The 144,179-nt window shown below is 44.6% G+C and overlaps 2 protein-coding genes across 2 annotated transcripts; one reads left to right on the forward strand and one right to left on the reverse strand.

The window, feature by feature from the left end:
- Window positions 1-34,106: 34,106 nt before the first annotated feature.
- Window positions 34,107-91,563, forward strand: SCML2 (Scm polycomb group protein like 2; the record flags this gene model as incomplete). The annotated part of the gene is made up of 14 exons (XM_084279456.1): window positions 34,107-34,128; window positions 40,520-40,588; window positions 47,446-47,516; window positions 51,496-51,730; window positions 55,182-55,270; window positions 56,647-56,890; window positions 71,193-71,443; window positions 76,633-76,768; window positions 77,389-77,592; window positions 81,914-82,096; window positions 83,196-83,309; window positions 88,326-88,607; window positions 89,703-89,866; window positions 91,438-91,563. 14 exons carry the CDS (start codon window positions 34,107-34,109, stop codon window positions 91,561-91,563), a joined length of 2,190 nt encoding a protein of 729 aa, XP_084135582.1.
- A 13,306-nt stretch (window positions 91,564-104,869) lies between these two features.
- On the reverse strand, window positions 104,870-106,974 carry RAI2 (retinoic acid induced 2; the record flags this gene model as incomplete). The annotated part of the gene is made up of 1 exon (XM_084263627.1): window positions 104,870-106,974. One exon carries the CDS (start codon window positions 106,972-106,974, stop codon window positions 105,310-105,312), a length of 1,665 nt encoding a protein of 554 aa, XP_084119753.1. The 3' UTR covers window positions 104,870-105,309.
- Window positions 106,975-144,179: the final 37,205 nt, after the last annotated feature.

Below are 144,179 nucleotides of genomic sequence, written 5' to 3' on the forward strand. Positions count from 1 at the left end.
GAAATGAACCAAGGGCATGAGAGCTAGTTTTGGTCACAATCATGATTGTCTGAGATCAGCTTCCCCGCTGTGATTTCAGTTACATCCAACCATGACAGCAAACAGTTTCTTGTGTTTGGTCCCCACCAAGAAACAAAAGCATAAGAAAAAAATCTGGATGTGAGGACTGATAGCCAGTGCTGCTGAAAACATAAGGCTTTAGTTCCTCATTGTGGACCACTCCCTGGTGAAAGTAATACGACCCTTTCCCCAAAAACTGTATTGGAACTAGTTATCCTGTACAGCAGTGACATCTACTGAAGGAAAGCGAAAAGAAAAAAGCCTTAGAAAAACAGTGTTTGCCTCACTGAAACATAATGCAACCATCAAAGCTTCAATGGATTTTTAAATACCGCGGGGCTTCATGTTTTTGCCTTTGAATATTTCAGAGCTATCATCTGATTGTTACCCAGCACCCATCATCACAGTGTTTCCAGACTTTACACATATACCTAATGTACTCTGAGACTTGCTTTATATGCAGATATTTACTGAAAGACTGTGGGTTACTTCGTTCTCCATTTGAAAAGGAAATGAAGAGCTTTTTTTTTTCTCGCTGAAGGAGGGGATAGGCTAGGATTTAGGGGGCTGGCAGGTGCACAAGGTGATCAGAGAGCTCAGTGTGTGGGAAAAGGTGGAAAGGACAAGAAGAATTGTGACTTCTGCTATTCAGGGGAACTGCTTGTATTTGTATTACATTTAGGTAGAGTGTATCTGATCATGTGTTTTCTTTATGCTTCTCTTGCCAGCAAGCATTGTTTTACATTGGAAATGAAACGGTCCCCCTGCTTTTATTGACTAATGACTTGTGTTACGTACAGCTGCCTGTGGGGAAGATCTGCCTTGTTTGCCAGTGAAGGTTTGTGGCCTGTAGCTGCCCCTCCTGGATTCTTCCATCTCTTTCTTCCAGGGGACTGGATGATGGGATTTAATCTTCCTGCCACTGGCAGCCATGGTTGCAGGTCTCTGGATCAGGAGGAAAGTGGGATTCATGCCTCCACTTCCACCCTTCTGCAGCAGATAGCATTAGTTAGTTTGAGGGGATACCTCCAAGGAGAAGAAATCCCATCAGTGTCTGTGTGTGCCAAACTATCAGTGAGCTGGGAAAAAAGCGTAACAGAGCTGCAAAACTGAGATTACTGTTGTTTGAAAAAGACCTGAAGATACCGAGGGGAAGGGTTTATGGTTCTCCTCTTTCCTGCTTTTTTGTGTGTCTGTGTGTGTGTGTGTCTCCCAGCATGCCATACTTACAGCCTATAATTAAACCAGCTTGCTGCTATTTGCATTTTCGTGAAAGGAGCCTCTTCTAACATAACACTCTTAAATCCCCTATTTGATATCAAGTGAAATTTCATTTTAAGGCTTTTCTCTTTGTAGATCATTTAAGTCTTATTGGCTTTTTAGCCTAAATCTCTCTCTGATGTTGTCTGAACGTATGCACTTCCCTCCCTCCTGCTCTGTCTCTCTTCCTCATTATCTGTTCACCTTTAAGCCATTCCAAAGCTATTGGAAAGACAGATTGCAAAGACAGAAGCCTGAATTTTGCTATTATGCTCAACAACTCTGGCATGAGTTCCGGCACATTCCTATGAAAAATATGTCTGCTGGTGAAGGAAAAATGGACTTTCGGCTGCTATACTAGTTAAATAATTCTGTATGGCACTATCTGCACATGGGAGTCATAGTCATGGATTTAGATGAACAGTGAAAGAACAGTGCTTGGCATAGTATTCTTTGGGTGTGCTGAATTTAAGGACATACATAAAAAATTAAAATATTGTGCATACGCTGATTGCTGGGTACTTTGTGCAATGGAACTGAGCATAGCATCCCTTAGAAAAGTAATAGCTAGCAGTAAAGGATGTCTAGCAAGTGGAATTTTCTGTTGGTTCTCTCATTCCCCTTCCGATCTTTCCTTTCCCTGACAGAAACAGATGGAATTTTATTTTCTCACAATTACTATGAACCGAGACTAACAACTCCTAAATTGGCAGTGAGGAGGTGGAAAGGTGTGGGGAAAAAATAAAAACATGCTAACAGTCTGAACAGTGAAATGTGGAAATAAACCTTGTCATATGAATTTACCATGGCTGGCCTGTGGCTTGTGGGTAGGTAATGATCCATCAGCTCTGAGTAACGTCTGTATGTTAAACAACAGCACAATCTTGTCACCCTTCTACTGATGATTAGACCTCCCAAACTATTATGAAAAAGAGGATCACCACAATGTTATATATGAAGGGTTGAGGCTTGCAGAGGGTTTTTTTCACCTTTAAAATTGGTATTTAAGCATGGTCCATATGGAAACCATTGACTTTGTTAGAACATTTCATTTAGATTCCTCTCTGCCACATTTCCTCTTTTCCCAAACTTTGATATTTTCTTTTTGTGACTATTATTTCATTGCATTATTTAATCATGGGGGAGGGCACAATTCAGTTTAATATCTGCTGCAGCTGGCAGATGTACATCTTCTGAGAAAGCAGTCACTTGACATTCTTCTAGGTTGTTTCTGGAGATAGTCTGGGTGTGCCACCGGTACTGGCCATGACATGACTGTCCAACACACAAGGAGTGACACAAGGACTTTCTGTGCTACAGCCATCCTTAATTTTGAGAAAGAAGGCTTTCTTAGTTGAACAGGTTAAATATCCTTTCACCTGGTTTTGTTCCTGAGGAGGATCCCAGTGCAGATTTCCACTTACGCAGGACCTGACCCCACAGTGGGGAACAGACTCCAGCCAAGCCAGACTAGGAGTTCCCCTTCAGCATGAACAGAGTGAGGACATCATCCTCTCAGGTGAAGAGCACTAAAGAAAGAGATTTTGTGTGAGGCAGAGGAAACAAACTACGCAAACAAGCATTAAAAAAAGAATCTCAATGAACAGCAGACAGATCACACAGTAGAGAGGAGCAACCGAGGAAATATAAAGCACGGACTATCTTACCTGGTTATTGTGAGAAGCCAAAAGTCACAACAGACTTATTCCTTTTCTGGGGTTTAATTTGGTCTTGGATTAAGATATTTAGGATATTCTGTATTTCCTAATTCCAACACTTGTCTGTTACCACTGTGACAGTAAGACAAGGCAGCAGTGCCAATGCTAGCTACCACCTGCTGTCACATCTCATTCAAAGAGGAATGCCACCCTTTCTGACAAAAACATGATGACCTTGAGTGCAGGGTCCTACCCAACTGTGTTTCCCTCTCCACATGCTCATTTTCAGAAAGATTGAGGAGGGGACCTGACCTCAGCTCAGTTCTGGCATTGATCCAGAACCAAAATCATGCTGGTCCTGCATACCATCTGCATGTTACTCTAAGATCAGTAAATTAATTTGGACATGGTGGACTTTGCAATTGATATTGATATGGCTGATCATGACCTGTTATTTAAAAAGCTGGAGGTCTCTGCGTTGTTGGTAGTGCCTGTACTGATCATAGCCCTCTCTGGAATTGATTATTGATACCAAGTGACCAGGTTTGCTGCCGCTGGTCAGACATAAGTGTGTCCCTTCCTCTTTGTACCCATGCATGCATGTTTCAGGTTACCTGACACTTAGCTTGGCCTGCAGTGTAAAGCAATAGCCCCAGAAGCTGTTGGTGATTCCTTCTCATCATTGAGGAAGCTGAAATACAGAGGTTGCTGATGGTTACACACCTTAGCTTAAGTAGAACTTCCAGGGAGATGACTGTGAAGCATGGGATAAGAGATGTTGAGTACAATAAAATTATTCAGCTACATATTTTCTGCCAAGCGGACCCTGAAAGTTCTGGGAGGAATGCCAGAGGGATGCTGCTGCTAGATGAATGTTTCTGAGCCATCTTGTTCTTGACTGCAAGAAAACAGAAGTGTTGTTGGATCAGGATATTTTTTTATAACACCACCCTCTGCTTGGCTTTTCTTCACATGGACTGAAGTTACGTACTGGGTCAAAAATTTTAAGAGTCATTTTTGTTGGTGGCCTCCTCACAGAAAACCACATGTCAGGTTAAGCTTTTATCTATGCAGTTTGCATAGACTGCATCTTATTTATTTCATGGTTACCTCATACCAGTATCCTAGAATCTATGGAATCATAGAATCATCAATGTTGGAAAAGACCTTCAAGATTATCAAGCCCAACTGTCAGCAGCCCTACACCAGCATGACCTATAAACCATCTCCCAAAGTACCACATCTACCCATTTTTTAGAACAGTGACACCACCACCTCCCTGGGCAGCTTGTTCCAATGCTTCACCACTCTTCCGGTAAAGAAATTTCTCCTAATATCCAGCCTGAACCTCCCCTGGCCATCACATGCATCTCCCTGGGTTTTCTGGGTCTCCATTGTTTTGCTGATTCACTGTATCCAGAACACTGAGAGTGCTCAGTATCCCTGGGAAAGCAATCAGCCTGATCCCATTCTATGTACTGCATGTCCATTTCATGGAAGATCCAGCTTCATTCTGCCTTAGTGTATACAGCTGTGAAAGGTTTGGCCCAAACCATATCTGAAACCTCCTTCTGGAGCACTGTCTCCACAGGATTCTGCTCTGTATGTTGTCTTGTATTTTTGGACTTTTGCATCTGTGCCTCAAAGCCATTGAAATTTGTGCCATGGTGACTCCTTTATGTGCAACTGGTCTCTAACAATACGGCTTGTTTGATTCTCCCAGCTATTTTTCTTTACTGAAGAAATTAAAAATTACTGCCATGCTTGCATTATGATTGTATTACAATCTTTGCTTCTGGCAATTCTGGTGAGGTTGGAACGTTTTTAGATGTACGTTTGCTAAGCCCTTTTTAGAACCTTAAGATCCTACTGTTATTATTGTCATTGTTGTAATTGTTGCCATTGCCATTGTTGTTGTTATTGTTATTGCAGTTCTAGAGCTTCCATTCCTTTTCAGCACAGCCAACACAGAGAAATTTTGATTTTATGACTGCCATTTTTTTTTCTGACATTGTAACACAACAAATTCTTTCTATTTGACTTCAGTACTTTACACTGATTGATGTTTTTGGTGCTCTCCTCCATGCCTTACTTCTCACAGTTGTTACTATACCTTCAGTGAAACACTCATGTCACATTAGTTTCTTCTACTCCAGTGGGGGTTTGCACTGATGTGGAAAAATCATCTAAAAGGTGTCAAAGAAAGATTGTTCAAAGTAATATTTTTTAATTAATTTTTGAAGCATTTTCCAGTTTTTGATCCCTGTGAGAACTAAGGTAGCCAAATAAAATATTAGGCATTTTATTGTGTAGTATATTGCTATGTGAACAGAGAGAAGAAAGTACATAGGAGACGCTGAACACGTAGGAGTCAGTTGGCCTGCAATAATAAATGTCCCACTTAAATGGCACAATGCTGGATTTAAAGTCATTGCCAAGAATTCCAGAATATATACTACATCAATAGTTCTAAACAGATATATCTTTGTCTGTGGTTTGCAGATTAATTTGAATATGCTGGGTATGATGCTCTGAGTTTGTTTGCTGTTTGCTTACCAGCAGCTTCAGAAATGGAGCCACCACTGAAGGACAGAGACAAATTTAAGGTGCTGTCTTCTGCTGAGACTGGTTGATGGCAGTTGAAAAGCACATGTAGAATCAGAGGATGGCAAAGGAAGCATTGATAAATGACAGAGCCAGGAGGCTTTACCGGGTTGCTTTTGGGAAAGGCAAGCTTGAAACCGTGGAGGAGACAAGCTTCCTCCTGCTTGATATCTCCTGTGTTTGGGGTGACAGGTCTGTGCGAAGAACCTGTAAACTACACCAGAGATGGCACCAAAGAAATGACCGGAGACAGGACCAAAGAATGCTCATGTAACCAATAACTGATGCAATTAGTATTTTTCCTAGTGGAAATACCCCATAAAGCCCCACATACCAGCTAGCCATGTGATTTAAGGGACAGTAGAATAATTTTTTGACCCTAAGAATAAGTGCAGCACCGTGTCATTGTACACAGAATATCTACAGAAGCCATGAAGTGTCTCAATAAATATAAAAGTATTGATATATAATGAATCTTCTGTGGCACAAGCTTCATATGCAGCTGAAGGAAAAAAAGCCCAAAACACCCATGTATAAATCTTTTTTATGGGTTCACTTATACTCAGACAGAAGGTAGACTGAAGGTGGGGTCATCAGGACCTGCAACATTATGCATGTCAGGGCTGATATTACGTGGGAGTTGTTCAGAGCAACGTGATTCAGATTCAATGCTATTTGAGGCCGTGTTACCCCAGCCCTGACTCACTACAGAGAGAAAATTAATTTGGGCTGGATCCTATTATTTTCCCTGTGAATGCATCTTGCTTGAAATATGTGCCTCTTTTTTGATCAAATTCTGTATCTGATTTTCAACACAGTCCTAATTTATCCCCCTTTTTTCCTTTCTTTCTTTCTTTTTAAGACGTGCTAAGCTAGAGTGGTGGTTTTCTAAAGGTGCAACATGAAAACAGCAGTTCCTCTCAATTCTGTTCAGTCTGCTGCTTTTTCCTTCTGCTGTAACAGACACCATCTCACAATGGCTTGTAGCCCAATCTTCAGGTTAAGTGTTTGCTTTCCCTTTTACTGCCTTAACTACTTTGGCTTTTTGGAGTAGGGCAATTTTATGTCCTCCTGGTACATTTTCTTTGATCACTGTTTCCTAAAGCTACTGAAAATGTGCACAAAAGGCTCTTTGATTTTATTAAAGGTCAATACATTACTTTAATTATAACTAAAAGAAGAGAAACCGTCGCTTCTTTGTGTCATTTCTGTGCAGTAGTGATTTCTGCAAAAGCCTCGGGCATCTTGTACTGTCAGTGTGTTAAACTTGACTCAACAAAGGATTCTAGGGCACCATTTTGCAAAGGATGTTGCGTTACTGAGTTAACATCAAGAAACAGGAAATAAAGGTTCTTGATTTCGTATATTAAAATAAATTGGGTTTACAGTCTCTTCAGTAGTAAAAACTTTCTGTCTTCAAAAGGAGTTTCTTGTGATCAGGATGGGAAAGAGTAGTGATGCACAGATGGGGACTGCACTACTTGGGCATTACAACTCTCTCTTCATCTTTCAGTATCTCTCCCCTACAGGCTACACTGGCTTTGATGGCAAAAGTCAACCAGATAAATCACAGATGTATCTATTCTAAGGTGGGCTCTTTTCAGCTGGAAGCATAAAACACAAAAAAAATGTGAGCTTAGGTCCACAAGAAAAATTGATGTCAGTCCCTGAGATTTCTATGAGCTAATCTCCTGGCACACTTCCATTTTGTGTGGGATTTTATACATGTACTTAAGGGACAGCTTTTGGCCAAATATTACAAATTGAAAGGGTAGTGAAAATCACTCCACTGCTACTGTGGTGTGTCTGAGAGCATCACTACAGCTGGCTGGCCGTGGCCAAGAGGGTGGCAGGCAGCATGAACACAGCAATGGTGCTGTGAACCATGATGGTTCACTGTGGACATAAATCAAGAGCGTAGAAGGCCCTATTCCACACAGGGAAACATGCCGGGTTCTAAATGAAAAACAAACCAAAAAGTAGGGTTTTTTTTAATCTGAAAATTCTTTAGGTGATTATACACTTTCATTACCACAGGGCTGGTGGCAGGGGGCTGTAGAGAAGTGGAGAGTTTTGTGACATCTTTTGGAAATCCAAAATGACTAAATTTATCATTGTGACATTGTGAGTTGTAAGTAGGACGGGCAATAGTATTTTGCTAATTGCTTATAAGAGCAGCCTGGTAGAAAGATATTTTTTAGCCCAACTAAGAGAGAACCTCCCCCCCCCCCGCCCCTTCCCTTCAAACAACATCTGTCCGTGCAATGGTATGACACTGTCGAAGTAATCCATGCCTTGTCAGTGCATTACTCCAACTTGTTCTTTGCTTGTCACAGTGAGTAAAAACGGTCTTTGTCTTGTGCAAATAAAAAGACATTTGAGTACTTCTAAGTACAACTCTGAGAGGAAAAATATTTGCTTGAGACAAACAACTGTTTTGTGACAGAACTATTTCAGGTGAAAAGAATGTAAAAATCTGAGCAATGTGTCTCTGGCATATAAATAAATGCCCTGTAATTGTCTTTGCTAAAAGTGGAGGTAATGGTGTTGAAACAATAGACTCCATTGAAAAATGAAATCCTGTGAAGTGATAAATGTGTAAGGTCAACTGAACTATTTGAAGGTAAATAATTTTTCTTTCCTTAGCTACTGGCATCTTTAATCTGAGAAGGGAGACTTCCAGAAATTAACTCTCTGTGCTCTGCAGAGGTACGAAAAGACCTATATTAGCTGTAGGAGCACACCTGGCACTTCAGTTAGCAGGAACCCTTTCAGTACGCTGCCTCTTGACTGGATTAGACAATTCTGAGCACAAAAATGTCCAAACTGTGTTCAGACACGTTCAGTTCCCATCAAGACAGTTTGATGCAGATGGCTGTCGGGACTGATGAGACTGATGTGTTTCTGACCAGCTTGTGGCCAAGGGGCTAATACTTTGCATTCCTTCTGAGAGGCTGGGGTCCTTTAAACAGGTAAGGGGCAAAATTCCTCTCCTATACACAAAGACATGCCAGATCAGTGGGCCCAAATCGCAGCTGGAGGTCCCATCTAGAGAGGTCTGATGAGTTAGCATGTAGTTCTAGTTTGGGGACTTGCTACTCACATGGTCATACGCTGCACTCATACCATAGCTTCTTTTCAGAAATCTTTCTCAGCTTCACCTTCCAGCCATTCCCAATTCTGATCTGTCCCAGCTCCTTCCAGTATTATATGTTTTACCTATAAAATATATACATATACCTGGTATGTACATATCTATATCACACTGCTGCTGTCCCAGGCAGCACCAGTGTCTTGCAAAGAATTCTCCACCCAACCACGTGAATCAGTAGACAAGGTGAAGATCCTTGTTGTATGTATAGAGACATTCTGCTTGAGACAGGAATGCCAACCTCTGCACCAACAACCCTGTGCAAGAACAGGCAGCTTCATCTGGACAGGATTTTGGCTCGGTCTCTGTGCTCCTATACTCCTCTACTTTGAATGCATGAGAATTTTTCCATCAGAGCTTATTTTGTGAAGTTATTTTGGGAATAACTTCCCAAACAACTGAACAGGAATAAAGACATGGCAGTGAAAGAATAAAGAAAAAGCTGTTGATGCCAAATGTGTAAGAATTTGCACTCTTGAAAAAGAACTACTAGAAAGAAAAAAGCTACAACCTGATAATTCAGATATTTGATATCTTAGTTCTTATGCAACTCATTTTCTTTACATCCCTGGTGTTTCCATTAGAAATATGATTCTCCTTCCCTTCCTCCTGTTCAGCTGGTATTTTGGTCATGATGGTTTTTCCTCTTTAAGAACAAAGGAATTTTTGTACTTCGTAAGATCAGAAGTTTGTGCAGCCCCATGACTTTTCTCTGACAATAACAACCCAACTGATTGCAGAAAACCTACAATTGTTACAGGCAAACCCCAGAATTTTCTTTCTTACCCTTAGCAGCTGTCAGCTGCAAAAGAAAAACCTGAAGGGGTGCTCCTTGTTGGAAGTTATTTTATTGTCAACCTAGGATGGTCAGGCCTATTTTAACCTCCACAGGTCTATTTCTTTGTGATATCCTCTTAACTCCTGAGAGCAACGTTATACTGTGGTGAGGAGTTGTATGGATGATTCTTTTTTAACGCTTCACCATTCCTGATATTCAAGTTCAGTGTGTGGTCTAATGCTTGGAATAAAAGACTATATGAATGTACATTCTTGGTATTTTTTCCTTTTTTAAAAAATAATTTTGTTGCCCCTCACTCAACTCTACAATAAATAGCCCAATGTAGATGGTCTCTCATTGTATAAAAGTCTCAAGATAATTTTTTATTTGTTTCACCATCTGTTTTTGAAATAATTTTCTTTGTGTTGTTTGGAGATGAGAAGTAAAACTAAGCACAATAGGAAATAGACCTCTAATTTAAACAATGCTTGTATATTGTCAGTGTTATTTTCAGCATTGCTTACAGGCCTTTCTTGATAATGATCCTTTTATGCAGACACTACCAAAGGGTAGTAGAGTTTACCTCAGGGAGCACTGGCATCTTTGACCCTTTGTTGAGAAGTGTTTGAAGAAAATACCTTAGGCAGAGAAACTTTTTAGTAACAAGTTCCTGAGAAGTATCTCTTTGTTTGACCTAAGAGTGAGTATGTATTAGTTTAGCAGATCCACTATTTATTTCAAAACTCTCTGAAGGTACCATTTAACCCTGAGGACTTGTCCTTCACTTTATCCCGCTGTTTCAACGCCTCTCCCTCAGATTCCTCAATCACCATTTTTATTACCTGGAGGTAGAACTGAAATGATGTAGGGATATTCCAACATTTTCTTAGTGTTTCTACGTTCCTTCACATCTTCACTTTATTCATACTTTCATATTTTTCACATAATCTCTTTTTAAAATATGTAACACAAGGGAAAATCTGTTAAAATAGAAACCTACCTAAAACTGTTGAAACACTTCCTTTTCTTCACCCAAGTAGTGAAAGCTGGAGGTAAGCTGGTACCTATACAAGAACAGGAAAGCACCTTATTTTTGTCTTTGTAAGAAATAATTCAACTGCCATAACTTCATTTCTTATGCCTACAAACTGAACTCCTTATTTGTTCAAAGTATTCAACAATGATGTTTTGACACAAGGAAAAACCCATTCTCTCTATGTACTGCTGATCTGGGGATGTCTATTATTAATTCAAACAGTTGCCTTGGGAAAAATAATCCTTGCTTATGAATATTAATAAGAACACTCCATTCGGCACTGTTTTGCTTCACAGCTTGAGACATTCCCTGATCCTCCCTCGCTTGGTCTCGTTGCTGCACAGATGAGGTGCAGCCCTAAAGGAGGGCAGGGATGGGTGGCAGGAGATCACCGCTCTCTTGTCTTGCAGAAAGTGAAAAAGAGATGCTGGCAGCTGCTCCTCAAGCTCCTGGCCTTTGTCCTACCTTATCCCCATCCACCCACCCTTTCGCTCTCCCTCCATGCTCTCCAGCACCAAGGGCACACCCTGGGGCCTTCTGTGCTTGGTGGGGCTCTGTCCCCAGAAAGCTGGGGAAGGCTTTGCCTGACAGAGACCTGTCACCCTGTACACCACCGGCACTCGTGGCTCTCTAAAAGTGGGTGTTGAGTGCCCTCATGAGCAGGAGCATCTATTCCTAATAAAGGCAAACAAACTAAACTAGAAACAAATTAATAAAGACATTATTTAAGAGCTGACTAAGCGAAACAGCACCTTATGCATTCTATTTCAAACAAGATATTCTGTTTACAAAGAACAGTGTCTTAAGGAAAGCAGAAGCCACTGGCGTTTGTGAGCCGGAGCGCCGAGAGCTGCAAGCAAACCGCTTCTGTCGTCATCTGAAAACACGGCGCTGACAGATCTCTGACTTGAGGGTACCACTAAACAGGATTAACCACCTCAGTATCTCAGGTTTCATTTCACTGAAATGGAAATAAGTGCTGCTCACGCGAAGAACAGCGTTTGTCATATTATTCCCGCCTGCGGTGGCCTCTCAGGGCGTACGTGGTCAGTCATATCTTGCCAAACAATGTACAACTTGAAACGAAACTTTCAAGAGTGCTTCAATGGTGTTACTATCAGTTAATTCTTCTGGTCTGAGGGTGCTAACTGAAAGAGATAGCAGCCCGGCTCAAACCTCCTGATACACCTGGCTTTAAGAAAAGCGCAACTTTGTGGTTATCTTTTTTATAGCAATAAAAAATATAGCTATTCTGTCAGCACATTTACTTATCAGTTAGCCCCCTCTGCCCCCAGCACTCCCTCATCACCTCCATTTCATCTGGGGTGCATTCACCGAGGAGTATAGGACAAGCGGGACTTGCACCACAGTAATTCAGAGGCCTCATTTACTTGATGGAGAATTCAGGATTCCGTTGCCAACTGGAGCAGCTCCTTTCCCTGGCTCCCCCAAGTTGCAGCTGCTGCCCTGCCCCAAAGGCAACCCAGGTGGTGGCTAGCTTGTGCTTCTGGCTTGCTCTGCCTCCCCGCTTGCCAGCTGGGCTCCCCTGTGCTCCCTTGGCTGGCATCTCGGTCCCCTTCTGCCCCCCCTCCCAGCGCCAGCAGAGCTGAGGAGCCGCAGGAGGCTGTCGGCAGGTGCCGTCGGGGCAAGGAGACAAAAGAAAGTGTCAGGGAGATATCGATAGCAACTGGCAGAAATGGTCGGTATGGTGGCATCACAGGCACCATCCTGGATTCGGAAGCTGTGGGATCATGAGACCCAAAGGCTGCATATGAGAGAAATTCAGCCCTCACATGTACCTGTACGACCGTGCCTGAAATTATTAGGAGACAACATTACGTCTGCTTAAATTTGTTCATTTTCTCAAAACCCACAGACAGAATAGATTATTTTTATTTTTTATTAGTTACCCAGAGAGCTGTCAAAACTTGCCAGACTGAATTCACCACCACATGCCTGGGACTGAGGTGGGCAGCGATCCCCCCGACAGCTGGACAAGCCCCTGCTGCAGCGACATGGCAGCACAAACACCCACTGGATTCAAAAGCAGGGATTATCAGCACTAGTTTGCGCTCTCTCTCAGGGAAGAGGGTGCTCTATTTCACTTGAATTTCCTTTCCACTTTTAAAGAGCATCCAAAGGAGACATGCTAGTATAATAAAGAAAAGGAGACTTTGCTTTCATTTGCCAAAATGGAAACCTGGAGCCAGAACAGTTCCTGTGTGGTAACTAAACAGCTCAACCATTCATTACCCTCCTGTTGGATAATGCCTGCAGTACCCCCTCAAGAGACTCCTTCTTACCCAGACATGCAGAGAAACCAGCTGCATTAAGGTAAAAAGGGGTAAGTTACAACATATGCTGTTTTGTGGAGCACCTCAACTGACTGAGAATAATTACTCATGAATTATTCTCATGCTGCAAAATTATTTGGAATTTGTGCAAACGCATTGCTAAAATATTTGTTGACATATCTGGATTAGCGTTTTGGGATGTGGATTACAGCTCTTGCATTTGCCCCCTTAAAACAAATCACTGGTCTGGATTGTTATTGCTCAGAAGTTTTGTTTCCTGGTGCTGCTGCTTTATTTCAAATACAATGTTTATATCCGTTCCTTAGAATGTTTTCTCCCATTTTATTCATGTGTTCTAGACTGGCTGGAAAGCTTCCTACCACATTTTGACAAGTAGTTCTCCTTCACTCAAACTGTCTCCAGTAAAGGGATGATTTTTCTGTCATTCCTAGATCCAAACAAAAAAAAACCCATCCCCAAACTAAGGCTGGAAGCTCAAAGTTCTGTTTGATTCACAGCGTTTCACTTCAAATGCAATGCAATTTATGTGAAACAAGGAAAGCAAGGGTCAAAACAGGGTGTTTAGAAACACTGAAACAAACCATTTCCATTTACTGAAACAGTTGTACTCGGTCAGCTTATTAACATGTTCAGGATTTTGATGAAAAAATACCATAGAAATACCATAGAAATGGAAAATTCATAGGGAAGGAAATACAGCTTTCTGTCCAGCCCGGCGTATTACTCATCCAGCCAAGAGGCAGCCCGAAGCTCCAGAGAACATGACAGATGTCATGAAAAAAGCCCCCTCATCACTTTAATTTTTACCTTTTTTTGGTACTACAAATCTATTGCACCTTTTTTTCCCCAACATTTTTGGAGTAAGCAGGTTTTTTTCCTTCTTATTGCTTGTCACTGTGCAGGAAGCACTCACTTTAGGTAACGCAAAGCCAAATAAAGCAAATCTGTTTTCCCTTGCTGAGGCAATTTGAATCATTATCCATCCAATGGCAAAAGATTACCCATAGTTTAAGTCTATCTTACCTGAAATTAATTCCCTGCTGCTCTTTCCCTACAAACCGATTTCTAACTTGTGCAGCAAGATGTTTTGACAAGTTGAGTGGCCGATATTCTGTTCACACTTATTTCTGCAAGCTTTCTGTTCCTCAGAGAGGTTATCGTCACATTTGCTGCCATGAAACCTGAAAACAGAAAATGAAAACAATGCAGGTCCTTTTCTTTTACTGTAATCAGTTCCTACTTGCATATCTAAATACTTTATAAACTGTAACATGATAGCATTAAGTGAAACTGCTTTAGTTTGGAACATCCAACTATTTTTACTTAATATAGTCCCAGTGACCATAAAGTGTTCTTTACGCTTGTCATGTGTAATTATTCCTGTTCTTAATCTATGCAGTTAAAAAATTGTGAAGGAGGTGATGGCATTTCCTGCAAGCAAGTGGAAAGAAAGAAAGAAAAAAAAAGATGTTATTAAAAGAATATGTCATTGTCCTGCTTCAAGCCTGGAAGGCCTTCTGAGGCTGATCTGGAAAAGGTAAACTTCATTCTTGGGAAAGAATGAAATGTTAAGTTGCTGTCAGATAAAAATCTACAGTTTCTGTTGAATTCATGTAACCAAGAGTAGACCTATTTATGTCTAAACTGAAGCTCACTTTGAGTAGAAAAACTGTGCATCCTCTTGTGTGTCTGTAATACAACTACTTTCACTAGACAATCGTGTTGCGACAGCTTGAAAGGACTCAGAACATAGGAAGGCAGTTTGAAATTCCTACTGAAACAACTTATTTCTGGAAGCTAGCTGTATGCTTGTTGAAGAACCAAGAAAATACTTTCCCTGAGGAAGCTGATTCTTTCCAATGGCCTTAAAGAAGGCTTACATCCATTGAATCATCTTGCTGGCAGGGACCGTGGAAGGTGACTGCATCTACCCTCTGCCCAAGTGTGGAGATCAGCGATGGGCAGCAGGCAATTCGATATGAATTTTAGGTGAAGCCATTTATTGGGTGAAATCACACAGATTATATACCTTTGTTACTGCAAACGTGCAAGCTAAAAAACTGCTAATTGGTTACACAGTGTTCACACCAAACTGATTGCTTAGTAATTATGAGTTCCAATAAGCATATCTTATAGCTAAACATTGTTAGTTTACCTTTGATGTCTAAAAACACCCGCACACCTGCTGTTTTGACCATCTTATTATGACTGGTTCTTAACGTGTTCCGTTATTCCCAAGTACCTTCCCATAACTCCTTCTTGGTTTAGGGCAGTCTGTACCCTGTCTTCAAGGCCACTGTGTTTTGAGAATGTGATTATCAACATCCTCTCAGCATGAGTAACTTTCCTGTCTCACTGGAATTAGAGGATATTGTCAGGGCCTATGTCTTCTGTGAGGAGAGGCAGGCTGCTGGCAGGCCTGCTGCCTTCCCTGACACCCAAGGGCCAGCTGACCAGTGGCAGCTCTGCCTGGTGCTGCCCAGCTCTTCCTGAAGAGCTTGAAGTTGAAGGCTGCACAACCACCCAGCCAGCCTTCCTCCCCATCCTTATAATTTCTATTTTCTAATCTTTCTTGCTGTGTTTTGAACCCAGTTTCTCTTGACTCATCCAGAGAGGAACTGGAGAGGAAATTCAACCTTTTCTCTCCTTCTCTTTCTCACCCTATATATGTATTTGCTATACATTCATATCTATAATGAATAGCTATGTATGTTACTTTCTCTTCTCCTCCTTACAGGACATACTTTATAGATATCCGATCACTCAGTTTGTTCTTTCCTGCTCTCTTCACAGGCTACAGATTTACTGAAGGCAGACCACAGCTACTGAGCTTTTCTGGAGCCATGTAAATCAGGCCGCTTCACAAAGAGCCTGTGCTTCTCTTTCTGCATTGTTTCATGTGGTTTGACTCTCTCACTGCAGGGCTCTGACGTCTTCCCCTTTGTACAGATTGGGATTCACATAACCACAGATCTTTGTCTTTCTTTTTCACATAACTGCAGCTCCCCCCCCAGCACCACCACCCTTTCTCTGCAGAACACCCTTTCCTATTTGTACAGCAGATCATACCTGCCTTTGCCCAGCAGCATGCACATATCCCTGTGTAATAGTACCCTCCTTTTTTCAAAGCCCATCTCCAGAGTGTGAAAATTCCTCCTAAATACTACATCTGTCCTCCAGTGTGCTACAGCCTCATGTTTCGGTATCATCTGCAGTTACATAAACACGCTTTTTGAACCATCGCTGAGTTTATTAACATCTTTCTGACAACAAGCTTCTTGTTCCAGCTCCCAAAATACCTTAATCTACATTGTTTCCCTTGTTTGCTTAAAGAATATAATATGAAGCCACATCAAAAATCTTACTGAAGTGACATTTGACATGACATCCAATTTTTTGCTTCCACTGATGACTCCCCTTACTTTGTTGCAAAAGGTACTAGATTTGTTTGACATCTTTTGTTCTTGACAAAGATGCATTGGCTACGACTTGTTATTAGTGCTTAAAAATAGCCTGTTCACTTGCTCCTGTATCTTTTCTGGGCACTGAAACTGAAGAGATCAGTATATCCTTTCCTATTTCCTTCTTTCCTTTCAATGATGCTGTCTGTCCCCTTCTGTCCTATAATATGCCACCACTGTAAATTTTCATGATAACCACTACCAGCAGTGAATTTTGTGTGAATGGTTTCTCACTTGTCCTTTGATGGTCAAATCTGAAATCCATTTGTTTTCACAAATATCAATTATGCCTGATATAAAAAAAAATCAAAATTAGATGAAAAAAAAAATTAAGATGCTTGGCTTTCTTAGTGCTGTCAAAAACCTTCCAGTTCTGCTTGATACTGGAGCAATCATTTGCTTGATTCTTTTCCATTTCTGGTAATGCACTTAAAATAATTTAATGTAACTCCTGATATCCCTTGCTAGTTGCTGCCTTCATTTTCTCATTTTACCCCTGCATGATCAGGCTACGCTTTTGCAGCAGTCCCAAACAATCTGACCCAGCTTCTCTCTTCCCTGCATGCTTCTTTCACATCTGAGGTTCACAAAGAGCTTGTGACAGCCAGGCTGATCTTTTACTGTGCCCCTTACCTCTTCTGCATGGATAGTTCACTTATTTACACTCTTAATGTTATCTCCCTGAGGAGCTGCCAGCTCCCTTAAATATCTTTTTCATCTGCATCAACCTCTCAGAACATCATATTGACTGGTTGTAGAAATTCATTGGAGTCTACCTCCGTAGAATCATAGAAACGTTTAGGTTGGAAAAGACCTTTAAGTTCATCAAGCCCAGCCATTAACCTAGCACTGCCAAGCCCACCACTAAACCATGTCCCACAGCACCACAGCTACATGTCTTAAATACCCTCATGGGTGGTCACTCAAACACTTCCCTGGGCAGCCTACTGCACTTTGTTTTTATTTTGATGTTGTTATGTTTTTCCAAAATCAGTCTCCCTGCTAAAAACTGATGCCACAAATATGGGTACACACATATACTCATATATGTATAGATACACACATTTATGTCTCTGTGAAGAACACGGAGAACTTAAGAAATCACGTGGCTTTTCTGACCCAAATAATTCCATTTAACACCTATAAAAGGCAATGAAAGATGCCGGGTGAGTCACCAGAAAAACAGCTCATAATTCTGGTGGAAAATGGAAGCAGACAGGACTCCTTATTCCTTTTCTAATAATCCTGTAAGTAAATTGTTTGCTTTACATCAGCCATAGCTCATAGGTGAAGGACACACACGAAGGCACTGTGGATGCTTCTGGTTCATGGATTATGTAAGTGTTGAAAGTTCTCTTCTGCTCTTGTTACTGGTGATGCATCTGTGATCTTGTAGATACTTATGTTGTCTATTGTTTCCTCTCAGTTTCCCCACACCAGGAGTCTAAGGAGCAGGATTAATGCTGGCCAGGCTTCCCAGTTTCAGTCTCCTTGGAAAATGATGAGCAGATAGAGGACTGCACCAGTTCACGTCTGAGAGGGTCTGCAACAACAACCATAGGAACCAATGGTATGGCATCCCACTGGCTCTCAGGGAGTGAACTCTTCAGATCTAACATCTAGCACTGGCTTGGATTTAAAGGATAGCTTTAAAATATGTTTTCTTTTCCTCCATGTCTCCCAAGGGCTTATTCCATGACACTTGGCATATTTCTATATCCATCTCTGTGATGCACATGATCTCTCATTTTCCTGCAAATGTTTAGTATCACAGAAAAGGGAAAGTATTCCAAATTAAGCAGCATCAATCTGCATTGGTTATGAGAATACCACACGGGGCTATAAAGAATTTTGTAGGCATATTTCCCTATTTCAGTATTTCTTTGTCTCTCTCTTGTATATTTTTAATCACTTTAATTTAAGTATTTTTACTTGTTTCTCTCGTGTATAAATGTTAAAGATTTTTAATTTATGGCAAAGACTTGTTTTCCTTGATTCTGAAGAACCATTTACTGCTTATGAGGTTGCCTAAACCAAATTGTTAGTAGTAACTCACAATGTATGCATGATACTGAAGTGGGCTGTATGAATTTCACTTTTGTATAGAAGATTTTTTTGTTTTGGGTCTCTATTTCCTCTCTTCTCCTTCTCCTTTTCCTTCTCCTTCTCCTCCTCTTTTCCTTTTCTCCTCTCCTCCTCCTCTCCTTCTTCTCTCCTCTCCTTCTCCTCTCCTCTCCTTCTCCTCTCCTCTCCTTCTCCTCTCCTCTCCTCCTCTCCTCCTCTTCTTCTCTCCTCCTTCTCTCCTCCTTCTCTCCTCCTCTTCTTCTCTCCTCCTCTTCTTCTCTCCTCTCCTTCTCTTCTCCTCTCCTTCTCTTCTCCTCTCCTTCTCTTCTCCTCTCCTCTCCTCTCCTCTCCTCTCCTCTCCTTCTCTTCTCCTCTCCTTCTCCTCTCCTCTCCTTCTCCTCTCCTTCTCCTCTCCTCTCCTTCTCCTCTCCTTCTCCTCTCCTCTCCTTCTCCTCTCCTTCTCCTCTCCTCTCCTTCTCCTCTCCTCTCCTCTCCTCTCCTTCTCCTCTCCTCTCCTTCTCCTCTCCTCTCCTTCTCCTCTCCTCTCCTTCTCCTCTCCTCTCCTTCTCCTCTCCTCTCCTTCTCATCTCCTCTCCTTCTCATCTCCTCTCCTTCTCCTCTCCTCTCCTTCTCCTCTCCTTCTCCTCTCCTCTCCTTCTCCTCTCCTCTCCTTCTCCTCTCCTCTCCTTCTCCTCTCCTCTCCTTCTCCTCTCCTTCTCATCTCCTCTCCTTCTCCTCTCCTCTCCTTCTCTTCTCCTCTCCTCTCCTTCTCATCTCCTCTCCTTCTCCTCTCCTCTCCTTCTCCTCTCCTTCTCATCTCCTCTCCTTCTCTTCTCCTCTCCTTCTCTTCTCCTCTCCTTCTCTTCTCCTCTCCTTCTCTTCTCCTCTCCTTCTCCTCTCCTTCTCATCTCCTCCTCTTCTCCTCTCCTTCTCTTCTCCTCTCCTTCTCTTCTCCTCTCCTTCTCTTCTCCTCTCCTCTCCTCTCATTCTCTTCTCCTCTCCTCTCCTTCTCATCTCCTCTCCTCTCCTTCTCATCTCCTCTCCTCTCCTTCTCATCTCCTCTCCTTCTCTTTTCCGCTCCTTCTCCCCTTTATCCCACGAAAAACTGCCCTAGCATGCCACTCTCACGGCCTTGGCTTAAAAAGAGTTTAAAATTTCACTTTCAAGCAATGTTAAGTAGAGGAGACGAAACTTGAGCACGGAAAGCCCCGAAGGCCGGCAGCGCTGAAGGGGCGAGTTCTCGCCACGGTGATGTACTTGTGCCTACAGAGCTCTGAAATGAAAGATCCGGAGCTTATGAAAACGGGACCGTACCCTGTCAACTACTGCGCAGTATTTATAAACGTGGATCTCTTAAGAAAACCCCAATCAAACAAGCCAAACCCCTGTCTAAAATGTCTCGGGTAGATGCGCGCCCCTTGGCACCGCCTTACAGAGCCGCGGCCGGGCGCACGGCGCCGGGTGTGCTTTACCGCCGCTAACACCGGGTATGCCACAGCCGCCGGCAGCGGCGGGGGGGCCGCTTTACATCCAGGGGCAACTCTTCCCTCCATCCCGGGGCGCAGGGCCGCGGAGCCCCTGCCGACCCTAACCCTTCGCAGCCGCCGGCGCCCTCACGCCTCGCTCCTTCCCGCAGCGAGGGGACGGGCACATCTGCCGGTGCGGCGGCCGCTGCCCGCCCCGCTACGGGAGGCAGCTGGGCGCGGGGCGCTGCCTGCCCCGCCGCAAGATGGCTCCGCGGCAGCGCTGCCCCCCGCCCGGCGCCAGCTTCGAACGCGGGAGGACCGCGGGGAGCAGCGGTGGGAAACGGCCGGGGCGATGCCGGCCGCCCGGCGCCGCCTCACGATGCCCCGGACGGCACGGCTCAGCCCCTTAACGTGCCCGGCCTCGCAGGTATGGGCGAAGTAACGGGGTTAGCGGCAGCCCCGGGCCCCCGCAGCATGCCGTGCTCCCGGCGACAGGTCCGGGACTCCGGGCCGCGCCTCCGCCGCCGCTTCCCCCCGCGGCGGGCGGAAGGGGGGCGGCGGGGGGGATGGCCCGCGCCCCCAGTGCCGCTGCCGGGCATGCGCGGTGCCCCCGGAACATGGCGGCGGCGTGAGGCGAGGGACGACAGGAGCCGCTTGACAGGCGCGGGAGCCGCCGCGGGACGCTGGGCACCCCCTTCCCGCCCGCCCGGTGAGTGGCGGCGGCGCTCCCCGCAGCGGCGGGTCAGGGGAAGGGAGGAGCGGGGAGAAGAAAGGGAGGCGAGGCGGGGGGTTGCGCTCCCTCCTACTGCGACCTCCACCCGCCGTGGCCGCGCCGGGCGCCGCGGGGGAAAGAGAGCGGCGGTGTCTCCGTCCCCTTGTCCCCGTCCCCTTCCTTCTTTTCCAGGGTGCCTCCGGCTGCCGCCCCACGCCAGCCCCGCCGCGCTGGAGGCGGCAGCGGGTCTGGCTGGGGCAGCCCCGGGCTCGGGCGCCGCATCCCGGCCTCTCGGAGCTGCCCGCTCCTCTTCTCGGTGGGCTGGGCTCGCAGCGCGCCGGGTCCCGCTGCCCGACGCCCGCGGGAACCCGCCGACCGCTGGAGCAGGGGCTCAGCTGCGAGGGCGGCGCGGCTGTAACAGCTCCCCTGGCAAGGGGAGCGGCGCGGCTCTGCCTCCCGGCACCAGCAAAGCTCCCCTGGGGAGGGAGGGGGTGTCGCGGCCCCCGGGCAGAGGGAGCCTCAGTAAGCAGGGGCGGCCCGGGGGCGTCGCTGCCCTGAGCCGCCGGCAGCCCACCCCGCCGGCGCCCCCGTGGCGGAGCTACGCCCGGAGCAGGCCCCGCTCCCTGCCGCCCGCTAGAGCAGCGGGGCCGGCGGCGTTTGACAGGAGCGCCGGAGGACACGCCTCCCCAGGCCGGGGCGGCCCCGCTGCCAGTCCCGGCGGCGGCTCCGCGCCCTGACCGCCCGCCGCCCCAGCCCTCCTGGCCGGACCGGTGGTGTCCCGCGGGGCTGCGCCTGCCCCGCTCCTCTCGCTGCCGCCTGGCCGCCGCTGTGGCTGGCGAGCCCCTGGGAAACGTGCAGGTTGTTAGCCTGAAAAACTGGGTACGTGTTAAATAAACCCGGAGCGTGCCCCCGTGTTTGGAAAGGGGGTTGGGGTGCTGCTTGAAAGGCTGCACGGTGGAAGGGTGGCCGGTTGGGGGGCAGTGTGCTGGGGTGCCGTGCGCGTTGTCTTTTCAGTTAAGCGACGCTTACGACATACATTGATTGCCGACTCCAAGGAGGTACCTTGCATGGTGAGTCGCCTTCTCGGCAGATGTGTGGTGGCCCAAGGAAAGTAGCTGAGCATGGTGTGAGAAGTTCAGTTCTTACGGTGGGACAAGCTGGAAAGCTGCTGGAAGAAAATGCAAAGCATGTTGCAACGCTATAGTAATTAAATTAACGTTCCAGTTACATTTTATGATCAGTTGTTCGTTGGCATTAGATACTTAAAGTGTTTTTAAAAAATTTTCTGAGTAGTTCCCTGTTGGAATTGGAAGTTGGTGCCTTTCCCAACCGTTTTCTGTTTCTCACTGATTGATTAGCCTGTAGCCAAAAATAATCCTAAAGCCTAAAAGGTTTATTGTAGAGGTGAAATACTGGCATCTTGGTGAGTTCTGATGATGTAAAGCTCACTTGTGACTCATGCGTATTTTAACTAATGCAGGCTTGGCTATTAAAACTTAAAAAGCACAGAGTCTTTAGATCTCCCAGTAGCTTTTCAGAGCATGCTGCATCTGTCTTGTAAACAGTTCATCAAGTTTGACTGGTTATGCGCTTTTTATTAATCAGAGTAGCAGTCTTAAACCTTTGGATTTCTGAAGCTTTGATACTGCGTGTTACTCGTCGGAGGTGGCAGAGAAAAGCAGTCGGCGAGGCAGGCAGGGTCAGTGGCAACCTCAGCACTTGTGCGGATAGGAAGAGTAATGGCAGGAAGGCATTCGCTGTGTTACAGTTCTGGTTGAAGCTGTCATATTAGCATCAGGTAATAAAATGGGAGTGAACGCGCTGTGGCATGAGCAGTTCTCCATGGACCACCATCCAGTGCTGCTCAGACCACAGCCACCCACAGCCCACCTTGAGTGGGCTTGCTTCCACTGTGTCCAGGGAAGTTACTCCTACAAACAGGCTGCATGCTTGGGGGCAGGGGGAGCTGGTTTTCTCCCTTAGGGCATCATAAAATGTAAGTACTACTTGAGGATGCTATAACTGGAACTGATGTAAAGAAAAAGCACGTTGAAGACACTTCTGTTGTTACTGTATTTATGGGAAGATTTGCAGCAATGGAAGTGGAAGGCAATGGGGAAAAGAATAGAGTAAAACTGAAGTTAAGACCTGAAAGGACTTGTATGGCTTTTAACTTTAACATGGCCTGTCTGGTTTTGAATAAGGAAGTAATGTTTACTGATTTTTGTTTGAGACTCTGCTGACAAGAGTTTCCTGCTTGTGTAATAAGGTAGTAATATTTGTGTAACGTCTTTCAGGTTGCTTGGTACTATATATTTTTATTGTAATGTTTAAATTTGGTGGAAAAATGCCAGCTTTTGACTACATGTTATAACTGTAAATACAGACTCCTTTCACATCAGTTAGAAGCCACGTAGGTTTTCAACTGTGACTGTCTCAAATTAGATTGCTCTTAAAATTCAGTCCTGTGTTAAGTGTTGATCTCGATGTAGGGAGATTAGAACCAGTGATGGTCCTCTAAGATATGTTTCCTCAGACTTTGTGTATCTCTGCTTTGAGTGTGTAGAAGACTTTTTTTCTGTCTCTTTGCTGCAGCTGTCCTTGCTGCATCCAGCTGCCGTGCTCTTGTTTTCTGGAGTAGCTACGTGAGTTCAAAAGAGGCGTCGGAGAGCCAAGTTTCGTTTGCAAAACCAAGTGTAATTTTGTTTTTGCTGGTGTGAAATCTCTAGTGCTGAGGAAGTATTAATTCCAATATCTGTCTAGAAGTTATGTGTATAAAACGACGACGCAGCTTCACTTGAGAAGAGGGAGTGAGTAAAAGCGTGAAGCAAACGTCGATGGCTCCTTCTGCCCTTTGTACATGGGCGTCTTTCTCATGATTTTGCCCCGTTGTTTTCTCACGGTGCCAGTGGGATCATAAGGTGGGAGTGAGCCCTGTTTGCGCCCTTCACTGTTGCAGCAGATCCATAATGGAGCAGATGTACAGGGTAAAATGGAGCCCTGATTAATTATCCTTTGATACTAAATAGCATCACGAACAGGAAACATTTGTCACTACCTGCCCGGGACACTGCAGCTGGCTTGCTTATTTGTCTGGGTACACCTACGGCAAACAAGGATGGGTGAAATACACAGTTACTCTTGCACGTTTTAAGATAATATTCAAAAATACCATTTGCCGGTCTACTTTCGAGGTGCAAGCCTAGGACAAATTGCAGGTAGAGACCCGGACACTGCTTCGAGGAGTCTACACGGGGGAGGCTGTTAACCAGCTTCTTGACCCCTCTGCACCTGCGGGGCATTTAAAGATCTGTTCATTCCCATTTGAAAGAAACAGCCTTAGGCACCCAGCCGTAGTGCTGATTGCTGCTTCTGAGGTTAAAACCTTCCATGTAAAGGACTGTACCTTTGGTGTTCTTTAAAGTGTAAGACATGCAAGTAAATGGCCCAGAACTGCAACATTCTTCTAGTATGTGGGAAAAGCCAGAAAATCCTGTATAAAATTGTTGAGGCTTAATAGGGAGCACTTTGTAAATATGAAGCAAAGGAAATTTGAAATGAAAAATTGTTTTTACTTGAATGTTACAGTTGTTTTCATTACGTGTATCAGTACTGGTATTTTTGCAAGTACTTCTGATTTGCAGTTTGGCTGAATGTGATTTGAAGAATTGGTTGACATTCTGATAGGATTTGATGAATGATTTTTTTTTTTTTTTGCCATGACTTGTGTTGTAGTATACAAAAGTGGTTTTGCTGATGCAGTTTGTACAGCTTCTTTGAAGACTTCTTTTAAGGTCCAGGTGTTCTATAATTTGGTGATGTTTTGATGTAGTGGTAGGAAGCTTTAACATTAGTTATATGCAGTTTATTTTTGCATTACAGCAGTGACTGATAGTGGTGAGGTATGTGTGGTATGTGCTAACACCTTTACCTAGGATGTAAAGAATCTAAAATGTGAAACAGTTAAATCCTAGAGTGAGTTGTAGCTTATTTGAAGAGAATATTTCTGTGTGAATACCATTTTATACCTTCATGCACCTGCTAGCTGATCTGACCTGGGTGGACAATGAGGGCTGAGGATGTGTACCCAGCTCCTGTCCCACCTCACTCCTGCAGCAGGGCTGGCTGCCCGTGGAGCAGCAATGTTGCCTCTTGCTCCTGAGAGCGGCAAGATGTGATTTGGTGAGTGATCAACTGAATCCAAGTGTGTCTGTGTGCATAAACTTCATGCGTTGCCTAAAAATCATATCCCATATTTGTGATCTTTTCAAGCATATCTCTTGTCTTTTGGGATGGGCAGGGGGGGCTTGTAGGTGTGGAAGGGTGGTATTGGGTACCTGAGCCAAAGATAAGCGTGCACCTCTTATCTGCAGCAGGTGTACAAAGAGTAACCAATGCATATAGGGTGATGATGACCCTCAGAGGTATTCGTATCTCTTCCTTGTTAAGTCCTTCTCCTTGGTCAACAGGGACATAGACCTGGACAGAGTCCGGAGCTGCATTGCAGCCATTCATGAAGCAGCAACTGTCTATATGAGCTGCCTTATCTCTTTTATTTGGACTTGCTCTGATACTTTCTCTTGTACAAACTTGTGCCCAGTACCCACCATATGCAACTAGACCATTTGTGGTAGATGGGGTATGCTGTCTCCTGCTCGTAGCAGCTCTCCTCCCAAGACCCTTGTCACCAAAAGCAACAGCTTTAGTTTCTATGTCCTTGCAGTAGGTCCAAAAATCCAGTATTTTCTTATCTTAGATCTAAATTAATTGAGAAAATAGGCATTTCTTTGTGATGGTAAGTTACACATCTCGTATTTCAACAGGGTAGGTTCAAGACCGATTCGTATTTCTGGACTCTGAGACACCTTCTTTATGGGTAGTGATTGATCCTTTTGGATCCAAACTGGTGCAGTACTAAGTATGTGCTTATTGTGGCTCCTCCATGTGCTCTTCTCCTGCCTTCCTGACTTACTTGTCGAGTCTAATATGAAGGTATTTCTGAAATACTAAAACCTTTAACAGAATTTTAGTGCTTTTCCATGGGTTTTAGCAAGGGTGTAGCCTTTCTTCTCCATAGGAAAGACAGTCTCTAGATACCTTATGTCCAAATTAATCCTAAAGTGCTTTTTTTTTAAAAAAAAAATATTGTTAGAATAATGTGATGTAAGCTTAAGAATGAACAGTGTTTTGGACTTTTTTTTTTGTTTGTTTTTAACCCATAAATGGTATCTTTTCTGGGCAGCTCCCCATTTGTATGTTGTTACCTAAAACCATCCAAGATATGCCATTAAAGGTAGATGTCCTGGGTAAATAATTTGATTCTCTAGTCATTTAGCTTCACAAATTCTATTTAAGATACCGAGGGAATTCAGTGTTTTCCTGAAAGGGATGAACTTTCTTGATGGAAGTCTGATGTCTTCTTGCTGTAATATGATATCCCTTTTAGTGTAGGGCAAAGATGAGGTTGAGCCTTTCATCATCTCCAGCATACGTTAGTTCAGGGAGGATCTGTAGTTTATAAAACCTGCGAGAGGGTAGCACTGTTTTAATGAGGTGCATACCTAAAATGAAGCGTTTACCATTATTTATGTCCTGTATGGAATCTATGGGAGATTAACGCCGGAAGGTTCAGTGGAAGGAGTGCAGTTCTTGGGGGCACTTCAAAAAGCCCTTTTGAAAAGCAGAGTTTGTAAAAAGTGAGATTTGTACATGGAGGGATATGAAAGGGTATCAGAGCTGCTAAATTTGGTGGAACTCCTTACTGTCACTATCATCTCTCAGGGGCTCAGAGATGAAAAGGGCTGTCACGTGTTTGATGGCGTTTCTCATTCCCAATCTCTCCTATGTGTACCCTGCACTGGAGGGCTAGGAAGAGGCAGACAGCGTTTTTCTGGAAAGGTCAGAAGAGACATACTGGTTTTAATCACAAAATAAACTTTGCTACAATTATCTGGAAAACTTTGTATGTGGCATGTTTGGGGTTTTTTCAGCTTGTTGTAGGAAAATACTACCTATGTCCTTGTCTGAATGTTCTCCAGTGCTCAGTGGTGTAAGCACTGGGTGGAGGAAGGAGGGGGATCACCTACAAGAAAGGTGATCTCCAAAAGTAGCAGAAAGGGAGATGCTTTTCCTCTGTCCTGGAGTTGCACACAACCAGTGACAGCTCTGCAGCGGAGCTGAGGAAGAGGTAGAGGAGGTTGCCCCATTACAGCCTGCTTCCTCTGTTATGGGTGGGGTTTTGTTTTGGGGTTTTTTTAATCGGACAGTTGTCCTGGGAAGTGCAGAAGAGAGAGAGAGGCTTGCTCTGGATATTCGTGATGGTTTGAGCTCTTCACCTTCTTCCATTTTTGAAGAGCATGGCAAATACTACAGCTGAGCATTTCCAGCTGCCTGAAGTCTTCCCAGCATGTAGGAGTTTACTTGTCTTTTCTGACCTGTCAGCACTTTGTTAGCTGCAGAAATGTCTAGCAGCACTGAATGGTCCTTATGAATACTTATCCAAAAAGATGGGCAAATATTTTTGTGGCATCTGTGTGGAGGATGATTTGCTTTCCTTCTGAAGGGGTTTAAAGAAGGATTTTGCTGTTTAGAGAAACAGTAAGTGGAGGAAACAGCACAGCCATCAGTACCAGCAGCACAGGTGAGCCCAGTGCAGGGATGTGGGTGTACCTGGAGACTGCAAGCAGCTCTCTGTGATTCTTTCCCTTTGGAAACATCCTCTGAAGGGAGAGATCTCAGGAAATTGCTTAAGGGTTTCGTTAGTTCTGGTTGGTTTGGCTTCACTCCCTGGTTAGGCACCAGTACATGGGACCAATGTTATTGTTCCCTTACGTAAGCCAGGGTACGCTGTGCTGTGTTGCCGCAGCAGACAGATGTGGTGAGGCACATTCTGTCTTTGTTAATATGCAGTGGCAGGGAGTCCCAGCCAGCATTATGTTGTTTGGATTCTCAAGTGGGGAGAGTGAAACAGATACTTTAAGCACTGGAATAGGACGGTAGAGGAAATATGTTGCTGCTGGCAGTGAGTACAATCAAGGAGAGGCAAGTGTGTTGCTGTGAAGAAAGCTAACTCCACCTGGGGTGCTGGCAGTGGATTGATCCAATGCACAAAGGTCCTGAGACTGTTCTCCATGTCTTCAATGAGAAAAAAAAACAAAAAACAATTGTGCACTCTATTTGTTTTTCATGGATTTCTGCATCAGACTAAGGGTGTTTTCATTTCTCTAGATACTCTGTTGGATGAATAGAAAATCTGGACCACAGGGATGGATTTGCCAGCTGTGCAGTATGTGGATAGAGCTCTGTTAGATCATATCTGAACTGGGCTTCCACAGTCCTTTTCAAGTTTGGAGGCAAGGCAGATGGGAGGAAGCTGAAGTTGCCTAAGAGGTTGTAAAATCCCTTTTCCACCATCCTCCTCTGCTTGTCTTTCTCCCCCTTGTCCACTTATGTACACATACTCTCCCTGACTGCCGCTTTTAAAGCGGGTGATATTGCTTGTTGTCTGCCAAAGGCAAGCACAGAAAAGCTCTGTAGGGATCTCTGGCATCTGGGCATCTCGTAGTATGTTTGCAACAGCAATTTCTTTTCTCCCTTACCTGCTGTATTTGCACTGTGCTGAAAGTATGCTCGGTGCCTCACAAAACAAATAGGTTGAGAGCTCTCTTCTGTGTCAAGGGAGGCTGAGCTGAAGGAAGAGGAGATTTATCTGGGTGTTGAGAGAATTTCATGCAGGTATGTAGCTCTGAGCCAGTGCTAATCATACAAAAATGTTGAAGGGTTCTTTGGTTTTGTTGTTTTTTTTTTCCCTTTCCATCCATAATTTAATTAGTTTGTTTTATGAAATAAATTGGAGTTAGGCAATTGAACAAAGCCAGGTTGAATGATGATGATGGATGTTTTCAGGAAGAGTACTCCATGCTTGAAGGGGAAGTGGAAAACAGCAGAGAGGTTTCACTGAGCTGAATTCACCAAAATGTTTCAACAATTTGTTGAACTCCTGTGCTACTGTAAATACGTACTAGTAAATTACTAAACCTGGCAGTTTTACTTAAGATGGAAATGTGACTTCCATACAGCACTTCATGCTGTTATTTTTGATTTATTTGAATATAACATTAAAATACCCTTTCATGTGGGAAGACTGGTATTTTAAGAATATTTAAAGCTGTTAATGGCCAGTCAGCCGCTTTGCTGAACTGCTGACTTCACACATGCCATTTCCTTTTTCAGGTTTTTACAGCCCCACATCTTCTGACTTTTAAAGCAGGATGGGGAGGGAGGGAAAGAGGAGAAAGGCTATTTTTGTTTTCCACTGGTAGCCATAGGGCAGCTGTAAACTTTAATATTTAAAATTACCGTCAAATGAGTAAATGTTGAATCTACGTGATGTAAATTGTTTCTGCTGTGTTGATACAAGTTACGCTGTTTAATTTGGAGACCTTTTCTGCTGTTCTCATAAGTATTTATTTCATGTTTCAGGAATTTTTGGAACAAATCTTTGGTGTAAACTTTGTTAGTGTTTCTTTTTAAAATGCACAATGTCTTGCTCTGTACTGAATAATACACTTGGTACAGTTTGAGGGTTTAGAGAGATTTTTGTAGTCTTGAAATGTATGACTTACTGTAATTACAGTTGCTCATATTCTAAAACAGATCGTAAACTTACCTGGAGAGAGGGCAGAACGTTTACAGGCAGTATTTTACTGCTGACAGCTTAAAAGTTTGTTTATGTTAATCACTTCATAAATAGTGAGCAGTACAGTGTTGGTGACTTTCTGAGGAATTTTGCAAGTGCAGAAAAGTTCTTGACGTTAAGGTAGATGACATTACAAAATTATATTTGTAAAGCTCTAAGTATGCACTCTTCCTTTAGCAACTTAAGAAATACTCAAACTTAGTTGTTTTAATAATACATATGGTTAGCTAATAATTGCTCTTTTGAAAGCCCATAAACTTGACAAAAGTCGCTCTCTCCTAGCTCTGCTTTTATCAACTAGAAGAGAAGGTGTTCAGATATATCAGCTCATTAGAGGTTCTGCTCTATGAAAACATGGAAGTTTAATTCCCTTTTCTTGAAAGAATCTCACCTTTTTTCTTTATTTGTTAATTTTTTTAAATTTTTTTTTCAAAGAACATGAACTGAAAGGGATTCCAACTTGGATCAAATTTCTTTTCAGAATACCAGCTCATTATGTGTTTGTGTGCATAAATGAAAGACGACCTGATCTTTACATTTTGGTTTGAAATCATATGTGTGTGTAATGCTAAGTAATCCTGATTTTACAATGGCAAAGCTTATGTTACATTTTCTAAACTTCTGATACATTCACCTTTTTTTCTTTTAGCCTTTGAGAGCTTACTTTTCTAGAGTGATGTCACGGTATGGTCTAAAAGGTGTAAACTGATTATCACAGATATAAGGAAGTATGTGCTGCTTTGTCCTGAAGTATACTAAATGACTCTACACACTGGCTAACTTGCTGGAAAGGAAATTTGGAAGTATTGCATGTTGCAGAAATACACCTTTTAAGTCTTACTCTATTTATTTGCCTCTTTACATCCCCTAAAGACTTGTGAAAATTGCCTGAAGTAGGGTTTTTATTTAAGGCATAACAGATGAATAGATTATTTGGTTTAAAAAAAAAAAAGGCATTGAAGATTAATGAAGGATAGCTTTGAAGGAATGCACTTAAGTCACACTTGTTGGGGAAGCAGCCTGCGCCTTTAGGTACATGTTACCCATGTGTGGAAGCCAGAGTGGGAACAGCGGCTGCCAGACTGTGTGTCCGTGCGTGGAGGGGCCTGTGCTGGTCCTTCTTTCTGTGGTACCGGCTGTGACAAACAGCAGGAAGGAGGCAGAGAGTGATAACCACGATGGGAATGTGATAATACTGGCCAGTGGTTGTAACTGGTGTCTCTTGAGTTTCTAAAGCTAGCAGCACATGAATGCTGGTGGTGAAATCAAACTTTGGACTTGTACGTAGGAAAGGGAGGGGATTTCTTTGCTTATATTGCACCTACTCTCTGTCAGTAACTGGTTTAGCTGTTCAAATTACATGTGATTCTTCCCCCCACCTTTCTCTTCCCACCCTTATCCGCCCCCCCTCCCCCCCCCCCCCCAGCCCTTGTGAATGGAAATGTGATCTGGAAGCATTTGTAGAAGAAAAAGTATGAGGAAAGAGAAGGGCGAGTTTAAAACTTCTTGTTCAGATTAAACCTGAAAAATGCCCACCTGTATCTCAAGCTAAAATTAAGACAACTTAACCAGTGCTTCAAGGAAGATGCCATGTTAGATTGCTCTGCTGTGCAGTGCAGCTGTTCAAGAGAATAGCCTCAGATCTAACCCGGCAGACTGCCCGTTGATGACTATACCTTCCTCCCCCTGAGGATGGCAGCAAGGGGGTATGAGTTACTACACGTCTGCCACCAGCAAGGTCAAAAAGCTAACTGGTTCTAAAATTGGTGTCTGTATCTTACCTGGATGAGCTGATGAATCATTGAGAGAAAAGCCTTCATCTTTTTGCTGGGGACTAAACCCACAATCTACTGGTTGCTTAGGCTTCTTTTAAATGTTATATTTAATTCTGTGCCGTGTATTTTTATGAATGGACATGCTGCCAGGATAAACTCATAATGTGGAGCCCTAACTGTGCATGATTTTTGTCGGGACATTAGGCTCACTTGAGTGCCTGGCTTACAGTGAGAAAGGTAATGAAGATGCATAACAGGCAAAACAGAGAATGATTTTGACATTTTCTGTAGAATACTAACTATGAGATGCAGCAATACATGTCCTTTGAGTCATTTTTTTTCAAAATGAGAAGAGCAAAGTTAGACAGAAAAAAATGCTTTCCATCCTGTTTCCTGACAGCTGGTATTATGTAGTAGCAATGCAGGGAGGGTGAAGGCTCAGGCTTGTCTACCAATAATACTGTTTTCTGACAAAGGGCCGCACCGTGGGAGGTAGCCAGGAACAGTTATTTCAGGTTTAACAATAAAAACTTCAGTAAGGAATTAAATAAAGGCAATTGTACATGATGTAAATAATACCCTTTGTGACTGTGGAGATCCTCCACCGCGCTTTCAGTTGGAAGATATTTTGATGATGAATCCAATGTTATCCTAGGTTTGTGGATTTTTTTCCCCCCTTTGCTTTTCAGTTTCCTTAATTTACAGCAATTTCTAACTGGTGTTTGATACGGGTTCATTGCTGCTGTTCCCTAGGTCAGTGGGTTTTGGCCATTTTCTCTCTGTGAGTGACAATCACTGTGCTTAGCTTGCACTTTGTTACTGTTTCTCATTCTGCTGCTTTGTGCACTTCAACGCCATCCGGCTTCCGTCTTTGCATTTCTTTCTTTGCTCCTATATTCCTGACCTTGTTTTGTTTCATTTTTTTCCCTTCATTTCTAGAAGCTGCTAGGTTAATTTCTTAACCCTGTCTTTCTGTATCACTCTGGCGTGCTTGCCGAGCTGTGTGTACAAGAGTGCCTTGAGCACTCTTCTTCCTATGTAATTTTGCCAAAACTTCCCTGGAAGTTTCTCCCTTGTATTTCCTGATGGTTTTCTTCTCCTCTGTGGCATGTGTGTTGTGGGATGAGCCAGGCTGGTGATGGTGAGTGTAACATAAGAGGTCTCTGTCTTGGGTAGCCAAGGATGTAACTACCTTGCTACAGTTTGCTGCGTAATTACAAGCTGTTCCTAGGTTTGCCCCTGCAAAAAAGTCAGACTTTGTTTCAGAGTATTCCTGTTCTCTTTCGGGGGTAACTGGTTTTCATTTTGCTGTGATTCAGTACCGTGTAGCAGTTGTTAGATAGAGGCTCAGAAATGCACTGCGTAAGTGTTTTTTCTATGAAAACCAGCATGGTCTATACGCTAATTTAATAGCAGCTCTTAATTGAATTCTTAGGTGCAACTGAGTTTTAAGTAGCATCTCTTTGAAACAATAATATATTGTGTTCCTGCAGTTGGGTTTGACTCATTTCAAACGGTGTTTTCAGAGCTTTCTGTTGTCTTATATTTTTAACAGGCTGGTGGGCATGCTGTAAAGTAGCCTATCTGGTACAACACAAGCTAATGAAAAGCTGGAATCCTTTTTATGTTCTGACAGACACTCCGGTTGTGCTAAACTTGATGACTATCACTGCGGGGTTGGAATCTTTATTACTGCACCAAGTGCAATCTGGTACTTGGAACAAAAAGATAAAAACCATGCAGTGTTTTAAAGTAATCTGTAAAAACAGTTACTTTGACTCTGCATCACCTTTCACGATTTATTACTTGGAGCGGAAGAGCTTTGAATTTTTGGGGGAGTCTACGAAAGTATCAGGTATTTCAAATTTATTTGGTGGCTTAAAAGGATTTCTGTTCTTAATCCCGATGATCATTTATGCTACGAATGCTATTGTGTAGCAAAACCTGCTTATCTTATGGTATTACTCAGTTTTGTTTGTAACTGCTTTCAAGCCTCAATCTTGAGAGGTTTTTGTTACAAATGTACAGCATGTTTGCACACACACACACATGCACACACACACACACACACACACAAAATTAACTCTTAAGTCACTGGCATTTTTAAAACCGTATGTATTTTGTTTTAGCCATGAGACTTGCACTGTGTGAAGTTGTCATTGTGCAGTTCATCCCCACAGTGTGCAGGTTCCTTGAAGCTTTGCTGAAACGTCACAGTTTCAGGAAGATGCTCAGCTGTGTGACTCCCACTTGTTACATGCACTATGTATGTGTAATTACTTGTTTTATTTTAGCATGCAAGTGTAAGACTCAAGAAATTCCAGGTAAACAGTGAGCCACGTTCTCATAGGGTTTAGGTGGCCCTTCTAGTTTCTAAACCCTGCGAGAATGTGGCTCGATGCTTTTATCTGTGGCTAGTGTTTCCCAAACAGGTCTGCTGTGCTCTGTTACAAGTCATAGTGGGCAGGGGTATCAGTGAGCACTTGGGCTTTTGTGTAGATTTCTTACATCAGCACTTAGTTCCCCCTTCCACCCTAGTTGTGCAAGATAGAGTATTGTCCCTAACGGTGTTAAAATGGGTGATTGCTTTAACTCTGTGTGTGTGAGGCAGGATGAGAATGGTTATGTATAAAAATCTTTCTTCCATTTTTTTTTTCAGTAATGTTTGTTCAGGGACAGAAGGAATAAAGCACATTTTCTATCTTTCTTTGTATTAGAAATCCACAGAAAATGCAAATATTTTTACAATGAACTGTCTAAAACATTAATGAAATAAAACTTTGGGTTCTGTACCCTTGCTACATTGTTTACATACTGTTCTTCTACATGTAGCTTGTTAAATGTTTACAACTTAAAACCAGCAAGATAATTATATACCAAAACACAAAACAAAACAAGAAAAAATCCTCCTTTCCAAAAAAAAAAGAAAACCCAAACCCCAACAGTAACCTCCCCCTAACTTGTTGTATTACTACTCCACAGGAAACTGTTGTGCTGAAAGGAAGAATTAACCGGTCTTTCAACTTCAGCCTTTTTATTGTGAGAGAGGAGATCACAGAAGTGTTACCATGGGGAGAACAGCAGCTAAAGGTAAGGGCTGGTAGCTTTTATCCAAGAGGAAAGAAAATAGGGACCTGTTAAATTCCCTTTTTGAAGGTGGTGGGATATAGATACTTGACAATTACTATACTGCTTGGTTAAACAAGACAGTTTATGATACATACTAAATACAGGTAAGTTCAAAATTCACACTGTTTTAAACTATGTATGCTAAATTTGGCTTATCCTGGAGTTCTACAAGTTCAATCAAAGCAATTTTGTCCTGTGACAGCCTTGAAGCCATTATACTGCTCTAAAACTGAAGAGTGTGTCTAGCCGAGATATTAAATAAAATGCAGTGCTTTATTCTGGAGCTGCATGCAATTTAGTGGAATGATAACTGAGTAGTCCAAGGAATCCAATTCTATCACAACAAATGGCATTATCAGCTGTCTCTTGAAGATAAAATGAACATTTTTGAAGAAATCCCTCCATAAATGCACAGTGTACTGCAAAGGGGTGATTTCTACTCTGTCCCATCTGCAGAAGCTAACTGTGAGTTAAATGCTAAAATAGTGAGTGAGGCTTAAGAAGAAACAAGGGTGTCTGGGTGTAGTGAAACAAAGAGAATGTGAAGAGAGAAAGGCTCACTGACTGAAACCAGGTTGCTGCTGCTTTTCAGAGCTTTCCTTCCCCCATAAAAGGCTGCTAGCACTTTTGAACTTTGCTTGAGCTTTCCACCTTCAGCCCAAGCTGCTTTTTGCACTTGTGTGCTCCCTTGGTAAATAATTTTCTTTTCCTATAATAGATTTTCTGTAATAGCAGGAGTCATCTGTTTAATTGTTGCACCAAGAGTTTATGGAGGAAGTCTATCCCCTTTTCTTGTAGGTTTTCTGCATGGCTGTTGCCTAAATATACTCAAAGAAACACCATGTTCTGGGCAGATTAGATAAGAATCCTATCAGGGAAGCATAAAAAGAAGGGGAAGGAGATATTTCATATTCACTCTGTCTTGATACCCTCAACTGTGTGGGCAGAGGCTTGGTAAGAGTAGCTAAAAGGTGCTCACAATTCTGCATGGTAGGGAGTGAGGAAGGCTCCTTGCTGAGCAATGATACGTCTTGGGCTTCTCTTAAACTTCATCTGAAGGTGAGTGATTGCACGGCACAGGAAGAGCAAACATTCTGTCACCCAAAGCTGTTCCCCGTCCATTAGGAAAAGACGAGGGGTTTCTTTGATGAAAGTGGTCTCCTACCATGTTTTGAACACCTATCAGAGTGAAGATTTTTAAGGTGGCTAAGAAATAACTGCAGAAGTCTTGAAAGCATAACTGAACTGCCTTTTCCCTGCTTTGGGCAGCAAGCAAATAGGAAGCCCGGGAAGGTACCACCACACACGCCTCCTCACGCAGCACACCGTTCTGCGGTAGAAACTGTCAGAAGGCGTGATGCTTGCCAGCGTGCGGGCAGAGCAGTCATCTTGTTTGGTGAAAGGTTAATTCTTCCCAGAAAGAAGTGTGGTGGATTTTTAAAGCATCTCAGACAAGAAGCTGGAGTTGAACATGGTAGTTTGTAAGAGGAACTGTACGCTGGTCGCCAGGATTATCTTTACCAGACATTTCATTTTACAGGTGCCTTTTCTGATTTTTTTGGTGGTGGTGGTGGTGGTTTGTTTTTCTTGGCATTCACAAGTTAGTCAAGATGGCTTTGTCTTTTTTTCTTCCTTGTCTCTAATTTCTTGCATGATAGATGTGGTTGTTCTTGCCTGTCTTCTGTTGAGTAATCTTATCAACAGAAGAATTCTGTGGTTACAGATAAGGTCGGAGTAATATAAACACACAGAGTTTTGAATCGCTAAGGAGAAGGCACTATGTTAAATAATCATGCTCTGATCTTGTTTTGTATGTACAGCTTTAGTTTATGAAGTGCACTGTAGTTGTGCACCAACAGTTGGTGAACAATAGAAATATGTTGCTTTTGTAATTTTAGTATATGCTGTATTCTGATCTTGTAACCTAGAAGAAAACAATCTTTCATCTGGTTTTCAGAATAAGTATTGAGCCTGTGTGTATCATAAGCTAAATGTGTATATATATTTACATAGTGAATATACAAACTTTATGTACTTACATGTATTACAGTATTCTAAAAACTTTCTTTGAAAATAGCATAGCATTCTTTGCTAGATTTTTTCTTTTTGAGCTGAATAGCATATGACTAAGCTCACAGTAGCAGCATTTCATTTTCATTTGTGTTTTGAGAGAAGTATCTGAGATGTATTGTGTTTTACATCAAAAAGTAGACTGAAACTTGCCTCCTTAAAAATGGACTTTTTGAATAGAGGAAGACAGATAATGAATTAAACTGACCTATTTTTTTTTTGCCACCGTGACCTTCAAGACTCTAGAACTAATAAGTCTCCTCTGTCTAATATATGAATAAAGTTCCCATTTTCAAGTCCACTTTTGAGGTTTCAAGGAGTTAGTCATTCCTACCTGAGGAAGTATTTATCTTTTTCACAACCTCTATATTGAGGAATACAGGGAAACTGTCCGAGCAGCCAGGGATTAGGTTAGGAAAGATAAAGCCTTGGTAGAATTAAATGTGGCCAGGGACATCAAGGACAGCAAGAGAAGTTTGTATAGGTATGTCAGTGATTGAAGCAAGACTAGGGAAAATGTGGGTCCTCTCCAGAAGGAAACAGGAGACCAGTTCCTCAGAATATGAAGAAAACTGAGGTACTCAAATTTTTTACCTCAGTCTTATCTGGCAAGGGCCCAAGGAACTATAGACTGATCAGACTCACCTCTGTGCCTGGCAAGATCATGGAGCAGATCCTCGTGGAAACTCTGCTCATGTACATGGAAAATATGGGGGTGATTTGTGACAGTCAACATGGCTTCACTAAGGGCCACTTGTGCCTGAACAAATTTGATGGCCTTCTACAATGGGGTTACAGTGTTGGTGGGTAAGAGTAGAATGACAGATGTCATCTACCTGGACTTGTGCAAAATGTTGAACACTGTCCTATACAATATCATTGTCTCTAAATTGGGGAGACGTGGATTTGATAGGCAGACCCTTTGGTGGGTAAGAAATTGGCTGGTCGGTCACACTCAGTGGCTCAATGTCCAAGCGGGGATCAGTGACGAGTGCCACTCCTCAGGGGTTGATATTGGGACCAGCACTGTTTAACATCTCTGTCAGAGACATGGACAGTGGGACTGAGTTCTACCTCAGCAAGTTTGCTGATGACACCAAGCTGTGTGGTGCAGTTAACACACTGGAGGGAAGGAATCCTGTCCAGAGGCTCCTTGACAGGCTGGAGAGGTGGGCCCATGCAACCTGCGTGAAGTTCAACAAGGCCAAGTGCAAGGTCCTGCGCATGGTTCAGGGCGAGCTCAAGCACAAGTACAGGCTGGGCAGAGAATGGATTGAGAGCAGCCCTGAGGAGAAGGACTTGAGGGTGTTGATTGATTTAATATCATTGAGCTGGCAGTGTGTGCTAGCAGCTCAGAAGGCAAAACATGTCCTGGGCTGCATCAAAAGAATTCTGACTAGCAGGTCAAGGAAGGTGATTCTGCACCTCTGCTCTGCTCTTGTGAGACTCACCTGGAGTTCTGTGTACAGCTCCTGGGGAACCACTGCAAGAAAGACATTGAGCTGTTGGAGTGAGTCCAGGGGAGGGACACAAAGATTATCAGAGGGTTTGAGCACCTCTCCTATGAAGACAGGCTGTGAGAGTTGGGCTTGTTTAGCCTGGAGAAGAGAAGGCTCTGGGCAGACCTTAAAGTGGCCTTCTGGTACTTAAAGGGGTTCTACAGGAAAGCTGAAGAGGGGCTCTTTATCAGGGAATGTAGTGACAGGACAAGGGGTAATGGGTTTAAACTAAAAGAGGACAGATTTAGATTAGATACTAGGAAGAAATTCTTCCCTATAAGGGTGGCGAGGCCCTGTCACAGGCTGCCCAGAGAAGCTGTGGCTGCCCCCTCCTGGCAGTGCTCAGGGCCAGGTTGGATGAGGCTTTGGGCAGCCTGGTCTGGTGGAGGGTGACTTTCATAAAATCTTATTTTATTTTACTTTTTTTTTAAAAATAAACCATAAAATATTACCTACCCTAACTACTGATGTTGGAAGAGGCACACCAGACCAAGGCATCATAGCGACTGTGAAGTATAGAATGGAGGAGGGTTTTCTGACCTAGCAGTAGATACAAGGTATCTCATGTGAAAACAAGTTAATAATTCTTGCTGCTAGTAGCTTTTCATCTCCTTAGAGAAACCACTCTAGCTTGGTAACAGTCTAGACAACACTAACAGTACCAGTCTTCCCAACACTAGGATACATAAAAACAAGGGGAGCCTTTGAAAATAATCTTGGTTTAATTTAGATTTATTTTACTCAGTCTTCTGCATTGCTGGGTGAGTTTTGCTTGAGCATTTTAAGGACTAAATTTCTGGCCATCAAAAGCAAGTGATAGCTATGGTGCTTTGGGTTTGTTATGAATGAAGATGCCTCCACCTCAAGTGAAATAGATGTTCAAACTGCTACTGAGGAATCCATTTCTTCTTATTAATGTCATCACCCCTTTTTGTTCTCTTAATTTTCTAATGGCTGATGATAAGAAAAATGTGTTGCTGAGAGTGTTCTATTTCAGTGTTCATGTTTGCTGAGATATTTGTAAGGCACTGAACATAACTGCTATAGGAAATAATTTGGGTGGTGGTTGTCAGCAAGAACTCATCTGGTGTCCAGGCTGCAGTTTTTCACATTCTTTCACCTGGTCTTGATGTCTCTCATCATGAAAGGCTGTCATCTTGTTTGAAATCTGGCACTGTTGGACAGATACTCTTTGATGACTCTGCCTTTTCAAGTTTTGGGTGCTCACAGGAAGCAGTTATAAGTTCTCTTTTTCAATAAGTCTCTTATGTGTGACTCTGTTGGATTTTCTCCTTGGAAATAAGTGGATGGGGAAGTTAACTATTCTGTAAGCCGTCAGCCTCATATCTGCAACACACTTGTGACTGTTTTTTGGAAGGCCTGACTAACTGAGCTTGTAGAACATGGCAAAAGGCTCTGCTGGTGATTGCCACCACCCAGTAGAAAACTAGCTGTATTCAGTTCAATCCCAAAGAGTCTGGATGGAATATATTATGATCTGTAGAAGGGAGAAGGTGAGTTTTAGCCTTGTATCTTGTAATTGTTACTGGACTAGTTTTAATACTATCCCTTTTCAGATTCCCCCTGGTAGTTGTCAGAACACAGAGTCCACCTGGGGTTAAAGCCCTGCTCCTGAGGAGGTACTGGGTTAGAGCTCAGTGTGCACATGCAGAGTCATTTCAGCAGGTCCATATGAAATTGACATCCACAAGGATTTTCTTTTGGGAACCTATAAAGTAGAAAGTATTTCTGATCACCACATGCTTCTTATTCTAGGTTAGTGTTTTGATTTCAAGTGCAAGCCTGTCCATAGCCAAAGACATACGTGTGAGCAAATACAAGACTTGGCTACTAACACTTTCAGTATGAGGATGACCTAAGGTGGAGCTGAGACATGAGCCATCCCAGAGCAGCAGCTCTGTTCCCAGTACAGAGGAGTCTGCAAACCCAGAGAGTCATTCTGCCTGGCAGAGTTTGAGAACCTTTTCAAATCTGAAAACTGCGTTTTGGTTGCCAACTCAGTGTCATATTTGAATTGCACTTGAGCCCATGAGTGTCAAAAGCAAGTCATCAGACCAATGTATTTTAAAGACTAAAGGGAATGAGTGGAAGCAGCTTCCTTAGTCTCCTCCATTCTGGCCTCCAAGCCCCCGTGCCTCTCATACACACTGAAATCCAGCAAAATTAAATATGACAGATTCCTTTCTGTATGTGTGTAGATGTGAATGATAGACAAGGTAGAATAGTCTGAAAAAAAAAATTAAATAACTGACATGCACTGAGATATCTGCTTGCATTTGAGTATTCAAGAATTTAAATATAGAATGGAATCTTTAATTTGGAAATACATTTTTAGGATGGGTTTGTGTGGTTTATTTTCTTTATTGTTTCTCAGTTCCTAGTGGTCTAGACAATGTTATCTGGTAATCTTGAGGATCTCAAATTGCCTGTAGGTTGAGTCGGTGTTAAAAATTAGGACAGCATTGCTCTTTGTGGAGCTAATACTGCATTTTCTGAAACTGGAATTATTCTAATAATGTAATGTGAAGTAGTGAAAAGCTCTGCTTTTTCATGTTGTACTTCTCAATATATTTGGAAAGAAAAATAGTGCAGGGATTACATTTACAGTACAAATATTGTTTCGATTATGCCCTGAAATGAATAAAAGAAAGCCAGTATTTGGAACAAGACATTCTGTATTGTTTGAAAGCATTCTGTGTTATGCTGGACGTCATTATGATGTGAATATTACATTTATTATGTAATGGAATCTTGTCTTTTAGATTCAAAGAATATTAAAAAAGAGAAAGATGGAAAGAATCAGCAGGCAAACAACCCGTCTTTAAAAAGTGGTAGGTATTGCAGCTGTCAGGGTATTAGTTAAGGTAACCAAAAGGAAAAAGTGTGTATTTGGATGGTACTGTCTCATGAGGCTTTTTAAAAATTTTTTTACCCAATCTCTTTGGCTGTTATTGGTGGGTAGTTAAATAAGTACCATTGTTTTTGTTGAAATCTGTTAGGAAAATATATTTTGGTATAGAAAATGATGGTTGAAAATGCTTGACTTGAGTTTGTTAGTTTTACTAAGACAAGTACCCTTTGTATATGTAATCAAAGATGCTGTGTAAACATTAATTTTATTTAGTTCATTACTCATTTGTCTGTTCTTTTCATCACATATTTCCTAGTTTCATGCCTTTTTTGATGCAGTTACCTTCTGTTGCCTTAATGTGTTTGCTGATGCGAAAGAAAGGATTTTCAGATTAATACTCTGAGTTTTTAGGATTGCTAACTGGGTTAAATTGTCTGGGAAGCAAATTTTATTTTAAACAGATTCTGTTTTCAAATCAACTGTGTTTTTAATAGTAAACTGAGGAAACTAGACACTAACCAGAAATTACCCAGCTTCTTATCAAGTGTAGACAACCTCTACTTTCCTCAGCAGGTACCATAGGACAGCACATACATGGGATTGCTGGCATTTTTGTGGGCTGCAGTGAGAGAGCAGCAGAATCCTTACACACCGTTTGTACATTCATCTTTGTTGCTTGAATTTGGGGCAGCAAGAAATGTCATGAGCACTGTTACTGAAGTAGAAAATCTCTTCAGGAGTTGTTAGTTAATTCTCAATAAAATGTCACTGGGTTACTTTAGCTCTCGCTCTGCTTCTATTTCTGTGCCCTCTGACTCTTTATTGATGGTCCGATTCAGACCTTCTCTTGGGTACCAGTGGAGGAGTTCCTTATGAGTACTATAGTCATGCAGAGATACTGACATGGTACCTGGATAGTTGAGGTAATGACTTTGCATAAAAGATATGATATCCTGTTACCACCAGCCATAGTGCAGCTTTCAGCTGTTAGATTTGACAGGATTAATTCTTTTATTTCTGAAGATCCTAGCAGGCATCTTTGTTTTTCTTCCCCATTGCTTTGAGATGGGAAAGGAAGTGTCTTAGTGTCTTGATTTCCCTCTTCTGCAGTGTAAGAGGTGCTGCAGTGAAACTGGACTCAGCATGTCTGTGTTTTAAAGTAATGTTGTCTAACATAACAGACGGAGCTCCATAAGATGCTCCCCCCCCCCACCAAAGTGCTTTTCATATGTGGATAAGAGAAGCATATTTCATGAATCACTGGAAAACGTCCCTGCCTTCTCCTGCAGTAGAGAGCAAGGTGTTGAAAAAGCTTTGTGGAGAAGCAGTGCTAAGCAGGCAAGCCTTATTCTTACATCTGTGTTCTTCCACTTGGGACTACACTGTTAATCTAGCATCTGAGCTATGGATTTACTCATGAAATCTTGAGGGCAGTGCCTTGCTCAAGATCATGCAGGATCTCTGATTTTCTGTAGATGAGATAATTTTTTCTTGTGCTGTTGCTTGTTGGTGGGAAGGAAGAAGACCCTCTTGGTGCTGGATGAAGAAAGATGCTTTACAATGATTTGGGCAAGCATTCAGGAAGTCTCCAGAGTTTTCAGGGGGATGTATGATAGAAAGAGTGGAAGAGGAGTGGAGATAGAGACATGAGAACAACACGTAAAAAAATAGACTAAACTAGGTAGAGAAGACAGGAGGAAAAAAATTATAATTGAATGATCAAATCATATAGAAGGAGGTACACTGTGTATAGCAGGCTATGAAATATCTTGCACTTAAACTGCTACATTTGCACAAGTATGAAAACCCAAATTAAAAGAAAGTCTCATGTTTGAAAAGGAGAGGTTGTGGAATGAAGACCCTAAATGACAGATCTCTGTAAAAAGATCAGATGCTTGTCAAGGGAACCTAGACATGAAATGAGAAGGCATGAGGCATTTTGTCTGCTTGAACAGTGTTTAGGCGATCGTAATACTATATTAAACTAACCTAAATAAACCAGGACCTTAAATTCTACCTATCTACAAGTGACACTTAACTCATTGTTGAAATCTTCAATTTAAATTTTGTAAAACTTTGATTTCAACTAAACTGAAGCATTATGTACAGTAGAAGACAGGGAGCAGTTCAGCAAAACTAGGTATTCCCAAGTCCATGTGAGCAAATGAGTGCTTCCCAGGGTGTTGACATAATTGGCTGATGTCACTGAGGCTTCTCTCTCATTTTAGAGAGGTGACAGTGATTGGGGAAGTTTTCTGATAACTTGAAAAGGGCAAACAGTATGCCCAGTGTCAAGAAGAGCAAGAAGGGAGCACCTAGGGAATTAAGGGCTGGCCTGCCTGACCTCAGTCTTTAGGAAGACTGTGGAGAAAATCCTCCTGGAAGCCATTTGCAAGCAAATAAAGGAGAAAGACGAAGTTAGGAACAGCTGAGATGGATTTGCCAAGTGTGAACTCTGTGTGGCTGCCTCTTGTGATTTTGTACATAAGGGTAGAGCAGCCGATATTTGCAGGGAGCCTAGAAGAAAGCTGGGGAGGGACTTTTTAGGAGGGCGTGTAATGATAGGACGAGGGGGAATAACTCTAAATTGGAAGGGGAGTAGATTTAGATTGGAAATTAGGAAAAAATTCTTCACTACGAAGGTGGTGAGGCGGTGGCACAGGTTGGCCAGAGAAGCTGTGGCTGCCCCCTCCCTGACAGTGTTCAAGGCCAGGTTGGATGGGGCCTTGAGCAGCCTGGTCTAGTGACAGGTGTCCTTCCCATGGTAGGGGGTTGGAACTTGATGATCTTTAAGGTCCCTTCCAACCCAGTCTGTGATTCTGTGATGTCATGATTCTGTGTTGTTCATCTGGACTTTAGCAAGGCCTTCTGTAGAGTGTCTCTGTTGTCCTTTCAGCCAGACTGGTGAGACGTGGTTTGGATAGGTGCATAGACGATCAGACTGCTGGGCAGTGCAAGGCCCGCTTGGCAGCTGCTAGCTAGTGGCATTTTTCACAGGGTCAGTACTAGGGCTGGTGCCCTTTTATGCCTGACAGGTGGGGCAAAACACACTGTTAGTTTGTCAGCAGTATCGAACTGGGAGGAGCAGTGCTGCTGTCAGCCCCTGTTAGAGAAACGGGCTGACAGGAACCCCAGAGGGAGAGCCCCGCAGCAGCAGCCGCTCGGGCGGGAAGGTGGCTGCGCGGAGGCAGCTCTGCAGGCAAGGCCCTGGAGTCCTGGCAGGCAGTATCCGATTGCGAGCCAGCAGTGGGCTCTGGTGGTGAAAGATGGCAACTGCATACTCAGTCCTATCAGCAAAACTGGAGGCAGCAGGCAGAGGGAAGGGGGTTTGCTTCCTTTTTGGTATGTCTTTGGCTGTATCTGGAGTACTGCATTGAGTTTTGAGCTCCCCTGTACAAGGAAAACACTGTTGTACTGGAGCAAGCTGGCTGGCAGTCCACCAAAAAATAAAAAAAAAGGAGCTGGAATGCAAGATGTAAGTGGAAAACCAGTACTGAAAGCAGAAAAACAGTTTCTTCAGCCAAAAGAAGAGAAAGCGTTGAGATCGCCTTGCTGTCTTCAATTCCCTGACAGGCAGCTGTAGCCGGGACAGAGCCAGGCTCCTCCAGAGGCACGGCAGGCGAGAAGCAACAAACACTGGCTGGAGCATGAGAAATTACTACTTGATGGAAGGAAAAAAATCTTCTTGTTGAGGGTGATGGCACCCTGGAGGAGCAGGAGGCTGAACTAGAGACCTTCTGGGGTCACTTCTAGCTTGAGTTACTTTGTGAGTGTCAGATTTATAAGAAGTGATAGGGTATTGATACAGCAGTGCAGAGAACATCGAAGGTCATTGACCCATGGGGCATTGCCACTAATGCAAGAACCTATGGTATAAATTTGTTTCCTCCATTTTTAAATTAGGCTGTTTGCCCAGGTTCTTTGTCTTGGATCACTGTTTTAGAGTCTTACTCCTGTGTAGGTTACACACTGTTTGTTTTGTTTGGTTGGTTTTTGTATTTTTTGATTGTTGACTGGTTCTGTGTGTTTGTTTGGTTTTTTTTTTTACAAAAGGTCCTAGTGACCTTCTGGTGTGCTGGTGTGTTTTGGTTGTGGTTGTTTTGGTTTTTGGGTTTTTTTCTCCCTGGTATATGCTGGCTTGTTCTTCAGTGTAAAGATTTCCTTTCTCTCTTTAGTTTTCTCTTTGATGGTGGGTTATAAAGTTGTGCTTGCTGCCTAATGGGTTTTTCTTAAGCTGTTTAATTCAGCTTGCAGGTTTGAGTGGGAAGAGAATATTAAATAATTTTGTGTGAGCTAATTTTCTTAAGGATTTCTATTTCTCAGACTTTGCATTTTTTCAGGAACTTTCAAATTAGAAATACATGTAAAGCAACTGCTTCTTTACCCATGCATACTGGGAATACAGAGAAGCTTTTTGTGTAAAGATTTTTAAAATGTGATTATCTTCCTAGACATGCATCTTACATGTTGCAAAACTACATTTATGTCCTATTTCTGTGTCTGAAGTAATTAAATGATAATTAGTACCATCTCTGAGAGCTTGGCTTTAATTGTATGCAGCATATCTTTACAGGTGGAGAGGTTCTAATTTAAACTTCAGGTCATTTCTGCTTGATGAAAGAAATTTTGATAACCAGGACTTAAAGCAGAGACAGGCAATGTTTTCCTTTTGGCTTTATCTGCAGGTGGCTGCTTGTGTTTCCTTATGTATCTTTCTAGTAAATGTTCACTGGGAGAAAACCAACCAAACAAGCCACTGTTTGTTTCCCTTGGTACTTTTGGGGCATCCCACCAAATTTACGGTTCTGTTACAACAATTGAGATAATTTGGGAAATACTGGCATATAGAGATAATTTTTTTCAGAGGAGATGAACAGGGCTTTCTCTTGGTGAATGGTGCTATCTCTGAGCTACATTTATATGGTCCTTAACATAGCAAGGCTCTGATTCATGACTACAGCTTTTACCTCATGTTAGATCTGAGACAGCTAGGACATAGCTAACATTTTCTTTTTGCTAGATTTAATGTTACTGGAGCGTAAACTTTTACTAAAGTAGACTCTGATTTAAAAAAATCCAACCCAACTTCTTACTTTTTTTTTTTTTAAATCAGAAGTCAAGCTGAAGTGGCAATTTTATTGTTAGACTCAACGAATAATTATTGTAAGATGAAACTTTGCTAGAAGGTCATCGTATTTCATTTTTGCAGCCTCCTTGCTCTGTCAATTAAAAGAGCAACTGTAGGCTACTTTCAGGAGAAAGTTCTGATGAACCATTTCCTGAGCATGCCTTCCTGAAGTACAGGTGTCTCACGTGTTAATGTACCCTGCCTCTTGTGAGTAATACAAAATTGGTGTAACTGTGTAAACGTGTGAATGAAATTTTCACTCCAAAATAGGTGGGCTTCCAAGATGTTGTATGGCAACGCCTTTGCAACCAGCCTACAGACAGCCCAGGCCACCACATTAAAAGCTTTTGAGGTTGTACTGTCTGGTTACGTGGCTGACAACCACATGGCCTTTGCGGTGCCACAGACAAGTCACTTTCGAGTCTGTCAATCCGAAAAAAGAGGATCTCAGCCAGCCAGGGGAGTGGTTCTCCCCTGCTGAAGGCGCTGTGTATTTTCAACTAAACGCTGCGACAGCGCGGGTGGGCTGTGGGTTCGAGTCCCCCCCTACCCCGCATCGTTCAGAGAAGCGCAAGTGCTGGAAAGTGCTTCAGTCTTCTGATCACTTCTCTGCGCCTCTTCTCTCCTGAAACTTGCAGAGAGGGGTTTGACTGTGCCCGGTGGTGTTTCTGGAAGGACTGCTGATAAAGCCGGTACCCGCGGTCTCTCCATCCTCTCTCCCAAGGGTTTGCCTCCGGGCGGGTGAATGGCCGGCCGGCCCTTGCGGGGCCGCTGGGTGGCACCACTGCATCGCGGTGGCCTTCGCGGGCCGCTCGCCCTTCAGCAGCACCGGAGAGATGCCAGCCGCCCGAACGAGAAAAACAAGTAAAAGAGCTCACTGAAATAATTTAGGAACAAAAAACTTTAGCTGCGCCACTGTAGTTTTCCTCCTGAGCTTTTATGTTAGTTTGAGTAATGCTTTCTTGTGTCGTTGATATTAGTGCTTTGTATTGTTCCTTCCAAGCAAAACTGGTAATACTGATGAAACCAAATGCAGAACACACTCACCCATGCACATAAACAATGCCAGTATTAACACTGGAAAAAATACCGTCATTCTGTCGCTGAACATTGGGGTAACATTTAACCCACAAAGAGAAACCTTTATCAGACTCCAGTTGAAAAGAGACAAAGATGCAATTGGAAGGCTGTGCTAATCCTTTTGCTTTCTAGTGGGCTGGGAATAGTATTCTCAACATATTTTTCAACAGAATCTGCGTGTGTCTGTTTTTCAGCATTCATCGTCTTAGTACTTCTATGAGGTTATTGAATCAGTCCTGCTGTTAGGGGAACTGTGGTACAGAAAGGTGAACGTTATTTGTACAAGGATGCTTGGGAGGTCCTTACACAGAGAATTGAATCTAGACAGCCTGACTTGTGTATCTGTGGACCACAAAAAAAAAAAAAAAAAAGGTACTTGAGGAAGGTTTATATTGATTTTGCCTATTGTGTGGTCATCCCTACAAAATAATGGTACTCTTAAAGCTCCTTCAAGGGTTGTATGTTTTTCAAAGATGGAGTTTCCATTTGAGAGGAATGCTGGTCTTGAAAACATGTATTCTACAAGATAGTTGGTTTTGGTTTTCTGTCCCTTTCTTCCCCCAACCCCCCTTTTTAATTTAAGTTCCCTTTAAAAACTGTGTGGTCTTTTTTTATGTTATGTTTTCCAGAACAGTTTAATTGGGATGATTATCTGAAAGAGACTGAATCAGTAGCTGCCCCTCTCCATTGTTTCAGACAGGTATGCCAGATACTATTTTGCAAGTGTGTGTGTATATGCATGTTACAGGGTGATCCTAGAGCAACTTTTATGCTTAGATTGCTTGTGAACTTTCAATTTGACTTCTTTTGATCTCTGGTTATCAGTCGCTTACAGTTTTGGCAGCTGCTAGCTACTGAAGTTTTTCATTCTTGGTTTCTGCCTCAAGCCAAACTTTGGGGATTTCATTAAAATTGTACCTTTGGACTGTTTTCCTTTTAAAAAAGGGCTAGTTAATGAAAACAGATAGTCTTATCAGAGTTCAAAAATATTTTCTACTTTTTTCAGTAATCTTAGAGGTACCGTGTTTTAAGTGAGAATTAAAATCTGGCTGATCCTCAGAGGAGCCTTTCTCTGCTCCATTTTTGAAAGAGTCCTTTCAGTTCTGGCTAGCTACAAGATGTGTGTATGTGTAGTAGAGTTTATGCACCACTTCTTTTCTGACTCTCTCAAATATATTTTATTTTTCTCTCTTTTTGTTATGGAGTAACAGATATTGAAGGCAAAAAAAAATCAATGGGGAATGTATGGGACTATGAAGGAAATACTTTATTTATAATGAAGGGTGTTTAATGTATCATCTTATGTTCTATGTTGTGCCCTAGAAGTTTGACTTCCCCCTCACCTAGCAGTTTGGTATGTATTTGCAGATGCAGTTTAAATCTATCAGCTTGTGTGAGCTAATGAGGTCCAGGTATTCAGCCGTTTAGAGACTGAGTTGGCTGCTGCATCCTTCCCTCTGTAGAGGGAGCCGGGGCCAGTATTTTCCCAGGTTGAGGAGTCCCTTAGCTGTGTAGAGTTAAATAGGAGTTCTGGTCATGTTTTCACTGTGCTAGAAAGATCGATGCTGAAGGAGTTGGATAGCTCAGGTCAAGAGAGCTGTAACAGGTGGGATAAGCAGTGCATGTCTCGTTTAGTGGATGGGGCACATCCAGAAAGGTATCTTCTAGGGTTTGTTGGTAACCCTGTGGTACTGTAAAGGATTCTGGCCTCCAGTGAGGAGCAAACAAAAAGCAACATGAACAGAATAGTCTGAGGAGGAAAGGAACTGTCCCTCAGTGAATGTGAGGTAGCTGCAGGAATGGAGAATAGAGAGAAATCCAGGTGGTAGCATTTCCTGGTACTAGATCTTGAATCTCAGCTTGCTCCTTGCAGGTGGGAGTAAAGAACAAAGAGCTCCTCGCATGCTGCTTTCTGTGAGAGTTGGCTGAGAGTAGTAGGGTTCGTAGCTCTGAGTAGAGCTTCAGAGATTAATTCTACAGGACTGTTTTTCACAGCGGGCACCAGCTCATCAGAGATCTCAAACTCTGCTTGGGCAGAGGCAGAGGGCAGTAGAATATTCCTGGACATTCTGATGTTAACGCCATACCCCGGGACCACAGACCACCACGAGGAGAGTGTATGCTCCCGAGAGGGGTAGCTACTGTAGAGAGCTGCTGGGAAGGCTTTTTTTATGCCTTTCTTGCGTCTCCCTCTTCCCCACTAGTGCTGAAGAGGCCCAAACTGAACAGCTGGGTAACACCTTAAATAAAGACGTTTAAGTGACATGCATTGACTGAGAAAGATAAACCCGAGTGACCTGGATTACTTAAGGAGTGTGTGGGTCGGAAAGACCTTTAATTTCTGTGCTTAGCAAATTTCAAAACAATTTAAATAAGCAGACTTCCAGTTTTCCTAAGACTTGACCTTTAAGTAGAAAGTGATATGCAATGTTAATTAGTGCAGAGCTAGCTCCTCTCACTACATAATGTTTGCAGGCTTCAGAAACTAAAGCGCTTGAGCTTTGTGTTGGACTAATTTGACTTTTAATGGGTTACACATGAATTGTACATGTCATTATCACTCTGTGTAATGCAAAGAAATAGGCTGCCATGGCCATCCAGAAAGCAAATCGCAGAGAGAAGCTTAATTTGACAATTATATCCGGAATTTGTGACCGGTGGGAATTCTACAAAGTTTAAATTTTGTAGTAATTAAAAATGACCTAGGGAGCAATAAATTAAAGCCTCTACCATAAATTAAGATACAGGCACAGACAGCTAATGGAAATTGATTAAAGTATTTATCTTAATCTAGAAGGTATTTTATCTGTTGCTCTAAGTTGTTTTTAATTGCTACTTCAAATTTTGATGCATTCCACATCACTTTCTCTCACCCTGAAACTTTTTTCCAAGCAGTTGAAAAATTTGAAACGAAAAAAGCTCATTCCCTTGTGGTTTGAACAGAGCTTGAAACAAGGCTGTTGCTGCGGGTATCTTGTTACTTTGCTGTAAGGCTGCGCTGGCGTGGAGGAGTTACCTGAGTTGTTGGTATTTAAACAAGCTCACCTTTTCTACAAACAAATGAACAAACTCCTCAGTTTCTCAATTTCATTTGCCTTTCATGGTTGTAGAAAATAACAGCTTGACAAGCAAGATCCTGAAATTGAATTGCCCTTTAAATTTAATATGCTTAGGCTCCCCTTTCAGCCAGCCTGATGTCTAAATGCAGCATTGGCAGATGCTGCACTCAGCGTTCACTGAATATTGCTCGCCTCTTTGTTGTTCTGGGTTTGGGCTACTCCAGAGCTGTTGATCCTAGGATGTGCTGTAAATAGTGCACCTGCACACCACAGTGAGTAGAGCAAGATGTGTTTTTAGAAATTAAAGGTGAGGGAGACAAAATATCACCAACACTTGTTGCAGTAGCAGATTTCTTCAGCATTTTCTGGTGTAGCCAAACATATAAATGCACCTTCATCTGCTTACCATGGGATCCCCACCCGACCTGGGCAGGAGAAGGGACATATGAATCTTGTGAACACAAATGCCCATGGCTTTGGTTTTTCTACCTGCCTCCTGTATTAGGATTCAGATTGTGTTAGTCTGGGTGGGATAGCCACTGGGTTTAAATGTGTGGGGTGGGGGGAGGCTGCCCGCAGTTCTCAGCGTGTGTGTTCAAGAGCAGCTTTATACTAGAAGAGATGCAGAAGAGGGCTTCCAGGGTGGTAAGACAATAGTCATCCTCTCCTCAGAGAAACTTCAGTGATTGGTTTATGTAACTTATTGTAAGAGTACTGTGAAAGGGTTGGGTTGCCCTCTGTAAATACAATGTAGATTTTGCTGGTTGCAAAGGTGCAACAATAAGTTAAATGATAGCACTGGCAAATAAATAAATTAATAAATTTAGGCTGGAAATGAAGAGACATCTAAAGAGAACATTGAGGGGCATTCAACCCCAATTAGTGTTAATAAAGTTTTGAACACCTTTAGATGACGTTACTGCCTGCAGAGCTACAGTAGGCATGTGATCAGGCTGCAGTCCAGTCAGTCTCTGCCAGCGGTGTCTTGATACACGAGTACAAATTATTGTCCTCTTTTGTTCATCTTGAGCTTGTGACAAAAAGTTCTGCTCAAAAACGAAGTTGCATTCATCACTTTTCTTTTCCCTGTGCCAATTAATTTGGCATTTCATTGTATGTGTATGACTATATTCAGTTCTCTGTGAACAAGCACGAGATGCGATTTTTGTCTCAGCACAGAAGTTTTATGTGACTTCAAGCCTCTCTGTGCTCTTTCTGTACAATGAAGTTAACGCTAGCTCCTTTTTCTGCCTTCTTTCTTTGTGTTGCAAGCTCTTTTTTTTGATGCAGAAACTCTTTCTTGCATTGAGCTTTTACAGTGTTCATACATTATGTTCATGTCTCTGTCAGGATTCCCTTGTTACCCTTCTTAGTGTGCTTATTGTTTTAGAAATCAGTCATGTTTGTGCAGTGGGAACAACAATTATCTGAAATGGTAGCTGTTGGTGGGTTATCCAGCTGCCCTTTCTGACTTGCTACTAAACACTCAAAAGTTCAAAGGCTTCTTTATATTTACCATTTTATGTGATATGTTTGAAAGTCTGGAGGCTGTATGTTGAACTGGCAGGTAAATTTGGCAATGCTAACAGTAAGAAGTAGTCTTTTACTTTTTTATTGTAGTCTAGAATTCCCCCCACGAACGATTTCAAAGTCGGTATGAAACTGGAAGCCCACGATCCTCGCAACATTACCTCAGTTTGTATTGCTACCGTAATTGGGATCACTGGTGCCAGGCTGAGGTTGCGGCTGGACGGGAGTGACAACAAAAATGACTTTTGGAGGCTTGTGGATTCCTCGGACATACAGCCCATCGGGACCTGCGAAAAGAAAGGGGGCATGCTCCAGCCTCCGCTTGGTAAGAGACAAAGGGTCTGAACTAATTAATGGGTGTTGAGTACTTCTTTTGTGAAGTCGATGTTACCTTTTTGTCTTGGCAAAGTCAACAGTGCTAACATTTCACCAAGCCATTATTTAATTGAAAAAGAGGTAAGCAAGCTAATTCAGGCTGAATTGTGGAGTTTCCTTCTTTTTTCTGGATTCTTTTGACATAAGAATGGGGAGAATTATTAGTTTGAGTTCAGTTATTTTTTTCTGTAGTCCCTTAATATCAAATGGGAGTGTCTGACAACTTGCTTAATGATGAGGTACACCGTTCTATAAATGTTCCTTCATACACGCTCTTGTCTGGATACAAGATTTTCTGGCTTGATGCTGGGCATGCTCCTCTTTAGTAGACCTTCCTAAGAACTGGGGAAAGCCAACTTGGCCTTTTTCCTCTTCAGTAAGTCAGAGGAGTTCACTAGTAGGTGCTTGCTCTTAACCGACCTGTGAAAGGCTCAGCAGGGTTGTGGGAGGTGCACCACTTCATGGCTGAAAATAGTTCTGCTTTAAAAAAGGAATAAAAATAATGACCAAAATTTATATTAAACCACCACCCTCCAACCCCTTGCAGCAGCAATACCTCTTCCTCCTTTTCCCCACAAGAAATAATGTTCTTACATTGAGAAATGAACTGTAAGCAGTTAGTGCTGTTTTCCCACCTTATGGTTATGGCCCTCCTTCTGATTTGGTGTCATCAGTAACTCTTGCAGATTTCTTTCCAGAGGTACAGTGAAGATAGGTATGATTTCTCTTAGTAGCCACTCAAAAAAACGTGTCTTCCCAATTTTCAGTTCTTCTGTTTGAAAGATGGAGTGGAAGGTATGGTTTCACTACCGGGTGAAGAGAGGCAGGCGCAGGAGCAGTTGACATAACCATTATGACTCCACATAGACTCTAGAGGTAGATTTTTGTGCTGCTTTAAAAACGCAAGAAAAGCCAAGCCACGAGGGTGACTGTCTAGAAAAACATCATTTGGGATAGGTAGGTAGATAGAGGTTGAGCCCAGAAGGACTTTTTCCTTTCCTACGGTTACATGGAGGTTTTGAATGAAAGCACTGGAAATTTTTGACACATGGGGGGAAAAAATTGTGGGTTTAATTTTTTTTTTTATAAAGTTACTCAGTTTAATGTCTCAAAAACTCTTGATATAACCTTGTAGAATGAATGCAATGATAATAGTAGGTGAGTTTTAACAGAAAAGAGTATACCAATTCCTTCAGCTATACTTACGTAGTATTAAACATATGGCTTCAGGAGCATAGTGCTTTTTAATTGTGTTTCTAAACCAGTCTGATAAATAAAACAACTGTGGTTATGTATAATGAGGGCAGTCGATCTGTTAAGAGGATAAACCTTCCACAACTGTCAGTAGAAAGCCTGATGCCTTCTCTTCGGATACAGTTTCTTACTCCTGTTGGGTCAGGCTCCTTGTAGTGCAGCACCTCACAAGCAGCCCTTTCCCTGCACCCAGGGCTGTAAGTTTACCTGCTCTCCAAACAATTGCTGGTTATTCAGAAAAGAATGTAAGTGCCATTATTTTGTCCCTCCTGCCCTAGATTTTTCTAGAGATAGGCTAAATTCCAGCAATCAAACGTTCTGGCATACCTAGATATATTTTTGAAAAAGCCTTTTTGGCAGTTTTACAGCATCCTGTTCCTGGGCAAAGCTGGGAGCTAATTGGGTGTATAATTACCTCCTGTTAGACATTTAAGCAACTGACTTTTTAATTTTTTATTTTTTTTTTTCCTTCTGAGTAGCAAGGGAACCTTCTGGATACTAATGTTCTGCTTCTCTCATAAGAACTAGCTAGCATAGTCCCTCCTACCTGATTTTTACATAGGTTTAATTATGCATGTTTCATAAGGGTTTTGAAAAAGCAATTAATATAGCAAAGGGTTCCTCTTCCAGTCTCTCTTTTTCATAGGTGAGCTTTTTTTGTTGTTGAGAGCTTAATGTTCTCAAAAAGTTGTGTTGAAGATAATATTTTCTCTGGTTTTACCAGGACAGCTTGAAGGCCAAATGAAGTTAATTGAAGCTGTTGTAATTTCTCTGTGTTGTGTTTCTGTCTTTTCTGAGCTGGCTGGTTAGGAATATTGTGTTTCATTAACCACACATCGTTAGGTTTTATAAAGACTCCCAGTCTTTATAAAATCAACTCAGCAGTCCTCAAATGATAATGCTGTTTATCAAATATGAGCTTTTGTATTAAATTTGCTGTTGTATAGGTAGTTCCAACTTGAAAACTGTTTATTCAGCTGAAAATAGCTTAAAGCTACTAGTTAAAGAATATTATAGCACATAATCCAATTTTAGATGACTTAATGATTTAACTGATCAAGAACTGCCAAGATGCCCCACCTTTCTAGTTGTTTTTTGTAGGGTTTTTTTTTCTTCTTGTTTTTTAAAGAGAATTATTGAGTTATGAGGGAACTCGCCAGTTCCTGGCAGATTCTGGTACTATTTGCTTTCTGGAAAAATGTCCAATTTGCTCTATTATGTCTGTTTTTCTGTAAAACTGTGCCAGACATATAACTGCTAAAGACAGAGAAAAAAAATGTCCACTATGGCTATTATGTTACTCCTTACTTTGAAACATCCATTTGGGAAGCACTGAAAGCAAAAGGATTTTGTTGTTGTTTTATTTCTTAACTGAAAAGTGGCTGATTCTGAGGGAAGATTATCTGGAATGAGAATGTTTTCAGCCAAACCTTTGTTCTGCTTGAGCAAGGTAGTTCATCTAAACGAATTCGGTTATTGTTTGTGCTTTTTTATTCGCTTGTTGATATATAATATTAAAGTAGAAACATTTTCCAGTTTATGTTTTCCAGTATGATACATGCATTTATTAAAATAATAGTATTTATTTGCTCCCTTGTTACCTATTCTTTGGTTTTAAGGTTATTTACTTATTTGTTTTAATAGAGAGGGAGAATAAACTGATTTTGCTTTTTCTGTCTCTGGTCTGGTAAAAAAGATTACAGGAGTCTTGAAAATAGAAAGGTATCTCTTTAATAAATGAGAGAAGCTGGAGCAGAGGATGTTGTTAGAATTATGTTAGAATAAATTCAAAAAGCAGACCCAAAAAGTGAGCTAGGTGCTTGTGCTGGGAAAGTTCAACTGCATCGGGGACCATGTGGGACATCCTTATCATCTCCTGTGCTAGAACCTGCATGTTGTCAAGTCCTGGAGGTTTATCTGCAATATCCTGTATTATGATGAGTGATTCTGCAGGCAAGTCACGCAGGCTGGAAATGCACTGCACAGCTTTCTGCACTGACAGCGACCCTGTTTGCTCCTGTGTGGCTGCTTTTATTTTGGCCAAGTCCAAAATAGAGGGAATGGGGCATTATCAAAGCCGAGTTTATAGCCTTCTCCTCATACTTTATTTTACAAACTGAAAGTAAGGCTATTTGCTTGCATCTCAGGATTCCAGATGAATGCATCCTCTTGGCCAATGTTTCTCTTAAGGACTCTGAATGGAGCTGAAATGGCACCAGCAGCATTCTTCAAGAAGGTAAGAAGAAAGGAATTGCTAGGAAACAACTTTATACCAATTGAGCCATGGTTGCATTTTTTAAACGAGGATGCCAAGATATTGCCCTGTTGCCTACAGCAGGGGAAGGCAAGGCTATTATTTAGAATTACTTTTAGCTGAATTGACAAGCTGCAAAGCCAGACAGGAAGCCATCTGCTTCTGGCCCATTGGATCTCTTTTCTTGAGTTGAGACTTAAAGTATGGTGTATTATTTAGAAAAATTCTGTTAGCTCACTTCTTTGTGTCTCATGGATTTAAGATATGATACATCTCACAGTTCTTAACAGCACCATATTCATGTGATTGTGCGCAGGAGTCAAAAGTGGGTTTTGCTAAACATTTTAATTTGGCACATACTCATAATTTAAAATGTAGTGAGAAAGTAGTTGAAATTAGCAGACAAAGCTGTTTGTTTTTTTAAACATGACTTGAATAAGTTACTGTGAAATATGAAAAAATATAAAAACAACAGTAATATTAAAATGACTTGTTGGTTCAGAGTTTTTTTTGTTGTGGTTGGGGTGGTAAAACCCTGCTGTCACATTGAATTTCTTCATTTTTGATACTGAGAGTGACATTTACAGTGTGTCAGCAAATCAAACAGTTGGATTCAGACCTGCAATCACATAGCTTGGTTGTTAACTTTATATAAATATTTTTTTTTTAATATAATATTACATACATTTTCTGAGCCAGGATGAGCCATGCTTTCCTGTGCTAGCCTACCAGCACATTGGGGATGGCTTTTGGATAGTGAAGTTCCTGAGGCTGAGGTAGTAATTCAGGTTCCATAGGCTCACAGCTCCTGCTGTGGGGGTACACTTATTCTGGCCACGTTGACTTGATACTTGTTTTCCTTTTGTCCACTTGGCATTGGTCTGAGTTAACAGGGGTCTATAAATAATGTCCAATGCTAATGAATTTTTCATGGATTTAATTGGGAGGTGAGGCTTTTACCAGACAGTTATCAGTCCTCAGAAATATCCCTTCCCTTCTCTTCTTTATTAGCATGTAATAATTTCATTTTAGTGTCTTTCCTGTCTTGCTGCAGACATTATGTATTGGGTGCAACCTATTGGATATGTAAATGCTTTTAGCAGGGTTTCTCTGTTATGGGGAATTTTGCTAATTCCCAGCTGTGTTTGAGGGAAGAGAGTCTAGATTTTTATACTACAGAATAGCAAAAGCAAATTTGAAAGACAAGTAGGTTTCCTTTTAATGACTACTATCGCTTTCTGAACAGCAGTGAGTAGAAGTAAGGATGTTGAAGAAAAATAGAGGGGTTTTTTTTGTTTGCTTTTTTATTTGTGAGAAGCCATAGAAATACAAGCATTCTACCACTCTTACTTTTGCAGGAACCACCAAAACCTGTGCCAAACTGCTTTAAAGTTGGAATGAAACTCGAAGCTATAGATAGAAAGAACCCATACTTGATTTGCCCAGCAACCATTGGAGATGTTAAAGGAGACGAAGTTTTTGTTACATTTGATGGCTGGAGAGGAGCGTTTGACTACTGGTGTAGATGTGATTCGCGAGATATTTTCCCAGTCGGATGGTGTAGCTTGACAGGAGATGCATTACAACCACCAGGGAACAATGGTAAGATGACTGGCAATATTGCTCAATTATTTTCCCCCTCAATTACAGCAGAATTAAAAAAAAAAAAACCAACAAACAGCTGGCAGTATGCAGATAAGAGTGAAGATTTGATGTGTGAGTAGCTGATGAGGATGAAATGTTAAATTTCTTTATGTAGTTTAAACCTAATAGGATAGTTTCTAGGAAGAAAATGTTTCTTCGTAGTAACTCTGGGAACATGTTTTATTTAATAATGTTAGGAGGGCTTTTGATAATCCTTAATTTTTTTTGTGGCTGTGAAGAATGTTGGACTTAATGCAAACAGCAAATATAGTTTATAGATGGTTAAATGCTCATGTTTAATGACACATTTGCTACAGCAGCACTTTGTATTAAGCTAACTACTAAGAAAGTAGTCTTTGCTTCTGTGATGACTGAAGGTTTAAGCTATATAGTGTTTCTTTCTTCATACTCGCAAAACTCTGTCTTGAAGCTGCCTGTTCTGAATGCTTTATCATCCTCACGTCTTGAAGGATGTTTGTAGGTAAGGATATAGAGTCCCTATAACTAGCAGCCACTGTGCTTTATGAAGTACATCTCTCTACCTTAGAAAGAAGGGAAACGGAATAAAGAGGGACATCCCTGAAGGTAATTCCTCTCCTGCTCTGAGGACCTCGTGTGTTGCTTCTGTAGTGTAAGGCTTTCTGTCAGGCTGTTTGGGCTCTTCCATCCTCATTCCCTTCAAATATGACAGAAAGAGAGGTTGCAAAAGAGGGAAACCATATTTTAATCAATTACATTAATATTGCTGACCAGAATAATTTGTTCTCAGGGTGTGCATTTTCACAGCTGGTGTTAGATGAGTAAGGAACGAGTAGGCTGGTGTCATAGAATTCTCATTGGAAGGACCAAAGGAACAGAAGCAAGAAGGAAAGAAATCAGCCATGTTGCCTGCCCTCTCCATCCCCAGAGTTTTTCTCAGTCTTTCCCCAGCGGGTCAAGAACCATATGGAAAACCTCAGTGAAATTAGTTAGGGTTCCTCTGCGTCCTTGCCCTCACCTACCTGTCTGTATCTACTGTCTCCAGTTACTGCCAAGGATCATAGTACCTGAGCTCTAGTTTAGTCCATTTTGGGTGATTTCAGCAAGAGAGCAACTAGGAGTGTAGCTGTGGTGGCAGATCCTGGGTGACCTCTGCCAGTACAAACCTGCAGTGAGAAGGCAGGGGCAAGTTGGGTGAGGACAATCTACATTGGATCAGAAGTCATCTGATAGGAACCAAGCTGACCAGGACCTTAATGTTTTGGAGCTCCGGATTTGTAAAGTGCCTTTATCAGGTGGAGCCTGTCTTGAGAAATCATGGATGGCATGTATGGTAAGTTAGTTACATTCATTGTAGTGAAATAAAATGGCTTTATACAAAAGGGATGATGTAAATAAGTGGTGTGAAATTTTTAGAAGATATTTTTGTGTCAGTTTAGATTGCTGAGTCCAATTGCACCTTCTGGAAAGACGTATTATTAAATTGCTTAGTCTGCTCCAGTTTCAGAGCTGTATTGTACTGTACCAGATGTACTGTACCAGCAGTGTTTTGAGATATGATGTACTGGTGGGCTCTTTGCATGTTAGTGCTTGGGGAGATCAGAGAGTTGTCTAACAATTAGTGAAGTTGATTATGTATTCCAGTTGTTCAGGTAGTAAACCAAACAAAATTCTTGAGTACATTCAATGGCTTGAAGTACCCACTGTTGTGGTTTAACCTGGCAGGCAGCTGAAACAGCCACACAGCTGTTGTCCCCCTCAGTGGGATGCAGGAGAGAATCGAAAAGGGAAAAAAAAGGGAAAAGGCAAAACTCATGGGTTGAGACAGAAAAGGAAGATGATAGCAATGATAAAAGAATATACTAAAGTGATGCACAGGACAATAGCTCACCACCCATAACAGATACTTAGTTAGTTCCTGAGCTGCACCAACTCCCAGCCAAACCCAGTTGTATACGGAGCATGATGTCATGTGGCATGGAATCCTCCTTTGGCCAGTTGGGGTCAGCTGTCCTGGCTGTGTCCCCTCCCAGCTTCCTGGGCACCCCCCTGCCTTCTCGTTAGCAGGGCAATATGAGCAACTGAAAAGTCCCTGACTGCTCGGCAACAGCTGATGCATCAGTGTGTTATCAGCACTGCCCTCATCCGAAATCCAAAATGGAGTGCTATGCCAGCTGTAGGAAGAAAATTAACTCTGTCCCTGCCAAAAACGAGGACACCTGTCTAGGTATTTTTAATGGATTCTGTTGATTTTCTGTGAGCAATGATAGCACTTGAGGCATTAATAAAATCTAAGCAAGGTTCTTACAGACTTGTAGTCAATACTGAGAATTTTGGATGTGTGAGAGAAACTGAGAGAAAGGAGGTGCAGGCTGGGGATTTAATTATTTTTAATTCTTAAAGTGAGCACAAAGTTTTATTAAAATTGCATCTGCTCCTTTTTTTTTCCCCTGTTCTGAGCATAAAGAATTTGTTCTTTCAATTTTGCTTCATGTGCTTATTTTTATGTGCTGTTTGTGCATGTTATACACACTTGTCAAATTTACATAGCTAGATGAAATATTTTTTGCTCTCAGCTTACATTTTTCACTGTTATTTGATCACTTTGAGCCATTAAAGAACTGTAATGATAGTCCTTTATTAAGATGTAAATAATAGCTTCAAGGAGAGGGTAATCAAGTAATTTCATTTCAGAAATACGATAATGTTGTCAGGATTCTTCATTAAGTCACATTAACATTGACTACTCCTGTTAAGGAAGAAAGTACGACAGATGCTATGTTGTAGGGACTGGTTTGAAATATTACAGTACTGTTCTGGCCTGGCCTTTTTCCCTGCATGTTTGTTTAGCATTTCTGCCCTGAATTACTGTATTACAAAGTGAAAATAATTGACTGAGTGTGGCTTAGATTTCAGAGTGAATAGAAGGGGACATATTCTTGATTTTTTTGTAACTGCTTTTTTCTGAAAGCTTATAAATCTGTTAGATCATTAGTAAAAGGGGGGGGGGGGGGAGGGGGGAAACCAAGCCAGATTTTAGTGACCAATCAAAGCCAATATCCTGAAATCTGACTATCAAAGTGATAAAAGATGGCTTAAATTCCATTTGTACCTAGGACTACAGTTTCCTGCTGTGAGACTTAGATTTTAGGGTCTAATTTAGCCCTTTGCAAGAGAGATACATGCAGTAAGGGAGACAATATGAAAATTAAGGAAGATTTTTTTCAGCTGTTTACTGTCTTAGCCATCTTGGCTGCCCAGAGAGAATGTAGGACCTCTGTCATACAAAGGTTTTATGACCAGTTTAAACATGGCTTCTTCGATATGGGTGAGTTTATTTAGAACAGATTACATGATATATTTAGTCTTTATAGCCTTATCATCTGTAACTCTCATTTGTTTATAAAGTTAAGCTCGGGAACGAAGATGCAATTAACGAAGATAAAATGGAGAGGGTAGTTGGTCCAAAACAACTTTTCACCTGGTTTTAACAATCAGTCCTCTTTCTTTGTGTTTATGCTTTGTCTTTGGTCCTTATCAGTGTCCTGGTTTTGGCAGGGGTAGAGTTAGTTTTCTTCTTGGCAGCAGATACAGTGCTGTGGTTTGGATTTGGGATGAGAATGTTGATAACACACAATTATTTTAGTCAAGGACTTTTGAGCTTCTCACACTGCCCTGCCAACTAGAAGGCTGGGGGTGCCCAATAAGCTGAGAGAGGACAGAACCAGGACAGCTGATCCCAACTGGAGAAAGAGATGTTCCATGCCACATGACATCACACTCAGTATATACCTGGGGTTGGCTGGGAGGCAGCATGGCTCAGGAACTAGCTGTGCATTGGTTCTGGGTGGTGTACAATTGTGCTGTGTGTCACTTTTTTATATATTTTTATCGTTGTTATTACTATTTTCTTCCTTTTCTGTCCTCTTAAATGGTCTTTATCTCAACCCACGAGTTCTGCTTTTTTATTTCCCTTTTCAATTTTCTCCCACATCCCACTGAGGGGGTGGGAAGAGCAAAAGGGCTGTGTGGTGGTTTTAGCTGCCTGACGGATTAAACCACAACAATCAGAAAATGTGTCTTAGGTTGACCTGGCTGGGTGTCAGGGTATGTATGTGGTGATATGAAGCGTAGTGTTCAATGTTTATACTAGCAGAAGCTGTGCTTAGCTAATATTGAAGTTTGCTTCCCTAGAAATCTCTCTGACGGTAGTAATTCATGTTATGTATGGTTTGACAACAGCACTTGATGTTGGCTTGGCTTGCTGGCCCAAGGTTAACGTTATAAGGATATAGTAGATAGTTTTCTCTGCATGTCTCAGTCACTTAAGCGCTTTCAGAGGTGACTTGTCCCTTGAACATCAGTGTGAGCTATAGCTGGTAAAGAAAGTTGGCATGACAGTGTCAGTGCTGGATCAGTCTGAAGGATGCATCAAACACAGCATTGCCAGAGAGGGGATTGTCCCACTCTACACCTCGGGTGTGCGCTGGTGTGGCCTCACCTTGAGTCCTGGGTGCAGTTTTGGGCGCCACAGTACAAGAGGGACACAAAAATACTGGAGAGTGTGCAGAGGAGGGCAACGAGGATGGTGAAGGGTCTGAAGGGGAAGTCTTAGAGGCTGAAGTCTCTTAGTTTGTTCAGCCTGTAGAAGAGGAGGCTGAGGGTAGAGCTCATCATGTTCTATGGCTTCTTTGAGAAGGGGCAGGTGCTGATCTCCTCTTTGGTGACCAGTGATAGAAACTGAGGAAATGGTAAGAAGCTGCAACCGGGGAGGTTTAGGCTGGATATTAGGAAGAGGATCTTTACTGAGAGGGTGGTTTGGTACTGGAACAGGCTCCCCAGGGAAGTGGTCACAGCACTGAGCTTGAGTTCAAGCACTTGAGTTCAAGAAGTGTCTGGAAAATGCGCTCAGTCCCATGCTCTGACTTGTCTGGCCCTGTGTGGAGCCAGGAGTTGGACTCCACATGATCCTTATGGATCCCTTCCAACTCAGGAGATTCTATGATTCTATGCAGGCTTTCTCTAGCAGTGGCTGAAAGCAGATGTCTGAAGAAAAGTAGAAGCACATAGGAGAGAGGTTTGCAGAAGTATTCCTAATATCTGGCTGTCTACAACCCAGCACCTCCCAAGCCCACAATAATAATGCTTTTATGTCTAGTACCTCCTGGAAGAGCTTGATCTATTTTGTTATATTTTGGAACTGTCTGAACTTTTACCACCTTCAACATTCTGTAGTAAGGAGTTCTGTACTTGACTGTATGTTCTGTGGAAAGGGAGATATCCCTTTTCTTGCTGGTAGTTTCATTTGTTGTCCTTGTGTTCTTGTACTAAAATATCTTCTTGTACTTCCACTACTTGTACAGGAAGACATAGTAAATAGTAATTCCATAATTGCTGCCTTCTTATCCATGACAATTTTGTAAACCTATATTCTAACTTCCCTCAGCTCTCTGTATTCCAAACCTGTAAAATCCTGTTCTGTTTTGTTCTTCTTTGTTCTGGGATCAGTTTAATTTCTCTGATTGCTCCTGTTCTTCTGTACTATTTAGACTTCAGCTGTGTAATATTTGAGCCACTGGAACCAGAAATGTGCAAGATATTTAAGACAATGGCATTGTGGTGGTCTGTGTTTTGGGTTGGGTTTTTTTCTATTCCTCCTGTAATTATTCATGAATTGGTATTTGGGAATATTTATACTACTACTGAGCAATGAAGTAATACTGTTGCAGAAATGCTTATTTTAATTCTAAGGTGTCATTTTTGTGTGCATCAACTAATAGCCCATCAATGATCACAGAAGCTGGATTATATTCAATTGTTTGACAGTGAATTTAACCTGTTACTTCCTCTGCTGAGCAACTGCTCAGCTTTACAAGATGTCTTTATACATCTTTGCTGATTCAAATAATTGTTCAGCAGTTGTTGCTGTCTCACACTTAACTCTTGTCCTGGATCATATGTGAATTGAATGGCTCAAACCGAAGCAGAGATCTTTTCAGGGTGTCTCTAGAGCCCTCTCTCAACTGTAGCCCTCTCTCAAACATGTCTGTTTATTCCTGGCCACTGTTTGATATATCCCAAGAAATTCTTTAAAAGGATCATTACGATCTTCCCTCATACATGTTGCCAGCTAAGGATTTTTTTAAGAGACTGGAGTGTAAGATCTTGTCAAATGCAAATGCACCAACTACATCAAATGACTTTCCATTGTCTGCTTGCTTATGGGATCCTTAAAAAAAAAAAAAAGTAATTTGCTAGACGTGTCCTTTCTCTGTGAAAATCATGATTGGTTTACACATTGTGTATATATTTGAGTTCACTACCTCTGTTCTGTACCAGTTTTTAGCAGCTTGGCCAGTGCAAACATCAGCTACCTTGCTGGCTGGAGTGTTGGCATCACATTAGTCATTAGTCACCTTTAAATCTCTGAACTTGAGGCAATTTTAAGGACAAACCTGCACAGTGCTGTCAGTAGGCTGGAAGTAGCACAGCGCTATCGGTAGGTTGGACACTTCACCTCTTTGTTTCCTTAAAACTCTTTAAGTGCTGCATGTCCTGCCACCTCTCTGCCCTTGGTTTTGTCTCTGCTTCCCGACATACACCACTGGTACTTCATCTCTGGGAACTTGTTTCAGATCCCTGTGATGAGGGTTCTGGTGTGGGAACTGATGTGATGAGCTTCCTGGGAGTGAGGATGAATGCAAGATAAGGTTCAGTCTTGTTGCTGTGGTATTATCTCCCAAATTTGCTCGCTATGGAATTCGATCATCTGTTGGGTCCGTATAACTTCTGCTTTTGAAATGCTTTAAAAACGCTATTGAGGTTGATATCTTTTGAATGTTGTTTTTTTCTTTTTCTAGGCCAAACATACTATGCTTTTCTATTTCACCCACTTAGACACTAGTTTTTATTTTACTCTATCGGATAATAGAAAGCTGTTACTGTGTCTAAGAATATTCTTGAATTACACTGTAGCTAGTTGTATTTGAAACTTACTACTGACACAGATAGCAGGTTACTGGAGACTCTCAGAGTAGTTCCACTTTACTATTTCTGTATAAATTCCTTTTATTGTTTAGCCATTACATGCAAATAGCAGTTACTTAGGCAGCCCATCTTTTTATTTATAATCGAAGTAAAACCTTTTTCGTAAAGGAGAGAAAACAAAAGAACAACTGGGGACAAGCCATGTGGGAAATAAGTAGTTCCACCTGTAAAGATTGATTTCAGTATAAAGTTGTATCCTTCATTTAGATGTGAACAGCATCTGGAGAGGGATCTGTTTCTGTATGTCCCTGATCCTCACAGCCCTGTGAAGCGGGATCTTGGATGAAGGTGATGCAGGACCTTGGGAAGGAGGACCTGCTCTCTGCGCTCTCCAGGAGAGAGTTTGGGTGACCAAAGGCAGATGGTGCACTGTAGCTTTTATCCTTAGTCCCCTTCTTTCTCTCCTTCTCCTCTGTCCCCTCCCCTTCCGCATGGTGCCACCCCATTGCTTTCCTCCCAATTCAGTGCATTTATTGTCAGCAAGAGCAATCTTCTTTCATTACGCTAATCAGCCTGTGATGGTAAAGGTCTCCTTCAAAAGCTGTCTGCAGCAGTAAGAGTAGTACAGGCTCAGGCAGAGATTAGAAAGCACCATATTTCTGTGTTTTATGATTTCTTAGTTTGATTTTAATTTTCAGACATGTTTTCCAGGCTTGCTTTGTGCAGATTTTTCCAAGCTAGCTATTGGAGATGCACTTCTCCGTTACTGATAATGAAATGACATCAAAATAGCTGTGCTGTATTTTCAGCTGAGCTGTATATAAATGTGCAACATCCATATAAACTTAAGTACTACTCTATGTTTGCAGATGAAGCCAAAGCAGTGTTGAAACTTTAGAAAGGGCTGCAGTTAGATCTATGAAAAGACCCTGCGTTGTTTAAAGCAGCCAAAAAAAAATCAGATAAGCGTGGTAATTCTTAAGTTTCATTAAAGGAAGAAACAACTGCTGAAATGGTACAATTTCATACTGCTGGAGGTTTCGTTTTTCTCTCAGTGCAGCCAGCTTTTTTTCATGAGCAGGTCACAGTAGTTAAATCGGGTACATACAGTAAGCAGATTTGTGCTGTCTTCCGAATTGTATATGAAAAACTCCTCAGTGCTTCAGGCTAAAATCTGATTTGCCACATTCTCTCAAATGTTAAGCTTTTTTTATTTGGTATTAATGTTTCTTGGCATCTTGCAGCAAAGCCTGGATGAAGCTGCTACAGGGCAATAATCACTTAAGAAAAAAATTTAAGTTTTCTCAAAGCTGCAACTTCACTGTAAATTTGGTTTCTTCACCATTTTACCATGTTTATTCAGAAGATAGTTGTAATTTTCTTATAAATTATCCCCACGTGTATTTTTGCCTGTTACCTGGAAATTTTTAATTTTTTTTATTTGCTCATAGAATCATAGGGGTTGGAAGGGACCTCGAGAGATCATCGGGTCCAACCCCCCAAATTTATGGAACGCTTCACAAATTTGCACATCATCCTTGGACAAGTCATCATGTTCAAGTCTTGTGGATACTAATGTCAGCAGTGGTTGTGTTGCCCAACTGGTGGGATTGAGTGGATGGGATTTTTTCCAAATGTTTTAGGACATATAAACCCTGTTAGAATAGCAGTGCTGTCATTCACATGTTGAGGCAAAACAAATTGTGGTGTTGCACTAACCATGCTCCGCGTTTCATTGACTTCCCTTGTAGTTTGTTGCATTTTATTGTTTCATTTTGGGCCCACCATTCATCCTGCTGATGCTACTTGAGGAAAAAATAACGGCAAACACTGGGGAGAATCAGTAAAGATGGGGTGAGGAATCCAGATGCTAAAACCTTTCCCCCATGTGTAGAGTGAGGCTTTGCCAGGCTTACGGACAGATTCATCATCAGCCCACCTAAACTGTCTTCAGGTAACTCAGGCTGGTGTTGCTTTGATAGTTTATTACATGTTGTTTTCCTCCTTCTCAGTTTATCATCAAAGTATGAGGGGGAGGGGTGTGTCAGTTTTTTGTTTGGGGTTGTTTTGGATCATTCTTTTTTTTTTCCTTTTCTCGAGGGTGGTTGCAATGGCAAAGCTTTGGTGAAAGGTGAAACTAGAAGCTGACATTGTCACAGTTCTTGGTTTCCACAGATTAGCTGGAGAGATCTTTCCAGGAGTCTCCTCTTTTGTTTGCTTGTACCCCCGCTCTCATATGCCCACTGCCCTGATTGGACTATTAAGAGTTGGGGTTTTTTAGAGTTGTTGCTGGTTAGTTAGGTTAGCAGTGGGTTTTGATAGAGCTTAATTAATACTTTCACAGTTCTGTAGGTGCTGGCCTGCTTAGCTCTTGAAGATGTGGGAGGCTGAGGGTGGGGGTGAGGGACTGAAGGTGCTACAACAGTGCCTGGGGAAGAAATGCTTTCCTTTCCTCCACTTTTGCCTTATGTTGCTTGGACGCCTCTTGTTTTCTTTCACAGCCCTGAAAGGTGAAGGCTGGGAATTTTCACTGACTATAGCAAGAGACTTTTGTTTGTTTGTTTGCTTTCTCCTGTCTTTTGTTATACTGGTAGCAGAAACTAAAATCTAGAAAGAAGAAAATTGCAAGTTGTAATGTCCACGTCGTGCCAGGGTGGATGTAAAATGATGACTTCTAATGTGATTCTGTATCACAGCAACATCCCAATTAGTATCTCGCTGCTACCTCTTAACCAAAAGTAATCCAAATAGAGATAGAAAGAGGTGGCATGTATTACAGATACTTACACTTTTGTATGGCTCTCTTGTTCAGTTGAGACATAAGAACATAAAATTTTATAATCCTTGGCAGTAAGTTGTTTTTGAAAAATTGCTAATCTTTTCCACCTCCTTTCCCAGCTGTCAAAACTATAATGATAATAACTTACTGTATTAAAGAAGGTTAATTTTATAGTTAAAATCCTGGTTTAGAATTCAGGAGGTATGTTTCCATTTCTTCTGCTGTAGAATGCTCAGATGGATTTAGGGTAAATTGCTAAATCTCTTTGCCTCAAGTTATTTTTTTTTTTTTTTATTTGAAGATGAGAGAAGGGTTAGGTTTTGTATATCCTCAGAAGAGCATTTGGCTTGCGCCTCAGTGGGGACATAGGAACAATACTGCAGTACAAATAGATTCATTTCTGTCTTGAAAGAAATGCTGGTTTAAACACTGAATTACTGTTTTTACTGTCCTAATTGGCTCCTGCACCTAAGGTAGCAGTGCTGTGTTCACAGAATGTGCAACAAAGTGGGCTCCTACCTTGCTTCATCTCACTTTCACTTCAGCTTTTTAAATTCTTGTCTTGTAACTGCTGCTCTGTGACACTAACTGTATGGTAGATTTCTAATGTTTAAATATTATAAATCTGAATCTTTCTCCCCCTCCCTTGTGTTGCATAAAACACAAAGTAAAACCATAGCTGTGGATTATCCAAAGGAATTTTACTAATTAGAATTGCATGAGAATTCAGGCTTCTGAACTGTCATCTGTCCCTTCCCAAGCACCGGAGGTTTCAGTAGCTTCAGATTTCACAGTTGTCATAAATATATGTCCTACTCAGGCAAGTCATCTTTGGGATAACATAATGGGGTCAAATTTTGCAGTCTTGCATGTGTCAGGTCCTTTTTCCTGCTTGGAGAAGCAGAATGAGGCCCCATCTGAGGTGTAACCTTTCCTACCCTTCTCATGCAGACGGGCGCGGTGGCTCCAGTGGATCCACTTGTGCGAACCAGGGCTGAGCTGTGGCAATGCGGCTTTAGGCCCCGTCTTCAACGGTACTGGCTTTGGGTTTTCTCCTACATACTTTGGATATGAGGTTTATAGGGGTTTTCAAAGAATTGTGGAAAAAAAGCCCACCCCAAAACCATCAATGCTTTTGGAAGTGTGAGAGCCATTTGTGTCTTGCATGACGGTAGCCACCTATCGCCCTCACTAACCTGACAGCGTAACTAGAGCTCTGTTTGAAAACTGTTTAATTGCTAACATTACTATAGAGTAGTAAAGCACATTTCTGTAGCATGATCTCTGCCCTTCAGTTATTGAGGACACCGGTACAGCTTTTTGGTGTAAGTACAAGACTTGGGAAAGCAATGCCGTGCGATACATCCCACTGCTGAAGCTGGAGCAGTGGATATTCCTGCAGAAGAGCAACATGGACACAAATGCTTGATTTTGTTTGTGCAAATGAGAAGGCTTTTGTGATGCAAAGCAGCATCCTGAAAAGGCAAATGTGCTTTTTTGGTTGTAAATATCCCAGCTAAATACTGCAATAATTGCAAGCAGAGCTTGGCATTTTTCCTCTCTATTCTCTTCATCGTTATATTTTAACAAGTTCTCATGAGACTATTAAAACGTCTTAGTTTTTGGAACATGTGGCCTACTGGGGATAACTCTGTCTACAGATGCAGTGGGTTGGCAGCTTGATTTTGCATGTCTTTTCATTTCCCTCCAGATCCTGTGACCCAGTGTAACCTTTGGTCTCCCTCTGAAGGCCGGGGTGACGGAAGTATGAGCAGGTGACTGATGATCACTGTCAATACAGCCTGCAGACAATATGGGAATTACTTTAGCAGTCTCCCACTCCCTTGCGCTTCCCCCACCCCATCCTCTCTTAAATCAACAAATGCAAATAGCAGCCTCCTCATTTGCTGCTATCTCGGGGAGGCTGCCCAGGCAGCGTGGGCTTTGTTGCAGTCCTGCCTATTGAAAAAAGCAGTTTCAGCCCTAGGCAGAAGGGAAAATACCAAATGGGACCTGCCCCCCCTTCCCCTTAATGGTTAACGTGGCTAATATTTGGTCCTCTGGCGTGTACAGGTAGGAAGACGCTGTGATAAGGCTACTTGATGTGTGTGTTTCCAGAGGGCAGCCTGAAGTGCTTAGAGCTGTTTGCATTGTTACTCTTTGTACGGTAAATGTCTTTCTGGAAAGGAGTCGGGATTATCCTGAAATTCATACCTGTGCTCCTAGAACCTGCTGGCGTTGGAAGTAGCTGTGTGTTTAACCTTAGCTGTGTCTTTATACTGTGGGACAACAGAAATGCGTTTGCTAGATTTCAGCGTAGGCAGAGAATTTGTGAACCAGCCTTTCTTTCTGAGTTCATGCTCGTTTTGTTAAATGTGTAGCTGGGTGGCACAAATAAATAAAAATAGCTGCATTTTACATGGCTGTGAGCACAATACAGCATGAGGTACGTGGGGCTGTATCGTACAGCAGTTATTGTACAGTTGATATTGTTCTGCTTTCCAGACGTACAGCTTAATGCAAGTTGTCATTCAGCAGTTCAGAGACATAAGAGTAATGCCATGCCAGCATTTGCTTAAAATTCTGTTCATCTCTTTTTAAGCTGATGTTGTATATGTAAAGAAGTTTTGGCGTGCATAAATAAAAGGAAGGTGATGGCTTTGCACATCCAGGTGGTCCTCCACAGATACCTAGGGATATCGTTCTTCTGTGTGATGTATTAGGATCGCAGCCAGCCATAGTGAAGAGATTTCTTCTGAACTGCCTTTTAGAAATATTAGATTAATAAGCAAATCAGACAAACAGCAATGTATGCAAATGCTCCTACAGCTTTAAAAATGTGTGTCAGTAGTACTTGTATAAGAAGTCTCTTTGCAGTGTGTATTTCATCTTACTGTGACATTTTCTATTGTAAATATTTATTAACATTTAACTCCTGAATAAAAATTCAGAGTTAAAGTAACAGTTGTAAAGCTAGGTGCTGGGCTGCTAAGGTGAGTATCACTCATGGAGCTAAGCATTGAATCTGTTACTCAGTCCTTATGCGTGTTCTTTTCTCAAGATCTCATTTCAAATGTGTCTTTGAGTTTTATTTCATCTTTTACTCATTTATCAGAAAGGGTGAGCAAAGTAATATTTTTTGAGCAGAAATATCTCAGGAAATTAACTATTAGCAGTCCTTGTGCCCCACTTTCAGGGCACTGGTGACTGATGCAGTCGAAGCCTGCTTCAACTTGCAGTACTTTTAAGTCACGTTGCATTAAGTTCATAGTGTTTAAGGTTAGGGTGAATCTCAAAGCCCCATCGTCAGTGCAATGCAAAAGTGATGGGAGAGGCAGTGTGATACTAGAATGCCATCCAGTTTTAGTGTAAAGACTTCAAATTATTTCAGATACGTTATGTGTACCTTTCCCATGCCTCTCACAAGAAGGGTGGTTTGTCACAAAAATTTCCTGTTTTCATCATCTTACCTCTGTCACAGCTTCTGTGTCTGTCTGTCAGTGATAAGGCCAACAAAACAGAATATTTGTTCGTCTTTTGGACTTGGTAATTGCTTTTTGTTGGCCACAGGTGCCGTAGCCTGATGCGGTACATCTTTTCATTCAGGATACGTTCTTACCCACAGGCTTCGTTTGGCATCCTTCTGGTGTTTTAAGAAATCCGTTGTGATGGGAATTGTTAAAATAAAATCCTCGTTACTACTTCTGAGGAGAGTGAACTGGGTGGAAAAAGGGGGCAACTAGGAAGTTCAATTAAATCTGGTTGCATTTTGCAGCTTCGCATCAGATTATAATGTGGTCACATTGTACACGTGTTGGATCAGTTTTGTATTGGGTTGGGAGATTGAGCAGAGAACCAGTTCAGTGTTAAGAATGAATAAAAATGACTATTTTTTTTTTAAATCCTTCTTCCAAATACAATTTTAAGTCTGGATGGCTCCAGATAGCATAATCTGTGTCTAGTTATGTCAACTTTTGCAACTGGCATCTCAGACAGATGCTAATTAATGATACTTTGCCTGTCATCAGTTTCTCCTCTTCAGTGGGATGATTTTCTTCACTGCTCAAAATTGGTTTGTAGCTCCGTAGAAGTAGTTGGTGTGTCCTGTAATTGTGGAAACTGCTTTTAGAAGAGAACAGATGTATTATGGGCTGTATAATTTGTCAAGCATTTTGAAGGCCTTCTTGATGAATGGACCTTTACAAATATCATAATAAAAATTATGGGAAGCATTTCCAAGGTGAGTGGATCAATTCTAGTTTATTTTTGAGTGGTTTTCTTTTAGGAAATCCCTTTAAAATAATGGGTATTGAGAGTTCTCTCTTGGGCTTTAATGAGGTTATGTAGTTTCATGCCAACCATTTAAGTTCAAAATTTCCAAGTATATTTATTTTACATTATAAATTGTGCACTACATTTTTTTAATTTTTTTTAAGCCTTTGTTAGAAAAGTTGCTTTCCATCGTTCATTTTGAGGTTTTCCTCCCCTCCCCTTTTTGTTTTTGTTTTTCCTCAGTTTCCATTACAAAGAGCAGTGCAAAAATCCAATCTTCCCCTTCCAAAGTGACCCGGCGTTCAATGCAGTCTCCACAGAAATCTGCTCCAGTACCAGCGCAACGGGGCAGGAAACCAGGTCGGGGCAAACCCCCTGGACAGTCTGCAGTTCCCAAGAAGGGCAGGTCTCCTAAAAATATTCCCCTGACAAAAAGCACTTCACATACTGAAAACCTTAAAACAAGGAAAAAAAGTTTAAAACCTGGAAAAAAGGTTAGTCCTTATCTACTACTTTACTTTATATTGCAAAATTTTGTAGTGAATTTTTTAAATTATTATTTAATTTTCTTTCTTCTCTTCAGCCTTCAAGGCTTTTCAGGTTTTAGTGATTATAAATAAAAAAAAAAGTCTAGAATAGCTCTTCTGGAATATTTCAGTATAAACTTCTGTGGATTATTTCATCCCAGAACAAGATGACTAATTTAATTATGGGCGAGTTGTTGGTGTTGAAAAATAGTATTCTGGAATAGCTGTTTCCAGGAAAAATTTTACATGAGACAGGGAAGCCTTTAGGCTTTTTAGTCTGGGTTATTTTATTACTGAACCATATGTATAGTTTCCTTAATTTTTTTAACTATTTGTACTTATTTTCTTTCATGTTTAGAAACAAAGGGTTAGGGACAGTGAAGGGTTTGTGGCAAAATTTGGGCATCTTAATCTTACAGCGGGATATCCCCTAACTCTGGAGATACTTGCATGAGGCAGGAAGTGTCTTTCCAACATTTCTCTAGGTGTGGGCTTAATTCTGCCCTCATCCAAAAGCCATGGTGTCCTTCTGCCTTCCTCCCTGCCACGCTGTGTCAGACCTGCCTGGTTAGGCTGCCTCCAGCTTCAGCTCCTCTGGAGCAGCTTGACCAGGCACAAGTTGACACTGCTGAAACCCACCACCACCACTAACTCCTACATAACGCCAACACTGGTGGGGGTAAGCAATCCCAGAATAAGCTAGTTCAGAGACATGTACTGGGAGACAGCTGTCCCATCATCCCACCGTTTTATGGCCACCCTTGTCTGCTCCCACCCAGCAGTAGCAGACATGCTGCTGCTGCTGCAAGGACAGAGCCATGGCAGGGCAGATGTTGACAAGTCTTGAATTGCCATAGAAGTACAACCTATTTTTTGAGGCTTGTTCACCTGTGTCAGGCTGTAAAAGAGGACTAGCAATCCTGCAGTCGGTTTCCTGTGCCCCTGTGTCTGTTCCCATGCCACTCCCTCCTTAGCCTCAGCAGCAGTGGAGGAATGGGGGGGTATTGTTTTTTCTGTTGGGTTTTTTTTTTTTTCTTCCCTCTCTTTCCCCATGTTTCATAAAGTTGAAGTTTTGGGATTTTCCTTTGCCAGTCTGAATCACTGTGGGCTATTGGATCTATTGCTAGTGATGGGTGGGAAAGGATGGAGTAATGGCCCTTCAGTGGTAGTGCTGATCTGTGTAAGGTTCTAGTGAAGGGACCTTATTAGAGCATAACTATAAAACTCTAGCACAAAACTGGAAGTGGGCACTATGCAATTCTAACCACAAGGTAAGAAGTTTTATTCTGGGGACTGGAAATTGAAAGCCTGGGTGCTATCTCCTCTGCTGCCTGCCCTTTCCAGTCAGGCATCCAAAGGTAGGCTACTGATGCAGGCGGTCTCCAGCTTTTTCTCTTGCTTGGTGTGTGAAAGTTCACAGAGACAGAGAACATAGAGGAGAAACACTGGTGGATGGGGTGTTCTCTGTAAGTCTGAGGAGCTTTAGAGGAGAGCATTGAATTCAGGACTTGCATGTGCTAAGGCCATACTCAGGTATGGCAGGAGACGCGCTTCTGCCTACGAGTTTTGTCCTCTGTGTCTCATGGGAAGAAAAAAGTAAAATCAAGAGGCTTTGTGAATCCTCTGAAATAGTTGGAGGCGTCTCATCCTTGGAGGATACTTCTGGTCTCTAAATGCTGGGTGTCTGAAAGTGCCTCTTTGCATTTGGCTCCTGGTCTGTGTGAGGTACTTGAGAGGGTTTACTTGAGGAGGGGGGCTTACTGCAGGCACTCCCTGCCTTGAAGCAGTGAATCTGAGGTACCTCTACAGACTCCTGGGACCAGGCAGCTAAGAGTTGGGTTTTTCAGAATCTGAATTTGGGATTTTTACTACATTAACTTTTGCATTGAGAACTTTACAAATGAACTCCTTTTGCGAATCCACGGAAGGTTATCACTGCTTGGCTGCGTGGTTGGGTTGCCAAGATGTTGTACATGTGTGCAGGCTCTTACTTGGACTGTTACAGCTGTTAAGAGTGGAGAGAGGAAAGGGCTTGGGGGGAGTTCTGCACAGACCTGGAGTGCCATACAGCCTGCATACTGCAGTACATACATAAATATAATGCAAGTCGCATGACCCTGGAGATTTGGAACTACTTTTTTTGGTTGGGTTTTTTTTTTGCTTGCTTGCTTGTTTGTTTGTTTGTGGTGGTGTTTTGTTTGGTTCTGTTTTATTTTGGGCTTTTTTTTCAAACCAATCCAAATAACTGTCCAGCTGCTCAGGCTAAGTGATTGTGCTTCAAGTGGGAGCTGCCTTTTTGGTAGTTGAAAACCTGCATATTTAGGGAGATTGCTTGGTGCCTGATATACTATAGAGTTGTTTGACCTTCTCTGGTTTAAGTTTGTTATGCTGCCATGTTTGTCACTGGGCAGGTATTACCTTTTATCATGTTGAGGTCTTCTTTTGTTTTTTCTATTTTATATAAAAGTTTTTTCTAAGCTTCTCCAGAAGTATGAGGTGCATGATAGGCTTTGTTTTCCATTTGTCTCCATCAGTTCACGCTGTGTGGTTTTACTTCATCATAATGAAGTGGAAAATTTCTTTACATATTTTTAATTATTTTTAAAAGTACACTTTGCATAACAGCATACATAATTCCTTCCAGAATTTCTCAAGGAAGTCCCTTTGGTCTGTGTCTGGATCCCAGCCCTAAATTTCACCCCACATGAAGAGCAATTTTTGCACATCAGGGTGAAGGCTGTGCAGTGGCACTGCAGTGCCAGAGGGTGAGCAGAGCTCTCCACAGGCAAACCGAGCTGCTGTGCCCTCCCAGCGGGCTGGGGGCAGCAGGCAATACCCTGACTCAGCAAACCTGCTGAGCCCTGCTGGGAACGTGGCCTGCCTCCTGAAAAGTCGTGGGATGTTTGGGATCGCAGTTTACTGCTGGTCAGTTTGGGGTTGCAATATGAGAACCTCAGCTGAGCAAACATCATGTGCTGTACTTCCAAACTCATGCTCTTTCCTCCTTCTTAAGGAGAAGGTAGGAAATGGCTGGCTAGCCTCGCCATGCTTATGTGTTAGCATGGAGGGCAGGTTGCTCCTCCTTCTTACAGGTTTTCTGTTTGTATCTTGTTTTCCTGCCTACATCTCTCCCATTTCCCCCTCTTTCCCCTCAACTCGACCACCCATACTTTGCAGCATGGTGACAGGCAACTGGGCCCCTAAAGAGTCCCCGCTCCAGAGCAGCCTTCAGGACTGTCAGACTTCAGATCAGAAGCTCCAGCTTCCCAAGTGCATTTTTGGAAGAGAGACACATGGTCTCATGGTGCTAAGATACCTAGGCAATTCCTGACAAGTATTACATAACTGCTTGGTTCACCCTCTGACCTGAACCACCTCATCTCACTCAGTGCAATGCCAGGCCGTGGCAGTCTGTTCCTTGTGTTCATGGCAATTTCACCTAGTCCCATATTGTCAAGCAGTTTCTCCAGCCAAGCCTATCTTCTCTGAACTGTAAAAAGCACAGAAATTTTCTTTAATGTGCTCTGGATTTCAGAAGAAAGTTAATTTATTCTTTCTAGTTGTTGTGAAGAAATTAAGCATTGCAGCTCTTAGGAAGTTACATATTTTGATTGCTTTCTACAGGGTTTTTAGTTCATAGATTGAACATAATGCTGCTTCTGGAAGTGCCAGGGATGAATACTGCTGAACACAAGATGACTTAGCCTCCCTTAGCAACTTGACTGATTTGTCAGTTCTCTGTAGGTCAATTTTAGCAATAAATATGGTACCACATGAGTAGCCAGGTCTCCGCTGTCTTCAGATGTGTCAAGATCTTGGGCAGCCTGTTGTGTTTGTAACTTTTTGAGGTAGGTAAGAGAATGAGAACGTAATCTGTTCCCATGTAAGAATCAATGAAGGGAAAAGTGATAAACTATTTTCCAATTCATCATTTCTTTTATTTCCATGTATTTTGATAGCATATCAGAGCACATTAGAAGTTCCTTCCTGGTGCATCTCTCTTGTCTAACCCCCAATCCAAACTAAATTATAACAAAGTTGTTCTTTCCTAAAGGTGTAAGGTAAAGAACGCTGAACAATTTCTAAATCTTTTAGCTGTGAAATCTGGTTGTCTGTCATACAATAAGCTGCAAATAAGTTTGAGTTTGTGAAAGGAAAAGATTTTGGCCACGTAACTGGATTGTAAACACTGGCTTATTTGATACCTGCCATAAAGCACAAATTCTTGAAAATAAGTACTTGAGAATTTTAGCCCCTTTGAAACAAGCTGAGGGAACTGTTGGAGTGAGTCCAGAGGAGGCCACAAAGGTGACCAGAGGGCTGGAGCACCTCTCCTGTGAAGACAGGTTGTGAGAGTTGGGCTTGTTCAGCCTGAAGAAGAGAAGGCTCTGGGGAGACCTTAGAGCTGCCAGCCTGTACCTGAAGGGGCCTACAAGAAAGCTGGAGAGGGGCTCTTTGTCAGGGAATGTAGTGACAGGACAAGGGGTAATGGGTTTAAACTAAAAGCGGGCAGATTTGGAATAGGTACAAGTAAGAAATTCTTCCCTGTGAGGTCAGTAAGGCCGTGGCACAGGCTGCCTAGAGAAGCTGTGGCTGTCCCCTCCTTGGCAGTGTTCAAGACCAGACTGGATGGGCAGCCTGGTCTAGTGTAGGGGTGACCCTGCCTCTGGCAGGAGGTTGGAACTGGATGATCTTTGAGAGCCCTTCCAACCCAAACCAGTCTGTGATTGTATGAAGATCTAGGTGCACTGTAAAGTTGACACTTACATGTGACTCAAGTGCTCTGAGTTGTTATAAACCCAGATGATTGGGACGATATGGGCATGAAAATAACCCAAAGTACCTTTTCTGTGCTTCCTAAGATGTAGAAGGGTCATGAATTAATATATTAAGCTCATTCTTTTTCCCACTTTTTAGACAGAGGTGGCATCCTTTTTAAACCATTTGTCTTCCACTGCCTTACTTAAGTAGCTGTAAGTGCAAACTGATGGTTTCTGGTCTTCATCTTCTTTCTTGGACTCGTGTCTTCTCTGTTGTGTGAAGTACTTTTGTAATAAGTAACCACACACATTCAGATAGTAACTGATAGCAGAAGGTTTTGCATACTCCTTAAAAAACATTAAACATTTTGACCTTGGATTTTTTTCTCTAAACAGAAAAAAATCCCACCAGAACAACTGACTCCTCCATCGCTTTCTCCTCATTCTTCTTCTGAGGGGGACAGTGGCACCGCACAGATACTTAAAGATGGGACTAGTTTGTCTGGGGCAACTGCAGCGGTTATATCGACAGGTAAAAGACCAAAGCCCTCCCCCCCCCCCCCCCCAAAAAACCCCATACCTTTTTAGTGTGAAGTGACTTCCATTTCAAGCAAACTAGTAGTGTCATTTTATGGAGAATGTGCTGCAAGCTTATTACTGGAAATCATTGTCCAGCTACCTTTTTTTTTTTAAAGGTATTTGTAGGTGCCAATGTTACTTTGCAGAGCTGGTATTTTGATGCCTGTATTACAGCAAGAAGGGCTGGGGCACAGTGCTTTTGATAGATCTGCTAGACCTGGTAGTTTGTTTCTGTCTGAAGAAGGAAACTGTACAGTTCTTTAATGTCTGACCCACTCCTTTTTATATGAAATGGGAATAAATGTAGCTAAAATCCCAGGTGATATTCTGACATCATTCTGGCTGTACTACAATATAACATAGCATAATGGAGATTTTTATCTCAGTATAGCTTTACATTAAAAGAGACAACTAAGGCTGTTAAATAAGAGAGAAACCCAGAAAGTATGTTGAGCCTCTTGAGGTGACCAGTATGTTTTTTCTTCAAGATAAAAACTAAAAAGACAGTTTGCAGTTCTAACTTGGAAACGTGTCTTGGATTCTCGGCAGTAAATATGACTTATTCTTTTTCAGTGTGTGTTTATGTCAACAAGCATGGAAATTCAGGGCCTCACCTGGATAAGAAGAAGGTTCAGCAGCTTCCAGATCACTTTGGACCAGGTCCTGTCAATGTGGTACTCCAGCAGGCTGTACAGGCTTGTGTGGATTGTGCCTATCAATCCAAAACAGTCTTTGGATTTCTGAAATCTGGCCATCACGGAGGGGAAATGATAACTGGTATGTGAAGATGTTTTGTTTCTGCTGTTTCTTCACAGGGCTGTGAAGTTGCCCTAGGGCAGAAGAACTGAAGTAGCTGCAATGAGTTTGTATCGCTTTTGTAACTATTTGAGCACAGTCAAGAACACAGTGTGAACTCTTTTGTGAAGAGGGTGGTGTTGGTAGTGTGACTTACCTCTCTCAGAAGGATTTGAGCAGTTCTTTAAATTTAGAATGTAGCAATAGCAGTGCTACGTTACATATGCTCAGGACAGCGAGACTCCTTACACTAAGGAGAGCTTGTGCACCTTATTTAGCAGCTGTAGCCAAACATTTGTCAAGTAAACTCAGCAATATCAGCTTTATTAATTAAAGTAATTTGCATAAACTTAGCCATACGTGGTGTTTGTGTTCGTAATGCCTTAACCAAGTGGGTGAAAAGTTTCAAGCTAATGTGTTTAGCTCCCATGCAAGTGATTCCACATGTTAAAGTTGCTGCTTCTTCCTTCCACCATTCCCTGGAGTTGTAGCAGTATCTTAGGTCAGCGTTCACCCACCTATGTCCCCTATTATGGAATAGGTTTATTTCTGCTACATATTAATGGCAGGTCTGCAGATAAATTATCTCTATATCTCAAAGTGAATAGCTGCTGCTTGACATTTTTTCCCTTCTAGGCTAGGAAATATTCTGTGTAGCTGTTAGCACATCAATTAATAATTCCATCACTGGCAATAAAAAGGACTTTGCATTACTTGAGTCTCTTTGCATTGACACTAGATGTGAAAGGTAACTAGTGGAATACAGGTTCAATAAAATCCTTTTAAAGATGTTGCTGTCTTAAGAGTAAAAAGCAGCACCCTGACCAGTGTAAAGCAGAGCTGCAGTAAGCGTTGCTTGTGTGTCCTCATGAGTTTGTTCACAAAACATTAATGATGCTTTGCTGAACCTAATTTGTACAAGTTGATTTTGCTTGAATGAAATGCACCAAGATGAGCATCGCTGGCATTCATTTTGGTGTTTATTGCAGGGGACTAAATCGTAGGCCAGTGGCCTACCGGGGCTGTGACTGACTAGTTGAAAACAATCATTTCAGGGAGGAAGGAAAAATTTCAAAATCCTTATGTAGTTTTGGTTTCTTTACATTCAAAAGTTCTGTAAAAAAGGGGATTACCACTCTGCCCCAGTCCCCAAGGCCTGGATTCAGAGAAGACAGCTCTGTAGCCCTGGATTTGAGGAACTTGGTGATGTAAACTGCTCCTGAAGCAGCGTCCTGGCCCAGGTGATAGAGAACCACAAGATCCCAGTTTCTTTCTGGTGTTCTTGAGCTCTTGCCTTCTTATCAATTTGTCAGACAGGTTGCTGAGAAGTGGGTGAGCAAAAGTTCCCTGTCATTTTGTCCAAAATTTGTGTCTGACATATATTGAGGAGCACAAAATGTGACTTAGGTTACTGTAGCACCTTTCAATGAGCTGTGCATGTGATGGTAAGAAAGAAGATGAAACCTACAATAGGATAAAATGACAAATTACACAATGAAACTGTGAGAGTGTTTTATTGTAGAGTTTTTATTTGTAAGTGTTTTTAGAGTTTATGTTCAGGTTAGTTTGGGTTGGTTGTTTTTAGACTGGCAAGAAAAAACTTGTGGCAGAGATGGAGCAGAGAAATCTAAATCTTTTGTAGACTGACTGTTTTATGACAAGTATTATACATGCTGTAGGAGGACACTGTATGCTGCTGAGAATGTGGATAAAATAATCTTGCTAGAATACATGTGAATAATTAGGGGTTTTCTTTTGGTTCAACTGCCAAAGAAAATAATTGTTCTGAATGTAACTGAATTTAGGATTTTTTCTTACTCAGAAACTAAAACTGTTTTATTTTTGCTGGGTGCATAAGGTTTGACTTCAGGCAGACACAAGTGGAAGGAAATGACAGGCTTGATTAGCAAGCCCACTAATGGTGGTGGTGGTGCCAGCCCCTTTCTTCTCTCTGTAGCACAGAGATTGTGGCATTTGGTGGGATGAAGTAGGCTGAGGCTCAGATAAATCTTCTCAAGCAGAGAATTAAAAATCAGACTCTGGGGTGAGTTTCTTCACTATCAGACACATTTTTCTGATGGTTTAGTTCTCAGCCTTTTTCCTAGCTCAAACCTGGTATTTAAAAACATATTTACACAATGGAAGGTGAAGAAATGAGAACGACACTTCATCCCGAGGGTCGGGATTCACACATAAGTTCCATCCCTGTTTATTTGCCATTAAAGGTTGAGGTTATTGCACTTCAGAAGTACTCCTTTTTTATTTTTTCCCCCTACCACATATCTGGGAAGCAAGAGACTTATGTTGTCCCTAAGCAGAACAGACAGTTGAGTCTGTGGCTCTGGATCCCACACCCTCGGTTGGGGTTAGTCTGGTTGCCCTCCGGTGCTCAGAACACAAGGGATCTGTGTTTGTGCTGCATCTTTATTTGTGGATTTTTCCCATGGTATGTCTTGCTGGTGACATTGCCTCAGCTGTTTCTTGCTTTATCCTCCTGACAAGTCTAAGATAATATTGTTCTTTTCAATGCTTCTTTTCAAAATGAGAAATTAAGGTGTGGAGAATAAGTGATTCCCCCAAGGTCATATAAGAAGATCAGTAAGGCTGTTATAGAGCGTTTTAAACTTTTGCTGTAGCTGGCTACTACCTTGCTGTAAATTTGTCAGGAGATCAGTCTGTGCTAGGGTCTCACAGCCCATTTGCTCTCCAGAACTGGTTGAGTGCCAAGCAAAAATTTGCCTTTGGAGACCCCTTCCCCAAACAGGAGGTAGAGGGGCTTGTGTCTGAAGCACATGTGGGGCTGTGAATCATTAGTGTTTCATTGGAACACTGGAGCCGGGAAAAGCCGAACGGGCCGTGGAAACACGTGGGGCTGGGACTTGTCCCTGTAGTACTGACTCTTAAACTTTAAGTGCCTGTCTTGGGTCAGTCTGTCATGAAAGCAGATGAGGGAGGTAGCACATTGGTGCTGGTGCTAGCTAGTTAACTTGCACTAACTCTAATCAGAAGCTTCCTTACATCAGCAGCGTAAGTAATTGACACTTCTGATTTCCTAAGGAAGCCTAAAATATGCTAAACTTGGGCATTTTCTTTGGGTTTTGTGTATATTATTTGTCTCTCTTGTAACACAATATGGAAGCATTCCTTAAGTCAGATCTGTGAATAAAGACTTGCTTGTCACTTCTGGTTTTGTTTTTTTTTGGTTTGGGTTTGTGTTGTTGGGTTTTTGTTGTTTTTTTTTTTTTTTTTTTAAATGCATCTGCTATCAACAAAATGTGATTCTCTAAAGCTCTATTTACCATTTGGAGACTTATGTTAACAACAGAAAGCTGCGTGACAGGCTGAAAAACCAAGAAGTGAAGCGTAAACCTGGTGTTTATGCCATTTCTTTCTAGCCCTAAGCTTCAGTTACAAGTTTTTTCTGCTTTGTTTTAATATCTTTCTAATCAGAAGTAACTAACAGTTTCAGCTAATGTAACAGTAATTATTTATGTGTACAGTGGTAGTACTGAATCTTTTCAAAATGTTACTAAATTTCCCAAAAAAAGAAAATAATGGAGAGCTGCAACACTCTGTTAGGGGAGGGGGTCAGGGTAGGAGATCAGCAAATAGAACACACAGGCATGTGTCCAGGCTCTTTGTAATCACTCAGTTTAAAAGGCACCAGATCCATTGTGGCTCTTGTGGTATCTCTGCCACCTAGCTCCTGTTAAGTTAAATGTGAGCTTGACCACTGTCCTGCTGACAGCAGGATGGATTTCTCCAGTGGTAAAACAGCAAATGGCAAGGCAGTTTCTGTAGTCAGGATTTCAGGGGTAGTGGATGCCAGCCCATCACACAAGGACGCTCAGTTCTGTTAGAAACTGAGAAGAAAATCCTAAACTTGTTTGCTTCCAGTTTGGGATTTTTTTTCTTAATTAGCAAGTACTCTAAGGGGTCTTTTCTGTGTTGTCTCCTGCAAGTAGGTGGTGAGGAGGTTATTGTTTTATAGGCAAACAACAGAAATTGCACATGAGGCTTCTGTGATGGTGGAATAGGTGCAAGTTTCATTTGTCAGTGTGAATCCAAAGTTATTTTATTAAAATAAGTTCCTGTGCAGCAAATCCAAACTGGCATGGATCCAATGGAAGGTAAAATCAGACCTTTGGATGTAAATTTGTTGAACTACTGGAATGATTGTTTACTCCTGTCTTGTATGGTTTAAATCAAATCTGGATGCTTTCCCCTCTCGGTTAATGGTGGTGTTTTACTATACTTCATGATGCTTGGGGGGGGGTGTTTGACATCATGTTCTTATTCACAGCTTCCTTTGATGGGGAGAAGCATGCCATCAATCTTCCCTCTGTAAACAGCGCTTCGTTTGTCCTGCGCTTCTTGGAGAAGCTCTGCCACAGCTTGCAGTGCGATAATCTCTTCAGTAGCCAGCCCTTCAGCCCTTACACGGGGTGTGCACACAGCCCCACCGAGTACGATAGGAACAAACCAGGTACTGTTGAACAACTGTTCTTTTTCAACTGTGCTGGTATTTTTTGAGAAATAAGTGTGGCAACTTTAGGAAATGTAACCTTTTTTTTTTTTTTTTTTAAACCTGTCTGTCTGTGACGTGAGCTGATGGAAATGAATACGCTTCAGTTCTTAGCGCATTGGTTCCGGCGTGGCCGCGCTCTGACAGGGTGGGATGGCTCGTACCACATGTGCAGAAATCATTTGGTTCGGCAGACTCTTCCTTGTAGCTAAAGCCAGGAAACATATGTGTTGTACCACTGTGTTCCTGCTAAAATGACAAGCTCAAAACTTCACATTTCATTTATTAAATTTATGTGCCGATCATAAAATAAACTTACAAAAAGATACTTACGGCCTCATGAAAAGGGGCTTGCCCTGGAAGGCAACTCAGTACAGCCCTTCCCACACTAGTAAAAGGTCCTTTCTTCCCTTTTTTTATTACCTTACTCAGTGGTGGCTCCAAAAATTTTTGCATCCTTCTATATACAGTCCAGTCACGTAGTAGAAAAGGTGGGTTTTGCAGGTGGCTGCTTGTGAGGCTTCATTTGAAGCCAACATCTCTGTCTGCTGCACCAGGAGTGTCAAGTGAAGGGGAAATGGAATGGCTTGTACTGGATCTCTCACCAAGTCACTTGCCAGGCCTCGTGTTGTTAAGTCCCAGCCTGTGCATTACCAGGAGTCACAGCTGAGGAAACCTGGACATCAGGGCAATGCCAGAAGATTCATATTGGGTTTCTTCACAGCTGTCTGATAGATGAGTCTGCCTGTGGTGTGCTGCTTTAGAAAATAAAGTAATGTTTTTATTCTTTTTCCCCATTTCCAATTGAGAAATTCTGTTTATAATTTTGTCTGTCATATGAAAGTCTTAGTTTTGAATTACCTTAGTTTGGGCAACGACAGTATAAACTAAGCTGTACTTCAGCTTTGAAAGTTTGTATGGAAATGACTGAGCCTGTGTGATGCAGGAAACTGAACTGTAAGTTGGTGAATGGCTGATGCATGTCTTTGCTGTTGTCCTTGGACTTTCCCCATGAGCAGCTTTATGCTGGAATAATAGGTGGTGACTTTCCTCTTCACAGCAAAAGAAGAAATACCTGAAAACAGGAGCGCTAAGCGATACTCTCGGGACTCCCCACCATATACTGCTCCTCTCTCCCCGAAGCTTCCCAGAAACGATGCTCATCCATCTGAAGGTAATTACATTACGTCGGGATTATATATGAGGATTATTTATGGTTTCAGTATTTCCAATCAAAAAGGACTGAGTTCAATGTATGTGCCTGGTTTTTCTCTAGCCTTTGACAGGTCAGGGTGAAAGTATGTTAATTATTGATCCTTGGCACGGATTTTGCACTTAGAGAAGATCTACTGCAAGTTCCAGCAGTCCTTCTGCTAAACCTGCTAGCCTTCTTTTTGAAGGGGCTCAGGCAAATTGGTGATGGATGAAGCCTCCTGCTTCATGTACGGCCATTTAGTGGAAACCCAATTGCCTCAAAATGAGTTAGGAGATAAATTGGAAGTAACTCTTAACAACTCTAGACCGGGGTCATTAAGTGTGTAAGGGTGTAGCTTGGTGATACGCTTCAGCTGTGTTTATGGCTAGCTGCCACTGAAAGTTGTGCTGCTCCTGCTTTCCTTGACTCCTGCTCCCTGCAGTGGGTCCCAGCACACCCCTCCCTGCCCCCCCACAGCTGGGTGATGAGCTGAACCAGTGAGGGAAAGCACAGGAAAGGTTTTGATGCAGCAAAGAGCTGATTGCAGTTTACTTCTCCGGACTGACTCACCATGGACTCGGATGAGGACAGGGAAGGGTTGGATGAAATGCAGCCGTGGGCAGGGGAGTAGCAAAGCCTCCCTGTGGCAGCTGGCTGTTAGATAGATTTAGCTCACTGATGGATAGTACCTCTTCCTGCGCTGCAGCTCAGCTGCAGTAACTGAGCGCATGTCTAGTCTTAGTCTGCCTCAGATGTGAGGAAAGCATCTAGGTTTAAGCCTGGGTGAGAGAGACTTAGGGAAATGTGGGGGTTTTACTTTGCTACTTCACTGGTTCAGCATGGTAACTTGTTGATGTTGAATGGTCCCATCTGATACCATACTTTCTCTTCCTGCAAGATACTCGCACAACATTTCCAAAGTTGTGCTTTTTGTTTCAGTTTTTTGTTGTTTGTTTGTTGGGGGGGGGTGTTAATATGAGAGGGATAGTTATTTCTTCCCTCATATGATTTTTTTTCTTCTCTTTTGGAGATCCTGGTGTCATTTTGTCTTAGCATCAGTGGGGACAGAATGTTCTCTTTTTCTGTGCAGAGTAACAAGTCATAGGACTACAATTAAAGTAGAAAAGGATATCAAATTAAAATGTTGAGAATGATACCATATTTAAGACAGTATATCTTAGTTTTTACACGTGGCACATATGTTTCTTTGTAGATAGAGTTCTGCATTGATTATTGATATCTGTGTCTTTTCAAAAGAAGTAATGGCTTATCCATGGGCATAGTGTATGTCTAAGTCGGATATTTCTGGTAGGTAACTTAAGAAGCAGAACAAACGTTTAAGTAGATCTGCATTATTTGGGACAAAATCTTCCTCAAACATGCATGCACATGCTGCTTTTTAATCCTTGTTTGCTAAGGGATCCCTTTTACAGATGAAGTCAGTGTGCTCCGTCAAATACATTTTAAGATCAGTAGCTCATTATACAGTGCAGTTACTTGGATTAAAAAAAAAAATTAAAATGTTTTGCCATGCAAAAGGTTTGAATTTGTATTCTGTGCATTTCAAGAGGCAAAGTTCTCTTCTCTAGTGTTGTGTGTTTCCCATTAGGGCAATGTCCTCTGCTGAAAATCTGGAGGTAATTTTATAGCGGTCAGTCATGGGTTGGTTAGCAAGAAGGATCTGCCCCCAAAAAGTTCTGGTTCTATTGAGACATAGATGTCTTGAAATAGTTGTTTTGAAATATCATTTGAAGGGAAAATAGAGTAATTGTGGGAAAGGGTCTTTCAAACAGCTCATTTTCCTTCTGATCTGCTCAGGGCTGTGTTTTGCGGAGTTTGCTGTCTTTCCTGCTCACTGACAGCTTCTTCTTAAAGTTATGAGAGATAAAGGAAGGGGGTGGGGAGTAACTCAGCCTGCCTCCCCCTGCAAACAGGATAGTCTTACTACTGCGGCCGATTACATCACTCCTGTTCTGTATGAGGCAGAACAACTGGCTTCCAGTTCCCAGAGGAGTCTCAAGAAAACAGAACGTCCGATTCCTGCTAAGGCCTTCGGATTTTAAACAGTCTGTCATCCTCACATGTGAAACAGAAGGCCTCTTACTGGCCTTTTATTACGGGCATCCTGCAGCGGAAACTCCCGTCCCTTTCCGTATCGCTCTTACTCCCAACTGCTCAGAATGTGGAGGTAGGAGAGTCGTGTCACTCGTTGCTCCACGGGTGGCAAAGCTCCCTTTGCCAGGCGCCAACTGGGAATTGGCTGCACTACAAGTTGACCGATTTTTTTTTTGCGCCAAGATCACAGCTGCTTTTGCTTTGAAGAGAAGCTGGACGGATGGAAGGGGAACTGGAGAGGACATTGCAGTTGCTGAACGTAAACACCTTCTCTAAAAGCTGGTGGCCCTGGGAAATATGCCAGCTTTTTCTGCCTTGTGTGTCCCAATTGAGAATTTGCAGTTAGATAAATTCAAATGCTGGTTATCTCGGGAAAAGAAGCAGCATTGGGCTTTCTCAGCCCTATGTACTGCCACTTCCTTTACGATATGTAACATCAGAGAGAAATTTGGGATATAATTAGAATGAATACAATGAAATTCTTCTGTAATGCAGTCCATTATAAAAAAAACAACCCTTTGTGTCTTCAGAAATCTTGACAAGGGTTGCATAAAACAATTATTTTTAAAAAAAACCCTATATTTGGGACCTCTACCTGTTTACTATAAATGCAAAAAGGTTTTTTCTTAAGACATTACATGGAGCTGGCTGATATTTGCTAAAATACTCTAATTGAAACTTTCTGCTGGGGAGTATTGTCTCCACTGTTCCATCCTCCCTTTCAAGACTTCTGAAATCTGAGTCTACAGGTTTAGTCAGTTAAACCTCAGGCTCCTTCATATAGCTTTGCTGTAACTGTTTAAAGTACCACCTCTGCCCTTTATTCTTGGGCTGAGATTTCTGTTAGTGGTTTGGTTCTTTGCAGTTCTAATGTTCCCTTGGTTGGCTAGCCTTTAATTTTACAGTGCGTATCGCTGACTGCATCTGGTGAGGTCTCTCTGAAATTCTATAGAATGATGGCTGTTGGTTTTGGTAAGCTGCTGCAACTACTTCAAGCTGACAAACGTAAAGAAGATAGTTTTCTTTTTTGATTGTTTTCTTTAAAAACCTCAGCGGCCACTTCTGTGCTTTTGTGATTCATATCTAACGAACTAGAGAATTTCAGCAGTGATTGTTTCGAGGGTTGTGTATGTGACAGAGAAGGGCTGGCGTCCACAAAAGCTGCTTTATGCCACGACTATCGAGTTTAGTAAAAGATGATTCATCTTCTTGAAGATCTTGCCTTACAGAATTCACTAAGTAGGGAGCTGGCTCTCTGAGTGCCTTTTGTTCACTGTCAGGATTAAGCTGTCTGAAGACCAAAACATGTCCAACAGTTCTTCACTGTGCTCCATTTTTAAACAGGTTTCAGCAGAGGACTGAAGACCTCATGAAGCAAGTTGAAAACATGCTTGAGGAGCTCACTGAGTTTTTTAGGAAAACACTCTTTTAATTGGGGATTCGCCCAAGAAAGTCTTGAAAGTTGTCATACAAGAGGGGTAGTAAAAAGCTTATTTCAGGAACCTGTTTCGCAGAACATACCGGTTCTTATCCCAAAGAATATGCTATGCTGCTTCACTAGCATATGTTTTATAACTTCACTAGAGTAATTTTCAAGATGGTAGTGTGGGGTTTACACTTCTGTGAACCTGTTAGCTATATTTTCCAGCTCTTGACTCTCCTGCCAAAGCAGCATTTGTTTCATACAGATTTGTACATCACGATTCCAACTTCTTTCTTGGGCTAGATATTGGCCTGATGCAAAGAGAGAAGAATGCACACGATTGCTAGAGAGTAGAGGGGTGCTCTCATTGCTTTGGCCGGTTGTTTTTTCTCCTCACACAGCATGTTTCTCCCAGTCAGACCTGAATTTGGTTGACCAAGTGTAGAATTTTCAGTAATCGAGCAAATGTGGCTCCTGTTTCATGGCACAGGGAGAGGGACCCGCTGAACTCTGCTCATGTGTCTGAGAAACAGTGTAGACGGGGGCTAAACAGTCACAGATCTAAGTAGGTGGTGTTTCTGTTTTGTGGAGTAGAAATTAGCTGATGAATTGTAAGAACTAAAGCAGGGGATGTGGATATACTCCCTTCCCGACACCTGATTTTTATGTTGTTGGGTTGGGTTTTTTCTACTTGCTCAACGTGTATCTGTAGCTTTCCTGAGCTTGTGCTTAGGGGCCCAGCCCTGTGCAAAGAGTTTAACTGTAGGTAGGTACATCCTTGTGGTCCGTACGAGTTACCATGGTGGGCTGCAGCTGGCACTCGCAGCCTCCTGGGGTTTTCCCTGTCCCCATTCGGTTTTTTAAGGGTGGCCTCTGTGGCTGAACACACTGGGATCTATAGGTGGCAACTGTCCCCTTGTTTCGTTTATGAAGTGAGTGACTCCCTCTGCTGTTTAGAACAAATTAAACAGCTAGTTAACATGAGAGTTTTTACTTACATTAAACATTTCTTGCAAGATAAAAGCAATACATTCTTAATGGTTAGCTTTTTGAGAATATGTTTTTAAAAATATATAATGGAAATGCTTTACTAAGATTGCTTGAGGTATCAATACTCATGTTGCACAATTTTACCTGAAAAACCTTACTCTGTCACTTCGCTGTTCCTAGTATTTAACAAATACAACTGGAGTGGGGATATATGGAAGACTCTTTCAAATTTGACGTATTAAAACTTCTGTTGCAAAACATGTTTTGAAAATGCAGTAAGAGCCCTACAACTACTTGAGGAAAAGAGGCAAATGCTCAGTAGCAGTGGTGGCCTCACGGGAGATTTGTTGAGAGGCTTACAGTCTGTCAGTACCTTCAAGTACCTTCAAGAGACCATAGCAAGGAGTTAAATCACACAGGTGTAATGTCCATCACTTTGAACATGCTGATACTTGCTTTTTGTGTAGCAGAAACATTGCCTATAGAAGAAAACAGTACTTCCAAAGAACACCCATTTTCCGAGGACTCTATGGATTCTGCACTTAATTCTGTAAATGCTTCAAGCCCGGCCCGTCGAAATTCCACGGAATATCGTACTTCAGGGGGGGCAGCATATTACAGAAACTCCCTTCAGCCAGTGACTGCTACCTCAAACTCAGCCCCTATCCTGTGCAGGCTGTCCTTGAGCTCTGCTGGGAGCAGCGGTTACTACGAAGTTAGTAGGAATCGGATACAGAGGCGGATTGAAGGTATGCTACGGAACTAAACTTTCCAAAATACATGGCTGCTTTTATTTACACACAAAGGTTGGGAGTTACTGATAAGGAAGTTCTTTACCACAGAAAAGCTTGCATGTGGAGCAAAACATTGCACTGATGTTGGGCTTGCTCATGTAACTGCAGATGCAGAACAAAAGCCTGTTAGAACTGATAAAAGTCAAGGGGCGGTGAGGTCTCACCTGCCGCACCTTCTTCTCACTGCTGCTAAGGGCCTTGCAGCAAGTAAGACTGGAGGGGGCTAACTATGTGCAGCTCACTTCCTGAACACCTTGCCAGCTATTAGAGCACCTCTCCTATGAAGACAGGCCAAGACAGTTGGGGTTGTTCAGCCTGGAGAAGAGAAGACTCTGGGGAGACCTTACAGCGGTCTTCCAATACCTGAAGGGGCCTACAGGAAAGCTGGGGAGGAACTTTTTAGAAGGGCATGTAATGATAGGACAAGGGGGAATGATTTTAAATTGGAAGGTGGTAGATTTAGATTGGATATTAGGAAAAAATTCTTCACTACGAGGGCGGTGAGGCGGTGGCACAGGCTGCCCAGAGAAGTTGTGGCTGCCCCCTCCTTGGCAGTGCTCAAGGCCAGGTGGGATGGGGCCTTGAGCAGCCTGGCCTAGTGAGAGGTGACCCTCCCCTTGGCAGGTTGGGTTTGAACTAGATGGTCTTTGAGATCCCTTCCAACCCAAACCAGTCTGTGATTCTATGATTACCATGTTGTTGAAATACGGAGAGAACCACAGAACTTGACTTGCCTTTGTCACTGTCCCAGTTAACGGCATCTTGCAACCCAGGAACTGAGTACAACTCAAACTAATCCCTGTAGGTATAGAATAGCGCTTATGTTTATGCTGCTGTAAACGTTTGCAGTTATGCATGGCATTTGAAGACAAATGGAACAGTTCAGTATTATTTGGGGGAAATGAAAACATCTTTCATTCTAATGTATTGCAAAGAATGCATAATAAAAGCTGCACATTAATATTAGAAATGTCTTACATAAAATTAAATGTGTTATCCCTGTATAGCCTAGTGATACTTACTCCTTTCACAATATTTTTATCCTAAAAGCTGCAAGTTCCACAACTGGACCAGATCTGAATTCACTAAAAAGGGAACCTTCAAGAATATCGAATAAGGATCCTTCCACCTGGTCAATAGAGGAAGTAATGCGCTTTGTGAAAGAAGCTGATCCACAGGCACTCGCTCCACATGCAGAACTCTTCAGGAGACATGTATGATGCGTATCCGTTCTGTTCTACTAGATAGACTGTGTGTCACATTCATCTCTTAAAATACAGCTTTCCTGTTTATCCCTCTATTTACAATTAGTAGATTAGACTCTACTTGTATGTTAGAGGGAGGCTAAAATTATTTTTCCACCTGAATCTCCTCCTACCTTGTATTTTCTCTGTGTTCCAGTCTTGTTAAGCTGACGTAAAAGCCCACTGCTTTTCAGTTTGTATGGAATAACACCAATACTGGAAGTATTCAAGTTCTGATGGCCAACATCCTTGGTGCCTCTGTCATCCCTGGTACCTCTAGAGAAGGTGGCGTTCTCACGTACAGCATGGGGCATTTGGCCATACATAGGCGACACCCCTGAAAGACAGTCTGCTTTGGAGACTGATTATCCCAAAAATTGATAGGCTGTTAGGAGTTTGGTCAATAATACTAAAATTCAGAGAATGAGTTGAAATGTTTAATTAATCTGTTTTGAAAAACAATGTGTAGGGTCTTGTAAGATCTAACCAGATGCTGTATTTAGAGAGATAAACTGTCAGCTTCTCTGTGCTGTTTTTGGTCCCCCCTCTTCCTTCTCGCTGTCCTTGTCTATGGCAGGTTGCTGAGCAAAGACCTGCCGCCTTCTTCCGTTGCACGTGTGGCCCTCCAAACCGAGGGTGGCTTTCTCCTGTACTTCTCCCTTCCATCGCACCAGCTCCTGCTGCCAGTTAAATCGCAGAGTAAGCTGGATTGGAAGGAAAACTCAGAATAACCTTTAATGGTGCTTCCTGCCTTACATTGTGTTCTTAGTAGTGGAACAAGACTAAAAGTCACTTGTTTTGTCAGGTTTATGGGTTGTTTTTTTTTTAAAAAAAAAGAGAAAAAAAAGAGTGGTTTTCTGTATGGTATTTCAAGGAACTAATTGCCTGTCTACAGGACTACAGTATGTAATCTTACTAAGAGCTTCGGATTGTCACATTTCAGCAGCTTCTCAACCAGGCAGTTGAAATCTGACTAAGTCGTCCTTGGTCTTGATCCTAAACAATCTTATCTGGTTTAACCTGGATAGGATCTGGACGTAGGTCTGTCTTATTTCACAGATTTAGACGGTCTGTAACCCCTTCCTCCATGAGACTGTTTGCCTGCGCCTGCCAGAGTCCTCCCACGGCTCTGTTCAAGGTTCAGTGCAAGGCCTCAGTGCTTGGATCATTTAATCTCTAACTGCACAGACCTTCCTTTGCAGTGCTTTCCCTTTCTTTTTTTTTTTTTGTTTGTTTTTTCCACTTGACCCATTCATAGTTCCCCCAGCTGGTACCTACTTATGAGGGCCGTTTGGTCAGTTTCTTTTACTTTTCTTTATAAGCTTCTTTAGCATCTCAAATACCTTAATCACACATTTAACAAATACTAAAATGAATTCCGTTTCAGTGTTCATCTGTAAATACCAAATTGTATTAAGCTGCTGTATATTAGCAGATATATTTTTACTACAGTATAAACAAATACGAGGTACTTCCCGGTTTTATCATGCAGCTTGTTAAAATAGTTGTATGTTGTTGTGTTTATTCTCTTCCTTCTGCAGGAAATTGATGGGAAGGCACTACTGTTACTGAGGAGTGATATGATAATGAAATACATGGGACTGAAGCTGGGGCCTGCCCTGAAGTTGTGCTACCACATTGAAAGACTGAAACAAGGGAAGTACTAGCCAAGGGGGATACCACAGTATGTGTGTCCGTATCACACTGAGCTCTCAGGTTCACAGCCATCGCCTTTATTTTAAACTATTTACTGATAAAAAACACCTTTTTTTTTTTTTTTTGAAAGTGCTCTCAAAATGTAAAAAAAAAGCATTTGGGATTAAGGGGTGGGGGGAGGAAATCTGTATTACATTCCAGTAGTTTGAAAACTATTTCTGAAACTTGGTGAGGAAGGACAGTTGGTCGTACTGGGGGTGTGCAGGTCAGGTAAGAGTCCTCTCCAAATCCTGCAAAATGAATTCTCTGTTACAAGCTTCAGCCAGCCCATTCGTGTTCCGAACCAAAACAGCTGAATCCCAAAGGAAAATGATAAAACAAACCAACATCAGGTGTTACTATGTTTTTTTTCAGGGGTGGCTGTAGTCTTTTATATTGCAAGAAAAGTGTCTGGTCTTCCGGCAGAGTAATGCTCTAGTATGTTATTCTGGATTGTTCTTCCTAGATTCCCATGAAGGGAATAGCCATATGAATTGGTCGTGGGGGAGGGGGGTGTGGGCAGGGAAGGGCTCTGGAGGAGAGGGCTTAATACAAATATAAGCTTTTATAAAGTATGATTGATTATCAGTCCTTTAGTAAGTTATGAGGACAGCTGTAGTTGTATTGTCAGTTTACACAGGCAACAAAGATTTCTGTTTCGTGGAGGAGCACACTGGCTGTGTAAACAGCCCTTTCTGGGACAGACTGACTTAACTGGAACTACGCGTGTGCGTTTTGAACATTCCATGTTTTGCCAAATTCAGGCATGGATACAAGTGTTCATGCTTGTTCTATATACATGTGTATGTGTCAGGGAAAAACATGCTATATATATATATAAAATATATACATACACACTGTACATATGTATTCAGTTTTTATAATGTGTACTTTGCACTGTGCCAGAGAGAACTGTACAATTTCTTCTCATTTTGGTTGGGTTTTTTTACCAGTAAATGTAGTTGTGTACTACTTTCCTGTTCATTAGCACCTGTTTAAATTTTTGTCCATTCTTGGAGTCAGAAGGTGACAAACAATCAAAGGATGACTTTATTCATGCAGGAGAGATCCCTGTACTATGCAATGCTCTTGGTTATTCATCCCTTAACTCTGAGCCATATATGTTCTGGTATGTTTCTGGAAAGACACATTTGGTTCCAATGTTTTGGGCTTGTATTTCCTATAAGGAAGTTACTGTGTAACCGATAAGCCTTTTTTTTTGGGTAAAATTGGTGCTGTTTGTATAAGCTGCAAAAAAGGAGTGGTGATAATAAAGCAGTTTGTTGTCACTGCCCATTGTAATATACATCAGGGACAAAAATAAAGATAAATATACTTTCTGTGTTAGGAAACTGAATGTACTGTATGTAATAGTGCAAGTGATAAAAACTGTTTCTAGGGAAGGCGTAGTCCTAAAATGGTAGGTTTTATTATATTTCTTACTGCCTTTGGATATGAAAGCATATAGTATAAATGTATTTTTTACAAACTCTTTTTCTGAAAATGCCTTGCTTTACCAATAGTCTGACACTCCTCAGGTTTCAGCAGAGATACTGCTGCAAAATAATAAACTTTGTGGCTCGCAAATGTCCAAGTGTTTTGTTAGTTTAAGTGACTGCATTGCCATTTTAATTCAGCAAGTCATTTGGACTTTGAGAATTGTTTTTATTATTACATCATTAGGCATTTGACACTAAAGGTTATCTGTATTGATTTGTTTTGCATATCTTTTCTGGTGCATGTATGTTTAAATGCATAACACGAGCATGCTCTTTATAGTGATAAAAGGTCGGAGCTTTGATTGGAGAAACAGAGTATTTTCTTTTTGTGTTAGAAAAATACTGACCTGTTTGTTGGCATAACCATACGGAAGTTAGTCATATATCGAGGAAAGCACCATGCACTACATGTTCAGTATGCTGTTTATAACTTACTTCTTCCATGCTTTTTTATACTGGATTTCAGAGTTCTTTGTCTTATAAAGATCTCATGTGACTGAAATAGAAGTAACTGACTGAAAACAGTGTTCATTTTTTTTACGTTGGCATCAAAAAAACCCCTACAAAGATGTGTTGGTTTTCTGCTTGACCTTTGCAGAGTGCCATGTCTGTGCATGGCCCTGGTATGGGTGTGAGTGCTTGTTCAAGGCTTTCTGCGCAGCCGTGTGTACGGGGGTTACTGTGACGTCGCGTCCCCGAATTTCACCGTGTGCTATAGCGTGAGATTCAAGCGTTCAAAGTGTTGTAGCAGAATATAATTTTTATTCTTTATTTTCAGTGGATGCTCTTATCTATCAACAAAAATAAAATAGCTTGTTCATTGTTGTGCCTGTCCGTGTTGTTTGGCGTTGTGTGTGAGTGTGGGCGGTGTTTGCCTAGGCGAGGGTAGCTCTCTTATCTGGCATTTGGCAGTTCTTGACAGTTCATGTAAACATCTGATATAGGGAAGCTGTAATCAAAAGGGTAGAAATCATTCCAGCATTGTCTATCTGAAGCAATTAATGTTTGAACTTGGCTTGTTCTGGGCTTTCACAATAACAATTTAGGGACATACTCAACTACTTAGTCGTTGCATTTTGTCACTTGCAGCTCACAGAATCATCATACAATCTCTGGGGGAAGGAAAGTGCCCTGAACTGCTTGCCCTGTGTTCACGTGAAGACCTGAAGTATTTTAAATCAGGGCAGGTAATGGCGATAGGTTTGAACTCCATACACTTCGTGTTTTCTTATTTCCGAGATAGAGGAGCCTGTTGCTCCAGCAGCAGTTGGCAGTGCTCAGCCTGTAATTAACACTGGGTTAATGGTAACCTCAAATCCTTCGCAGGCCAATGGTGGAGCCTGGAAGTTGGTAGTGACAATAGTCCAGAGGCGTTTTCATACCTGATACCTCTCACAAGACACTGAATATCTTTTAGGTGCACGTTCGATACAGAAGACAACATGATGTATTCTCTTTGTTGCGCTGAGCTGCTCTTCTATCAACAGGGATTCATCTGCTTGTCTGGTTCTGTGTCTTTCAGTCGTCTGCAAGGCAGTGCCGTAACTCTTCAGTGCACCATAAAACCTCCTCTATTTCACATCAAAGTAACTGCTGCCTGGGAGGACTAGCAGCTCTCCCAGTTCTTGTCGCAGAAGACCCATGCAATGTCGAAACTGAAGAGTGCTGTACGGCAGGGTGATTGCACGTTGCGGGTGACACAACTGCACTTCCAACAGGTTTATTGCGGCTGTATACGTGTAGGGCTTCTTCAGGAATGACAGTGAAAGGCGGCAGCATCATCTTATGAATGTATGCTCCAAGGATGGAGCATCTTCCCTTTGCTGTGGCTGTTAATAAAGGCACAGGGGCAAAGATGTTCATCTGAATATTTAAGGTATTTCTAGATACTCTTCTTCCTTCCCAGTCACTCAGGGATATAATTTGCTCAAAAGCAATGTTAACCTTCTTTGTAACTCCAGTGACAGTTTTATGAGAGTCTGTGGATGTGATTATCTATGCCCTGAACGTGATACGGAAATCCTGCGTTTTACTATCTCGAGCGTTCTGGAAGGGAAAAAAAATGAAACCCTGGGTAAGGATGACTGACATCTTGTAGCTTGAACCTGGTCAGATGAAACTCTGTGGGTTTTTGTGCTTGTCTTTAATTGGAGGTGAAATTCAGAGAATTGGAACATGAGTACGCTGTTGAATTATTAGTTTATCTTCCTGCTTAACTCAGAGGGCTCCAGTCACCTTTCCCTAGTCATGCATTATTCCAGTGGGCCAACTTAAGATCACAGTTTCCTTTGAAGATGAGTAACTCATCAAAGGCTATTCATATGTATGTGTATCTGAATCTGTGATGTAAATAATTTTTTAATGAAATGGCCTGACACCCAGAACCAAGTAGTTAGAGCAGCCTGTGTCCAGCCTACTTGGATCAGAGGCTGGCAGGCACTATTTTAAGGTAGTTTGTACTACACTCTTTATTTATTCTGTTTCTTCTGTTTCTGGTTTGAGCTGACTTCTTTTCTGGTTTGTTTTTTTTCTGTTCTGCATTATCAAAGATGATGTTAAGTCTGCTCAGTGTTTTTGTCTAGGGCACTCAGGAAATTCTGTGCATGGTTCTCTGTGCCAATTACTCTGAAAACATACAAATTTTGAAAGCTTTTTCTATAATAGACTTAAAAGAGTAACTGGAAGTAATGAGTGTATAGAAAACAGTCAAGAAAGCAGTGCTACGGGGAGAACCCAAAGTACTGCTCAGCACAGATGTGAGGGTTTTCAAATTAAATATAGCAGGTTCTGTATCCCCAGCTTTTTGTCTTTCTAGGTTTGTCTTGTATCTTCACTGCTCTGCTGCTCAATGTGCCGAGTTGAAGCTCTGCAGAGTTAGGCTGGCTTGTCTTAAAGGCACCAGGAGCCGGGGGGGGGGGGGGGTGGGGGGAAGGGAGAACCCCCTCGAGATCCATTTCAAAGGTCATATATTCTTCCTTTCTTTTTTTGTTGCATGTAAAACTACTGAAGGGAGTAAAAAGTGATCGTTTGGAACTACTGAAGAGTGATGCAGGGAGGCAGAAGCTGATTTCACATCCATTTCAGTAGTGAAATGCTTTTCTCAAGCCTGGATTATAATCTTTCCCTCTGTAAATCTTACTGACTAGCCTATAATCCTGGGATCGTGCTCCCCAACTGCCAGTGCTCCTCTTGTTTCAAAGGTCACACAGAGCCCGTTTGAGACTTCCTCTTCTTAAAATCTGAGCAGTCTGTTGTGAGCTCGCTGGGGTACAAGTCTGCAGCTACAAAACATTATTTCATATCTTTCAAAACAATTTTTCTTTCCAGAAAAATCCCCGGATTATTTTTTTAAATAGCAAATTATTTTGCTCATTTCTCCTCTGATGGTTTGTCCTAAATAAATTCTCATTACTGTGGCTGTGCAGACGGTGGGAGTCCTACACGTACTTAAAATACGCCATTGCAGCAGTCCAGCAGGCTTTCACATGAGTCATCCACCCCTGTCCTAGCAGATCATTTCGATTAAGTGTAATTTGTCCCATTTGAGTCAGAATTCGCTTCCTCCAGCTCCAGGATCTCCTAGTCCTGCAGGAGCTGCCTCCCCTCGTAGCTTTATGCCCCACTGCTAGTTTTATTTCAGCTTTCATTGTCTGCAGGAGGGGAACTGTTCGGGGCTGATGGTGAAGGCTGCGCACCTCCACTTCCTTTTCTTAAAATGCACAAAGACATTTTTTAGCAGCCAAGATTCATTCTTGGCCCCCGAAACAAGCACCCTTCCAGGACAAGCCGTACAAGCCAACAGATGCCAGCACCAGGGGAAAGGGAGATGGGACCCCGTGTTGCGCGGACAGATAAATGCGAACAGATGTGCGGCCTGACGCTGGCAGGAACCCTCCCTGCCAATGGCTCCCTTCTAGTTACGACAGCTGGAGGGAAATGAACAGGCCACAAAACCACCGTGGTAATCGCCATTACCCTGCGTTGGCAGCCTCAGCGCTGAGGTCGAGAACTGGAAAGGCAAAAGGCTGGGGTACCCTCCCAGGTGGAAGCAGAGGCAATTGGCAGCGCCCTGGGAAAAATCCTCGTGGGTGGTGGTGCACCTCAGAAGGTCTGGTGTTCAGGTGCACAAGGCCATAATGCTACTGGGCTTCTCCCTTTCCCATATTTAATTTTTTTCCAGCAGTTGCAGAGACACTCCATTCCCCCAAGCAACTGTGCTCCTGCTGACCTGATCCCCAAGAGTGGCCTTTTCAAACAGGTCTGGACTCCTCTTCCCTCAACTTCCATCTCTTCAAACCAGTGCTGCCAAACAGGTCTTCCTCTTACCGGAGACCCCCTGTTTTGAGGGAGGGATCTTTGCATGCCCTTCTTACTCTTGCCTGTTTTGGACAAGAAGAAAAGCGCTCTGCAGCTTTCTTGCCTCATCTCTGGTGCATGTACCAACCCTTGCTGCTCATCTCTCTCCTTCCCTGGGCATGTTGGTGGTACTCAGGTGTGAACAGATGCCTCTCATCGGTGCAATGCCGCTCAAGGTGTGTCGTGCAAAGTGCTTTTCTTGTGTTAGTCTCTCTTTTTTTAAGCCCCGGTGCTCACATGAGCAGAACAGTGGGGAGAGAGGAATTAATAAATAAATGCTCAGTGTTAGCCTGCCCTTGGCTTATGCTTGTGCTTTAGGGGTGAGGTGCAGATAGGTCATCATACTGTACTTGGGACATATTGCCTATTATGTTCAACAGACAGTGGTGGAGCGTTGGGGGTTTTGCTGGTTGGCTGTAATTTTGGGGGATTTTTGTTGGGGTTTTCTATGGGCTTTTTTGTGTGTTTGTTTTGTTTTAGTTTGATGGGGGGTTTTTTAAGGAATGCTGTCAGCTGTTTGTTATTTCCAAGTGACCAGCTCAGCCAAAGGGACCACGTCCCTTTCATACATCTTTGCACTCACCGTGGTGTATTAATTGTGAACTGTCGTTGCCTGGGTGGTGTTTGGCTGCAGGAAATGAACAGGTTGGGGAAAGTTTAAATGTTTTGAAAGAAAACAGGAATGGAAGCCTGGGATGAGTGATAGGGTTTGTGTGCAATAAACACGGGAAGGAAAATACATGAAGAATGAAGTAATGGAAAATTGGAAAGGAGAAAACCAGGTGGATATACTAACTCAAACTGTCTCAGATTTGGACGCGCCGTTGTCGAGTCATGACGAGTGTCTTTGACTGTTTGTGTTGAGCTGGGATTTTAAAGACAGAAATTAGAGATGAACGGTTTGAACCCTGTCAGGGGTGTGAAGTATTTTACCTTGAGGTGATTTCACGTGAAAACATGGGCTGAATCCTTGTGATTCCCTACCCAATACTTCGGTCAACCTCTCTCTGTTCTTAAATTTTTTTATTCCTAATTGAATGAGCTGCTGCTGCTAATTCCCTCTTGATGTGATTTTCTTTTAAAGCCAGAGCAGTTCAGGAGCCAAAACCTGGGAATACGGGATTGGGCTTAATTTCATATGACTACGGGTCTTGATGCCATGGTTGTCCAAAGTCTCTCTCACTGTGTATGTAGTCCATGGAAGTCTAGGTGACCCAGTTCAGTGCATGAGCGAACCGGCCAGATACCAGCATCTGGTTCCCAAAGCGGTGAATGGCTTTCTGGACTCCGTTGGCTTTATTCACTATGTTTCCAGAATCTGTTGTGGGAGCCTCGGTACCCATCTGGCTTAACTTCAGCTTGTGAGCTACTGCCCCACCTCAGGCACTGTTTGTTGCAAGCAAGATGGAACAATCCCCCAAAGTCTGTCACTGAGAGACCTAGTTCGTGTTCAGAAGGAAATGTTCGGGTGCACGTTGAATGAACCAAGAAATGCTGGCCACATCCCATGGTCTGTCACATAAGGGGTCTCACTCAAAAGTCCAGATGTCCAGAATGTCTAGTCCCGAAAAAGTCTATCCATAGAGGCTATTCCTGCTCTCCTAGATCCGCACTGTTGTGCAGTTAGAGGTGCTGTTGCCTGTCTCCTGTTTAAAGTGGTGAGAGGTGGGCCACCAGCTCTAGATATTCAAAACCTGTCTGGATGCCGACCTGTGCGACCTGTCCTAGGGAGCCTGCTTTGGCACGGGGGGTTGGACCCAATGATCTCTGGAGGTCCCTTCCAGCCCCTATGATTCTGTAATTCTGTGTAATTTCTGTTGGCCTTTTTTACTCCTCCTCTGCGCCCCCCCCATACATGAATATGGGTGGTGCAAGGAGAGTGTGGCATAGGTGTCAGCAGGCCTTAAGATTGAGCATGATGGGTTTGTGCCATCATGGCTGAGCTGTGGAGGGTGTCTGAAGGGCAGGCATGTGCTGTCTTATGCTGGTCAGGGCTCTCTGGACCAAGCTTTGAAGGTGCTCATTCTGAAACATCAGCATGGAAGAAGAATGAAAAATCCTCTTGACACCTTTATAACTGTGAATGCCGGTAGGGTAGGTTTTTTTTCTTCATAAACATGAATTACTTCTCTATCAGAACCTCAAAACAAAGAGCTTTCCCCTGCTTACTGATGGGAGTTTGGGGGAGGGGTGAAGAGCCTCCTTGTTTTGTGTGGCAGTGACGTACTGTTGGGTCTGCGAGATGCCAGGCCAGGACAAAATGCTGCCTATGTCCCTAAGTAAAGAAAGATGGGAACTCTGTTAGAGGAGGATGTGGTGGGAAGGATGATACTGTAACAATGCAGAAAATGTGACCGTTTCGAGACAGCTGTGAGCTGAGGAACATTCCTAATCCCAGTAGCTGGGGGGTTAGGGGAACTGGGCACGGGCTGGCGCAGGGGTGGGACATGTCTGCTACCTGTGCTTCACTGGAAACACTCTGAAACATAATGTTTTACCTGAAAACAGTGCTCCCTTATAGATAATTTGGTAAGATTGTGCCCTGCCACTTGCTCTTTTAATTTCCCTCCTCAGTTTGAAAGTATCTTAATCATTTCAGTAGCGGGAGGTTATGCTGTTATTCTAGGAGAGTGTGGGGTACATGGGCACAAAGCGGTGCTGAATATTTTAGCCATTAGTAATTTTTCTCCCCAAACATGCAGAAACATTTCAGATGGTTCAACAGCAGACTGGATTTTCCCAGCAGGGCTGCAATACTGGGATTGTAACAACTGTGGGAAAGAAGTTTTCTGCACAAAAATTAGGGGATTCTCCTGTGTGTGTGTAGGACTGCCCCAAAATTAGGGGATTTTCCTCTGTGTGTGGGGCTGTCCCAGAGTACTCTGGATGGCAAACCTCAGCATGAAGAGTGTGTCATATAGCCTAAGAGAAACGCGACTCTAAATGAGAGGAGGGGGAAGAAGCACTGGGTGGGGGGGAAGTGGAAGGTGAGTGAAAACCGCAAATTGCCCAAATTAACGTCACTAATGTCAGGGTGGCAGGCTGGCTGCGTTCGGGAAGGCAGGAACTGACCCCAGCCGGAGGAAGACAAGGACTTTGAGCCCTTCAGCGTGTTTTTATAAACTTGAGCACGAAAAGAAGCTGAGCCATCTGGCACCAGATATTATGCAATGTTGGGCTGTGCTATTTTTATTTCTTACGATTCTTCTTTAGGACTGTCAGGGAGTTGGCTTATTGTTGCCGGATTGCTGCCCCGAGGTGCCTCTGTGCAAGTGAAGGGGGCACAGACTTCTCTGCATCCCTCCCTTTCGCCCTCTGAGGCCACTTGTGTGCCCGCTGGTTTCCCCTGCGGGCCCAACCTCTGCAGGGCCACCTGAGGCAGTGGCATCATCCCGCTGCTGCTCCGGGTGGGGGGGGAGGGGGGCCTGATGAAAAAAGAGGAGGGAAGTCGGCACTGATGGGGAGTTGTACTGAGGTATCAGTTGCACGGCGGTGGCCGGAGAGACCAGGCTGTGTGTGTGACTTCACACCTGCGACACACAGAATAAACAGATGCCTTTGCTGTTCTCCTTCCCCTCCCTGTCCCACTGGGCTGGGCTTGCTGCTGCTCTCTTCTGTCACCTGCTGTGTCCTGGCAGGAGCAGGAAAGCCACGCTGCCTTGCGTGCTCTGGTGTACAGCCTCCCCTTGCTCTTGCTTCCCGGCTGCCTCCAGCCCAAGAAAGCCTCACCCTCCCAGCGCTCGGCACTCACCTTTCCTCCTGCTCTTGCTAAGCTGAGCAGCCCCGGAGCCTTGTCTTTGAAGCTAACACCTTCCTTTTCCTTTTCTCCATCTGTCACCTGCTCCTGGCCAAGGGGCCACAGCTCTGCTTCTCCCTTGCGTTCTCTGGCTGGCTGCTCGCTAACTTTAATAAAGGTGTGATGCTCGCAGGCCTGGAGCTGGCTCTTATCTCAGCTTCCGCTGCCAGCTTTCATCTCCCCCCTCCTCCACCTTGTTCTTGCACTCGTAATTGTCTGCATCTCACCAGCAGACTGACTGCCCCTCTGTTCTCTCAGCCTAAAAAACACGCTTGGCGCAGGTAAGTTCTCTGGCTGAGAAGCTGCTCGTTCTTTTGGATGCTTTGCTGCTGCCTACAGTTAACCACGTGTGCCGAAGCCTTAGCTCTGCTCCCTGGAGCCAGGGCCCTGTGCCTTGGGAAGCGCAGGGGAAGGGGACCAGCTGCCCTGCGGAGTAAAGCTCCAGGCTGGTGTGTCCCAGCTCTCCGAGACTTAAAGCTGCCGTGCACCCAGCCTTCATCCGCAACATGCAGCGCAGCTCTCCTCCTCAGCTTGGGTGTCTGGCTTCCATCCCCCCAGCCGAGGGGGAAGAAAGCAGAGGGTAATGTAACCCACGCTCCAAAATCCCTCTTCCCTCTCCCCCACTCCCTAATAAAAGCCCACACCCGAAGTCCAAGTCAAAGGCAGCTTTGGAGGCCCAGGGGTTGTTGCCCTTGAGGATCTGCACTGCTCCTCTCTCTCTGCCTTGCATGTAGCCGTCATTGTAAAGCATCTTCCTCCCACCATTATGGCTTAATGACTTTCCCTTCAACTTCGCCAGAGGTATTAATGTCTCCATTAACAGCCACCAGAAATGGAAGCTCCGTATATCACCAGCGCAGCTCCGCGTCCTTCTCCTCACGCAGAAGTTTCAGAAGCAGTTAAAATGTAGCCCTGTAGGAAATTAATGGCCCAATATACAAAATCTGTAATTGCTGCTAGCGGGGAGGAGGAGGTGGAAGTGCTCAATCTTGGCGTAATTAAATACCTTGTTCTGTGGCCGCTTCTCCCCCGTGACGATGGGATACAGGACTTGCGCTTCCCACACGAGGGAGGGTGGGAGGCAAATGACTCCTGCTTAGCACCATTTGCCCAACAGCCTTAAACATCAGGAGAGGTGCCAGCACGTGGCTTCTCTTCCTGCCTGCGGCCTTGAAGGCCGGGGTGGTGTGACAGGGTAGCAGAGGAATGAGCAGGAGCTGCCATAAGCCTTCCTGGAAAGATTCTGCTCAAAATATCTCCCGCCCCCACCATTGCAGTTTCAGAAGTGGAAAAGCCAGGTGCTGGGGCGGGTGAGTCCTGTCGTCTCTGTCCACCTATTTCTAGCGGGGTGGCTCCAGCCTGCATCTCCTTGCGGCAACCGACAGCACTGGGGACCTCAGCCCTTCTGGAGAAGGTGGGGGTGGTGTCTGGCCCTGGGAGGACAGAGAGGGACACTGGGACAGATGGAGCCTGCTCTGGTTTTCCTCAGCCCCGTTTCAGTGGTAGTGGGGGTGGGAGGGATTAGAGTTCCTGATTGCCTGGGGGCTGCCAGCATGGCTGCTGGTCTGGTCTGCCAACATAAGAACACTTCAGTTTTAAACCACCTGCAGGCATCAGGTGTTGCAACTGTGCTTGGGTGGGTTTGTAACACTGTGAAGCTGATGTGGCTTCATTTGTTGTCAGGGTTTCTGGGGCTCAGGGTCTACACCTAGGTATGCCCAAGCACCATGTGCAGAGCAGGCCAGGAGGCAGCCTGTGCTTGGAAGTTTATGGGGAGCAACTATTGCTCCCAGGATAAGGCCTGCGAAGGAGAGGAGAGAAAACCGTGGCAGTTGCAGCCAGCGCAGCCGATGGGCGCTGCTCTGCCCGGCACAGGTGTCCCAAGGTCGGCAGGAGGGGTGTGCATTGGCTGGACCCCCTCCCTCTGCCTGCTGAGGATGCAGTAGGGGATGATGCTCGCATGAGGATGGCAGGGATCAGAGAAGTCAGTGCAGCAGATGTAACCACTGGTGTGAGGAGCAGCAAGTGCTTTAAAAAAAAAAAGAGGGTTTTTTTAAAAAAAAAGATAAAATCCCAGAAGCATCTTTGGTCAACTGCGAAATAAAACCAGCAGCAGCTACGGCTGTGACCTCATCCTTTTTACATCATCTGGCGTAGCCCCGGGGAAAAATACATTTGAGAAGATTTCTGCCACTCTGGAGCAGGCCCAGCTGAAAGAGAGTGGGGCGGGGACAACTGGGACAACCCTCCCAAGGGATGGCAAAAGCCTGAGCCTCAGCACTGCAATAACTGGAAGCTGAGGCATTTCATCAGCAGAGTCTCTTGGAAGGAGCAAAACAAAGTAGCAGAGTATTTTCAAATTAAAAAAAAAAAAAAAATCAAAAACCAGTCAGATGACCAAGCATTAATGAACCCAGCAACACCTCACGCTTTTCCGAACAGTGCCGGTTCTGCCAGCTTTGAGAAAAATAAAAGACTTTAGAAACACTTGAAAAGCAAGAGTTTGATAGAAGCTGATGCTACACTTATGTGAAAGCCCTGATTTTCGTGGTAAGCGAGAGGACAGCGATCCTTTCAGCCCAGGAGAAGAGCAGCAGCCTGCCTTCCCCAGTGTGGATGGATTTCCTCAGTAGGGAACTGCTGTTGGTCAGCATCGAATGTTCCAACAGATTTCAGCACCACACCGGTGCCTGAGGACAGGGTTGGATTTCTGAAGCCACTCCTTTGGGCAACTTCCTGTCACGTGGTTGATGGCAAAAGCTTTCCCAAAACCACCCAAGAGGAGCCTTGGAAGCAGCTTGGCCGCACCTAGGTGAAGGGAGGCACCGTTAGCGTGCGACGGCATCCAGCTGCTGGGTTTACAGTGAGTTTTTTAATTTAAGCCTCTGGAAACAGGCCATTTGAAATAATAAAAAATAGTTTTCCTGCTTAAGGGGTAAGGCCCCAAAAAGGCAGTGCCCAGGGAAAGCAATTCTCTTGTTCCCACGTTTGTCCTTCTGTCGGGATGGGTCTTTACAAGCAGGTTGTGTGAACTCAAAAGCCAGCGCAGACTAACACACCTCCAGCCCACCTCCATAGGTGACGGAGCAGAACCTGTAGCTGTACATTCACACCCCTCCACGGAGTGATCTGGTTACGTGGTCCTGCTCTTTCATGTTCAACGATTTCAGCCATCGCAGAGGCTGAGGAGACCAACAACAAACAACTTCTCCATAGATCCGTAATCAGGCTGGGAAAAGTTGTGCAATTTTTTTTCCCTTCCCATCCCAACCCTTCCTGGCAAACAAATTCTGCTGACTTCCGAGCTTTTAAATGACTGCTGCTATTACTTAATATTTTAAGATGGTTTCCTACGGGTCTGTTGCGGTGAAGCTGGTGTGAGGTGCACACTGGGCCCTACCGCTCGCTCTCGCTCATTTGGGTGCCTCGTTGGCGGCTGTTGCGACCTGCTCTGTGCCAGCACTGTGAGGCAATCTTAACTTTCCGTGGCCTGTTGTGTTGTTTCTTTCCTAACACTTTAGGCTCATCGCAAGTCAGGTGTGGCACTCTGCAGACTTTGTGCCAGGCCTTCTCCACACACTGGAATCAATTCAGAAATGACAAAAAAAATGCCGCCACCAATTAGCACGTACAAACATTTATTTTGAAATTTCCATTCCGACCGTTATGAAGAATTACATCATCAAAGCACTTTATGGCAGTGAAAATAGCTCTTACCCCTCTGGCTCATCCATTACTCCATTAAAGCTGCAAAATGTGCAATCTGCTTGAAAAATAGGTTGCTTTTTATTCAGTTTCCCATGAAAAGTCAAAATTCAATAACAAAAACCCAAAGGAAAAAAAAAAAAGAAAACCAAAACCAAAAACCAAAAGAAAAACCAACCAACCCAGCTTATAGGGACTCTACATCCGATCCTCTCCCCCTTCCCCCAAAAAATAACTTACAAAGATAGTTTAAAGTTTTAAATGAGTTTAAAACCAAGTGCATCTTTTTTTTTATTATTATTTTTTTTTCTTCTTCCTCTTCTTCTTCTCATAATAATCTTAAAATTCTAAAAACCCATAATTTACTTTCTTGGAAAAAAGGCAGCGAGCCGTTGCTTCTTGATTGGAAGAATATGTATTTCCGGCGAGTTCATTTTCTTTAGCTTTACGCTCCTGTTTTTGACGGGTTTCCTGAGGGCCTCGGCGCTGTCCCGGGACTCAGGTGGGCTCTTCACATCGTAGCACTGCAGCACCGAGTCCTGGGGCAGGTCCCTTTTGAAGGAAAAGTTTTTGGTGGAGACCCCCGACAGGCCCTTGATCTTGCCGCAGAAGATGGTGGGCACGGCATCCTTGACGGAGACGATGACTTTGGCTGTCTGAGAGGTGCTGACGATCTCGATGTTGTTGCCGGCCTTGGGCTCGCAGCCCGCCCTGCCTGTTGGCTCCACCAGCCACTTCTGCGGCGGCCGCAGCAGCTCGGCCGGCCCGCCGCTCGCCCCCCTGCCCTCCGCCTTGCCTGATGCCTCCTGGGGCTTGCAGGGGACGAAGGGGGTGGCCGGGCCGGGGACTTTGTCCGGCGTGGGGTGAATGCCAGCCTCGGTGGTGGCAGCGGAGCCAGAGCCGGCTGCTTCCCCGTGGGGTCCCCCTGGCTTGCGGCAGGAGGCGAGGGACAGGTCCAGGGCCCCGTCCTCGGGTGGTGGTGGCGGGGCAGCCTCGCAGGCCCGGGGCACAGGCGGCCCTTTCATGGAGAGGTCCAATGCCTCATTCTCGCCGCCCATCTTGATGACAGTGTGGCGGCTCAGCTGGGGAAACTCCCGCGGGTGGAGGAGGTCAAAGGGCTTCGTCTCCTCCTTCTCCAGGGGGGTCTGGGTGCCCTTGCAGGAGTGGGGGGTGAAGAGTGGCGGCTTTGGCGGGTCGGGAGCCGCCTTGGCCTCGGCGCCGTGGGGCACGGGGATAGGGACAGGGATGGGAATGGGGACGGGGACAGGCAGGGGCACGATGACAGGGTAGGGCACCAGCAGCGTGGCGGGGGGAACCAGTGGGGAGAGCGGTGAGCTGAAGGCCTGGGGTGGGAGGGCAGCATAGTCGGGGGGAGGCTGGCAGGGGGCAGAGCCCAGGGCACCCTGTGAGGGGAACAGGTCCTGAAGGACGGCGGCAAACCCCGGTGTTTGAAAGACAGGGGGCAGGACGGGCTCCTGGGCCTGGCCGGATGGCTTGGGGTCAAGGAGCTGGGGCTGTCCGACAGGGGCGGCAGCACCGGGGAAGAGGCCAGCGTGCAGTGGGCTGGTGGGGCAGGCTGCCCCCGGAGGCAGCACCAGGGGCGAGTTCAGGTGCTGGAAGACGTGCTGCTCCAGGAGGACGGGCAGCGGGACGGGGCCCTGGGTGGTCATGACGTAGGGGGTGGCAGCGTTGGTGGCTGGCATCTGCGGGGCGGCACTGCCAGCAACCTGCAGGTGAATGGGCAGGACAACGGGGCTGTCCCCCAGGCAGATGGGCTGCAGCACGGTGGCCGCCACCTTCAGGGCTACCCCGCTCTGGGACTCGGCCGGCGGTGTCAGGATGGAAGGTGCAGGGACGGTCACCAGCGGGGACAGGGCCTTCTTCATCAGGTCGGCCGAGTTGATGTTCCAGGCCTCTGCCGTGATCAGCTGGGCCACCCCGTTCTCCAGCTTGTTGTTGGCCATCGCCGAGGGCGGGCTGGTGACATCCATGGGCAGGTTCGGGGTGTCCTTGTAGAGCTCCTCCATGTCGCAGGGCTTCTCGGGCTCTGCCGGTGCCACCTCTACATCGCTGTCAGTGGGAACTGTGGCGGCTCCGGGCTGCCAGGAGCATCGGCACCAACATAGCTTGGCCTGCAAACCAGAAACATATTTTAGGCACCGCATAAATCTCCTCCTTAAAATAATATTTGCGACTGACTTTAAAGGCCGCATCGCCAAAGCAAGGCCATTAAACATTTCCACGCTCTGGGCTAACGGCTCCATAATACGGCGAAGTATATATACAGAGATGCTGGATATACATACATCCGTGAGTGTTGTACGAAGAGTTTTGAGGAACTTATATTTAGCCGTAAACACAGATAATTTAAAAGGCCTCGAGGGCTGCCTGCAGCCAACCTCCCCCCCTTTCCCAGGGCTCTGCCTGAAACAAGGACTCTGTCCGTCCGGTCCGTGTTTTTAAACAAAGCTTCACATAATGACAGTGCGCGGCAGAGCCGAGCGACAGTGTGCTGCTTTAACTCAACAAAAGCCCCCAAACCAAACACTGCTAAAAATATCATGGCTAAGAAATGCTCCTCCACAGGCAAAGGGTCCTGGCTTCCCTGAAAACACTCGTCCTTTTTTCAACCCAGTGGGGTTTCCTAACAGTGAGCAGGCGAGTGCCCCGCGCTGTGTACAGCACCTCCAAAACTGCTGTGTGTGCAGGGTGGGAGAGGAGCAAACCCAAACCAAACCCACCCTGGCGTTCACACTGCTGCAGGTCTAGATAGAGACTGTCCAGTGAACTGAGCACCCCAGTCAGAAAAGACAAGAGGAATAATAAGAAATAAATTAAAAAAATTTTAAAAGTCAAAGCTACTTCGAATTTATTTTGGCAGCACGAGCCTTTGTATTAACCAAACGGCAACTGGAAAGGGGCAGAGATGGTTTCCGTTTGTGATCGCAGTGAAATTTGCAGCCAAGTTCCTAAAAAGCTTAACACCCCCATCCCCTGGAAAGGAAAAAAAACCCAACCCTAAACCTGCAGCAAACCCACAGCGCTGCGCACGCGATTGTTCCGGCAGATGAATAATTTCCGCCCCGCACGCTGCCGCCTGCAGACTTTGGCTGGGGGCTGGCCGCTCCCCCTGGTGCCGCCCGTGCCCCTCCCGAAGTGAGCGGCGCATCCTGCCGTAGTAATAATCACCATGGAAACTTGTCCGGTTTCAACTCCGTTACCATGGGAAAGCACCAGCGCACCCCCAATTTACATTTTTTACCTGCCCGTGGCTGAATCCTGCTCCCTACCAGCAAGGCATGTGCCATCCCTGCCGGCCAGGCCGGTGGGAGCGAGGTGCTTCCCTGTGTCCCCTGGGCAAGCTGGCATTGGGATGACAGGGAGAGCAACACCACTCCAAAACTGGATGGACCAGGAGGCCCAGCCCAGGGATGCGCCTGGAAGCAGGGGAAGAGCCCCGCCAGCTCTGCCGCTTGCACTGGTCATTTGCTCACAAAGATGTTGGTAGGACTGACACTGTGACCTGCAAACTGACGGGGGACGGGGGAAAAGGAGGCGAAAAATCCCACCCCAAACGCCATTGAACAAAGGGTAAAAGATGGCCAAGGCAGGGAAGCGGGAAATCTCCCCAGCCTCCCCTGAGACTTGTAAATCCTTGGATTTGGCAGCGCGATGCCACAGCAAGCGCAAGACTAGAGAAATGCCGGGAGTTAACGGCCGAGGCTGGTTCTGTGAAATGCTAATAATTTATCGGGCGCATTCGAGTTCTTAAAAAGGATTCTTAAAAGTAAACAGATGAGTCATTTCTTTTCCCCTCCCGCTGCTGGCTTATGGAGAATAATTCCGGATTTTTCCCATGTCGTGAAATGCTCTGCAGAAAACACTCACAAATGCAGGGGCCAGGGGGTTGGGTTTTTTTTTTTGTCTTTTTGTGTTTGTTTCCTTTTCCAGCCTCGGCTGAGACAGATTACAGGCAGGCAGAGATGCCCAAGCACCGAAAAAAACGGGAGCAAAAATCAAGTCCCTTAGTGAAAAAAGTGCCAAGTATCAGTATCAAAGCAAAATTAGGCCAGTCTTGCTTTGGGAAATAAAAGAGGCGAGTGATGGTTTCTAAAAATAAAAGACAATGAGGAGGCCGCTCGGCAGATTCAAGCTGAAAAAACAGCCGTCGTCGTTCCTGGTAAGGAATTAAAGCAACATTTTTCTGCTGCCCTTATATAATCCCTCCCTCCCCTCCCCCTTTTGAAAATGAGGGTTTTAAACCCCTGCGGTCCCTGCGGCGCACACCCGCAGCCTGGCTGCGCAGCGCAGCCCAGGGCTGGGCACATGACACTGGCTCTTCCCCGCGTTCCCCTCGGCTTGAGAAGCGTGAGATCGCCGTGTTTTCGTGGGGAATTAATGATCTGGCGGGGACAGGAAATGACCCCCCGTTCCCCTGGCAAACCCGTTTAGCGCTGAGAAATAGAAAAATTAAGGCGAAAATTGCGCTGCGTAAGAGACTTGAGGGATTAGCGCGCTGTACGGACCCGTGGAGAGGGAGAGAGGGAGAGGGAGAGGGAGAGGGAGAGGGAGAGGGAGAGGGAGAGGGAGAGGGAGAGGGAGAGGGAGAGGGAGAGGGAGAGGGAGAGAGAGAGGGAGAGGGAGAGGGAGAGGGAGAGGGAGAGGGAGAGGGAGAGGGAGAGGGAGAGGGAGAGGGAGAGGGAGAGGGAGAGGGAGATCACCACCGAAGATGAAAGTATAAAACATAATAAAATCCCCCCGTTGCCGCTTTGAGAAGCAGGGCTGGAGGCAAAGGAAGTGTCTCGATGAGGGGAAGAAGGGCTCATCCATCACCACCAGACACCTCGAAGAAATGCGCGTGGGGTTGGCTGGGTTGTGTTTTCCTTTTTCTAAAGCACAGTCAAATACTGTTTGTAGAGGACGGGAACGGTTGGACTCGATGATCTTAAAGGTCTTTTCCAAGCTAGTGATGCTGTGATGATTCTGTGAATGTTTTCCACACTGAATCCTGTAAGTTTCTGGGATCTCTGGATATACACATTGCTGAGATCACTGCCCTACACTGCTTCTGGGAGGGCCCCTACGAAGCAAGGGGAAGGAGAAAGAGAGAAAGGTGAGATACAGCTCTCAACCCAGGCTTATGGGGTTTGGGCTGAGGTTTTGCTGCCCTTATTTTTCCTAGGTGAAAACATGCCTTTCCTTACTGCCAGTGCACCTGCTTCTTCAGCTTGTGATCACTACAGAAAATAATATGTAATACAAATACACATATGTATGGATTATATATATATTCTGTATGACTAGCAGCAGTAGGTGGCTGCTAGGCACAGCGGAGTCACAGCACAACCACCCACTGCACCCTGTAAAGCAATTTTTGGATTTACTGGGGGAGGGGGTAGGGGGGTGTGCAATCCCAGGGCCGCTAAACACGCATTACACCAAACACCCACTCTCAAGGTCAGCGAGCAGGCAGAGTGAAAAGGATCTGGGTCCCCAAGCCTCAAAAGAAGAAATGTTTGAAGATCTGGGATCAAGAGACAGCTTGAAGTTGTCCAAAGGGGTGTTCTGCAGTTCCTGGGCTCCTTTTTTGTACTACACACACACCAAGTACGCAGGACGAAACCATAAATCAACATGGAGATGACTTAAACTAACGTAAAATTCTCATGTTGGCTTTAAGAGTGATGGCTGTACTCTATTTCTCCTTTAATAAAAATCAACCTGAAGAATGTGCTAGGTTTGTTTTCTGTTTTTTTTTAAGATTGCTGCTTCACTGCACATAAAGTATTCAGAGTCACCCAGCTTTCACAGCAAGTTTCCTGTACCTAATACCCACAAGGGAAGGTAATATCATCCAGTGAAACTGCCTTAAGTTTCCACTGTCTACCACACCTCAGTGCCTGGAAAAAATCAATTTATTTCACTTTCCCTACTTATCCATTTAATATTTAATTTGCTGTTTGTTTTAATTGAAAAGAAGCTTGGAAGTCTGAAAAGGGGCCTATTGTAAATAACCTGGGCTTTCCCACCGGGGTGCTGATAAGAGTGAAGTTCAGGGCACTCTGCAGCCCAACTGTACAGGAAACGGCGCGTTAGCTGTACAGAGATGCCATGAAAGGGGCGCCGATAACTCAGGCTGATTTTCTTTTGGGTTTTGTTGGGGTTTTTTTTTTTTAATCTCCTGCTGATGGCCCTGCAACAGTTTTCTCAGGGTTTGTGTGTGCCTTCCTGTGGGACTGGCAGAGTTGCCCATCCCGGTGCTCTGCCTGCTCGGTCCCACCGCAGCTTGTACCTCGCTACCCACACAGAATTCAAATTACGCCCTGCACGCTATGGGGAGGGTTTCAGATGCTTCTCTTGTGGGGGGGCCTGCTTAGTATCCCCAGGGAAAACAAACAGGTTTCCTTTCAGTGTAAATGCAGTTTTGAACGCAAAACAACGTTAGAGAATTTGCCTCCATGGAGCAACTTGGGGACAAAGCGTGGACGGATTTGAGCTTCAGTGTTTCGATAAAACTCGCCACTTGCTGTCACTGATCCTCCAGCCAGAAGCAATGTCCCACTTCCGCTCTGCAGAAGCCCAACAAGGGCTGTGGTGAGGGCAGCCCCGATGGGCATGCCCCACTTCCCTTCAGGAGAATGGCAGACCTGCCAAGCACCCCCAGCAGCACGCACCCCACTGGATCGCCATGCCAGGCCCCCATCAGCCTCATAGAATCATAGAATGGTCTAGGTTGGAAGGGACCCCAAGGATCATAGAGCTCCAACCCTCCTGCCACAGGCAGGGCCACCAGCCTCCAGGCCTGGATCTATACAGGGTTGCCCAGGGCCCCATCCAACCTGGCCTTGAACACCCCCAGGGATGGGGCATCCACCACCTCTCTGGGCAGCCTGTTCCAGCACCTCACCACTCTCTCTGTAAAGAACTTCCCCCTAATACCCAATCTAAACCTTCCTTCCTTTAGCTTTAATCCATTCCCCCTTGTCCTGCCATTATCTACCCTTTTAAAAAGTTGATTCCCCTCCTGTTTCTCTGCTCCCCTCAGGTACTGGAAGGCTGCAATGAGGTCCCCCAGCAGCCTTCTCTTCTCAACACACTATGAACCACAAACCACACACCCACCTGAGATGTGGGTTTCTGAAGGAGCTCAGGGATGGGCCTCCCTCTCCTCAGCAGCCTTAGCAGCCTCAGCCCAGCCCTTCTGTCTGCATCTCTCTGCGGGCAATAGGCAAGTGGGCAAGGAGGACACAAACTGACACGGTGCAACAAACTATCATCAGCCTCCCACACTGCAATTTTTGTTTTGGATAGTTCCAGCCACACACTGAGAGAGACTTTACTGTACTCTTACTGGTGTCTTCTTGCTAGATTAGAAAATAATATTTGAGTAAAGCGAACTTTCATATACCAAATACATGGAGCTGTTAATCCTGTGACCCTATGGCTGCACAAACAGTGTATGTTCAGGTTGGCTGTCCCACACGTGCGAACCACAGATCACTTCAGCAGTGCTTGCCTCTCACCCTTCTCACTGGTTCATGTGTTCAGGCACCTGGGATTGACAATCCTGGACATCCCATGTACCCTTTTAGTAGTGTAGACCTCTCTGCTCACAGGAGTGCTGACAGTGACCACATCTGAGGTATGGGGTAGTCAAAGCTGAGGAGACCCATGTGACAGAGCCCTGGACAGGCTGCCCAGGGAGCTGTGGAGTCTCCTTCTCTGGAGATATTCAAGACCCATCTGGATGCCGATCTGTGTGATCTGTCCTAAGGAACCTGCTTTGGCAGAGGGGTTGGACTCAATGATCTCTGGAGGTCCCTTCCAACCCCTACAATTCTGTGATTCTGTGATGTCTCTTTAGGCAACCAGCCCTTCACGCTGCCACCTGCTCACAGACAGACCCCAAACACAGTCCTACTGCCTCTTGAAAGGGGACTTGGTATGTCCCTTGCTGATCACCAGAGGGGAACCACTGGGGTTGCACGTCCTTGTCCCCTCCAAGAAGCACTGAGGAGACACCCCTGTTTAGCCCGGCGCTCTTCCCCCTCAGTCCCTTCACTCAGATACCCACCAAGTCCCTGTTCAGATATAGGAGACACCATTCATAAGTGACTGAGGGCAAGGCAAGAAAGGCATTGGGAAGACTGACAGGATTCACTCTGCTACCAGCCAGAGAGATGCGGGAGGGCTACACTGGGGTACCCCCCGCCAGTGTGAAAGCTGCACCTGCAGCCTTTGCCCCCCCATCCCCCTGTACAACATCCCCAGCTCCGCACGCACCTACCCCCTGCCCCGTGCTGCTCCTTGCTCTGCAGGAGATATGTCATGGAGGATGAGCTGGACACTGCTGAGGAGCAGTTAAAATAGGAACATCTTGTCAGACAACTTTAGAAGATGCCAGAGGAATAACAAGGCTCCGACGCAGCTCCTGCAACAGGTGCTCTTTTTATTTCCCACCGCCGCATTATGGATACTTCCAGGAGGCAAACCTATTTGTGTCAGGGCTCCCACCCAGGCTGTTAAGCCCTGAGGGAACGAGAGGGAAAGGAAATCATTACAGCAGCACAAACCAGCACGTTATAGATGGGACATTGACAATAGGTGCTTCAGCAGGCAGGGCGAGCGCTCCCAAATGTGGCGGCTTGGCTGGCTGATCAGACTTGGGTGTTCTAAAGAGTTCAGCTGAGAAATACCACTGTGGTCTACCTCTTGCACAGGCTAATCGCCTGCAAAGAGCCGTGCTAGGGTCATATATTTGCTAACTATATTGCTGTTGTCAACAGCCTGTAGTTCGCAATCCATTCTGGGGAGGAGAGAACTCACTTTCTTCTCATTTAAAAACAAATCAGACCAATTGGGGGAAAAAAAAATAAATAAATCCTGTCACAGACCTGAAACCAGTGTCTTTAGTCCCAAGGGCAACATGTACAAGACAGACAATAAATGCCATGGAAGGAATAGAGCATTTGCCTGACAAATTTCAACCTGTAGTGAATTTTTATACCCTTTTTGAAAGCTTCACAAAGGCCCTTGCATTTGCAGGGGGAAGTGTGACATACCCCAAGCGTAAGAGAGCCCCACACATGGCACCGTACAGCCAGGTGCCTCCTCCCTTTCTCTCCTCCATTCACAAACTATTCGGATAAGTAGATATAACACTTAACTGAAGGTCTCCTACCCCTGAAAGGGCCACCGCTCGCACCAAACATCGTGCTGCACACCAGCAGGCAGCGTAAGAACAGGGCTGCTTTGAAAGGGGCTTGTGCTTGGTCTTGCTATTCCCAAGTGCTCGAGTTCCTCCCATCGGCAGCACATCCCAGTTCCTGGGGGGCTCTAAACAGTAACGCCGGGGGGAACCCTGCAGCAAGTTTCCAAAAATGAAACCTTTGGGAGGGTGGTTTGTTTTCCCCCTGGTTCTCTGTTGGCAGAGCACACAGACGCCTGAGCAGCAGCAGCTCGCTCAGCCCGCCATGAGCCCAACACCCACTCTGAGGCAGAGGACAGTGCTCGGAAATCTGATGTATTGAGCCTGACATGTGAAGGACAAATATAAATTCGCCGCCCGTAATTACTGCTGAGTCACCTGCCGCCCCGTTTGGTGACACCCCTCCGGCCCAGCAGGCTCCTCCGAGCCTCTGCAGCCTTCGTGCTCCAAATCTCTGTCCCGGTAGGGAAATCAAGTTACAGCTTTTGTGGCTGCAGAAGCAGCTGTTTACATCAGCTCTGCCTTGCTGCTGCTGGCAGCGTGCAGGTGCCTCCTCCCGGAGCAGGACGCAATCCCTTGGGATGGGGATGTCAGCGGCTGCAGCGGTGTGTTGAGGCGGGTGTATTGGGGAACCTGCCCTGAGCGCCTGTGGGGGGGTAGGTGCTGCCTGAGGAAAGATCCTGTCACTGGCAGCCCCCCCAGAAGCCAAGCACAAGGGATGCTCACTCCTGGGAAAGTCCCGCTGCGCTCCCATCCCCACCTCTCAGCCCCACTGTGCACTCCTGGTTGCTCTGGATCACAGAATCACAGCCAGGCTGAGGTCAGAAGGAACCTCTGGACATCAACTGGTCCAAGCTCGCTGCTCAAGCAGGGCCACCTATCACCGGTTACCCAGGACCATGGCCAGATGGCTTTTGAGTATCTCCAGGGATGGAGACTCCACAGCATCTCTGGGCAGACTGTGCCAGTGCTCAGTCACTCTCAGAGTGGAAAAGCATTTCCTGATGTTCAGAGAGAACATCCTGTGTCTCATTTTGTGCCCACTGCCTCTGGTCCTGTCACTGGGCACCACCTAAATGAGCCTAGCTCCATCCTTTTTCAAACACCTCCCTTCAGGTATTTATATACATCAATGAGATCCCCCTCTCTTCTTCAGGCTGAACAGTCCCAGCTCACTCAGCCTGTCCTCATATGACAAACACTCTAGTCCATCATCCTTGTGGCCCTTTGGTGGACTCTCTCTAGTGTGTCTGTGTCTCTCTTGTACTGGGGAGCCAAAGCTGGACCCAAAACTCCAGGTGTCGCCTCACCACTGCTGAGGAGAGAGGAAGAATCCTCTCCCTTGACCTGATGGCAACATTCCTCATGCAGCCCAGGGCATCAACAGCCTTCTTTGTGGCAAGGCTCATGCTGGCTCATGGCCAACCTTGTGTCCATCAGGAGATCCCGCATCCTTCTTGCCAAGCTGTTTCCCAGCATGTACTGGTGCCTGGGACTGTTCCTCTGCAGGACGTTGTGCTTATCCCTGTTGAACTTCATGAGGTTCCTGTCAGCCCGTTTCTTCTGCCTGTGGAGGTTCCTCTGGATGGCAGCAGGACCCCCTGGTGCATCATCCCCTCCTGACAGCCTGCTGTTAGCTGCAACCCTGCTGAGGGCACGCTCTGCCCTGTCATCCAGATCATTAATGAAGATGGTAAACAGGATCAGACCCAGAGTGATCCCTGAGGTAGCCCATTAGTCACTCACTGGCTTCCAACTAGACTTTGTGCTGCTGGTCACCACCCTCTGGGACTGGCCATTCAGCCAGTTTCCAATCCACCTCACTGTCTGGTCATCCAGCCCATACCATCAACAGCTTGACTACAAGGATCTTAAGGGAGACAGTGTCAAAGGCCTTCTTGAAGTCCAGGCAGACAACATCCACTTCTCTCCCCTCCTCTACTAGGCTTGCTCCTCATACAGTAGATGAGTGTCCTACAGGGAAGGTAAAACAGCAGCAGAAACAGAATCACAGAATCACAAGGTTGGAAAAGACCTTTGAGATCATCAAGTCCAACCATTCCCATCCTAAGCTAAACCATACCCCTAAGTACCTCATCTACCCTTTTTTTGAACACACCCAGGGAAGGTGACTCAACCACCTCCCTGGGCAGCCTGTTCCAGGCCCTGACAGCTCTTTCAGTAAGAAATTTTTTTCTAACATCTAATGTGACCCTGCCCTGTCACAGCTTTGTGCCATTTCCCCTCATCCTATCTCCTGTCACCTGGCTGAAGAGACCATTGCCCACCTCTCTACAACCTCCCTTCAGGTAGTTGTAGGTGGTGATAAGGTCTCCCCTCAGCCCTCTCCAGGCTAAACATCCCCAGCTCCCTCAGCTGTTCCTCATATGATTTGCCCTCCAGCCCCTTCACCAGCCTGGTTGCCCTTCTCTGCACTTGCTCAAGGACCTCAATGTCCCTCTTATGGTGAGGAGCCCCGAACTGCACACAGTACTCGAGGTGTGGCCTCACCAGTGCCGAGTACAGGGGCACAATTACCTCCCTAGACCTACTGGCCACACTGTTTTCGATACAAGCCAGGATGCCATTGGCCTTCTTGGCTGCCTGGGCACACTGCTGGCTCATATTCAGCCTGCTGTCAACCAACACCCCCAGGCCCTTCTCTCCCTGACAGCTCACCAGCCAGTCTCCCCCAAGCCTGTAGCACTGCACGGGGTTGTTATGTCCCATGTGCAGCACTCTACACTTGGCCTTGTTAAACTTCATCCCGTTGGTCTCAGCCCATCAGTCCAGTCTGTTCAGATCCCTCTGAAGAGCCTCCCTACCCTCAGGCAGATCAACACTTCCTCCCAGCTTAGTCTAAGAAGGTCTAAATTAAAATGGTAAATCCAGGGAATAACTGGACTCACTCTTGGGTTATCTCTGGCATCGGAGCTCCTGAGATTTACTACATCTTGACCTCCGTGGTTTTCACACAGACGGTGCACCCACGTGTTTACTTTTGGAGTGAGATCATAGGAAGAACACAGACTCACACTAGCAATAAAAGACATCTTAGGCTTGAAAAGTAAAGTGCATGATTTTCCTATGGGAAAAAAATATTTTAAACAGTTTTTCCTGTCATTAAATATCCCATTTAACTGATTATTTAGTATCATTTTCAATCAAAACATTATATTCGCCAGGAAAGCAAAGCAAAATGAGCTGTTTTGAGAACGGGGCGAAGCAAAACAAACAAGAGAGCCATTACTTTACAGTGAATTTTAAACCCCATGCATTTTGTTTTCCCAGCAAGTGCTACACCAGCGATAACAGGAGGAAAAGGATAGCAATTAAATGTGATTGCCGGCTTCCCCCCCAAAAAAACCCCGAAACAAAACACACTCATTGTCAGCCTGATAAAATATTTGCTCCTTTCCCAGTCAAGTGCTTTATTAAACAGTCCTTAAAGCATCTCGGTTCTTACAAAGGATTCCCAAGTTTGATGTCAGTGGAACGACTTCAAAGCCTCATTAGCTCCCCAGCAGAGGTTTGTTCTCTGCTCGGAGACACTCGGCTGGCTATTTTGTCCTGACCCCTCTCCACTGATCCCAGGCTCAGATATTTTCACTGCATCCATTTGATCTCCCCCGATACCCGGATGAGAATCGGCATCAGCCAGCCGCTGCCAGTTCCTTCTTGCTTGAGTTCATCTGTCGCACCCCTGGCTACAAAGGACGGGGTCTCCTCACAGACCAGTTACCGACTCTCAGCCGACAGGTTAGCAAAGTAAAGCTAAAAGCAGTTTTCAAGCTGCTAACAGCACCTTTTTAGGCAAAACATCTGACTTTGCCCTGCTGCACCAACATGGTTTCCACCGCTTCGCTTGTCTCCCAACTAGCCACACAAGTGAAACCACCAAAGTACCCCTCCAGGGGTAAACCAGCTCAAACCCATAAACAAAACATGAGCTGCCACCAGCACCACACAAGCCCTTAAAGTCCCAGCCCCACAGACATGCTGAAAACCCTTCCCCATCCCCTCCTTACAGCACGCCAGTCCTGGTTAAAACCCCCCTTTTCTTGGTGCAGGCAAGGCCAGCTTAGGGCTGACTGCAGTGCTGTGGAAGGGACTGCCTTTAAGCCTGCCTTGCTTCCAGACCTTCCTGAGACAGAGCAAGCAGCAGGAGAAACCAATCTGCAAGTCTTTTAAAGCCACAGGGGTTAGAACAGCAAATCCCGACGTTGCCAAACTCACCATCCTAATACACAACATGGCTTAAATAAATAAAGAATCAGAGGAAAACTAAAACCAAGTTAAAAATCTGGCCTGCAGATTTGCTTTGGTGAGGTACATGTGCTCATATCTAAGGCCACAGGTAAGGATGCGTAGGTGATCAACTAAACACACGTGCACCCCCCCAGCCTGCCACAGTGGGCCAAACGGGGAAGCCCCATCTCTTGCCTGTAGTTCTGATGGCACTCTGTGGCACCGATACTGTCCCAAATGACAAGAACTAGGGATGGCAAAGACCTGAAGACCTAAAAGGAAGTCACCAGCCCCTCCCCTGCCCTGCCCTGCCCTGCCCTGCCCTGCCCTGCCCTCCCCTCCCCTCCCCTCCCCTCCCCTCCCCTCCCCTCCCCTCCCCTCCCCTCCCCTCTCCTCTCCTCTCCTCTCCTCTCCTCTCCTCTCCTCTCCTCTCCTCTCCTCTCCTCTCCTCTCCTCTCCTCTCCTCTCCTCTCCTCTCCTCTCCTCTCCTCTCCTCTCCTCTCCTCTCCTCTCCCTCTCACACAAGAGCATGAGCAGACATGAAGGTGCAGGAGTATTGGGGCGCTGCTTGGGGAGCAAAAGTGTAGAGGGGTCTTCCCAGTGCAAAACACGGATATTTAATACTTAATCCTTCCCCACTGGCATGAGTAACCAAACACTCCTTCAGCTTGCCACTTCAAGACCAAGTTTTATATTCACAGCTTCAGATTTATTAGGCTGGCTGTCCCCCTCCTCCATGCTATCACTTTGATAAGCCAAGCCCAACATTTCACCAGCTACATGATGGTGCTAATCCTCAGATTTCAAACTTGCCCTACTTTTGCACCATCCCTATCTAAAAATGTGTGGGTGAAAAATCTTCCAAGCAAAACCAGCCCCTTATTTTCACCCTAGCAAAATTTGTAAGCAGCTGCAAGGATTTTGTTAAAGAGAAAGGAAAGTGTAGGGCTCCTGTGATATGAGGAAAACTGCAGCATTTTTTCTTTCTGCATCTTTTTACACACTGCTTCCACCCCGGGGTCTGTGCCGCTTCCCAATCTGACTCTGGAAGGCAGAGACATGACCTCTTCTCTCTGTTGTCCCATGATGCACAAGAAGTCAGTGGTAACACCAGTGTGAGATGCAGCTTTACAGTGCTGATGGATATAATAACAAGAAGAACCTCACAACTTCTCAATGTGTTTTCACTCCCGAAGATCAGTTTAGCAGTCCTAGAAGCCCCTGTGCTGACCTATGAGATAGAGATGCTCCTGACTGCAAATAATATGTAAATAACAGAAAATACTGAAAATCTGTCTTCTTGCATCTTGGTGCCATTGAGGTTCCTGCAGTTAATGGTCCAGAATCACAGAATCACAAGGTTGGAAAAGACCTTTAAGATCATCAAGTCCAACCATTCCCATCCTAAGCTAAACCATATCCCTAAGTACCTCATACACCCTTTTTTTGAACACATCCAGGGATGATGACTCAATTCCTTCCCTGGGCAGCCTGTTCCAGGCCTTGACAACTCTTTCAGTGAATTTTTTTTCCCTAACATACAACAGGTAACCTGGAAGTCTTTTCAGGTTACCTGTTACAGGTTAACTCTTTTCACTGAAAGAGTTCCAGGTTACTTGTAACACCTCCAAACGCCCTGCATGCACACGCATACATCCCTATGCTGCTTCTCTAGTGCCTTTTGCCTCCTCCATTTGAGCGTGAGGGATCAAATCTTCTGGGCAGAGACCACTTTGGCAGGTGGTCAGCACAAAGCACTGACCTCAGCTTGGATTCCAGTGACCACTGCAACCTGGATCCTCCATCACTCATGGGGACGGGCGGGCACAGGCACAACCACGCACACAGATGCCAAGGTGGCACGGGGCCACCTTCCCTCTCCGCCTGGCTGCTGGCTGCTACTTGTGGTTGTGTTGCTCCTGTGTGCCTCCTCCTCTTATTTCCTCAAGGGTCCACCACATTCCACTGCTGCCAGAGCACTTACAGCCCACCTAAGCATGAATGCTGATGTCCACATTTCACTGACCTAACACCACATGAATGGAGACTTCCCAACCAGTTCAAAGGAGCTTCTCCAGCTGGGGATTCTGGCTCTGACCGACAGACACGCTGCTCGTACTGCACAGAGGTGAGACTATTCCAGGCTGTGCCCAGGCTACACACACAAGTAGTAATGCTCTTTGTCACCAGGGATCCAGATTCTGACCGCTGTACTCCGGGACACGCAGGCAGGGAGACTGACACTGCAAAAACAGAGGTGCTGCTGCAGGTAAAAGTAAAGGAAATATGATTTTCCTGACACTACGAATCAGTCCACACCAACAGGCCTGTATTAGAAACAAGGTTAGTCCTGCCCGTGCTTCCCCATCAAACCTTTGGAGAGCACGTACAGCATGATGAATGCAGCACACCAAGTTCTGTCGTTATCACCTCCCCTACCTTAATGATGGCTGCGTGGTTCCAGGAGAGGAGTGCAGTGCCGTAGGATATGGAGCCCCTGACATATTTACTGCAGCATTTTTCACCAGCAATTTCCGCTGCGATGCGCGCTATTACATGTTCGGAAAAACTTAGGGAAACTGCAGGATGCAGAACGACAATTACATCTTTCCCAGATGAGACTACTACGTTAATGGATCGGCCTCATCCATCACCATAGATCGTGAGTCCTCTGGGGAACGTCACCAGGCCACTCCAATAAATCTGACCAGGAAATTTCGTATTTGGCCGTTCAGCGCAGCCCTAGGAGGCAGTTTAGCAACATGCTCTGCAGGGTGACTATGGCTCAGCTCTGCTGGTGAGATGATGTTGCTGTTTGGCTGGTGAAGCTCTGGATGTAGAAGGTGCTGCAGGCCAGCGTGGAAGCAGGGCTGCAGCCTGGCATTGGCTCCTCACACGGTCAGTCCTTCAAGGAGCCGATTCCAGTATGCAGATCATAAACCACGAAGGAAGCAAGCTGGCTGCACAGCTTCGTTTCTTTACCAACAAGAGCAAAGAAAAGGAAATAAAAAACAAAGAAGAACAAAACTAACAGTCAGGGAAAGAAACCAAACCCAAAACCTGCCAGCGGATTGGTGCAGCTCTGAAGTAAATTTTTTTGCTGTCAATCATCTTCCTGATTCTTCAGGCCACCTCAGCAGGCAGAGCAGACTGTCTGCCGTGAAAATGTAAGGTGATGCTCTATTAGACAGAACATACTTCTCACAGGCTCTTCCTTTGGGAAAGCCAAACAAATAACCTACAAATAAAAACCTCCATGGCTGTACCATGTCCTGGCTTATCCTTGTAATAACAGGAGAACAGGACCTGAGGCTGTGTCCCCTTGTCTCCCACACTACTGCAAATACAGGAGCAGTGTAAGAGCAGGCTGAGGGGAAGGTCAGCCCCATCTAAGCCCTTTTGGGAGGCAGCTCCAAGTGAGAGGGTCCGAGGGCTCTTTTGTCTCTCCCGCTTTGTGTATATTCGGTTTCAGGCAATGATATATTCTCCTGACACGCCGCTCATGTAGCTGGAACTAAGCATTTCCTCATACAGTACTGGGGGTGGGGATCTGCCATGGCATTGCTGCTCCCAGCCTTAACCATTTCAAGTCCTCTCTTCCTTTACGCACTGGCTTTCACCACCCACAGCACCCACACCTGCCCCAATGCCACAGGCATCACACAGGGTTCTTCCCTCACCCCTGGGTACCCAACGCAAGGGCTCTGTTCCCACCAATGCCTGCTCTCACCAGGATGGGGCCATCACCAGGCATGCCCCTGAAATGGGGACAGTCTTGGGATGCCACTCGTGCCTGTCCAACCCTCCCTACACTCACGCTCCAGCCTTTTAAATTACTCACTGCCAGGGTGGCCAATGCCCTCCCGCTGGCACCACGTTCCATCACAGGAGCAGGAATAGAGATTGGCAGCTTGAGCTAATGCAGCAGCAAGTACCTGATTGTAACCAGAAGAGACCACAACAGAGCTTGGGAGGTTCGCGAAACAAGGAGGGAGCAGTTTTAACTACATAATAATTTCAGGGAATAAAAGCTGCCTATAGCCTGTATAAGTCGTGAGAACTGGGACATGTTTGTCTTGCCTTAGGCAAATCCATATGTTGGTAGACAAACTCAGCTACAAAAAATGATACCCTTTCTTGCAGACAGAAACAGCAAGAGCACCCAAGAAGTACAACATATTCAGTATTTCCTTGACGGGGTGTCAGGGAAAACAACCATGCTCATTTAAGAGCGTGCTGTTTGCAGATTGGGGGTGGCAGATACCCCCAGCCCTCGCTGCCTGCACAAGCTTTCCACTACCCCTGTAGTGGGGCTGTCAGCATCAGGTCTCTGGGCTTGCTCACCCACTCTGGGGACCAAGGTGCTCCTGGCTGGAAGGGCTGATGTACCTTTTGGCTCCTCCTGTGTGCAAGTTGGGCGTCTGCCCCACACCGCCCCAAAAACCTCCATGGCTCCAATTGGGCTGTCCTGACCAGGCACCCCATGTGCAGGGACAGGTGGTCTGTGAGGTGCCAAAACAGCGTGTGCCAGACCGCAGGACTCCCGGGGTCCAGGATGGTGGCTGAGGGAAATCAGAGGAGTTTGTAATGCAAGAGGCACAGCAGGAACAAGGTGTGCTGGAAATGGGGTTGCAAAAGAAGACCGGAGAGTTAACCCAGCAGCCTCTGGTTTTACCACATATTGGTAGAGTCCCTCGCGTGCCAAACTGGTGGTTGAGCTGGGTAAACATCTAAACAGTGTAAACCAGAGGAGACAGCTGTCCCCTGGTGAGCACAAAACCTCTGCAACCCCAACTGACTCTTCCCCACAAAGGTGTCAGGACCTGCAGTTTGAGAAACCAAGTAGGCAGCTGCTGGCCACAGGGGCACCAGCAATAGTGGTGACCAGGGCAGGCCTGAGTGACCACAAACCAGGAGCTGCGCTCTCTACCAAGATGTGCTCCACACCAAAGGGCTGCTGCAGACTTCCAAAACTCAGCATCCACAGTTTCTGCAGTGGGGAGGGCAAGCCAGGATGCAATGAGCAACCTTCATTTCCTTGGCTGCCTCACACAGCTAACAAGGCCATCTCCACATGGTGCATTTCCCTGGAAACCCTTCATGCAGGTTAACTCCAGCAATCCCCAGGGATGGCTGCCAGCTGCTGGGTGCAGCTCTTGCCTCTCTGTGAGCAAGAGCCCTTGGCAGGACCTTGCTGTCAAAGTCAGTGCCGGCACCCTTGGCTTCACGGGGTACGTGACTGCAGGCAGAGAGGCCTCGGCGTTCACCCATCCTGCCATCTCCAGGTGTTCTCCATGTCCACTGCAGCACACCCACAAAAGCATGAAAAATCAATAGACTCCATTGACTTTTCATCTGGCAACAGCAACTTTATAGCTTAACGCTAACCAGAGGAAGCACGAGGGGTACTGCTACCAAAAAATAATTAAAGGGGGGTGGGGAGGTGGATCTCCAAAGATACCAAAGTCACCCAGCATGGTGAACATCTGGTAAACCCCACCCTGTCCTTACAGTGTTTAAGGACAATTTTGCCCCTGCTCTGGGACAAAGCTCTTGCCAGGCCCCAGCTGCCAGCGTGGGCTGGTGGAGGCCGAGGGGCAGGAAGGGGATCAGCCCAGGGCCACCAAAGCCACCGACCCAGCAGCAGCAGCGGGCACAGTGCTGCAGGGCGCCAGCAGCCAAGCGCTGGAGGCCGGCTGTTTGGGTTTAGCTGTCTAAACAGGCACTGAGGGATTAGGTCCCTTTGCGCCCTCAACGCTAATTAAAGGTTGTTTATTATCCGATTGTTCCCGCTAGTGTATATTTCTTCTTTGTGTAAACACAGCTGACGCTGATGTCCAAGAAAAAAAATATAATCTGGAAAACCAAAAGGAGTGGAAAGGTCCCTGTTTGAGCGAGTTATGGGGTGCGAGGGATGCCCCGCAGCCCGCCCCTCCCCAGCCGGCAGCCACAGGCACCAGTGCTCATGGCTGCTCGGTGCCAGGCCGAACGCTGACTCCGGCTGTTTCTTTCACGCTGGTGGTGACCTGGGCAACAGTCACCAGAACGAGAAGTTTTGGCTGATGCATTCACTTTCAGAGTCACAGCAGTTGTGTGCAGTTAGAGCTTAGTGAGGTAGCTGGAGCAAGAGCACAGCCACGGCAGAGCTGGTTCGTTACCTCAGCATCACGGGTAGCGGGATGCACAGGGACTTCGTAACACACGCTCAGGATGCTCGTGCACACAGGCACACAAAATGTGCACCTGGAACCACCGCAGCGTCCCCTCAAACACAATTTGTAGGGCCTAGAAAGCATTTAGCTACTACAGTTCAACAAGGCTCTTTGGCTTTCATCCTTGACGCAGCCGGTGGAGATGGACAGGTTCTTCTCAGGTTCAGACTAGATGTTGGGAAAAAGGTTCAGATTAGGTGTTCAGATTAGATGTTACGAAAAAATTTTTTACTGAAAGAGTTGTCAGGGGCTGGAACAGGGGAGAAGGCTGAGTCACTATCCATGGGCATGTTTAAAAAAAGGGTAGATGGTTTAACATATGATTTAGCAGATGGTTTAAGGATATGGTTTAGCATAGGACAGGTACGGTTGGACATGATGATCTTAAAGGTATTTTCCAACCTTGTAATTCTGTGATTCTCCAGGCATTGGCTTTAGGTGGGCCATGAACATCAAGCAGTTTAAACCCACAACCATTACATTAAAAAGCTGCACACTCAGGCAATGAGGAAAACAGAAATGCCACCTTCCCCTAGTTGCCTGCATGCTCCTGACTCTGTGTGGCTGCATTATGATGCATTCTTAAATACACAGGTATCCCTCTTCTTCCAAAGGCCTTCTTATGCTGCAAAAGGACGTATGCAAGAGAAGCAATTTTTTTTCCATAGGCTTGTCTGTAACTTTCAAGCACACTGACTCCGAAATAACTTTTTTGACACCATTTAGACACGTAATCTTAAAAAAAAAAATAAATCAACTGGCCTGTGAATCTGCTTGCAGAGATGTGATGCCACACACTACCCTTCTACAAGTATGGAATTATTTCGGTCTTTTCCTGTGCCTGACAAAGGCAGCACGCTGTAGTTTCAGTAGTTGCATTTTTAAACGTGTTTATCTGGGTCACTGCTACTTACAGCATAAGAAGATTTAGTGAAGCCAGTTTAGCATCAGCCTAGTGCAAAGGAAAAAAATCTTTAATTAAGACCAAGAGACTTATATTGTTTGGTGGGTAAAACCCCCAACATTATCGAATTAAAGTCTTCAGACTGATTCAAGAAGAAACTAGACCTTTGGGCATTTTATTCAAAAGGCACTTGGGGTTTTGGGGTTGAGGTTTGTTGTTTTTTTTTTTAACTCATCTCAAAATATTTTATATAATGGGAAGTTTCACGTAGAGAAAAGAGGACTGCAACACCAGGATGACATTTTCTCAAGCAGAATCATGCAAAATTGCCAACAATGGAAGAACATGACTCCCAATGATGGTGGTCCATCTGATGCACGGAGAGCAGCGCTGGTGTGCGTGCCAGCTTGCCCAAAGAGGCCACACTTCATTGCCATGTAGTGGCCATCACAGAAGATGGGGGAGAAGGCAAACTGTTTTGATGGCAGAGAGGGCAACCTGTTTTGATGGCACTGTTCCCAGATCCTCTCACTAAGACAGCAATAATCTGCAGGCCCAAGAAGGCAGGGTGGACATTCAGAGGTCAGGAGAGGAAGCTAATGTAGTCCCCGTGCCTTTCCAATGGTCCTAGCTTGCCTTTCCACTGTCTTGGAAAATACTAGAAGAAAGAAAGGCGTTCAAGGAAAGGCAAAGCTGCCACTCACGTGGGAAGTGATGTGGGAGGCTGAACGGCCACGGCAAGATGAAAGTCTGGGTGCGTCCGTCTGACGTGAGACCGACATCCCTCAGCATCACGCCGCCCGTCGGGCGACAGGGAAGTGACTCAGGAGAAAAGCACACTTCAAAGCTGGGCGGAACATCGGTTTATTTTAACTGAAGCCCGTCTGCAGCGGCGCGGGGAGGGTCGCAAGCAGAAAGCATCCGCTCTGCATCCTGCAGCCACTACCGGGGCGGTTCATCCCCCAGGAACAAAAGCCTTCCTCCTCTTTTCCCTTTCTTCTGGTCGAGGATGGAGGAAGGCAGGCAGGGAAATAGCTGTCATTGCTGCGGCTGAGCTGCAGCCAGTGGAAGCCCGACGCTGCAAAGGAGCGGGATGAGACGCTCGGCGCCCACCTCAATGAGCCCCATGGTCTCTAGGACAGAAAGCTCAACAGCTGCCTGTCCATCAGCAGGGTATCAGTGCCACAGAAACATTAGGTTGCAGAAGCCACATCACCACGATCCACAGTTAATTATTCCCCACATCCAAAAAGGAGCAACAAGGAGAGGAAAGGGATGAGTGTGGTCAGTAGTTTGATCCTGCTATTGATTGGATGCTAAAAGAGGGAAGAAACTAACGATAAAATATTTCCTGTTTTAAAAACAGGGAGGAGGGATGATGGATTTTCTTCAGATTATTTAGGGCAAGAGAAGGAAAGTCGTAAGTTCTCAAAGCCCCAAAGTTTTTACTTAGGTTTTTGGGTTTGGGTTTTTTTTAAATATGCCAGAATTTTATTTTTTTTTTTAAGGAGGGGGTTGCTTTTTGGATTTTTTTTTTCAGTCCCCTCAATCTGTTCCTTGCTGACAGCACAACAGCAATTCACTGGATATAGCCATCTATGGCTTCAGTCGTGGGGTTCCCACTTAGAAGCGTAGGAACATAGAATCCCAGACTGGTTTGGGTTGGAAGGGACCTCAGAGATCATCTAGTTCCAACCCCCCTGCCATGGGCAGGGACACCCTCCACTAGACCAGCCTGCCCAAAGCCCCATCCAACCTGGCCTTGAACTGCAAGAGGGCAGCTTCGGCACTCCCACCCAGTCCTGCTGCAGCAGAAGTTTTCTCACGGACAGAGGGGTCAGCTGCAGATCACGACACCGAAGGAGGAAAAGGTTCAGTGCCTGGCCCTTTAGTTAGAGAGGACTTATTTTATCATACTGGTTTTAGAGATTTATCACTTCCTTTACCTTCCTCCATACGCACAGTGAAGAAAATCTGTTTAAAACATGTGACAGGCATGGTTTCCATCAGAGAGTAAATTTTGGGGATAAATAAAGAAAAAAGAACTATTTTTAAGCCGGAGAGGATCACCACGCTGATGAGTGAGCCCAAGTGCCTGAATACAAGCGTTGTTTGGTGTATTTACAAGATCAGGTTGCTGTGTCATTCTTCAGATGATCTGAGATGACTGGAACCCCTTTCCTTCAAAACAGAGCCATAAGAAGGAAGAAAACTTTGGCTTGGGGGTCTCTGCAGGAATGCTGTCTCCTTGAGCACCTCGGGAGTCTTCTGGTTGTCCTGAAAGAATTTAGCCCTGACGTCCCATCCTGCACGCTGTGAAACCCCGCACTCAGCTCGGTGGGATTTTAGCCCAACAGCTTCAGAGAGCTGTACTGGAGCAACACCAGTACTGCAGATACCTTTGCAAGCAGCTCGGACACCAATCCTGCAGAGACCAGGAGCATGCCCACAGTAACTGAAGCAAGGGGCAAAGAGAGAGAGAGAGAGAAGAAGAGCAGGAGGCAGAGCTCCTGACATCTGTATCACAGAATTTGCAAGGTCCTCCGGGTTCTCTCCAGATCAAAGGATCCCTTGATAGCAGTCACCAAACGCCTTCTAGCAGAATACCACCATTCATCTCATCCTTCACACATCCTCCCAAGAGAGGCCACTATGTTGACATGCTTCATGATTTATTCCCAGGAGTAGCTACAATGGAAGGAAGTGGTAGCACGTTGAGACCTGGCACCGGCAGAGAGACTGAGGGACGCAGTTCTGGGGACACACGTGGTGCTGGGGCAAAAAGTGGAGACGGTGCAGGGTACAACATACAGAGAGCTCTGGGCATTTAAAAAAAAAATCAAAACCAAATGTACAACTACTGTAGGGCAGATGAAGAGAGGACTGAAGGAGAAAAACCTTGAGTTGCCAACACAAGTGATAAGATGAACAAAGCTGCAGAGAACACCTGATGTAACGGTGGTGGAACACAGAGTTTGTTAGGGGAGATGATAAAGAGCTGCTGTGCAGTGCCCTTTGCTTGGAAAAGTAAGACTCGTTGAGGGGGGTGCCTGCTGTCCTTCTAAAACAGTTGCCAAAGATGGATGAAAAATTCCTCTGACCACAACTGAGGAAGTGTTCTATTTCCGTAACTTTGAAAGCTGGAGAAGAATTGGGGTGTCTTGATCATGCCACAAAAATCCAGGTCATGTGAACAGGTTTCTTTGGTGAAACCCATTTGCAGACCTCCGTGGGCTGCCCAGTGTCTGTGTGGGAAGGTCTGATCTGCATTGAAGGCCCGAAGGAAGTGGCCACCCGACAGCGGAGTCCCATGGCACCTCCGCAGTATGATCTGCAAAACTTGTCAGCTGGAATTGCAGGAGCTGAGTTTGGGCTGAGTGAGAATATATTGAGGACAACATTTAAGGCTCATGAATAAATAGATTCTACTTTTTGTCTGCAGTCACTCCCACGTACAAATTCCCCATGCTTTGTCTTCCGTAAGGAAAGAATATTACAGGGAGGCCGTTCTTCTGCAATAATGTATCTTGACTGATGGAAAACAAACTTTAAATGCATGGTGTCATCTACTAAGCCATTAAGAAATTTCTTATCAGTGCCTGGAAGCCACAGATTCCTGTGGCCTGCTTAGACCCACTTTATGCTTCCAGTTCTCAAACCAGCACAACAGCCAACGTGGCTGGAAAATGTCAGTTACACTGCAGCTGGCACACACCAAGAACATCCCAACCTGGTACCCTGCAGCTGGCACACACCAAGGAGAACATCCCATCCTATTACACTGCAGCTGGCACATGACAAGGAGAACATCCCAACCTGCTACACTGCAGCTGGCACACACCAAGAACATCCCAACCTGCTACGCTGCAGCTGGCACACACCAAGAAGAACATCCCAACCTACTACCCTGCAATGGGCACACACCAAGGAGAACATCCCAACCTGCTACACTGCAGTTGGCACACACCAAGGAGAACATCCCAACCTGCTACCCTGCAACGGGCACACGCCAAGGAGAACATCCCAACCTGCTACACTGCAACTAGGACATGCCAAGGAGAACATCCCAACCTTTACAACTGAAGGCTACCACAACATAACAGACAACCTCCAATCTGAGAAATAAAGTAACTGCAATAAATAACATGGAGTCAGAGAACCAAACAAAATATATTCTCCCAAAATGGAAAACAACCTGAAAGAGTCAAAGGAGAGTCAATACAGATTTTCAATTTTATTCCTTTGATTTAATAAAATTCTTTGGATAGTGTTGCTTGCTCAGTACAACCACAGAAATTGGAATGGCAAATACTGTACTGTGATTTATGGATTGAAAGGTTGTCTGATTTCATTACACTGGTAAATATAACAGTGCAGACACCTTCTCCTGGAAAGCTATTTCTAAATTGCTACATCAATATTCAGATAATCAAACCTGATATTTACCTTCTATGGGAATGGCATGTGTGTGTATGTCCACATGTGCACACACAGACACACACTTAGTATTTCTCCATCTTTCAGATTTGCATGAATATGTGCTACAGGAACTGCTGCTTCACCCCAACCCGACCTATGCAGTTCTAAGCTGCCTAGCCCTTCACACAGGACTTTTCTGCTAATTGTATCCTCCCCTCTCACTAAAATAAATCCCAGCAGAAGAACCGACAGAGGCTCGGTTCAACCATGTGTTATTCCAGGTCTACGAAGGTGTAACTTCACCTTCAGTTTACAATAATATAATTGATGGATAAATCACTGAAGCCTTAGAACATGCAGTCCAACACTTAGGTTAACTCTATTTGTATTCTTCTATTGGAGTAGAGCATGGTAGTTAACTTTTTTAACTAATCCTTGCTTTTCACTCACTGTCTTGCAACAGAAGCACAAAGCAGGGTTTTAAGGCAGACCTCAGGAACCAGAGCCCACATGCCACTACCTGCAGCATCCGTGGGGCAGGAGGCTGACAGTGAAGTGAGGGATGTGAGCCGGCAGCTGTGAAGGAGAGAGAGGCAGAAGTGAGGAGGCAATGTGTCCGGAGAGGGACAAAGATGTTCCTCTGCAAGGTGGAGCCCAGTGTCCCTGCTTACCCTCCTTGCACACCGTGTGCCATGCATCCCTCCTGGCCATCCCCAAAAGTCCTGCCCTGGTCATTCTTCCCTTCCTCCCTGTAGCACTGAGGTTAGACTTCAGGATGGCCATCTCAGGCAGCTGAAAGAGCCGAGGTCCCACAGCAGGTGTTTTGCAGGCTCTGCAGTACCGGGGGAGCTGTGAGTGATGGGGACAACCCTCTGGCACACGGACCCACAAAGCAATCGGGCACTGCAGCCCGGGGGGGCAACAGCAATCCTCCACGGCACCGCCATGGCACTGGGCTGGCCTGCGAGCCAGCTGCACGTCCTCCACAGCCAGCTCGCTCAACCTTGCGGCACCAAGTCTCTGGGGGTTGTCTGAAAAGGGACGGGAGATGGTTATGAAGATGGCAATGGCAGCTCCAAGGACACGCACCCATCGTCTGCGGCAGGCAGAAGAGTGAGGACACGTCTGGCCATGATAAATAAATGAGGCCACATCCCCATTTCTGCACGCTGCCGCAGGAGCCCACGGGGTGATCCTGTCCCTTGTCCCCCTCGATCATTGTCACCAGGAACAGCAACCGGCTCTTATCAGCAGAGACGTCTCCGGGAAGGAGTGACTTCAGGACACAGTGTCCTTCCCAGGTCCCTTGAACCCCCGAGAAAATTTACAGCGCTGTCACTTATACATACTCCCTCCTCATCTGCACAGTTCTTGTCTCTAAATTTAATATTTTGATTTCTAGCTGAGTGTCCTTTAGAGCTCTTTGGGGACGGGGATGATAAGCCCTTTTATTGATATTCCAGTTCACTTTTTCAAAATATTTGCAGATTATAGGATAAATGGCGTTTGCTTTTATGCCTTCTGCAGGAGATAAGAGTTCAGTAACTTAGGTTACCCGGGTGAAAATTTATTGGTTAGCATTGGGAAAAGCTGATCCTTTCCAAAATTAGCCTTTGACCCAGTTAGCCTTCCATAAACAAGCAAACATTAAAAAAGAATCCTCAGTGGATAAGAGATGTTTGCAATCCCAGCATCGACTCACACGGATGCTAGAAGGTGTAAGGATAACAAAGCTACGTCACTCAGAATTCACAGCATCAAGACAGGGCTGGGGGTGAAAAATTACAGAAAACTTCCCTAATGAAATGTCAAAGCCAACTAGCTTCAGCGCAGCTAATCCACAAATCTTGATGACAGTGCAGATTACCCAGCCTGCTAAACTGGCAAGCGCCCAAGGAAGCTCATCTCCCAGGGATTACACCCCATTCAGGTTTGCCTTCCTCTGAATCATTTGGAAGAACCCCGGAGGAAACAAGTTTCAGCTCATCTCTTTCCTTCTTCCCCACTACACTTACTGCACTGAGCAACGACATCAGAGGTACACACATACACACACACAGAGGGGGTCCCAAACACTGGCATTACTGTGCAATGGGCCGGTCACCCGCAGACACCGGGGTGGGTGGGGGAAGCTGCTGACAGATGCTGCAGTATAAACCTCCTAAGAGCCCTTGGGTTTGGTGAAGAAATCCCCTGTTCTCCATCCACGCTGCCCTGACGCCTGCATCTGAAACACACCCCAAAGGAGGTAATTTTTTCCCTCATGCTGGCTATCTATAGAAGATCCTTTTTATAAGTCTCTGTTGTGCAGCTCCTGAATGTCAGGCCCAGCAAATCAAAACATTTTATTGTAATTTCATATTGTTTACTTTTGCGAGGCAGGATCTTGGCAGAGATGAGCATTTCCTCCAGGGACGAGGAGGATGGGGGCTGGGAGAGGGGGGAGGACAGAGGGATGGAAGGAAGCGTTTTAATGCAGACTTCCTCATCGACTGCTTTAATAGGGACCCTGGCTGAAATACAAAGGAAGAAGTAGCTAGAAGGACCTTTGCTACAAATTTAGAGACTCCAGAGAACGGGTGTGAGGGTGTGCCCGGGGCTGGCCGAGGCAGGCAGCGGCGACAGATTCAGGATGCGGCAGAGCAGCAGGAAAACGCCAGCAGCCTTTGCCACCACCACCCCCAGCCCACTCACCACTGTCTCTTTGGCAAGGGCCATGGAAGACCTCAGGGCCCTCTCAGGGCAGGCATGGTGGAGAAGGCACAGGGAAGGGCAGCCCCCTCTTGGCTGCTCCCATCATGCTACCCCCCCAGCAGAGCCAGTGTGTCCCCCTAGTTGGGGACGCTCCTGGATCCTCTCCCTCCCCAGGCCCAAACCGCGGGCAGATGAGGAAGATGGCACAGCTAGAGCATTTCTTTCTCCTCCAGGACCCTCTAGCTGTCCCAGGGAAGGAGGAGGCTCCTCCCACCCTGCCAGCCAGGGACATGGGAATGTGCCAGTGATCCCACCACAGGTGTCTATTTTTCACCGCACGTTTCCAGAGAGATCTGACTTGCAATGTTCAAATATTTGGGTGAGCAGTATTTAAGCTGAGGAGAGCACCTCAGAGCTCGCCGCTGGGGGAATGAGGCATTTGTAAAACACCGTGTTCACACCCTTTGTATATATGTGGTTTCACTTTGAGCCTGCTGCTGAAGCCACAGCTCTCCAAGGAGCATGCAGGAGATGATGCCAGGACCGCAGCACGGCCAGAAGGGATGTTACTGGCTTTGTTTTGTCTCCAGTTACCCGTATCAGAGACCCAGATCTTCTCACCTTCTTTAATCCCTGCTTCCTTGGGCAGCTGCTTCACACAAGATGAAGTCCCTGGGCCAGACACATGGAAGAAACACGATGCCTTGCAGCCATGACTTACCCCATGCCCAGGACCACCTGCGGTCGAAGGCAGTGGCAGGTGGCACCCCCTGATTCCCAAGCACCGCCTGGCAAACCACGGCAGAGCCTGGCTGCCAGCTCTCTGCCCAGCATAACAAACCTCTCTGTCCTTCGTCATCGTCCCTCTCTCCTTCCCAAGCTTTGTTCGGCTATAGAAAGTGTTTTGCAAAGACCTTTGCACAAACTCACCCCAAGGACAAGGGCCTTACTACACAAAGTGATTCACTGGTGTTTAAAATTCCCACAAACAGGAGCCCTCCACGACTTTATGACCGACTTCCCACAAAGGCACCGGGGCCGGCGATCGCTAATGCTCCGTCTGGCATCGACTCCCCACGAATATTTCTCAGCAATAACAACTGATAGCAGAGCTTGGAGCCTACACATCATCCTCCTGTTTGTACATAAATTCCCTTTAAAAGGATTTCGGCATCCTCACGCTGCTTCTTCCCAAGCATTCAGGCTCTTAAAGCCAAGTCAGCCAGACAGAATGGTGCCACGCAACTACAAACAACACAGGACATTTTTTTACTACAATACACGGCACTATTATTTCTAAAAGCACTGACAGTAATATGCAGCGTGTAAAAATACACATTCATCATAAAGAGGTTAGATACTAATTCCTGCAGCTTAATTTTTTCTTAAGGGCACCGGCCCATTTTTCAATTAAGGCAGGATAATATTATTAATCATAAAAAATTGCTGATGTGTAAAATTGTTTCCTTTCTAGCTAGCATTGGCTGAGAAACATCAGACACGCTGCCTCTGAATTAGTCTAACCTAAGTGGCAGTAGGGAAGCTGTATCATCCTTTTTGGTGAGGCTTGGTGCTGCTCCCAACCCCCAATGTGGGTAAATACACATCCCTCTCCCTAGAGCTCATCGACCCACATCTCCGCTGCTCCAGGTGCAGGCTGGCAGCAAGAAGCCACACAGATGATTTGAGGGCTAGAGGACCTCCCCTGCAAATAGAGACTGAGGGAGCTGGACTTGTTCAGCCTGGAGAAAAGAAGGCTGCCGGGGGGACCTCATTGCAGCCTTCCAGTACCTGAAGGGAACATACAAACAGGAGGGGAATCAACTTTTTAAAAGGGTAGAGAATGGCAGGACAAGGGGGAATGGATTGAAGCTAAAGGAGGGAAGGTTTAGATGAGATATTAGGGGGAAGCTCTTTACAGAGAGAGTGGTGAGGTGCTGGAATAGGCTGCCTAGAGAGGTGGTGGATGCCCCATCCCTGGGGGTGTTCAGGGCCAGGTTGGATGGGGCCCTGGGCCACCCTGTGTAGATCCAGGCCTGGAGGTTGGTGGCCCTGCCTGTGGCAGGGGGGGTTGAAGCTCTATGATCCTTGGGGTCCCTTCCAATCCAGACCATTCTATGATTCTATGATTCTATGGATATAGCTTCCCATGGCAAAGCAGGCACTGTCCACCACGGGGCAGGACGGCCAGCATCACGGGGCAGCCCCGCACCAGGAGCACATTTTTATGGTCTCTGTTGCCTGAGCATTTTCAGGACCCTGAAGAGAGAAAGGGGGTTTCTGTCCCCTTCCTCAGTTTTTAGTGGTGAATTTGGCACCATGAGACTCTCTGGTGAGGTCACCAGTACTTTCTCTTCAATGTTTTTTCCTTCCCTCTCTGCCACTGAATGGGTTTGCCTAATTCCTGCCAAAATAACTGGGCAGCCTGCCTTCAGACTGGGCCACCAAAAGTGCCATGAAGGAAAGAGAAGACTTGAAAAAACCAACCCAAACCCTGTGAAATAGTAAGTTAGGAATAACAAAACCTTTCCTTGCCCTGCAGTAAACAAGGAAGACAGCTGGACTGTGGCTTGATGGGACCCAAGAAGATGCAGCTCAGGTGTGGGCACACGAGCATCCTCTGGAAGGAGTGGCAGCTCCCTGCCACAGCACATCCTGCCTGCTACCTGGCTGCTCACCCTGCCCAAACTGGGTACCCCCTGGATCACTCCTGATGCAAGGGCCCAGCGCTACCCCAGGCTAGACACCTGGATAGATGCTTCAGGCAGACAGGAGGGGACCAGAGTGTGGCTGCTGCCAGCAGCCGGCCATGCTCTGCAGCAGCCCTCCACGGGACACAAGCAGAAGCACCTGAGCAAGGAGCAGGGCTGTTCCAGGCCCCTCGGTGCTGGGGCTGGGAGGTGATCCTCTGGCAGGTTTGCTGGGGATGACAGAGCTGGAGGGAGGCAGCCTGGCTCCTGGCTCCGCAAGAGCCTGACGTGTACTTCAGTGGCACAGATCCAGACAAAATGCCTTGTCTCCAGCCATGTGTCCAACCCTCTTCCCATCTATGGGCACTTTACCTCCCACACATCGCTAAGTCATATATCCCCGGACTTCTGTTGAGATTTTGCACTCCCCCGCTCAGAGGACCTCCCAGGAGCAGCTCACAGCAGTTATCTCCTTTGCAGCTCAACCTTTGCCCATCGCCTGGAAGACTTGCGGCATCACTCCCAACTTGTGTGCCCCCACCATTCATCTCCTCCCTCCCCGGTCTTGTTTCTCCCCTGTTCTGGAAACTGCCTCCTCTGCATTTTTTTCTTCTCCCCCCTCCCCCCCCCCGCCATGGTGACCAACCTCCTCCCAGCTGCAGAATTCCCCTCCTGTTCCCCTCCTCCCCCCCCCCATCAACTCCTTAACACTGTTTCCAGTTGCCTGTAGCCTTGTGCCATTAGTTTTCTGACATCACCAAATACTTTCTTATCTAAAGCTGCTATTATTTATGCATTCACAGATATACATATATAAGGCCATTTTCCACCATCTCATTAGCTGCTGACCAAGAATAAACCGTGTGAAGAGAAAAGGCAGACGTCGGGACCACCTCGGGGGATGTCCCACCCCAGGGTTGCTGCCTCTTGGCAAACACGACCGAGAGTAGTACTTCCACTCTCAAGTCTGCAGAGGCAAATCAAATAAATAGACATGGTGAGGTTCAGCCAAAAAAATAATCCTTTCTGACAAGAGTCGCTCCTATTCATACACTGAGATCAGTGAGACCTGGAAAGAGCTGCAGGACAGAGTTTGCCAGTGTCTCCTGGCTGGGATGTTCAGCTGTATCTTTCCCAGTGAAAAGGAAAACCGACCCTGTGCCGGCGAAGCCATAAACGTAGTGGGTTTACTTGTCAGCAGCGCACCGGATGCCACTTCCAGCAGTGCTATAGTTAGTTAACTCCTCACTGACAGTAATCGTTACAAACAACTGCATTACCAGAGAGAGATTTTCATATTACATATACACACACACACAAGCATATAAATATATATAAACCCACCACTTCGTACAAATCCAAAGTCTGTGAGGTTAAAGCTAATGGGCCAGCTTTGTTGAGCATCTCAAAAATCAAATTAACTGCAATCAAATTCATGGCACAACTCAGGGTTCATTTCATTACTATCAGAAAATTCAATCTCTGAAATCTTACGATATTAAGCTGAAGCAATGATCTTTCTGTTAAAGTTTGTCCTTTTTTTCATTTTAAGGTGAGAAAAAGCTGGGGGGGGGCCTGGGGAAGGTGGGGGTGGGGATTCCCAATGGATACTCCTGAAAGCTTGGCAAACATTCAATCAATTACTCTTACATAAGGGAAAGGGTTGGGGGGGGGGAAGCACCCTTTCGAACACCTTCTGAAATACATTTTGCAGTATAAATTCTACCTCCACACCTCCTTCTTGCAAAGACTAAGCACACTCACTCATATATGCATATACATATTTAAATTCAAAATACAAATCCACGAAGAGACTACTTAAGTCTGCTCGCTGCCGCGATAGCTAATCACCTTATCTCCGCGCCGTACGGTTCATGGGAGAGTCAGAAGTTCATTGCAGCAAACGCAGGCATTCTCCTTGTTTTGAACGAAGCTGCCTTTTCGGTTTCCTTTACAGTAAGCACTCTTTAACCTTCCTGCAAGCCCTAGCTGGAGAATACTCACTGCAATTTCAGCCTCCTCGTTCTTTTTTTTTTCCTGTAATCCCTCCTCTTCAAGGTGCCCAGCTAGGTTTCTCTGCGGGAGTCAAGTGTGGTTTCAATAAGGCAGATGAGGCAGGGCTTCTCCACCGCTTCTGATAGAGGAGAGGTGGTCAGCTCCTTATTGACTTTCTGCAGTACCGCAGCGACGGACCGTTCCGACTACCTTGCTTTATGAGCATGCACCAGGCAGGAAACCGGCCTGGAAATTTCCAGCCGGCGGTGTTTGATGCACTGTTGGGAAAGCTGCACGATGTGCATATATAAAGGGAACGGAGGGAGCCCTTTTGTCGTCGTCCTTGTCGCTAGCCCATCGGGCTGCCGTCACGACACGCACCTAGGAATGCCTGCTCAGGAGCCATTTTAAGAATTAACATGTCTCAGCAAAAGGAAGAAAAACAATGTTGGGTTTTGGGGTGTGTGGGGGGGTGGGGTGTGTGTTTGTGCAGGTAGAGTGTGAGCTGAGTACCAAAGACCCTTTAATAAACCCTCAGAAAAATCACATGGGAGGTAACTAGCCGCTGAGCGATTTTACTGTCCTTTTCTCATGTAAGCAGCCCCGGTGCAGACACACTGTACCCCGTGCACAGCTGCGCCAAGACACGCGCATCCTCGCAGGGGGAGGTGGAGAAAAGGAAGCAATCACAGGCTGGCATCACGTACTATTAAGGTTTTATTGATACCAGCACGGAGCGGCGGCATCACTAATTAATGGATGCTCACAGGCGACACACATCCTTCCAATCAGAACGCAGTAAAAGCAGGTAGCCTTCCTCACCCTCACACATAAGCTACTTAGCTATTTACCCTTAGCTCTTTTCACATATATTTTTGGTCTTCACACACATCCTCCCCTACACTCGCAAGGTACATTCCTCTGGCCCAGGATCGGGGAGACACACACCACTCCAAGCCAGATTCATAACAGCAGACAGGGTCCAAACTACCTAAGCAGGAGGCTTTGAAACCCCTGCTCCCCCAGAGACTTCTCTGCATAAGCAGACATGAAAATAACTTTCAAAATCAGACTCGACATCTCTCTCTGCCTCTTCTTACTCCCTGCCCAAGGGGGATAATATCCTCCCGCCTCAGAGGAGCCCAGTGACGGCGAGCGGACCAAAAAGCAGCAGGAAGGTTCAGACACCACGGTGACGGCAGCCCTACAAAAGCTGCAACAGGCTTCTAGTTACTATGAAAATACCACACACGTGTATCTACGCCTGGGCAGTGCTGCCTGAGCCGTGGACACAAACTCCAGGTCGCACCCAGCTGCGGCAGCCACAGAGCTGCTCTTGCCGAGGGCCGTCTGAGGAGGCCCGGTCCCACCTCCTGCTGAAGCACTGTGCCCAAGTAGCCAGAGCTGCCTGGTGTCACCATGATTTCCCTTCTTTTGGCTAACTGCAGAGCTCTCAGGAATCTGAAAACAAAGCTATACACACACATTAGGGAGGGTGTGTGTGTGTGTATGTGTGTGTGTGTGTTCAAAAATCCTTCAGCTACAGTGTTGCTATCAGAGCATATGCCCTTACAGCATGGAAGGTTTCATTACATGCTTAAACTCTACAGACTTCAGAGGGACAGAAGGATTTGCTTAACTCTCATTATGTGCTTATGCCTTTTCTCAACAGATACGCTTTCCTGCTCAAGAACTTCACTGGTTGTAGCTACCTGGATGATAGGCCTTGTCTTTCCAACCCCAACACTGGGCTACTTCCACGGTAGGATATAAACAGAAGAGCTGGTTTTTGGTTAGCCACCTGAAAACCACGGGCAACGACGGGCAGTTGGTATTTCCACACACCTGAGCACTCCTGAATTTCTGCCTGTTGATAAGCATCGGTGGCTGGCTATAATAGAGCCCTTAAAGGAAGGTGAGGAAGGGACAATAACCCGCAGCGCAGAACACTTCCATAACTGCGTTCTGCATTTATATTTGAAATGCAACCAGAGGGAACAGGCATCCTGTGAAATACCAGGCGTTAGACTCTCACTGCACACATGCTGCTTTTGTTCAGATGCCCATGCTGAATTAGGAAGCTAGATACAAAATAACTGTCCATTTTCTCTTTCCCAAACGACTGCCTTGCGCAGACCTGGGCTCTGCCATTGCTTGGCTCATCTGGATTTCCTCACAGTTCCCCACCTGCAGTTCCCCAGAGCGTGTTCTTACACCAGTTTGGCTTGTTTTTCCAAATCAGATGCTGCTTATATCGTGAATCTCATAAATTTTCTTTGCTGCTATGAATTAGTGACTACTTCGCTTTAACCCTCTGACTTGGCAGAAGCCGGAGACTGGCTTGGACTTGCTGCCAGTTTGTGTTCTCAGTTTACTCCCAGTAGGCAGTAGATGCTCAGGGCTTCCGGAGAGTCATATGCAATGCTTTGATTTCATCAACATTAAGTGCAAGCTTCACTCTTTAAAGAAGAACTTAAACAGTCAAGCAAATAACGATTTCTTTAATTCTTAAGGTCTTTTATCCGCACGTGTTTAAACTACTCCTAAAAGAAGAAACAGACTGGCATTGCCTTTTGGTCTTCTGCTGGTGGCAAAGCAGATTATTTCTATCATATTCTGCAGGGGTGCTGTCAAATGCTGTTCCAGGCTATGGGCCAAAACCTACCCCCAGTCCATGTGCTCAGTTCCCACTGGCATCAATGATATCTCCACCATGGACTGACAGTAGTAAATGGGCAGAGATGTGCTGGCTGCTCAAACAGCACAATCTATGTGCTGAATAATTCATTTTAAACTGTTGCACAGATGTCAAAATGTTATTGCTGATTTCTAGCCAGCAGAATGGGCATTTCTTCTCCCGATACGAGTGTGTCACTGCCTGTAGCACCAGAGAAGATCTTGTGGGATGTCTTGGTAAGGCAGCAAAGCCCATACATGGTATGCCTGAGAACCTACAATTAAAAAGCTTACTATAGGACACCTTTCACTCTCCTTATTAGGATTCTCCTCTGGATGCATTCATCCATTTCCCCCCAGAAAAATTCAGAAAAGTGGGTCAAAACATGCAACAGTTACACAGGTTGGAGCGTATGGTCTCCAACAGTCACTTCAGCCCTTCCAATCTTCTGTAAAGTCCACAGAAAACCTCTATAGTACAAACAACTTAAGAGTCACAGCCAAGTTTGGATAACAAAATAAATCCAAACAAATAAAAAACCCTCTGCCTTGGTAAATGAGAACAAGTAGATCTACCCTACAGAGTTCATCAGCCTGACCATGGCAAAAGCCCCATAGTAGAAGTCAAAGATCTCCCTCCCCTCCAAAAGGAAGGAAATTAAAAGGAGCTTTCATGTATTTCCTCTTTCCTTAAACCTGGAACAGCCAATCTTTCACCAGGGCTCAGAACTCAGATCATCCAGGACCTGGGTTGCCCTCCCCCCCAGCCAGTGGAGCTCCTGCCACTGATGGCCAGCAGCCACCTCTGGGAACAAGGATGGGGCTCCTACAGGCATGTGGGATTGGGTGTCATCAAAAGGACTGGTCCAGCATGACAGTAGAGATGGGAGAAGAATGGGAAAAATGCAAGAAAGCCATGGGTTTTAAATTGAGTTCAGAGTCCAGGGATCTCGGACACAAACCCAAACAGCAAATGCACCCCATGCCAGCCCAGGTGCATCTCTACTAGGGATGTGTCAGAGAAAAAGTGCAATTTTCCATGCTCATAGATGGGCTTTTTCATGTCAGCTGATCTGTGTGGAAGCAGACCCAGGCTTAATGAGGTCTAATTTGTTTTAAATCCATAGGTTTCTTTTTAATAATTAACAGTCCCCATCGCTCAGCAAAGCCATTCCTTACCCCTGACTACTTGCTATTAGGAATGAATTTACTGTGAAATACTGCTAAAAGGTGGAAAGCAAGTGACATAATTCAAGTTTTAATTAAAAAAAAAATATATCACACAAAGCAAGAGCCATAGAAAGAATCATAACCGAATAAGCAAAAAAAAAAAAAACCAAAACCACCCATCTCAACCCAGTGCCTCCTCTCCTCAATTACCCATTTTATTCTTTTTTATGCTATTTGAATTCTTGTAATTGCTTTTTCCTACTGGATGCCCTGTGCCGACATCACATGTAAGGTTTTCTCTCTGCAATTCCAGGAACTAGCGAACGTGCCAGCATCATTACCGTGAACATTACACATGCTCACATGTGAGGGTCCAGGAACTACAATTAACACATTAAGAAATAATAACTGCCAAGGGAGCAACGGAAGATAAACAGCGTGGAGCTGAGGTAGCAAGAATTGTGCTTGGAAAAGGGCTGTCTCTTGGGTAACAGGCAAGGAACAGGAATCGTAGCGCCGTGCAGCGTTGCCCATTTAGCAGAGAAATCTCCAAAACCAGTTGAACAACTGTTCGTACCCTAATTTCTTGAAATTTAATTTCACTAAAAGTATTGCTGGCTTTAAACTAGGTTTTAAAGGAATCTGAAGGCTCCTGTTTACAAAGAAATAATAATGGCGTCCTGTTTGAAAGTTTAAACTTGATACAGGTTTTGCTGTTTGAAAAATCATCCTCAAGTGCTGTTGGCTTGTTGGAGTTATGGTGGGGTTTTTTTTAACAGAAGCCAGAAATATTTATTTCATGTGTGTATATATAAAATTTTTATATATATATGTATATAAACATTTTAAAAGATAAAAAAGGGATTTTTCTCCCTGCTTGGTGGTATCCTTTTTGATGATTGGCTTTTTTTGTTTTTCCTTTTTAAAAAAAAAAAAAACAATTTGAAAGAATTACTGTCAAAATTTTCCCAAGGATTTTTAATGAAAAAAATTCTTTAGATTTCAGAGGCTTTTATTTAAAGCTTCCAATCTGAAAATACTCTGTGTGAGTAGCCCTGCAGAAGCTGCCTAACAAAAGCCTATCAGTGCCTGCCACCACTTGGAAATTTCACCGCTTAGAATGATCAGAAATCAGGGACCGCGTTGGTCCTTTTGGGTACCAGTCTTGACTTTTGTTACTGCTTTCATCTCAACCGACCAAGGGCCTTCATACTTTTTTCTCCATGGAGATGAGAAGCCAAAGGAACACGATGGCGCAGGCGAGGCTTACAAAATGCTCTCTCATGTCTCTCTCACCTTGGGGCTGCCTAGCCACAGAAATCCCAAGAAACACATTGCCATTATAATCCCTTTCCTACACTGACCCCATTGTCTGGGAGGGAAAAGGGAGGCAGAAGAGGCACAAACACGAGGGCAGCATTAGCAGCTGTGCTCAGACCCACCTTTTGAGGATAGAAGGGCAAGTCCCTCTCAAGCTGGGGTGATGCCTGTTACCCCCTGGGGACTAAAGCACAGGGTCTGCGTGACAGGCACGATCCCCCACGCTGCCTCCAAGCATCATCAGTCCACTAAGACATTTCAGCAAATCACACGGCACTTTGGAAAAACATAATTGTTTTTATTTTCCAGTTTTCCATGTTTTGTGTAGAGAGCTGCTGTGTTCAAGTGAAGTGAATAAAAGCATAAACAGTAAGCACCATCTGGAGAACATTCTTCCAGCACGCTGAGAAATAGCAGCCGCCTGTGTGCTACCTGCTATAAATAAATGTCATTAAAAAATGTCCAAAAAATTGTTTGTTCTCATTTAGTGGAACTGCAGCCAGGAAAAAAGAAAAAATAAAGAAAATTCCTTAGCCCTGTCTTCGGGTACCTGCCATCTTCACAACAACAACAACAAAAAAATGTCTATGTTTACTTCTCAGGTCTTTATGTTACCGTGAGTATCCCTAACAGAGTATCAACCCTACGCATAATTCTAATAACAGCATCAGAGGTTGTAACTTAAGTGTAACACATGAATAAGACAGTCAATATCCAAATGCTTTTTAAACTGCACTCAGTTCACAATTTGGTGATATTCCTCAGCCTGCTAGCAAGAGAATTGGTAAAATTATTCTTACTCTAAACTGACAGAATATCAGTTTGGGGGGAAAAAACCAAAACAACCCTCCCCCCCCCAAAAAAAAAAAAAAAGAGTAGATAATTTCTTCTCAGGCCAGCACAAAGCCCCTCCAATCTCCCCTTCCACTGACAAAATACAGACCAAGTTGGCTGTGGGGTTGCAATGAGGCTCTGTGAAGGGTCAGCGTTTGCTGCGTTTGTTTAATCACTGCAATTAGAGCTATGCAAATAATGAAATTGTTTGCTATAGTGGCCAAGCTGGAAAGAAAGGGAAGAGGGAAAAAAAAATAAAAAGAAGAAGAAATGCTTGGGTTGAGCAATTTAAGAACTATCTTTTTCTTTTTTGGTAAAATGAAAAACTAAAATGGTTTTGTTTGTTCCACTCAGAGGGCAGCAAAGCCTTGAAAGAATCCATTCAGTTTGAAAGGAAAAAAAAATACATTTTCAGACTGGAACAAAGCGTTTGAGCATTTTACATTTTCAGCACCATGAAAGAGACGCTCTGGAGAGCTTACTGCTTGCTGGGGGAGGGAGGAAAGGACTTGACCCTCCCTTATCCCAACACGGGCCCACATGGCAGGCCTTTGGGTAGGCCAGGGAGTTTGCATTGCAGCTTTCTCCCTTGAGGAGGCCACCACCAGTCCTTGGCTTCCCCACTCTGGTGCTCCATACTGGGCAGACCCTGCCTCAGGGAGCCCAAGGAGGGCCCTCCTGCTCTGTGCTGGGGCACAGGGCTGGCATGCCACTGGCCAAAGCGTGCTTGGGAGGTATGGCTATGGGAACAGCAGTCCAGCCACAGCTTTTACAACTAAATAACCTCACTGACACAAGGCCAAAGTTACACCCCTCTTACACCCACACCATTTTAAACCGGCAGCTAACAAGGGCTGGTATT

Source organism: Gallinula chloropus, assembly GCF_964237585.1.
Source record: "Gallinula chloropus genome assembly, chromosome: 1".
Lineage (NCBI taxonomy): Eukaryota > Metazoa > Chordata > Aves > Gruiformes > Rallidae > Gallinula > Gallinula chloropus.